We start from the raw sequence: 112093 nt of genomic DNA, 5'->3' as shown, positions 1-112093 counted from the left end.
CTTTTCCAAGAGATATCATATGGTACTGTGCCTTTTCAATGCTAATATTGCAATTTTGTATAAATAAGAAAATGGGTTTTTTTTTTTTGTCTTTTTTTCCCAACACAATAAATGGGGTTTTTGTCTTTTTTTCCCAATACATTAAATGGGTTTTTCTCTTTTTGCACCAATGCTAATGTATTTAGTGCATTTTATATTGCAAAATAGGGCCTTTTTCTTTTCAGTTATACCATATCCTAGGAAATGGGTCATGATTTTTAGGGTTGCTTTTTAGGGGTGGGTGGAAAGTCAGATTGGCAGGATCCGGAAAACATGGTGATGTTTGTGGGGACTATTGAAAAAATTCCAGGCGTTGGCTTTGCAAAACTCTCACATGGTCTCCACATGGGATTTTTAATCACTGGACTCAACACATGCAGTGGCTCTGCCCCCTTTATCATACTCACAAGTACACATCCTTCTTCAAGCCTCTTTTTCTTTGCCTTCCTCAGACCTATTCAATATCTCGTTAATTGTCTCCATTACAAATAGGGTTTCAACTTGGATCGGGCCCCAATCCGAACAGCAGGTTCAACCCGATTTTTCTCACCCGATTTTTCTCAGGTTGGGTTGGTATCTCCTTAGGTTGGATTAGGGTTTGGAAAAGCCAACTCGATTTGATTTCGGGTTAAGTTAGGGTTGAGGCCTTAGTAACACGAGACCCATCCTCTAATTTTATCGTAATTTTCAAATCTTAGGGTTATGTTTTTATGAGATTTTATATGATGAGTAGGCATACAAAAGCGCAATAGCAGTGCCACCTTTGATATCTGTTCCAACAGCTTCTCACTTTTTTATAAGATGCTATTGGAACAAATATCAAGGGTGGTTCTTCCATCGTAGCAACTTTTTTTTTTTTTGAATGATAGCCAAAAATTTATTAAAAGAGACCGAGATGGTCAAAGTTAGACCTGGCAAACGGGCCGGGTGGGTTGGGTCAACCCGCAGGTCATGCGGGTACGGTCAAACGAGTTGGGCAAAAAATAACCCACATTCCTACGGGTCACAACTTAGGTGACCCATCCCGTTGCGGGTGGGTTGGGTCAACCCGCGGGTTACCCACAATTTTTCCAAAAAATTTTCCAATGCATTTTCCAACCCATTTTGTCAGGCCTTATTCAATATTCACCCTATTCTCAACCTCAGGGGCTCACACCATGTAAAATAATCTATTGTAAGTAGAGTTCTAAATTACAGAGGTGAAGAATGGACCGATTAAAAAATGTCAAACTTAGTGAACAAAATTATTTACATATTTAGTACAAATCCATTTATGTAATAACATGAATTACTTATAGCAACTCAAAACGAGACTCAAAGAAAATCTGAAATCCCTTTTGTTTTGGCTTTTGATCTTATGATCTTAACCCTTGATCTCTTTTCCTTTTTAAATAAAAATAAAAGAGATTTTGATGGGTGCCCATGGGTTGACCCAACCCAACCCATGTTTCTGCGGGTTGGGTGACCCGCGGTTCGATTTTGACGGGTCACTAAAGCTTCGACCCGTGCCTGCAAATTTGCGGGTGGGTTGGGTCGACCCGCGGGCACGGGTCGATTTTGCCAGGTCTAGTCAAAGTACAAGATGTAAAAGCAAGGAAAGCCACTAGCTCCCCTAATAACATTAATCAAGGGGGAAGGGCATCAGAAAACCCAAGAACATTTTTTAATACTCCATCCCTCGTTGCACCTTTTACGTGTTTTTACGCCCACTCATCATATAATTTCTCTGTTTATTTTTATATTTTTCTATTCTTGCCTTGGTCCAACCCGAACCCAACTTGACCTAACCCGATTTAACCCAACCCAATTTGGAAAAAATGGGTTCTACGGGTCAGGTTAGAATTGGAAGATTTAAAGGCGGGTTGGGTTAGAGTTGACCCTCCTCGACCCGAGGCTCGTCATGTAGGATTGGGGGAATGCTGGCCTAGGGTTGGCCTCAACCTGACCCAACCGGCCGAGTTGTACCCCTAACCACAAACTGGCCACCAAAATAAGTCTCCAATGCATATTTCTTTGAGAAAATAGGCAAAAACTGGAGGACAAATCGCACTTGGTGTCTCGTCTCTCTTATGACCACTCTCGTGAGATATTCTTAGTACTGGCAGGCACTATTTTTTTTGGCAGTATGCTTTAGAAATCTGGTGCGCATGCGCTCTTTCTATTCCTTTTATCCTCTCTCCACAATGCCCGTACTAACAGACAAATAAACCCATATATTTTACTCACATACTTTCCACATTTACCATCTCGATCTCTATACCTCTTTCTCTATTTAGACTTTTCTAATTAGAAAGCTGTAAACAAGTACAAGTCCCCAAAACTCCAATCAGACAAGTGTTTAATACATTGAGGAGTGCCATTATCAAAACAAAAAAGTGAGAATATCAATTTCTAATTCCTAACGTTAACTCTAGGGATTAATGCACATTGATATTATATTACCTAGAATTTGGATTGAACCGTCAAATGTGCATTGTAAATTAGGATAGATAACAAGTGTGGTAATTAATTTGAGAATGAAATCCTTTTGTTTGACAAAATGCTACTATTATCCTAAGTAATAGTGACAGAGTTAGGATACGCAAGGATCAAGGTGGCAATTGGGCCGTGCCAGGCCGCGGCCCGGCCTGGCAAGGCACGACATGGCCGTGCCGGCACAACATGGCACGAAAATGTGCGCCGTGCCTGGCCGTGGGTTTATGCACCTGGCCCGAAACGGCACGGCGCGAAAGGCGGCACGGCAAAATCTGTTAATTCTATGTGGCTGTTGTCCAGGGCCGGCACGGTCCAGCACGACATGGGCCACGGGCCGTGCCATGCCGAACCTCAATCTTATTTGTGCCGGCACGGCACGGCCCGTAGCCAAATCGTGGTGTGCCGTGCCTGGCCCGTGGGCCACGTTGGGTCGAGAATTATCGTGCCGTGCCTGCCCATTTGCCACCTTGACACAAGGACAAGGTGCGCTATGTAGAAAATTATGTGTTGTAGGCCAGTCTGTCCTAGCCCAACAGTGGACATCAGGTGTAGCCAGATATTACCTTTCTATACCTTTTTCTTATATACTGACTGAACTAGTTTTTTCCCTAAAAAAGAAGGCCGCCCAGTGCAGATTTAGCCCTACCATTCAAAAAAGAAAAAAAAAAAAAAAAAAAAAGCCTAGCCTCAGTCCAACAATTCGAACAAGGCCAATTATATTGTTGTAATATTTTGTGGGCATTTTAGGTCCAAAATGTTGGTTGAAGTGAAGATGATTAGTCTCCATGGTTGTAGTTAAAACATTCATATAACATCTTATGTTGTGTCTTCACGTGACTAGTTTATATTAAGTGTACATTAAAATCGCATGGTGCACTTACCATACAATATACTCCTTATTCTTCTTAATGAGAAAGCATATATTTAACAAATGATATGTCCTGGCCGTGTCTTGTTAATGAGACCATGTACACACATACATGTCTAGGCAATTTCGTAAAGTCATTTCACAGCTCACTTTTTTAAGGAGAGAACAGCCACCTCAAATGAGTTGAGCAACTAAGAGGTCGATGTTCTCTCCTAAAATTTGTATCTGAACAACTATGTTTTGATAATGGGACAACTTACTTTTTTTTAACAATTAGGCTGTTGAGAGGTTTTTTTTTTTAGAAAGCTGATTAAAAATGTAAAACGAAGGGAGCTCGTCTCATTATTAGAAGTGTGGATATCAATCCCTTACATACGCGTGTGCGTGTGCGCGCGCGCGCACACCCACACACACACACACACATATATATATATATATATATATAGAGAGAGAGAGAGAGAGAGAGAGGTTCATACACACGTGTAGATAAGTTATCTACACACTAGCTTAAAATACAGTGGGGGCCACATTATTTGGTTGATCCAAACTATTCATTTTTAAGGCCCTCACATAGATAGAGTGTCCAGAAAAAATCAGATCCAGAGGATCATCCTAACCATTCGAACTGTGGAGGCAAAAATTGGACTAATTTGTGAAGGTTTAAAGACATCCATTTTACCTCCACAAATCGTAGGGTTGGGATGATCCTATGGATCTGATTTTTTGTAGACACCCTATCTATGTGAGGGCTTTTAAAATGGATGGCTTGGATCACCCAAACAATGTGGGCCCCCACTGTATTTTAAGCTAGTGTGTAGAGAACTCTCTGCACATATGTGTAGAAACCGTTTTCTCATATATATATATATATATATATATAAGAAAACGGTTTCTACACACATGTGTAGATAAGTTATCTACACAGGTAATCCAAACCATTCATTTGATGGGCCCTCACATAGATAGGGTGTCCATAAAAAATCAGCTCCATAGGATCATCCCAACCCTACGATTTGTGGAGGTAAAATGGACGTGTATAAACCTTCACAAATCTGTCCATTTTTGCCTCCACGGTTCGAAGGGTTAGGATGATCCTATGGAGCTAATTTTTTGTGGACACCCTATCTATGTGAGGGTCAATCAAATGAACGGTTTGGATCACCCAGACAATGTGGGCCTCCACTGTATTTTAAGCTAGTGTATAGATAACTTATCTACACATGTGTGTAGAAGCCGTTCTCTCTCTCTCTCTCTCTCTCTCTCTCTATATATATATATATATATATATATATATATATATATATATATATATATATATATATATATATATATACATAAATGGTGAGTTCGGAACATAGTAGTACCAGTATCAACTATCAAGTATCAGTAGGCGCGCACACACACACACACATAATAATAATAACAATAACAATAATAATAATAATAATAAGGGATTTGCTAGCATCCATTGCATAAGGCATTTCGTAGATGGCCTGTTGCATGTGAGAGCAGCCACACCGGCTCACTCTTCTGCAGATTTTGTCTTCATTCATGATGTGGCTGCCCTCACATGCAATAGGCCATCCGCGAAATGCTTCTTCGATGGACGCTAGCAAATCCCTAATATTAATAATAATAATAATTAAAAAAAGAAGAAGACCCTTCTTGGGAAGACAGAAACAAAAGGGGAAGATGATGAATTTTTCCACTTCCCAAAGTAGTAAATACTATACTATATTTTTGCTACCCTAACGTCATCGATCACAGGCGAGTAAAGGGCAAATTTTCCTTCGGACCTTGTGCCTTCAACCAATGCTGAATCAAACCGATAAGCTTCTGTTGACCCTGCTCCATCAAATGGAAGTTCAAATCCTTCGTCCCTCCAATATTTGTACCCACCCACACACACATTAAAGACCATCCTTGGTCCATTAAATTTTATTGGCAGGAATTAGTTTATGTTATCTTGGAGCTGAAGCCGTGGATCTCTCATGCTTACAAAGAAGCCAATCAAGTTGTAGATGTGCATCAAGATCCAATTTGTTCATCAAGATCCAATTTGTTCTATCCCTCCTAGGCCTTCATGCCTCGCCTGGCAAGCGGGGCAGCAAGATGTGATGCACTTGGCCTTCCCAACATCAGAAGCAAGATCAACTAAGGGCACTCTCCCTTATAAGCATTGATTGTTGTCTTTTTCCTATGGCTTTTGCTTGCTATTTTGTCGAGTTAGAGGCTTCCCCTCCTCCTTACTCTCTTTCTAAGACTACGGCCTCCTGTATTAATGGCTAGGAGGTTTCCCCTCCTCTTGTATGGTCCCAAGTTTTTATATATAAATTTGCCGATCCGCCCCGAGGTTGTTATATTTCCGGGTTAAAAAAAAAAAAAAAAAGTTGTAGACGTGCATGCCAATTATGCTTGTAAAAGTAAAAACAATAAAAATTTTAGATATTGGAAAGAGTTCCCGACTAGATCTAGGGGTAATGTCAGCATATGTGATGCTTTGGGAATTCCAAATATTCGATGTAAGTAAATTTTTGTATTCTTATGGGTCTGGTTCGGAGGTAAGATGGTATATCCACCTCTTGTAAGATTTTTTACATCAATAAAATATAAGGTTGCTGCACGGGTTCCTAAATAAATTTTAGGCTTTAAAAAAATTTCATTTACTGACACATGTAACGCACGTGCCCGTGCAGAATAGAAGTCCACGGAGCAAGATCCACTCACACACATGCACACACATGGATGGGTTCCCCATGTCCAAACAAAGGCATATAGTCCTCCTCCCCACATGAATGATAAGTGCATGAGGAGGCAACACTATCTACTTTTTCCCCCATCTGATGGCTTTACAGCTAAACGACTATTTGATTAACGCTATCTTGACCTTAAAACAAGGATGCGATGTTGACCTTAAAACAATGAGGGAGCTTCGTCTGCTTCTTTAAGTCTAATTAATTTTCCTTGTTAATTTACGTCATGGCTTGGGAAAACATGTGCATTATAAGAGAGAAATAGCATGTTTAAGGACGAATATTAAAATAATAGACACTTGAAATGCAGCATAAATACATATATATATCTAGTAGTTTTAACATCTTGTTGTTTTAGATATGCTTCTTGTTTATTAGAATCTCTGTGTTCAGTTTATGTTACGAACACAAATCAGTCCGCAACGGTTTTGATCTTCTCGGAGGGAAGAACAGCCTCTTGATCCACTTCAAGGGAAGGATCAATCCTCCTTTGTGCACAAGACACTTTTAGTTCTTCATTCCATTCCCTTCATTGCCTCTTACAAACTTAAATAAATGTTTACATACGTGATACTCCCAAGAAAGTAGGCACAATCCCTCCAAACGAAATAGGTTAGTCACCTATTAAATAGGTAAATTCCTTATCAAATAGCAATTACTCCTATAGCTACCATAACTAATAATTATTATCCTATCATAATAAGAAAAGATATACACAAAGAAAATCACGTAACATTCCTTCCCCCCATGAAATCAACCTTGTCCCCAAGGTTGGATTATTGGGGAAAAAAAAAACAATTTATTTCACCGGGATCCCAAATCATATTGGCCATGATTTTGTTGAGCAACGGATCTGACGTTGGACTTCCACCTTCAAAAACAACGATCGTGAACCGTTGAACTCCATCTTTAAAATATCTTGTGATCAAACAGGAAAAGAAATATGATTTTTTATCGCGTCGCATCGAAGCAATGGAATGATCGAACGGGCCGATAAAATCAAGATGAGCCTTGGCATGGTGTTCCACCAAATCATCTTCGCCGGCATCAATTTGCGCACTTTTCAGATTTAGCTTTCTTTCTTCTCGCATTTCCTTGACCAGCTTGTTTGATCAGGCCTTCTGAAAATTGCCGTTGTTTTTTCATAAATTCTGAAAAAATCTTACAAAAATTATCACGCATGGAATCCCAAATCTCACAACCCATGGCCCAGGATTGACCACTCTGATACCACTTTGTTACGAACCCAAACCGGTCCACGGCCTCTTGATCCACTTCGAGGGAAGTATCAATCCTCCTTTGCGCACAAGACACTTTTAGAAACAATTTTCTTCATTCCATTCCCTTCAATGCCTTTTACAAGCTTAAATAAATGTTTACAAACTTGATACTCCCAAGAAAGTAGGCGCAATCCCTCCCAACAAAATAGGTTAGTCACCTATTAAATAGGTAACTTCCTTATCAAATCCCTATCAAATAGCAATTACTCCTACAGTTACCATAACTACTAATTATTATCCTATCATAATAAGAAAAGATAAACACAAAGAAAATCACGTAACAGTTTAATGCTCCCCCTGTATGACTAATGTGTTCCGAGTAACAAGGGTGTTAAGGGGACATTAAAAAAAAGGCGAAAGATCCTATGAGACGCATTTGTAAGAGATATTTGTGAGACCCCTTTGTGTGTGGGCCAACCATAATGATCTCATGATCCAAACAGTTCAGCCATTGGGCCCACCATGGAGATGCAATAGTCTAATCAAGGCATTCATCAAACGGCCCAAAAGATCAGATGGGTGCTGCTCGATTTTGTTTGACCGTACATTTTGTAGATGATTCTTGGAATGATTTATGCTTGGCATCTCCATAGTGGCTGCGTCTTATGAACGGTTGATATTATACCGATCCCACTTGGGTCGGCCTAATCACAATTGTCTCATATAGGTCCATCTCATAGTAACATTCAATATAAAATGTTATTGTATGCCCACATTGTTACTTTGTGTAAAGATTTTGAGGTGTAGTTCATCCATTAGATCATTCTCTTACAATTCATCTCTAGCTACAAAATTTTCCTCATTGTAAAAATAAATTGCATAGCCAAAAGTAACTCTTTTAACCATAAATGAAGGCTTAGAGAATGAGTTTTTATATGGTGTAAGGCCTTACAACAATCCGGTAGGGGTACTGCCCTCACTTTTTGAGAAGTCTGTTGGATCAAATATCAAGGATGGGACCTCCACCGTACAAAGGCGTTATTGTTGTAAGGCCTTACACCACATAATTTCCCAGAATAATAGTAATAATAATAATAATAATTAGAGATTTGCTAACGTCCATCGCATAAGGCATTTCGCAGATGGCCTGTTGCAGGTGAGAGCAACCACACCGCTCACTTTTTGGCAAATTTTGTTCATTCATGACGTCACTGCCCTCACATGCAATAGGCCATCTGTAAAATACCTTATTCGATGGACGCTAGCAAATCCCTAAGAATTTAGTGGTACTAATAAGCCTCTACAAAATACTATACTATACTACTCTATTTTGCAACCCTAACATCATCAGGGGCAAATTTTCCTTCGGACCTTGTGCCTTTAACCAATGCTGAATCAAACCAATAAGCTTCTGTTGAGCCCCCTCCATCAAATGGAAGTCCAACTCCTTCGTCCCTACAATATTAGTACCCACACACACACACTAAAGTCCATCCTTGGTCCATTAAATTTTATTGGCAAGAATTAGTTTCGGTTATCTTGGAGCTGAAGCCGAGGATCTCTCATGCTTACAAAGAAGCTAATCAAGTTGTAGATGTCATGCCCCAAACCCCACCCTGGGCGTAGGATGTGGCAGCGCCGTACACCTGCAAGACAAGTCTCACAAATGTACAAGACTACAAAGCAAATAACAAAATTAACCTCGCATTCATAATAAAATGTATATCAATTAGTGCGGACCCAACATAGTCAATTCAAATCTCATCTTTCTCCAAAGAGTCAAATCGAAATAATAATAATAATGATGTCTTTACATTTTATTCAAAGCACTCACTTCCTAATGAATGAAAAATAGATAAACTAAAATCAGTCTCCCAGCTAAACGTCATGTTCCTCGTTAATCTCACGAGAGCCAAGACCTGAAAAATGATAAATAACCACAGTCAGCTGAAAAGCTCAGTACATAATAAAGCACTACTCTAAGCACAATCTAACATGACAGGATTCAATAGGATCAGATAGTCAAAGTCAAAACTGAGTTCAAAGGTCTTAGTTGATTCATAAGTACAAACAGCTATAGGTGCATGTCAAATATGGTTCTGAAGTAAAGGTGCTTAAAGCAGATTCCAGTCGGAGTTCGGATCAAGTCAGAGATTTCAAAGTTCATATACATAAGGTTCAGAGTTCAAATACACTCCAGAGTCATCGGCATGGTTCAGAAGACATGTTATTGCTTATACACCGACAGTCCACGGCGTTCGGAATCGATTCCTGAAGTTCAGATACAAGTCGACAGGGCCAGCGTTTTATCCCACTGACGTGCCAGAAGTTCCAGTGTACTACCCCCACGGTGGGTCCAGAGTTGCCAAATGTTATACCCCCATATGGCAGGGTCCAGAGTTGCCAAATGTTTTACCCCCACATGGCAGGGTCCATAGTTCATTGATGTCTCCACAGAAGTGTTCAAAAGTGTTCAAAGTTCATATTCAAATGATTCAAAGTATTCATAATTCAAACTGATAGGTTCAATAGTTCAGAGTTCAGAACAGATATTCATAACTGTTATTTCAAAGGTTCAGAATAATAGTGATATAACACTAAATAGGCTAAACAGAAGCAGAAATACTAGACCAAGGCTAGTTCAGAAGTTCAAAGGTATCAATATAGATTTCTAAAGTCAATACCGATTCAAAGTGAAACAGGATTTATAATACCCAAAGTAGTACGTTATTACGTACCTCAAAGATGCTCGATTTCTTAACTCGGATTACGATTCAATGTCCTGATCTGAACGGAACATAAATAACAAATAAGGGTCCGAAAAGGTAACCCAATCTAAGGCTATTTCTTGTAATTTGGTGATATCATTCTTGAAAAGTTTCCAAAACTTATTGAAACTATTTTTAACAGAAAGATGACATTTTCGGCATACCCTAGAGTACAAGAGCGTAAAAAACGGACGAGAAACGAATAAGTTATGAATTTCTGAAGTTTTTAAAAAATTGTCGCGCCGGTCGTCCGAAAATGACGGACGTCAATCCCGGACATCCAATAATTGCAGACGTCCGAGGTTCTACTGTTGCCAAACATGGTAATCAAGGACGTCCGCCCCACGCGCGAACCCAGATTTCTCCGAAACACGATTTTCACCGTTTTTTGCACTAAAACAGCCATAACTCCTTCGTTTGACATCCGATTACGTGGTTGGATCTGTTGAACTTGTATCGACGAGAGGAATCCATCTAATCCAATTCCACCCTTGAAAATCCTCAAATTCAGAGGTTCTGAACTTTCACATATGGAATAGTCATTCGCCTGAGAACCTGGTCCTTACGATCCACAATACGGACATGTTGTTCTTCAAATGACAGATCTTCTCTCAGATTCAGAGGTTCTTATTCAATCACATGATTCGGATCTGCTACGTACTTTCGTAACATAGACACATGAAATACAATGTGCACTCCAGACAGTGATGGAGGTAAAGCCAATCGATAGCATACTTTTCCAATCTTTTCTAATATTTCATATGGTCCCACAAATCTTGGGTTGAGTTTTCCTCTAACCCCAAACCGCATCACTCCCTTGGTGGGTGACACTTTCAAAAGTACCTTATCTCCGATCTGAAATTCCAATTCTCTTCGTTTAACATCTGAATAGCTCTTTTGCCGGCTCTGTGCCGTGCGAAGATGCTATCTAATCAAATGGATTTTGTCCACTGCTTGCTGAACCAAATCCGGGCCTAAGAGTTTTCTTTCACCCACATCATCCCAGCATATGGGTGATCTACATCTCCTTCCATAAAGGGCCTCAAAAGGTGCCATCTTAATACTGGCCTGATAACTGTTATTGTAGGAGAATTCAATCAAAGGAAGGTGGTCATCCCGAGATCCTTTCAAATCCATAATGCAAGCTCTGAGCATATCTTCTAAAATTTGAATAGTTCTTTCAGATTGTCCATCTGTTTGAGGATGGAAGGGTGTACTGAATTTAAGGGAAGATCCCATTGCTGAATGCAAGCTATTCCAAAACTGAGATACAAAACGAGTGTCTTTATCTGATACAATAGTTTTAGGCACACTATGATACTTAACTATCTGATTAACATATAATCGGGCCAACCTTTTAGGTGTCAAGCTAGTTCTAATAGGTATGAAATGAGCTGTCTTAGTCAATCTATCCACGATTACCCACGCAGAATCATTGCCTGAGGGAGTACGAGGTAGAGCTGACACAAAATCCATTGTAAGCTCCTCCCACTTCCATTCTGGGATGGGAAGTGGTTACAATGTTCCGGGTGGTCTCAGATGTTCTGCCTTAATCACCTGACAAGTCAGGCACTGAGATACATATTGAGCTATTTCTCTTTTTATATTATTCCACCAGAAATTTCCTTTCAAGTCTTTATACATTTTCGTAACTCCAGGGTATACAGAATAACACGAATTGTGCGCTTCCTTCAAAATTTCATTTTTCAGAACAGAGTCATTCGGAACACAAATGCGGTTACCGAACATCAAGGTACCGTCATTGTGAGTTCGGAATTCAAATTCAGATTCATCTTCTAACTTATTTCTAATTTTACAAAATTCTGGGTCGAATTCCTGAGCTATTCTGATTCTTTCTTGCAATGTGGGCCGTACTTGGAGTGCTGCCATCAGTACTCCAAAGTTTGGACTACAAATTTCTATTTCTGATCTTCAGAGGTCTTCTAAGATATACTTTTGAGAAGTAATCAAAGTTGCCAAATTCACAGACGACTTCTGACTTAGAGCATCAGCTACCACGTTAGGCTTTCCAGGGTGATAGCTTATGGTTAAGTCGTAGTCCCTTAACAGTTCTAACCAACGCCTCTGCCTCATGTTCAATTCTTTATGAGTAAAGATATACTTCAGACTCTTATGATTAGTGAAGATTTCACAAGGTTCTCCTTACAGATAATGCCTCCAAATTTTCATGGCAAACACAACCGCTGCCAATTCCAAATCATGAATCGGATAATTCTCATCATAAGGTTTCAACTGACGTGAAGCATACGCAATCACTTTGCCATTCTACATTAACACACATCCTAAGCCTTTTTTCGAGGCATCACTGTAAATCACAAATCCCATTCCGCCAACAGGCAAGGCTAGGATGGGAGCAGAAACTAGCCTCTTTTTCAATTCCTTAAAGCTCTTCTCACAATCTTCAGACCAAACAAATTTTGTCCCTTTCCGTTTCAGAAAATGGTCAAAGGGGCAGCCAAACGTGAAAAGTCCTGAACGAAACGACGGTAGTATCCCACCAATCCCAGAAAACTACGAATTTCAGGAACATTATTCGGCCTATTTCATAATGTTACTGCCTCAATCTTCTTTGGGTCTACTAAGACACCGTCTTTAAAGACCACATGACCCAAAAAGGAGATTGAGTCAAGCCAGAATTCACATTTCTTCAGTTTTCCATAAAGCTTCTCTTTTCTTAAGGTTTCTAAGACAACTCTCTAATGATGCTCGTGGTCAGACTGACTTCTAGAATATATCAGAATGTCATCAATGAACACAACCACGAACTGGTCTAATAGCGGTTTGAATATCATGTTCATCAGATCCATAAAAGCTGTCGGGGCATTGGTTAATCCAAAAGGCATAACGAGAAACTCATAATGGCCATACCGAGTTCGGAAGGCCGACTTCGGAACATCTTCCGGCTTGATTCTCAACTGATGATATCCTGATCAAAGGTCGATCTTGAAAAATACACATGCCCCTTGTAATTGATCAAACAAATCGTCTATCCGCGGAAGCAAATATTTATTCTTTATGGTAACCTTGTTCAATTCCCTGTAATCTATACATAATCTCATACTTCCATATTTCTTCTTAACGAACAACACTAGTGCTCCCCATGACAAGACACTGGGTCGCACAAAACCTTTCTCTAACAGTTCTTCTAACTGATTTTTCAATTCTTTCATTTCCAAAGGTGCCATATTATACGGGGCCTCAGAAATAGCCGTCGTTCCAAGAATTAAATCAACAGTAAATTCAACTTCTCTATTCGGACGTAGACCTAGAAGGTCTTCTAGAAACACATCAGGAAACTCCCTAACTACGATGATATTCTCAATTTTCATATCATTATCATCGATCTCGACTACTGAGGCCAAGAAAGCTTTACCACATTGTCTAAGAAGTCGACAAGCTTGCATAGCAGACAAAACTATAGGAGTCGTGTGAGCTCCACTTCCTTTAAAACAAAACTTCTCTTCTCCCGGAATTTCAAAATTCACTACCTTCTTATAGCAATCTACTAAAGCATGATGGATAGACAACCAGTTCATACCCAAAATCACATCAAAATCAGACAACTCAAGCAAGATAAGATCTGCTAACAGTTCTCTATTTCAAATTCTGACATGACACATCTTACTGATTTTGTTATACATATAGTGTATTCATATAGTAATACAAAGCATTCCCTTTTTGGAGCCAATATCTATCCATCACATATTTCTCATGATTCTTACCCAATCACAAACTCGCATACTTCCCAAGCGTCCCCAGGTGCATTTGAATTTATAACTGGATCCTGATTGCTCAACTGATTTATGTGTTGTCAGGCGTCCCTGATACACACAAACATATCAAGTGCTTCCCAATTGCTCCTTATCTAAATCCCTAACTCTCACAGTCAAAGTCCTTTGTTCAAATGATTCTACCTAGGAGCTAAAGCCTATGCTTTGATATCACTTTCTATCACGCCCCAAACCCCACCCTGGGCGTAAGACGTGGCATCGCCATACACCTACAAGACAAGTCTCACAAATGTACAAGGCTACAAAGCAGATAACAAAATTAACCTGGCATTCATAATAAAATGTATATCAATTAATGTGGACCCAACAGAGTCAATTCAAATCTCATCTCTCCCCAAAGAGTCAAAGCGGAATAATAATAATAACGATGTCATTACATTTTATTCAAAGCACTCACTTCCTAATGAATGGAAAACAGATAAACTAAAATCAGTCTCTTGAGCCAAAATCGAATCTCAGCTAAACGTCATGTTCCTCGTTAATTTCACGAGGGCCAAGACCTGAAAAATGATAAATAACCACAGTCAGCTGAAAAGCTCAGTACATAATAAAGCACTACTCGAAGCACAGTCTAACATGACATGATTCAATAGGATCAGATAGTCAAAGTCAAAACTGAGTTCAAAGGTCTTAGTTGATTCATAGGCACAAATAGTTATAGGTGCATGTCAAATATGCTTCTGAATTAAAGGTCCTTAAAGCAAATTCAAGTCGGAGTTCGGACCAAGTCAGAGATTTCAAAGTTCATATACAGAAGGTTCAGAGTTCAAATACACTCCAGAGTCATCGGCATGGTTCAGAAAACATGTTATTGCTTATACACCGACAGTCCACGGCGTTCGGAATCGATTCCTGAAGTTCAGATACAAGTCGACAGGGCCAGCGTTTTATCCCACTGACGGGCCAGAAGTTCCAGTGTACTAACCCCACGGTGGGTCCAGAGTTGCCAAATGTTATACCCCCATATGGCAGGGTCCAGAGTTGCCAAATGTTTTACCCCCACATGACAGGGTCCAGAGTTCATCGATGTCTCCATAGAAGTGTTCAAAAGTGTTCAAAGTTCATATTCAAATGATTCAAAGTATTCAGAATTCAAACTGATAGGTTCAATAGTTCAGAGTTCAGAACACATATTCATAACAGTTATTTCTAAGGTTCAGAATAATAGTGATAAAATACTACATAGGCCAAACAGAGGCAGACATACTAGACCAAGGCTAGTTCAGAAGTTCAAAGGTATCAATACAGATTTATAAAGTCAATACTGATTCTAAAGGAAACAGGGTTTATAATAACCAAATTAGTACGTTATTACGTACCTCAAAGATGCTCTATTCCTTAACTCGGATTACGATTCAATGTTCTGATCTGAACGGAACATAAATAACAAATAAGGGTCCAAAAAGGTAACCCCTTCTATGGCTATTTCTTGTAATTTTGTGATATCATTCTTGAAAAGTTTCCAAAACTTATTGAAACTATTTTTAACAGAAAGATGACATTTTCGGCATACCGGTAGAGTATAAGAGCGTCGAAAACGGACGAGAAACGATTAAGTTATGAATTTTCGAAGTTTTGGAAAAATTGTCGTTCTGGTTGTCCGAAAATGCCGGACGTCTGGGATTACGGATGTCCGAGAATTGCGGATGTCCGAGGTTCTACTCTCGCCAAACGTGGTAATCACGGACGTCCACCATTTTTCGGACGTCCGCCCCAGGCGCGAACCCAGATTTTTCTGGAACGCCATTTTTCACCGTTTTTTGCACTAAAATGACAATAACTCCTTCGTTTGACATCCGATTCACGCATGGTTGGATCCGTTGGACTCGTATCGACGAGAGGAATCCATCTAACCCAATTCTACGCTTGAAAATACTCAAATAACAAGGTTTCGATGGATACAAACAAATTGATATTGAGTTCTTTAGGGGGGTTCAACACAAAATGAATCCCAAGGAATCCAAGATCTAACATGGAGTTTGCCATAGACTAAAACCAAGGTTCTAATCACACCTCTTTTCACATCAAATCCCGAGTTTAGGATTCTTTTCATTCGTTTAACCATTAAAGATTAATAATCTTACCTTGGTTTGCGATCTCTTTTCTTGAATCGTGATCTCTTCTTAGGGCTGCAAAGTTGGTTTAGGTTTCTTAATCTCTCATAAGATGTATTTATAGGCTTTATTAGGAAGCCCTAATCCGATTCAACTTCAAACGGACAAAATTGACCTTTAAAAGAGGGGGACGAAAATTTAAAAAGGGAATATTTTGGGTATCTACAGTAGACGTGCAGGCCAATTATGCTTGTAAAAGTAAATGCAATAAAATATTTAGATATTGGAAGGAGCTCCCGACTAGATCTAGGGGTAATGTCAGCAGATGTGATGCTTTGTGAATTCCAAATATTCGTTGTACGTAATTTTTTGTATTCTTCTGGGTCTGGCTCTGGAGGTAAGATGGTATATCCACCTCTTGGTAAGATTTTTTACATCAATAAAATTTAAGGTTGCTGCACGGGTTCCTAAATAAATTTTAGTCTTAAAAAAAATTTCTTTCACAGACACATGTAATGCACTTGCCCGTGCAAAATAGAAGTCCACGGAGCAAAATCCACTCACACGCATGCACACACATGGATGGGCTCCCATGTCCAAACAAAGGCATATAGTCCTCCCCACATGAATGATAAGTGCATGAGGAGGCAACACTATCTTCTTTTTCCCCCATCTCATGGCTTTACAGCTAAACGACTATTTGATTAACGCTATCTTGACCTTAATACAAGGATGCGATGTTGACCTTAAAACAATTAGGCAGCTTCGTCTGCTTCTTTAAGTCTAATTAATTTTCCTTGTTTACGTCATGGCTTGGGAAAACATGTGCATTATAAGAGAGAAATAGCATGTTTAACGACGAATATTAAAATAATAGACACTTGAAATGCAGCATAAATACATATATATCTAGTATTTTTAACATCTTGTTGTTTTAGATATGCTTCTTGTTTATTAAAGGACGAATATTAAAATAATAGACACTTGAAATGCAGCATAAATACATATATATCTAGTATTTTTAACATCTTGTTGTTTTAGATATGCTTCTTGTTTATTAGAATCTTTGTGTTCAGTTTATGTTACGAACACAAATCGGTCCGCAACGGTTTTGATCTTCTCGGAGGGAAGATCGGCCTCTTGATCCACTTCAAGGGAATGATCAATCCTCCTTTGTGCACAAGACACTTTTAGTTCTTCATTCCATTCCCTTCATTGCCTCTTACAAACTTAAATAAATGTTTACATACATGATACTCTCAAGAAAGTAGGCACAATCCCTCCAAACGAAATAGGTTAGTCACCTATTAAATAGATAAATTCCTTATCAAATAGCAATTACTCCTATAGCTTCCATAACTAATAATTATTATCCTATCATAATAAGAAAAGATAAACACAAAGAAAATCACGTAACATTCCTCCCCCCCATGAAATCAACCTTGTCCCCAAGGTTGGATTATTGGGGAAAAAAAAACAATTTATTCCACCGGGATCCCAAATCGTATTGGCCATGATTTTGTTGAGCAACGGATTTGACGTTGGACTTCCACCTTCAAAAAGAACGATCGTAAACCGTTGAACTCCATCTTTAAAATATCTTGTGATCAAACTGGAAAAGAAATATGATTTTTTATCGCGGCGCATCGAAGCAATGGAATGATCGAACGGGCCGATAAAATCAAGATGAGCCTTGGCATGGTGTTCCACCAAATCATCTTCGCCGGCATCAATTTGCACACTTTTTCAGATTTAGCTTTCTTTCTTCTCGCATTTCCTTGATCAGCGTGTTTGATCAGGCCTTCCGAAAATTGTCGTTGTTCTTCCATAAATTCTGAAAAAATCTTACAAAAATCATCACGCATGGAATCCCAAATCTGACAATCCATGGCCCAGGATTGCCCGCTCTGATACCACTTTGTTACGAACCCAAATCGGTTCACGGCCTCTTGATCCACTTCGAGGGAAGGATCAATCCTCCTTTGTGCACAAGACACTTTTAGAAACAATTTTCTTCATTCCATTCCCTTCAATGCCTTTTACAAGCTTAAATAAATGTTTACAAACTTGATACTCCCAAAAAAGTAGGCGCAATCCCTCCAAACAAAATAGGTTAGTCACCTATATAGGTAACTTCCTTATCAAATCCCTATCAAATAGCAATTACTCCTATAGTTGCCATAACTACTAATTATTATCCTATCATAATAAGAAATTAAAGATAAACACAAAGAAAATCACGTAACAGTTTAATGCTCCCCCTATATGACTAATGTGTTCCGAGTAACAAGGGTGTTAAGGGGACATTAAAAAAAGGCGAAAGATCCTATGAGACGCATTTGTAAGAGATATTTGTGAGACCCCTTTGTGTGTGGGCCAACCATAGTGATCTCATGATCCAAACAGTTCAGCCATTGGGCCCACGATGGAGATGCAATAGTCTAATCAAGGCATTCATCAAACGGCCCAAAAGATCAGATGGGTGCTGCTCGATTTTGTTTGACCGTACATTTTGTAGGTGATTCTTGGAATGATTTATGCTTGGCATCTCCCTAGTGGCTCCATCTTATGAACGGTTGAGATTATACCGATCCCACTTGGGTCGGCCTAATCACAATTGTCTCATATAGGTCCATCTCATAGTAACATTCAATATAAAATGTTATTGTATGCCAACATTGTTACTTTGTGTAAAGATTTTATGTATTGAGCTATGAAGTAGAGTGCAATTAGGTGTTAAATCATCTCTACTATCCAATACACAAAAATGCTCAATCGCCCAGAGTTAATTCATGTATTGAAAATTATCTTCAAAATAGAATGATTGGTTGCGGATGAAGAAGCAAAAGACTCTGTTGGGAGATGGAGAAGAATATGCCACCCAAGTTGTTGATCAGGTTCGGGTGAATTGTTTGGAGAATTAGAATAATGTCAACAATGCTCATGTGCACCAAATAGATGTTAAATATGATTTAGATATGAAAATTGATTTTCATGTCGTATTTTGAGGTGTAGTTCATCCATTAGATCATTCTCTTACAATTCATCTCTAGCTACAAAATTTTCCTCAAGTGTAAAAAAAAATTGCATAGCCAAAAGTAACTCTTTTAACCATAAAAGAAGGTCTAGCGAATGAGTTTTTATACGGTGTAAGGCCTTACAACAATCCGGTAGGGGTACCACCCTCACTTTTTGAGAAGCTGTTGTTGGATCGAATATCAAGGATGGTACCTCCACCATACAAAGGCCTTATTGTTGTAAGGCCTTACACCATATAATTTCTCAGAATGAGAATAAGGGTGCAACTTGGGTCCGGCTAGGTACGGTTGAAGCCAGCCCTAGCTCAACCCGAGGTAGCACTCAAAGCTAACCTGACCCAACCGAGCCTCAAGTTGAGGAGGGTCAACCTGATGCAGGTGATTCTCGTCTGATTATAAAGATCGACGGCCAAGAGTGCTAGACCATTAATCGGACTATTCAGGACCATCAGATCAACAATCTGGCGATCCAGATTTTCGATCACACCCACTTTTAATTTACATGACAATCCTCTCTCTCTCTCTCCCCACCCACACACACACACAAAACAAACCCAATCTTGTACTGTGCAGAACGTAAGTAGACTGTGCGATTCGAAATGGACCGTGACCTACACTCAGAACAGGAACTATCTGGGAAGCAGCACTCCAAAAAATACTTCTTTGAAAGTAATTACATCATATAAGGACTCTATTATACATTCTATCCAATTTCCATACATGTATCACAGCTAACTTTCAAGAGCTAAATAAGAGAACCCCACATATTCACAAATGTACATCGATTTCAACAGTGGGAAATAGGAGATAATTAAGTTCATAACTTGCAAGCAATTACTAGAAAGCTATATAGAGACCAATATGTCTCTTACACAAGAGGATATGAAATAGCTGTAACATACTCTAACAAGGTTTCTCAATTGCGTTTGACTGTGTTCTTGCAATTGGAACTTCTTGTTCCTAAACATCATAGAAAATTGTGAGACTCTTGAGAACATTCACTTGCATTTGAAGATTGGAAATGTAATTGGCAGTTGTGAGAAGTATAGCTTTGATTTCCATTCCTTGGCACCCTGGAACTATCCTCACCAGCTTCTTAATCTTTCTATCTATCAGTCTCCTATTTCTTCCTCTCATAGACACCTCTCTTTTCCTCCCATGCAGTGTTTAAAAACTCCTTGGCTCGACAAGGAACTCGCCCGAGTCAACTCTTTTTTACCTTGGCCACATTCCGCGTTGCACTACATCCGCATTCCGCGTTTTGCCCTACAGTCAATAAACTCCTTTGACTCTCCAGAGTTATGACCGAGTCAAATGCGTCAATTGCGTTCTTGACCATATCCGCGCCGAGTCGACAAGGATTTTTTTCTTGGCCGTGTTCCGTGTCACATCCGCGTATTTAAACACTGCTCCCATGAGCACACATAGGCCTCACCGTATCTAAGGAAAGTTGAAAATCACCTAGGATACATGATTGATGGTGGGTGATAAAGTAAGCAAATACTAGCCAAATCAAGCAATAAAAAGGCCAAATTGACAAAAGTAAACATGCATGTCTCAACAAACCAAGCTCTCTTAGACCTTTATTTCAATCCACACAATTTGTACATATGGATGTCTAATCCTTAAAAAGAAGAGTGCGTGCCTTTTCATGTAAAAACAAGGGGTAGAGAGAGACTTCCGTTGAGGCCGGGCGTCCCAAAAAAAAAAAAAAAAAAAAACAGGTGAACGTCTCCATCTCCCGTGACCTCTATTAAATGCTACGAACATGCAGAGAGTGATGAGGTTGGTGAGCTAGTGGCTTAAGTTCCTCGTTCGAGGGAACATGTCCAAGATATTTCTTTGCGAGGACTGTGGTCAGCTTTTCAATATCAAGTAAACACCCTTTAACATAAAATTGGGGGCGATGATTTTTTTGCTCCCCTGTAGGATAATGCGCCCCCCTTATAACGCGATTCGATGTCAAAATGGGTTGTGAACATTATGAGTCTAACTCACTTTGCATTACACTCACCTTGTTTTACACTTTTTAATTGGCCGATGAGAGCTATTTGGGAATAGTAATAGCCTTTGACAATTTACTAAAACAACGTAAAACAAGTTGAGTTCGCCCCAATATCAAAACATAGTCATGTGAATTTCGGTAGCCCAGGCAACCGTGCAAAAAGTCAGCCGCAAGAGCACCATATTAGATCAACATCACCCAATTGTACTTTTAATGACACTGAAAAATGTACAATGCATCCTACAATTTAGCATTCCTCGTGTGTAGTCTACTGATGTTAGCACTATCATGTTTTGATAGTTGCACAAACTCAGTTCGCCTTCTTTTAAAATGGTGAGATATTATTAAAACAGCTAGCAAATGATCGAGAAAGTCGAGCGAACCAATAGTACAAGAGAAGAAGACAGGCCGGTAGACTACAAACTAAAGAACAGGACTCGAAGGAAGAAAATAAAAAATCTCTTAAGCCGATCTAGACACACCTTACTAGGCTAGCCTATCCGCGTCTCCATTGGCTGATCTGCTCACATGGTGGAAATTGACTATCCAACCCCTCCAACTCTATCGAGGATCTCATCAATAAACTCTAAAAATATCCAAGGATGGTGGATTTCCTACCCAACCATCTGATAACAACGAGTGAATCTCCCTCCACAATAAGGTTGTCCAAGTCTCAACCCACCATTAGCCTAATACCCTGAAGAACCGCTCTGACTTCTGCCTTGCTTGAATCTTTGATACCGATATACCCCGAAAAGGCCCACTTGATGGATACATACTCATCTCTAAGAACACCTCCAATACCCATTGGCCCTGGATTACCCAAGCTTGATCCATCAAAATTTAATTTTAGCCATTCGAGGTTGGGGGCTTTCATCAATGGGTGATTACCTACTCACTCTCTCTACTAAGACAAATCTCCTTCCAACATCGCTTGATGTCTGAAGTCATGTACAAGCTAAAACATGGAAGAGCTTTCGCCCAAGAAATGACTAAAGTAAGGATCTTTGAGTATGAGGACAATGCACTTCTAACTTCCTATGCATCCATATAAAAGCCATCAACACGAGCTTCCATAATATCCTTCCCTTGGTAAGAGCTCTGTGATAGGGGATGGGAAGACCCACGAGAACCCAAACGAGTCCAAGATTTTTTTTTTTAAAGTTGATATATGTATTCATAATAACAAGATGTAAAACATCTAGAGGAATACCCTCCAAGGGTTAGAAGCAACAACAAGAAGAAAAAATATCATCAGGAGCATCCTAAAAACTTCAGTTGGTAATCCATAGTACACCTCCACAATGAAACACAGAACAACATCCTCCCATACCCCAAGAAACCAAATGTCAGCACCATACTAGACTTACATCATCAACAAACTAGATCCTCTGATATTTAAAACCTCATACCGTCAATACAAACATAGGCTATCATCCAAGGGCAAGACAAATCACGAGTAGCGAAGAACCAAGGTTCCTCAAGCACCACTCGGATATCCATACAATTCATCCCCTTCAACATATCAAATAAGACCCATAAAAACAAGACTCTTCTAAAAAACCATCATTAATCAGTTGAGGCTTCCTCCAGAAGCACAGAGAGAAAAACTTAAACCAAACCATATCATATGTCCTTTAACCCAAAGAAAAGTAAGGTCCCTTAAGCAGACTCCAATAATCTCAATTCGCATCCTCCTTCACGATAAGGGCAAAGGTTCCCATCACCTGACCTTTACAGCACACCCCATCAAAGTAGGCTAAAATTTTAGCCGAAATTTTCGTAGCAAACCTGCAATGGATAAACATATGGTCCACTATCTCGCCCATATGGTCCGCGTCTTTTCTTTTTTAATAAGCGTCTAAGATCATTTTGGGAATTATAATAACCTTTGCAATTGTTTAAATAATAATAGACAAGATGAGTTGGTGCAAATACAAAAACATGGTGGTGCCAATATTAGTAGATTAACCCCCCTCCCCCCCACCAAAGTCCAACTAGGATTATACTAAGGATAGCTAACCTAGTCTCCCTCCGCTCTTTCTCTCTCCTAGTCCAACCAGGAAGCCAAGAAGCAAAGGGGAGTTTCCTCTTCCTACTTAAGAAACAAGACACCTAAACCCAACAATCTCCTCATTGGCTTATTTCACCGCCACCCTGAGAATTTTCTGCTGGCATCTCTAGTACTTGTGCTGTGAAGTCCGTACGAGGATACCGTTTCAAGATGATGTCACCACAAAACACATTAGCCTTTCAAAGTACCAAATGCACACCATCGAATTCGACCTGACTCGATCAACACGGTCAAAGCATATGTGTAGCTACACCGAGTCAACTCACCCAATAAACTCTAGAGAGGGACCTCGATCTGTCCCATCAACTGTAGCCTAGAAACCCATGTCTACATAAATAGCAAAAGAGACCATTTGTGCACACTTCAATCCGTGTCTAATCAACCATCGGGATAGTGAGAACATCACCTTTCACCATGTTCCTCACTAGATAATATAAATCATCATACTTCTCACCCTTTATTTGAACTATATTGTTGTGTGTGATTTTCATGGGTTTCCCTATAACCAAATACATGCAAGCCCTGTAGTGTAACTGAACCAACCACACTAGATTCACCCACATCATTGGGGCATGTCGCACCACCAAAGTGCACACCATTCCATAGGACATTGTGATCTTCAAAGTCCCACATCCCGTGACGTTGCAAGTCATTCTGTCACCCGAGAACATAACACATGTTATTTTCTGATGGAACATATCAAAACACTCCCTCTTGGAACATACATGAACAAAGCATTTTGAATCTAGAATTCACCAATCATGATTAGTGTGATTACCTGTGGAGGCTATGAGAACATCTCCAATTATTTTGCTCTGCTCATTTGTTACTATCACGACTGTATTTCCAACACTTCTCTTACTTGTCAACTCACTTAGAAGAGTCCTGCCAGGTATGACCATAACCTTTGCAATGATAAAATTGCATGCATTTTCACTGACTGTGGATCTCATCGTACTATTAGATCCCTTGTTACATTTTTTAAATTATCCATCTTGTCGTTCTTTCTCTTCTACACTTTACAAGATCAATTTGTTGAAGGTCTTTGCAAGCACAAAGAAAGTAAGATACTATTTTTTAATGATTGATGATTTTTTTTTTTGAAATGGCAATAAATATATATCATAGCAAAAAAAAGGAGGCTGAGATGGACCACCCATATATACAAAAAGAAGCAAAACAGGAACGAAGAAAAAACAAAATACAGAGAAAACCCCTCTTCAGGGACGAAGGTGGTCGAACCACATAATAGAACCACCGGAAACACCACGTTTAGCTAGCGCATCTGCCTTATCATTTGCCGATCTTCTAACATGCTAAAGCCTATAGCGGATCCCACAGTTAGGTCCTCAATCTCATCAAAAATGGAAAGAAATCTCTACGGAGGATCCACCCCACCTTTCAGCCAACGAATCACATTTAACGAATCTCCCTCAACGAATCTCCCGGACCCGGATTGCCGGAACTTGCACCATCGAAATTAACCTTATACATGTTTTGAGCAGGGGGCTCCCATCTTTGCGAAATAAGATCTCTCTGCTCAACACTAAAGCACACCTCCCTCCATCCTTCCCAAAGATCAAAAGCCGATACAAACCGGAAGGATGGGAGGCATCTCACCCAAGATATAACCAAGGTGATGATCTTCAAGCAAATCCAATGAAGATTCATGGCTTTCCCCTCAAAGCCTCTAGAGTTCCTCTCCTTCCATATAGACCACCACGTGGCTAGTAAACACAAATTCCACAAGGTTTTTTATTTTTCCTTCCAAGGAACCCCTCCCCATTGGTGCAATAGCGACATTAAAAGGTCATATTTAGGTTATGGGAAACGAAATTTCATACCTTATGAAAATTACACAAGCACCTCAATAAAAGGTCATATTTTGGTTATGGGAAATGATTTTTTCACCCCCATTTGCCAGCATTTCCACCCCTTTGTCTGTCTTTTATTAAAATGTCTTCATTTTCAAGAAAATTTAAAAAAAGGGTGGGAAATGCAGTCACTATTAGAAAATACAAACTAAAGGGGTGGAAATGCTGGAAAAGCGGTGGAAAATGATTAGGTGCTGTTTGGATTGAAAGAGTTTTCTGGAAAAGTATGGAAAGTACATTTGTTTCCATTGTTTGATTACACACAAAAAAGTTCAAATTTTATTTAAGGGGACTGTCAATTTACGAAGATATCCATCTAAACAAGCCATACCCATGTGATTTCCATCTAAAACATGGAAAGGAAAAAAAATTCCTAGGAAAATATTTTTGCCAAAATGTTTTTCCTGCAATACAAACAGGGTCTTACGTTATTGTCAACTACATTAAAGGGCTGTGATTTAAAGGCTAAGTGAGGCTCCATCATACGTAGACAATTGGTATCGTACTCAACTTACATGAGGATTCAAAAAAAAAAAAAAAAACACTTACATGAGGATTCAATCAGTGCTCCGCCAAAATCGACCCCCAAATATCTTAAATCCATACTCCCTATGTGTCTTTCTCTCTCCTCTGGGTTAGAGAGAGAAAGAGGAGAGAGAAAGACACATAGGGGGTCGATTTATCACTCCCCTTCATTTTCTATGAAATTTGATGAAGTTAACACCATTTATATGTTTTCTGATATGTGATTTCCCCCCCTTTGTGGAAATCCTACCTTTACATGATTGTGCTACTTTAAAATATGAATATCTAGTTGCTAGTTGCTACCATGTTCCTCTTGCAATAATTGTATGCATGCTTTACACTTCAACATGACATAAGAAATGAAAAGAAATACTGTCAAGTAATGAAGAAAATATTGTGATTTAAGTTAACCTGTACACAAGCATATAGAATGGGTAATAGGTGTCGAGCCTCGTGCGTCGTGACGCCTGTAACCACAAGGCCTACAAGAATGGGGTCACAAGTTAAAACCTAGTTTACCAACCATAAGATAATAAAAGGGAAGAAAACAAGTGGAAAAAAATATAAACGTGAATTATATTATGTTACAAGTTGTTGCTTGTAGAGGTGAGATCAGCCCATAGAAGAAATCGTCTGGGACGGCCAAGAAATCTGGCTTGCCAAGCGCGTTCATCACTTTCATATACAAAACCACACTTCATATACAATTTCTTTGCCGCTTCATTGTCGAAAGCAGAGTGGGCATACAGATCAGTTATGCCTGAAGAATACTGAGACTTAGTCAAAGTATGTTCATCTTTCATGCAAAATAAAATGTTATGATGGTGTGTCTGTCAAATTGTAACAAGAAAGCAAATGAACAGCTTCTATTGGGTAATAAGGCATAAAAGAAACTTCTGTGTACATTCTTTTTTTTCTTTTCCATCAATGGTCAACCGAGAACTGATTAAACGAAAATAGTTCTTTGTCATTCTAGTAATTTTTTTAGGCACCATAGCCAGAATGAGTAAACAAGTCAACATAACGTTTACTCAACATAACGTCCAAGGTGTACAATGATCTCCAAAGTACAGGCACAATGAAAAGACAAAGACACAATGGACACAAACTTCAAAAACCTGGACTCAAATCAAACTTCATTCAGGAACCTGTTGAGCTTGGTCTGATGACTTCATTATAACATGGCATCACCATAAACGTGCTAAGGTGACAAGAGTATACAATATGTGTTATTACATAGTAAGGTATAATATAGTAAGCATGCCAATTAATAATTCAACGCATACTATAAACAATCTATGAAACTATTTCTTCTTTACTCAAAGCAAGTTCATACTATTTTATGTGGTCAAGCTCCACAATTTGGACTTGAATCAATTTCGTTCTTAAACTATGATCTGTGGGGAAAGTTTCAAACTAACAACAATCATTACCAGAATAGACTTTACACAACCTGAAGTAATCCATTTATAAAAGATATTGACAAAACTCTACATTCCAAATGGAAGAGAGAGAGAGAGAGAGAGAGAGAGAGAGAGAGAGAGAGAGAGAGAGAGACTAGTAAAATCTATGAAAATGAAAGCTCATTACTTGGTGTCTTCCTAAATCAAACGTAATATACATGGTATATGCAAAGTTACAAAAGTTGAACAAAATTCAAATGATTATACATTGCTAATGCATCTTGACTCTCCATCAGTTTGAGCTCCATGACCTCCATCTAATTATTCTAATTAGAAAAATATCAAAACAATTCCATTCCAGTGAGCTTCATATGCTTAATATGATGGGCAGCTAATTGGAGGACAGCATAACATAAGTTTAAGTGACCCAGTAGTTGAAATGACCCATGCTGTGCGTGCAAGACAAAAATAAATCTCAAAAGTTGCCCCACTCCACTTTCAAAGAGAAAAAAACAGTTGTCCCTCTCTACATCTGAAACTAATGAAGATTTCTCAGATGAGACCCCTAACAATCCACAGCAAATAACCACACAAAACTCTTAATCCAAAAACATATGTTTCCCTGAATGTTGAACTCACCTGCTTCCCACTTTTTCCGTATTTGGCTTGCAAAATTTCAGCCCACAAAATCATCACGGTTGAGAATTATTCTAAATCATCACTTTCCTCAGAAAGCTAAGGATCAATAAATTCCTGTCTGAACCCACCACCTCATCTAGATTTAAAATCTGTCAGAGTGGGCAAAATCAAGATTTTTTAATCTGTGATATTCACTATAAGGAAGACCTACGGGTTGTATTTGTGACGCAAATGAAGCGGAAATCCGGGCACTGTTATTCGGGATCAGCCACTCAAACAAATCATAACCCCTCTTTAGATCTGACTTCGTTATACTTTGCAATTTAGATCTATGGTCGAAATCCATCAATTTGCTGGCTATCAAGATTCCAACTAGAATTTACAGCCCCTGCCATAAGATAATTCTGGTCTAGGGTCGCCAGAGAACCTGTAAGCCCAATGGTTCAACTCTTAGCAATCTTCTATCGTAACACAAGTGATTTTGTATACTAATTGTGTTTGAAGTTTAAGATGTAGATTCTTCTAAGGTTCAAAGTTAAGGAAGCTTGGATCAAGGCTATTGAGCTATCTTGGAGAATCAAAGGAAGCCAAAGTAGTGAAGATCCAAGAAGGATGGAGGCTTGAAGTGAAGAAGAATGAAGATCAATGAAGATGAAGACAAAAGTCAAGTCTTTAGTATGTAAAATCCAATCCCTCACTTAAAATTCCTTAAAAGCATCAAGGGGCACTCAATTAAGACCAAAACAAGTTAAATAAATCATAGAAATCAAGTTGACCCAAAGCCCAAGTACCAAAGAGAGTTTAAAATTGAAAAGATAATGATGAGAAGTGATAAAGAAAACTAAGCATGGAAAAACTATAAGAAAATTGTTACCCCATTCTCGAGCAACTTCCTTGGACTTGGCAACTAATGCATAGCCCACACCATTTCTATGCAGCTCCTTAGCCACACATACATTGCTCAGATATGCCCTTGCAAAATCAGCCTCAGTGCCCTGTAAAAATCACTTGACTTCTAAGAGATGCAAGTATAAGACAATGAGATACTTAATTGTATTGTGATCCTACTAAGCCAAAATTCTAGAACCAAAAGGTCTCTAAAAAATAATTTTAAGAGGTAAATAGACAGAACCACAATTCACAAGAGAAAAAACCATTCAAAAAATCGTACTTGGATTTTGCTTATTTGGATTTGAGCACCATCATATAAAAAGTCAAAGATGCTCTATTTAGATATGGTAGCCAATTGCCTTAAAGAAATTTGTATTCCTATATATTTATAAGGGAGAGCAAGCCACATGAAAGAGCAATAGAAACCTAAAGATAACATGGAGTAAATTACATCCAACTTGTCCAAATCAAAATGAAAAGATAGTTTCATCAAGTTTGCAAGGGCACTCTTGGGATGGACGTGGCTGAAGACTTGTTGTACCATGATACAACAAAAGGGCAGTCAAGACTCAAAGGTAAGTATCTGTGTTATTTCAATCTTGGATTGTTGTGTTGGGGTGGTATATATCTAGGCCATTTTGCTTTTGGTTTTTATGTTGTAATGGGATGGGACTACTGGTCCCAAATTTCAGTACATTTGTTATTATCAATAGATATGTCAACTTTCAAAAAAAGACTCAAAGATAAGTAACAAGAAACTAATCGAATTGCCATTGTTTCAGTGAATGTCTTCCAATGCAATATCTTGTGACCAATATGTGCAAACCAGAACAAAATAAACAAACAAAAAATCAGAGACAACATATGTATGCGTAAGTTTGCAAGTAGCGTACAATGAACCAAGTAACACCCTCACACAGTGTTCTTAACATTGAAATTAGACAGTGCAAGATGTCCAAAGAAACTCCAAAGCGTGAATACTAAATAATCAGAAAAAATGAATAACTGGACCAGCTGACCTACTAAGAAACTTGAGAGCAAATGGGAAGAAACGGTAGTCTCCGTAGACGATATCAAATGAAACTCCACCAGGGTGTACAATTCACAAAATTTCTTATCTATATAATGAAATTGAATTCAAAATATTGAAAACCGCCAAAAAGCCAACAAAGTATGAAGATAGATTATCTATACATCTTAAGTTATTGAACAAATAAAAATGCAGCATGTCCAAAAACATAACTGGAGACAATTAAACCACCCAATCTTTTATAGTTTCATTTCATACAAATTATGGTTGAAATAGTTATCTTTCTGGAAAAAAAAGAACCACTCAAATAAAGAAACTTGAATCATCCCTGCAAAGTATTTCCAGAAAGTCATTTTTTATTGTTCTTATTGTTAAAGTAAAAAAGAATAAATAATGTCATCTCCAACAGCTTACGCTTTTGGAGTAATTGGTTGTTTTCATTTGTGTCCTGTTCGTTTGAGATTGTGGCAACCGATTGTCACCCCCAATCCGATTATTGGTCCAATAATCGGATTGGGGGTGACAATCGGTTGCCACAATCTCAAATGAACAGGACCTTGGTATCAAAGCAAATGCCTGGGTTCAAAACTCTGGCCAACCCAAAAGAGGGGCCACATGTGCCAAATCTAGGCCAACCCTAAAAAAGAGGGGCCACATGTGAGGAATAGTGTTAAATTATAAAAGAATAAATAACGTCATCTCCAACACCTTAAGCTTTTGGAGTAATTGGTTGTTTCCACACTTATATTGTGAGAAATATTATCTGAATGGTAAAAAGAGGCAGATATAGTTTCTGGATTTACAAGTGATATTTGCAACCTACCTCTGGCTTCAACCCAGTTATTTCATCTGCCAATCTTAGACATTGGTTATGATCTAGGGTCCCAACCACTACTCGATCTTCTCCATTCTCAGAAAACTACAAAAGTTAATAACCATAAGCAATATTTTAGACAATTTACGAAGATGATTAGTAATTCTATGAAAAATAAACTTGAGAGAGAGAGGGAGCAAAATGGATATAAATATTGAAGATATATAATCATGTCTGTGTCTTGTCAATTTTTGGTGGTCTCACACTAGTTGTACAAATACAAAAATTGTAAGGGGGAAAAATTACCGAATTTGCAAATGAAGATCTTAGTGGATCATTGTGCCTTGTGTAATGAGACAAGTGAGACCGTCGATCATTTATTCATTCATTGCAGGACGGCTAGTCATTTGGGCTTTTGCCCTTCAGTTGTTTGTCGTTGTGTGGTACTCCGTACGTGCATTGATAATCTTTTTGGGGGAATGGTCTTTCACCCCATGGACAACAAGGAGTCGGAAACTGTGGAACATTGCTCTTCTGGCTTCTATTTAGGTCATTTGGAAGGAAAGGAACAATCAGATCTTTAAAGGAGTCACCAGAAATCTCCACAGTTTGAAGCAGCAAATTTCCTCCTTCATCATGGAGTTGTTGGTCTAGCAGCCTTCCGGTTTTTAGAGGCATCGAGCCTAGCTACTACTTTCAGAAGAGCATAAGATAAGGTTCAGGTAAGTAAGATCCCATCACTTGTATGGCCCCTCAAAGGGTTCTTGCCCCTCAAGGTTATGTTAAGCTAGAGTTTGAGGGGTCATCTATGGGGAACTCAGGTCTACTAGGATTCAGAGACCTTTTTGTGCAGAAGAGCATAGGATGAGGCTCAGATAAGTAAGATCCCCTCAGCTTCTATGGCCCTAAATGGTCCCCTCCCCCCTCTTAAAGTTATGTTCAGCTAAACTTTAATGGGTCATCTATGGGTGGTTGATCTCAATCGTGTCACAGTTGAGGGGGATTCCCTCAATGTGATTAGGTGGTTAAGTGCAGGAGCATCCTTCTTTTATGATGCAATGGAAGAGATTACTGATCGGCTGGCTAGTCATATAGTCATCATACTTAAATTTACGGGTGCAACTCGGGTAGGGTCGGGTCGGGTCAGGTCAGGTCAGATTGAAGCCAACCCGAACCTGACCTAAAACTCTAAACCGTTACCCGAACCCGACCCGGAATTCTAAACCATCAACCCGAACCCGACCCGACCCTCAACCCGATAAATGCTAACCCGACCCAACCAGAAAAATTAATATCTCAACCCGAACCCGACTCAATTTCCCCATGCAGGTCGGGTTGAGTCAGGTTGAACCGGTTATGGTGATAATTTTCCCTTTTATGTTCTAAAAAAACAGAAAATGGTAAATTTTTTTTTAAGAATGTCAGGTTTTGATGCGGGTTGGGTCAAACCGACGCCTCAACCCGAACTTGACTCATGTTCAACTTCCTCAACCTGAACCCGAACCCGACCTGAGTTGTACCCCTATATTTAATCATGTTTGGCCGATCTGAGTTGTACCCCTATATTTAATCATGTTTGGAGGGCAGCTAACAGTGATATTGGAAAAATCGAGAGATCTCCAATCTCTCAAAAATAGGAACAAACGCAATGTGAAGCAATTAACAAGAAAAGATGCAAGAAACATAATGACAGAGAAAGGACACAAGAGTTACTCGGTTTGTCAATATGCCTACGTCCACGAGAGAAGAGTTTCACTATCTCGGTAAGCCCTAATACGCCTATGTCCACGAGAGAAGAGTTTCACTATCTCGGTTTCTCTCAGCCAAAAATATTCACAAAACATTGAAACTGGTAGCCCTAATACGTGACTTATATATTAATGTCACCACACCAAGAATTACAGAAATACCCTTTAGTACAAAACCGAAATTTGAATTTTCCTTCCGAGGAGCTGCTCTAGAAACTCCGACAGTGGCCGTTGCCGTGCCCCCCCCCCCCCCCCCAAACAGCGAGCTGACCATGCACCTCTGGAGGCGTGCGCCTCACACACATTAGTGGAGGTGTGCGCCTTACACACATTAGTCTGTGATCAATCATTGCCAGAATACATGACATCCACACAACAAGCGAGGTGGGTCGGTTAGCTAGAGACGCATTCAATAAACAATGACATTCAAACACATTGGCACAAAAGAGTAAGTTATTAAAATGTTCTCCAAAATGTGATCCATAACTCGAGTAAATGAAAATATAATGTTATCAATAACTATAAAAGCATTTCTAGGTGTAACATGCCTATTCACACCTTGAGATGCGGTTCAAGGATGAAAGGCTTTGTGGTGGAGGCTAAACGTCTGTAGCAATCAATTGTCTAATTGGACTGATGCATAATGAATCTTAGAAGCCAAGTCCAAACTAGGTTCAATGTAATTCTTGATTCATAAATCTACAATTTAGGAGATTGCTTGAGTCAAGAGCTGCAGGATCACAAGCCAACAGATTAACTCCTTTCTCAGAAGAATGTTGCATAGGTTTAAACACTTTTATTTTAATTATAAGAAAATTTTATTAAGGACAGAAACACACAGTGCTTATAGACCGAGCTCGTCATGAGCTAGTAAACATGAAACAAGAATTTATAAAATAATATATCTGGTCATGAATATTGCATACCTTAAAGGCAGAGCAGAATTCATCTGAAGAGCTTAATAATTGTGATAATGGAAGCGTAGCATTTATGCAAGAAACCCTTTTAAAACCTATCCTCTTGCCAGCAATATACTCTTTTAGTGCTTCGGACTCACGCTCCGCCAAGTACCGGTTATGATCCTAACAGAACTTGACAATAAATAAATATCATCAGTGTATTATAAAGAAGTAAATGAGCGGTGACCCCCTCACATTTCAAAATTAAGCAAAAAAATTTTGAAAATCCCCTTAGATAAAGCGAGACTATAAGCATGAAATCTGAATTTCAAGCCATGACATCAACTGTATAGTAAAAATTGACTCAAATTACAGCATATATTTCTTCAAATCACTACAGCAATCCAAGTAGCAATGTAATTCACAGATTCTACAAATCAAACATAAAGAACCATCATATCTAGAAGGAGAAGTGTTTGTAGTTTGTACCCTAAAAATCAGTGTTTCAAAATGTAGATGCAGGTCAAAACACAGTCGAAGAAAATACTAGTCAACTTAGCACGATGAGGTCGAGTACTCGGTTAACACGGCTGAGTACTCGGTTGACGTGGTCATAAATCAGGAGAGTGAAAGGAGTTTTTATTGACTCTGAGGGTAAAATCCAAAATGCCGCGGAAACCAAAGTACGCAGCCAGGGAATAAAGGAGTCGACTCGGGGGAGTCCACGATGATGCGGGGGACTTTTAAAACTACGCTAAAAATTCAAAAGATGGATCACATTTCAAATTGCAAAAGGAGTAGTTACTGTTTTAATTTTGAAATAAGAGCACATGTTGATTGATAAAAGCAGTAGGTACTGTTTGGAATTTTAAATGAGAGCACATTTTAATTGAATGGCAAGAGCATATATTAACTGCAAAAGAAGAAGTAGTTATGACAGGTTTTATTTAAAATTCAAAAGAGAAGTTGCAAGTAGTTGTGATAGGTCAAATTCAAAATGGAAGATATTAATTCCTTGTTCAAAGGTATTCAAACCAACAATAGTTTGATCGTGGTTCGCACATTATTCGAATTTGAGGCAATTTTTTATTAAATTGGACTGGCATTCGAAAACCTGAGCTCCTCATCGGAGAGGGCTTCTGCAATGTCTAATGAATTCCGGTCTAGGGTTAGGGTTAGGGTTAGGGTTTCCTGCGTGCAGAGATGAGAAGCCATAACTGGGAAATGGGGTAAAATACGGGAAGGGTATTTTGGGACGGAGGGGTAAATTGGGATGGGAATGAAATTCCGAGAGGTGGAGTGATCAGGAATTGAAAGGAAAGGAGGGACAAGGCTTTGTACGGAGGAGGTGTGAAGCGCCATTAAAACCAGGCTCTCCCTCACTCCTTTTTTCCGTTTATATACATGGGAGGGTATATTTTGGTAGTTTGATTGACAAAAATGCCCTTACAGTTTACATACAATGAAGGGGCATTCGGGTAATTCAGTAGTCTGGAAATAACAAAGGGGTGCAACTTGGGGCTAGGGTTGGGAAAAGCCAACCTGATTTAATTCCGGGTTGGGTTTGGGTTGAGACCTTGGAAACCTGACCCAACCCGAACCCGACCTCCGTCCACTAATTTTCTCATGATTTTCTAAGATTATGCTTCTTTTTTCTTGTATTTTTCTATTTGGCCCTAGATGAACCCCAACCCAACCTGACCCGATTTGGAGGCGGGTTGGGTTAGGTTTGACCATCCTCTGGGTCGGTTAGAGTTGAGGGGATGCTATCTCGAGTTGGGTTAGGGTTGGCCTGACCCGAGTTGCATCCCTAGACTGGAATTGGGTACGTCCAATTGGAAAAAGATTTCTTTTTTTTCTTCCCATCTGCACCGTCCGTCGAGTAGGCTAACTACATAAATAGTACGATCAAATATCCTAGTCATCCTGGTGGGCCACTCCCTTTTGCCTCTGCCAAGTTATGGTCCAGAGTCGTGAGTTTTGAAACGATGGTTTATTGTTCTTACATCAGCTCGAGAATAGTGATAATTCCCATACTCGCGAGTCACAATCACAATTGACATCAATAGCCATTAAAGTTCTCTTGGCTATATTATTCTTGAGAGCAAGGACTGTTCTCTCATGCAAAGTCTCAACCATTGAGCTACATGCCCAATCCTGCCATTATCAGTTATAGTTATCATTAACCTAATGATGTCTCTCTCTTAATGTGGCCCACATTCACTATTAATTAATCTAGCATTACTGGTTTCTAACTAAGGCTTTTAGCTAAGTAGGGCTAATCCCATTAAGGGTCCATAATGAGAAAGAGTGTGTTGCATTGGCAGACCTAGCTCTCATCTCAATCTAAATAACTGTGTCTTCGCTTTATCAGAGCAAGACACGTAAGGAGAAAGAAAAAAAATTAGGGTTTCCATGGTTGGTCCATGATCTACTAAGGCAAGCTTAATATTTCATAGATCCTAGTATCCTGGTTTGGCTAAATTGGAAGATCCTTCAAGTAATCGACGTCTGGTAGTGGACTGGAGCATCTTCTGTGGTCAGATCGAGTGGATCTCAGAGCATTGACTGTCTGATCAACATAGCTTAAGATATCATCGATATTTGCATTCAGTTGTGATTTTTGATAATATACACTAAGATGACCAACATGTAAAATATGATCATTGCCAAAACTAAGAAGCATATGCTTTCAATGATTAAACATTAAAATATGTTAAAACACTTTTCATACATTTGTGTGGTTTCATCAGTGGAAAATATGCTAATCGGTTATAATTGGAGTTCTTGTTATGGAGCACACAGAAGAGGCAAAGAGAATCTTCATTTAGAGCTCTCAATATCAGGTAATTAAATAGACTAGATGTGTCTCCTTCATGAAGTATTGGATATTTGGGGAAGATGAGAAAATATATTTTCTTCTTATGCTTCTTGTCATGCCACCAAACACTACCACTATATGAAATTCTCGTCGCGTTAAACCCCAATTTTCAAATGAATAATAATATATGGGATTTGCTAGCCCACTTCGCAGCTCACTTTTGTAGCATAGAACAGCCACCTCAGATGAATTTTCAAAGTCTATTTCAATTCCAAACCCCATACTCACAAAAAGAGTTTGATCCTGGCCCAAAACAAACGCTAGCTATATGCTTAACACATGCAAGTCGAACATGATTGTCGAGGAGCAAGAAAAAGAGGCTCCTAGCTAAAGTTAGTTTGTGAAATTGCCTAGAAAATCCCATAATATATATTTTTTAAGGGAAATGATTTCTGTACAACTATCTTTTGCTACATGCGCTGATGTATCTTGTCTTTTAGCATTTAATTGTCACATAAGAGCTTCTTGGGGACAGTAAAAACCCTTTTACAGCTCTTTAAATATAAAAGACAAGAAACATGATCGTCTGGTATCCAAACATGTGTGTGCTGAAATCCTTTCCCTTTTTTAAAAAACAGCAGATTTCATTAAGAAAGAAAAGAGAAGGGACCGAGATGGTCGGTACAAAGATAGAAAAAGAGAAACGGACAAGGGAGACAATAAAAGAAACTATAGACCCCAGCGGGACAACAAAGGCAAAAAAGTTAAGTGCCAAGCACGAAGAAAACCAAACATCTCCATATCCGCCTTAGAAACCTCTTCTTTAGCTAGCCTATCGGCAATATCATGCTGGAACTTAACACTCGATACTCCCACTCATCTTGAATCTGATCAAAGAATTGTGCAAATCTCCACGGATATGGGTGGATACTCCTAAGCAATCGAATCACATTAAGAGAGTTCCCTTCCAGCACTACTTTCTCCATGGACTCTCACCAATAGCTTTATGCCCAATTGGACTACACGCACCTCTGCCTTGGTAGAATATGTGACCCCTATGGGATCTGCAAAAGCTCATCTCACTGACCCCTTGTCGTCTATTAAACACCCCAAATATCTGCAAGTCATGGGTTTCCCATACTAGAGCCGTCGAAATTAAGTTTTAAATGACCTGGGATATGCGGCTCCCAATCCTGCAATATCATGGGATCTTGCTCTGAGCTAAAACATATCTCCTTTCATCCATTTCATTGGTCAAAAATAGACACAAACATGAAACAAGGGAGAATCTTTATCCAGGAAATCGTTAGTGCTATCACTTTGAAATAAAGGAAAGAGGAGCTCTTGGCATATCCTTTAAAGACTCGAGCATTTCTTTCTAGTCCCATAATATATTTATTAATTAAAATGTGATATGTTCTATGAAACCTACATAAAGCTCTGTTTCTTTTAACGTAAAATTTGTGTACAAAAAACTTTGACATAAAATAAATGTAAAAAAAATATTTACGCACATTTTTAAGGGAAATGATCCCCCCCCCAGGATGATGCACCCCCTTTTAACGTGAATTGTGGGCAACTTTAACACTTTTTGACGTCAAATCACGTTAACAAGGGGGTGCATCATCCTAAGGGGGGTGAAAAATCATCGCCCATTTTTAAGTGAAAAAATGGGCAAAATATTTGTTTTACACAGAAAGAAACAAAATCGGAAAAAATATTACCAGGCAAAAGTAAAGTTGGGACCCACATGTTTATGGTGTGACCAAATTCATCTATTGGGCCCAACTCTGGATAGGTCATACCTCAAATTGTCCTCCATCTACATTCCTAACTCTTTTTTCCCACATTCCCTCCCTATTTACTAACCCATTTACTGGCTACACTTCAAACTCTCTCTCTCTCTCTCTCTCTCTCTCTCTCTCTCTCTCTCTCTCTCTCAAAATTTCCTTTTGCCTTTGATTGTAAAAGTGACTTTCTATGTTAGAGAATATCAGATCGCATGAAATCTTACTAGATAAGGTAGTTGGGTTGGATTAGCTAGGTAGCTTGATTAGGATTATGATGATCTTCTTCATATTATCATTATCTCTTTCTTGTTTATCTGTAAGTGCTTATTTAAGCACACTTTAGTGATTAATGAAGATCAACCGAAATTAGTAGAATCTATGTTCTTATTATGGTATTATAGCAGTCGATCCAATCTACCTAGCCCTGAGCACAACTTCCACTACGACATTTTATGACGGACAACGATCTAGCCAAAGTAGCCATCCGCCTAGCTGAAAGGATACCCACCTTCACTCGGTCCCTACCAACACTAACAGTCCAATTTCTATCTCCTCGAACCCCTCTCTTATGCCATTGACACTCCATTGTCAAAGTCAAGGAAAACGGAGAGGGGTTTCCCTCCACTACACCACGTCTCAAGTGCCATCTCAGGCTCCCGCGGAGTCTAATGCCCATGCTTGCCCTCGTCACCATGCCTAGAAGCAAAACCGGCCACAACCACTATTGCCAAATGATGCAGGTGCATCTCACCCGATGACAAAGATCAACGGTCAAGATCGTCAGAACCTTGATCAACGGTCAGATCAGAAAATATAAGATAGCGTCCAAATTTACGGTCCATATTGATTACTACGTTTGAAGAGTCCTTTTTAGGTGGTTTTGCTTTATTTAATTTTATTTAGAGTTGGGTGTGTATATCTAGAATAATTTTAGGAATTTTGAGTTTTTTTTTTTAGGTGTTTGAGAGATTATAGGAGTTTTAATAGGATAAGTTTCGTAGAAGGGTTGCTTTTCTCTAAGTCTATAAACGTGTGAATGGTGTAGAATTTTTAGGAGATATGGATACTTTTAGCTACTTTTTATGATAGAGATTTCTTAGCTTTTAAACCTCAGATGTTTTCTATTGTATTTCAAATCTATTGTAATTCAAAGAGGCAAAATCCTCTATAAATATTGAATATGTGGAATGAAAATTCAGATTTTGATTAATATATAGAAATTCAGTTTTGTTGAAGAAGATCTTCTCAAACTAGCCCGGTCCCGAGTCTCCTAGCAAGCCACCTGCTGCTTGCCTAGATTGTCCCACCGATTGAAGTTCCGTCTGCCGGAAATTCTAACCCAAAAGAACCATCAGCTGCTCTCGTTTTATCATGCATAATAGCCAATATTCTGCCCATCTTTCCAGCTGGTCATAGCCTCTTAAATCCATCGTTTGTTTCAGCTATTAGGAACCCAAAACTCAGTCCTTTGGTGCATTACAAAACTGCCACCTTGCGTCTTTAATTTCAGCTTCGTTTCATGACCAAAGTCAGTCCTAAACTATAGCAGATTACCACCCTTCATTACCTTTCTAAACCCAACCATACTCCCTATAAAATAGCCCATCAAACCCTTTCCCAACTTTAACCAAAAGTCCACCTTCCCTCTTACCCGAGACCACCCAACATGTTCTCGTCTTGCCTTCCATCTTGCTTTTAATCTCTTTCTTGCATCCTATTATTAACTTATTCAAGAACGTAACAACCACCACGATTCTTGAGCTTATTGAATTTAATTATTGATTCTTTAATTACCAAAGCTTTCGCTTCCGCTATACGCCCCTGCGTTATTTGGTATCAGAGCATCAATCCGCCGTATCACCCCTGCATTATTTGGTATCAAAGCATCAATCCGCCACTTCGCCCCTGCGTTACCAAACCCTTGTAGAAATCATGCACAACATGCTATGAATCTGTCACCGCTACAATGTTGTAGCTGAGGACAATGCGAGAGTTTTTTATCTGGAGAGCAAGGTTCCTTGATCGGAGAGAAATATTGTATTCAAACAAAGGAAAAAGAAAAGAGGCTCTGCAAGGAAAGAAATAAAGGTTTTGCTTTGTTATCAAATAAAACGAAAAAGACATTTGTTAGTGAGCAAGGTTCCTTATCTTTGAATTTTACACTCTTTCTCCGTCATTTCTAGATTCCATAGGGCCCAGATTTGATATGTCCACCACCTTTCATTTAGCACTTCCATTGACCCCTTCCTATCTTTATCCAACCGTCTACCTCCAAATTGTTGTTTACACCCATTTCATCTTTATCCAATTATCTACGAACAAAATTTGATATTTGCAGCCCACCTAAAAAACCTAGTGTCATATTATTAGCTGTTACGCTTAATTATCCCGAGGTTACTTATAATTGCCGTCATTATTCTTAATTGCTAATTATCGCTCCTCTATTTTATGTTTTCTTTCTATTGCAATCGTCCTTTCAAATTCTAATTTCTTTTTCTATTTTCTCAACAACCATTTCAATTAAGGTACCTCTTTGAGGTGTGTGACTGAAACAGGAGCTTGACTCAGTTGAGGTACCTCAATTCCTTAAGATACGTGCCTAAGAGAGTAGTCTCTAATTCCATGAGGATCGGCATCAAAGGCCGACCCGTGATATGATGATTTTCCCATTGAGGCTTAGTCCATTGCAACTCATTTTCGTAAAGCTCGGTATCTAAAACCGATCAATCTTTAAAGATCGATATCTAAAATCGGTCCATGAAAACTCACCCATCGAAACTAGAGTACCATATATCAATCCTATTAAGGCTCATCTTCCAAGCGACATCATCTTTGGCAACCAGCATAAGTCAGTCGGCAACAGACAGAAACCATCGTCGACATCTTCAGTAAATTTGGGAAGTTTAATTGGAAATTTTTATTGTCATATCAAACGTATGTCAATTTTTCAATCCACAAACAGTTGAGGGGGCATGTTAGAGAATTCGAAATTTTTATTGTCATATCAAATGTATGTCGATTTTTCAATCCACATACAATTGAGGGGGCATGTTAGAGAATATCATATCATATGAGATCTGACTGGATTAGGTAGTTGGGTTGGATTAGCTAGGTAGCTTGATTAGGATTATGATGATCTTCTTCATCTGATCATTATCTCTTTCGTATTTATCCATAAGTGCTTATTTAAGCACACTTTAGTGATTAGGAATCAATGATCTATTATTCTACATAGTCATCTCTGAAAACAATCCCTCACGTGTGGTGTTGTTGGGTTTTGAACCCAGGGCCTACCGTTAGGCCATAGCTTTGATATCATGTGAAACAACCAATTACCCCTAAAGCTTAAGCTGTTAGAGTTGGTGTTATTTAATATTCATACTTCAACAAAAAAATGCTTCAAAGACCTATTTATTAGAGCAAACTGGCTTCATTCCCCAAAATAGATAGTTGTCTGTAGAAGGCTTAAACCTAACAAAACACTTTAAAACTTCACGATATATAGAAATGTTGTTTGTACAAAAGGAGAAATTGCAATTACATACTGTAATAAATGGCCCCAACATGCTAATTCCCATGGAAGGCAAGACTAACATGAAAGATACACACCACGGCCCACATGCCAGTGGAACAGTCTTCTAATTTCACAAGGAGCCAAGAAGGTGTTAGAGAAATAATTCTGTATCTGTTGGAAAGAAAAAGCAGTAACCAGTTTGCTTCAAGGCGCGAAATCGCTTTCCTTAAAACAGATTTCGCCCCCACTAGAAGTGTGCAAAGGGGATCCGCGAACTGCCTCCAAGATACAATGAAGCCAGTAGGAATGTCCTACTAATTTGACGACGCTATGCACAAGCGGAGTCATATCCGAAATGCCCTTAGAATCTTACAAGCCTGAGAGAATCAGTCTAATTTCTGTTACTGCAGTATAACAGTAATTAGATAAAAAATAAGAAAATAATTTAGTAAAACGAATTTTGGTGGGAGCAAGAAAGAGAGTATAATGCACTAGAAGTCTTAAGAATTTATCCAGAAATGGGTAAATTCGATTGTACTTTGAAATGGTTGGGTTCTGCAACTTTTATAGAGCCTCTGGTGTCTTTTCAGTGTGAAAAGCACCCCTGTATAGAGTCTTTCCAGATCGGTTTGAATTTTGGCCGTTAGATCGCGCCCATACGCGATTCAACGAACCAGATCAATCCTAGAGAGTCTGTTGGGATATTTAAATTCCCGTCCTCCCATCTAACCGTTAGATGATCCATCTATGGTACATATCACACCCCTTAGATCCTTGACCGTTGGGAAGGGACACAACCCAATGGATCGCACCCACTGACCGTTGGAGCACTGGGCCCGCTGGGCCGACCGTTGTGCTCGAATCAAAGCCCAACCCAATCGAACTATTCGACACTGGGCTTGGGCTTGATGGGCCCTTGAACTATTCGGCCTACCCACTAGACCGATCCACAATCGTCTAGATCCAACGGTCCAGATCAGATCTGGAAAAATTAAAGGCTCCAATCGCTCCTCACTACGATGCGGCGTGCGAAGTGCAAAGTGCGCATAAAAAAAGCGCCACTATGCGCCCTATAGCCCATTGCCCACGCCGCGCGTGCGTGTGCACGTGCGTGTGAGCGAACGGTGCGTTGCACCGTCCCGCGGGTCCAACCATGGGTTCAACCCAATGTGCAATCAAACAAGTAATAGAAAAGTGTAATGCTTTATAAGCCCTTCTCTTTCTTTTCTCTCATCCGATTTGGGACTATCTTTTCAACTACATTACACTCTTCTCTTTCTCTTGCAAAAAGCAACTATTTCCAAAGAAAAGTTTTTCTTTTTCCAAAACACACTTAAAGAAAATATTTTCCAAAAATTGTTTTGACCAAAAACACTTGATTTTGAAAAATCTTTAACAATCCCCCACCATTTTCAAAATCAAAAAAAGATTTTCTCATCAGGCTTGGAATTTTTATGCATAAATAAAGGTATCTTTCGATTTGAACATTTACTTAGTGAAAACACATCAAAGTTAACCAGAATTGCATAGTAGACATGTCTTTGAACTAGCGATTCTATTTGGTTAACCGGACACATCTCACACATAAGAATTTATCTCTTTAGGCAATTTCTAAAAAACCGACACATGAATTGGCCTTGTGTCTATATCTTGGTTTCATGAGTGCTCTAGAAACTAGCCAGGTCTCATAGGAAGCGGCACCACTCCCACACTCACATAGGTAGACTTATCAAGAGTGCCCCTGTAACTATAACACTCCAACACTTTGTTATAAGTCTATTAAGAGCTCAAATGCTCAGCCTTTCCCTTTTATACATTACAGGTACCAAGCACTTTACCTTGGGATGGAAATATAATATATATTATAGTGCTTGCAATCACTCCATATGATGTACTTTGACTCATTGAACTCAAGACTTGATATTTATTCAAGTGTTGAGTCGAGGTTCCATCATTGGTGACTATTTGGTAATGGCTTTAACCCCATCCCTAATGATGTTTTACACACCATATCTCTCGCAAGAGCTTTAGTAAATGGATCGGCCAAATTTTGGCTTGATCTCACAAAATCAATAGTTACTACTCCATTAGTAAGTAACTCTCTCACAGTACTGTGTCTAAGTCCTATATGCCTGGACTTACCATTATAAACATGATTATATGCCCTTGATAGTGTGGCCTGACTATCACAGTGGACATAAATCGATGGCATAGGATTAGGCCATAACGGAATTTCCAATAACAAATTCCGAAGCCATTCCGCCTCTTTACAACATGCTGCCAGAGCTATAAACTCTGCTTCCATTGTGGATGTTGAAATGCATGTTTGTTTCTTAGAGGCCCAGGAGACTGCTCCCCCACCAAGGGTGAAAATCCACCCACTGGTTGATGTATGATCTATACGCTCAGTTATCCAACTAGCGTCAGTGTATCCTTCTATTACAGTTGGATACCCACCATAACATAAACCATAGTCTATAGTTTTCTTTAAATATTTTAATACTCTATAGACTGCATTCCAATGAGAGAAATTTGGATTACTGGTAAACCTACTAAGTTTACCCACAGCAAATGCTATGTCTGGCCTAGTACAGGTCATAGCATACATAAGGCTACCAATCACACTAGCATACCCTAGTTGAGATATAGTCCTTCCAGAATTAAGATATAACTTCCCACTAGGATCAAAAGGAGTTGAAGCAGGTGAACAATCAAAATGATTAAACTTTTTAAGAACTTTTTCAATATAATGTGACTGGGTTAGAATCAAACTACTGTTATGTCTTATGATTCTTATACCCAAGATCACATGTGCTTCACCCATATCTTTCATATCAAAGTTTTGAGATAAAAATAATTTAGTACTTTGAATACATTCAAAATCTGTACTAAATATTAACATATCATCAACATATAAACATATAATAACACCACTACCACCTTTAAAGTTACTATATACACATTTATCTGACTCATGAATTCTATAACCATTAGAGACTAACACCTTATCAAATCTTTCATGCCATTGCTTAGGAGCTTGCTTTAGGCCATATAAAGATTTGACTAATTTACAGACTTTATGCTCTTGACCAGGTAAAATGAAACCTTCAGGTTGTTCCATATACACTTCTTCATCAAGTTCACCATTTAAGAATGCTGTTTTAACATCCATTTGGTGGATGTGAAGTTTGTATATGGAAGCAAGAGCAATCAAGACTCTAATGGTAGAAATCCTAGCAACGGGAGCATATGTATCAAAATAATCAATTCCGGGTTTTTGAGTAAACCCTTTGGCAACTAACCTAGCTTTAAACTTTTCTATAGTTCCATCTACTTTGATCTTCTTTTTGAAGATCCACTTACACCCAATAGGTTTAGATCCAGGTGGTAGATCAACTAAATACCAAGTCTTATTACCCATAATAGAATCCATTTCGTCATTAATTGCTTCTTTCTAAAAAGCGACATCCTGTGACTTTATGGCTTCCGTATAGGTTTGAGGGTCACTTTCTACATTTAAATCTAACATTATAGAAGATTTGAGTTTTTCTCTTGTCCCTTCTACTAGGTAAGTAACAAAGTCAGGACCAAAACTCTTTTCACTTCTATCTCTTTTACTTCTTCTTATTTCACTAGGTTCACCATCTTTTGTTTGTGGTTCTAAAGAAAGTTCCACAGTATTACTAGGCTGAACTTCTTTTGGAATTGAAGTGAACCTATTCTCATAGAAGAAGGCATCTCTAGATTCAATTATTGTATTAATTTGTAGAAAATCATTAGGTTCTATAACTAGAAACCTATATGCCTTACTATGGCTAGCATATCCTAAAAAAATACACTCTATACCCTTCTCACCTAATTTTCTTAATTTAGGTTTAGGAACTTTAACAATGGCTCTACAACCCCAAACTTTAAGATAATTCAAGTTTGGTTTTCTTTTCTTCCAAAGCTCATAAGGGGTTACATTATTCTTTTTACTTGGTACCCTATTCAATATGTAACAAGCAGTAAGTAATGCTTCACCCCAAAAACTTTTATTCAAACCAGAATTAACAAGCATAGCATTAACCATTTCAGTTAAAGTTCTATTTTTTCTTTCTGCTACACCATTTTGCTGTGGTGTATAAGGGGCAGAGGTTTCATGAACTATGCCCATTGATTCACAGAAAAGAGGGAAATGGTATTCACCACCCCTATCAGAACTAAGGCATTTAATGCATGTTTCACATTGGTTTTCTACTTCTGTTTTATAAACCTTAAACTTTTCCAACACTTCATCTTTATGACTAAGTAAATATACATAGCAAAATTTAGTAAAATCATCTATAAAAGTAACAAAATACTTTTTACCTCCCTTGGTAGGAACACTATGTATATCGCATACATCGCTATGTACAAGGTCTAATAGATTAGAAGTTCTATCTACTGAGGGAAATGGTTTAGTTATTAATTTAGTTTGCATACATATTTTGCATTTATCTACTAAATCAATTTCACATTTTGGAATTAAATCTAACTTAACCATATCATGCATTTTCATAGTATTAACATGTCCTAAACGATTATGCCATAAAGATAAAGAGTCAACAACATAAGCAAAGACATTCACTTTATTGATATTGAGTTTAAACATCCCTTCATACATATATCCCTTTCCAACAAAGGTACCCCCCTTAGAAAGAATGAATTTGTCAGATTCAAATACGAGCTTGAAGCCATTCTTGTTAAGAATGCTTCCAGAAACTAAATTCTTTCGCACTTCAGGTACATGAAAGACATCGGTAAGAGTGAGGCGCTTGCCGGATGTAAATTCCAGTTCTACTTTGCCTCTTCCTTTGACTTCTGCCGTCGACGAATTGCCCATGTAAAGGACACTTCCATCTTCAACCGTTTCATAGGTCGAAAACAGATTCTTGTCTTTGCAGACATGCCTCGTCGCACCCGAGTCAATCCACCAATCATTGCCATCTTCAAGAATATTTGCTTCTGAAATCATGGCCACAAACTTGTTGTTGTCTGTTGGTGTTCCCGACTTCTTATCTTTAAGAAGTCGACATTCACTCTTGTAGTGGCCTGGTTTGCCACAATTGAAACAAGCACCCTTCCTTTTCTTATTCTTATTATTCTTCTTGTCAGGGTGTTTGTTTCTCTTCCGATTGCCTTTCCCTTGTTGGTTTGGTTTATTGACATTTTCCACCAAGTGTATCTTAGAGGAAGAATTCTCATGATCATCTTTATGATCTCTAATCCTTGACTCTTCCTCAATCCTGAGGCATAGAGCCAAGTCATCAAGAGAAATCTCATCTTTCTTGTGTTTAAGACTTTTTCTAAATTCTTTTCCACTTGGCGGAAGTTTGTCAATAATCGACGGAATTATAAAGGAATCATCAAATAAAATGCCTTGCAAATGAATTTGACTCACCATGTGTTGGATTTCATGCAGTTGATCAATAACAGGTCTATCATCTACCATGCGATAATTCAGGAAACGACTCACAGAGAATTTTTTGCTGCTAGCATCCTCCGCCATGTACTTCGCTTCGAGTGCGTTCCAAATCTCACTTGCCGATCCCATTCCCTGATATATGTCGAACAAAGTATCCGACATAGCATTGAGGATGTGCCCTTTGCAGATGTAATCATCTTGTTCCCATTTCATTCTTGCACGAGCCTGCGCTAATGTCTCATTTTCAACTGTTGTCGGCCTTGGGGATGTGAGAACTCGAACTACTTTGAGCGACGTAAGGATGAAGTGCAACTTCTTCTGCCATCGCTTGAAATTCCCTTTGTCAAATCGCTCAAGTTTGACAAAGTCTTGGGACATTTGACGGATTGAGTACAACGCCATTGAAGCAAAGAGAAAATCTGTCTTAAGATTGTTAGAGAAATAATTCTGTATCTGTTGGAAAGAAAAAGCAGTAACCAGTTTGCTTCAAGGCGCGAAATCGCTTTCCTTAAGACAGATTTCGCCCCCACTAGAAGTGTGCAAAGGGGATCCGCGAACTGCCTCCAAGATACAATAAAGCCAGTAGGAATGTCCTACTAATTTGACGACGCTATGCACAAGCGGAGTCAAATCCGAAATGCCCTTAGAATCTTACAAGCCTGAGAGAATCAGTCTAATTTCTGTTACTGCAGTATAACAGTAATTAGATAAACAATAAGAAAATAGTTTAGTAAAACGAATTTTGGTGGGAGCAAGAAAGAGAGTATAATGCACTAGAAGTCTTAAGAATTTATCCAGAAATGGGTAAATTCGATTGTACTTTGAAATTGTTGGGTTCTGCAACTTTTATAGAGCCTCTGGTGTCTTTTCAGTGTGAAAAGCACCCCTGTATAGAGTCTTTCCAGATCGGTTTGAATTCTGGCCGTTAGATCGCGCCCATACGCGATTCAACGAACCAGATCAATCCTAGAGAGTCTGTTGGGATATTTAAATTCCCGTCCTCCCATCTAACCGTTAGATGATCCATCTATGGTACAGATCGCACCCCTTAGATCCTTGACCGTTGGGAAGGGACACAACCCAATGGATCGCACCCACTGACCGTTGGAGCACTGGGCCCGCTGGGCCGACCGTTGTGCTCGAATCAAAGCCCAACCCAATCGAACTATTCGACACTGGGCTTGGGCTTGATGGGCCCTTGAACTATTCGGCCCACCCACTAGACCGATCCACAATCGTCTAGATCCAACGGTCCAGATCAGATCTGGAAAAATTAAAGGCTCCAATCGCTCCTCGCTACGATGCGGCGTGCGAAGTGCAAAGTGCGCATAAAAAAAGCGCCAATAAAGCGCCACTATGCGCCCTATAGCCCATTGCCCACGCCGCGCGTGCGCGTGCGCGAACGCTGCGTTGCACCGTCCCGCGGGTCCAACCATGGGTTCAACCCAATGTGCAATCAAACAAGTAATAGAAAAGTGTAATGCTTTATAAGCCCTTCTCTTTCTTTTCTCTCATCCGATTTGGGACTATCGTTTCAACTACATTACACTATTCTCTTTCTCTTGCAAAAAGTAACTATTTTCAAAGAAAAGTTTTTCTTTTTCCAAAACACACTTAAAGAAAATATTTTCCAAAAATTGTTTTGACCAAAAACACTTGATTTTGAAAAATCTTTAACAGAAGGGCAAATGGAAAACCCGAGTCAATTGCATAGAAGACCAAGGTCAATGTGAGTGTTGTCTTTGTCTAACAGATAGTAGACATTTCGATGTGAATAGTGACACCTTACAGCATTGTGAGATTGATGCAACTGAAACTTAGTAGATGATTGAGATTATGTTACCATCCTGAGTGGAGGCTGCCTAGGCTAGGAATGAGATTAGGTGGGACCCAGACTGGTATGAGCAGGGGCGGAGCTAGGAATTTATAATTTTGTGTGTGTGTGGGGCGGGGGATGGGGAGGGGGGCGTGGCCACTAAACTAGCTAAGCATGTATGTACATCTATGCCCCATATAAGGGGTTTTGCAATTCAATAGGGGGTCATGGCCCCCTCATCCTATATGTGCCTCCACCCCTGGGTATGAGACAGGTTTAAAAGGCCTAGCGTAATGCATTCCATTAGCGGTGGGGCTTTGGGCCTATTGGTTAAGTACCAAACATTTGGACTTGTCCCGTATCAGGCTAGGTTCCACCTAGTCCCATACCTAGCAGGCTCCCACTTAGGACTATAGCCGTAACAGGTTAGATAAAATCTTCATGGTTTTTCTCCGAGTTAGGAAGGTCCTTTTGTTGCTTCAGCACAAGAATAACGCAACTGTAATTGATTGGGCTTCGTAAAACTGTTTAAAAACTCATCGAGTCATCATGGACTTGCCCCCATTTCAACTTAATTTTACCTTGGGAGTTATCATATCATTTAACTCCTTTGACAGCTCACCGAGTTGATAAAAAATTGATGATGTCGATCACTGAAAAACTAGTTTACCTGCTTGAGTTCTCTCTCTCTCCCTCCTTTATCAAGTTCCTTCACAAAATAGGGTTACCCGAAAACAGAGACATGCCATCAATTTATGAGCAAAATACCCATCAATTTATGAACAAAATACCATTGTAGATGAAAATACATTGTAAAAAGACCAAAATACCCATGATGCTCTGTGATATGTTTTGATTGGATGGGCCCAACAACTCAACTCAAACCCATGCATCGAGCAGGACCCACCGTTTCACCTCATGTTTTGATGGGGTAGGTCGCATGATCTCCAACCGAGTCCATCTACAAGGTGGGGCCCACCATTTTACAACTCATGTTTTGATGGGGTGTGGCCCATTTTTTTGCACCCATGCATGGCATGGGCCAAGAATGCTAGTCTATACAGAAATGATATTCCCACACCCTTGATTCAAAACATATCATTGAGCATCATGGGTATTTTGGGTTTTTTACAAGGTAATTTTTTGTCTTTTCACATACAATGATAGTTGGGTCTTTTATGTCAAAAAGAAAGGGAAATGATTTCAACGCCACAATGTTTTGATAAACATGCGCTCCACTTGGCTCCACTTGTTTGTCGTGTAGTATTTAAAGGATATTAGGGTTCTCAAAAGCTCTTAAAGCCCTTTAAATGCTACACAACAAACAAGTGGAGCGCATGTTTATCAAAACATTGTGGCGCTGAAATCATTTCCCAAAAGAAAATGTACTAAGGGTACTTTGGTCACAAATTGTTGGGATGCCGGGACTTGCAAAACTCACTCGAATGTGAAGACTATTTGCAAATTTTCAAACTAGAAGACTATTTTTGCAGAAGACTTCTTTTGCAAAAACTCCAAAAAAATATCTACTCCCGTTGCATCAATCATTTCTATGGTGTTTAAAATGCATGAGACTATGTTTTTCTATTTTCTTGATATATTATAATCCCACAGACAAGACCCCATTGTATTCTGTTGAAGCAGCCCCTTTTTCTACATGGAGGCACCAACCCTAACTGAATTAAAGCAGTCTAGGTTGAGATTTGAGCGATGAGATACAAATGTCAATTCATATTATATTTCTTTATTCAAAACTAATCTCAACTTTTCAAGGAGGATTTTTTTTTTTTTTTTGAAATGGCAATAAATATATATCATAGCAAAATAAAAGGAGGCCGAGATCGACCACCCATATATACAAAAAGAATGAAGTACAAAGAAAACCCCTCCTTTAATAGAACCACCGAAAACACCACGCTTAGCTAGCGAATCCCCCTTATCATCTGCCGATCTTCTAACATGCTGAAAGCCGATAGCGGACTCCGCAGTTAGGTTCTCAATCTCATAAAAAATGGGAAGAAATCTCCACAGAGGAGCCACCTCACCTTTCAACCAACGAATCACATTTAACCTTTCAAGGAGGATTAGTCTCCCTTTCTTAATCTTTTTGCACATTGTTGTTCAGATTCAAACTTGTGACATATTTTACTTGCATGAGACAAAAGTGGTTTAGGTAGGTATATGGAGTAGTTGTGTGATAGATCCTCTCATATAATATAGGCCTGATGGTCTTAGTTCTAGGCTGTATCTTTTACTTTGTAATCTTTGCTTCAAGTGGAAGCTCTTGGACTGCGTTGGCCAGGGAAAATAGTCACAAACGTGACCAACCACTTCAAGAAAGTTGGGTTTTGTTTCTTACTTTATCAATGTTTCCCTGAAAGCATTATTGACATAACATGTGTTATAAATTTACATTGAACAACGTTCTAAGTTCTGAAGAGAAGAAAAGAAGGGAAAAAAAAAAAAGAGCTTCTAAGGATCAAAAGAAGAAAAGGTCAAAACTTCAAATGGCCATAATTTTTAATTTATTCTGACCATTGGATCATTGCTTATTATATATCAATGAAATTGTCTTGAGGAGCTCTACAAGGGTCACTCTTGCTATACTGAATTCGAGTATCGAGTGTCGAGTCATTGTGAAAAACTAGTAAATAGAGATATTTTATACTTATATTTAGGGAAATGGTATCAGCACTACTGTATTTTGATGAGGGCACTCCTCACTTTATTCAGAGTATGGTATGGCCGGAACCATAGGATGATCCAAACCGTCCATTAGATGGGCCATAGCCTAAATAGGTTGTGCTCCAAAAATCATCTCCATAGATTTATCCTAACCCGCCGATCTGAATGTTAGAGGGTTGATCCTAACCCTCTATACCCGCCGATCTGAATGTTAGAGGGTTGATCCTAACCCTCTATAGATCGGAGGGTTAGGATCAATCTATGGAGATGATTTTTGGCCAATTTTGAGGCTTTGAGAGTCTGTCACTCGTATATATAATTGTAACTGAAAACAAAATCACTATTGTTCTAATGAATTGAATTAGTTACCATATTTTTCTTAATGATTCAAGAAATTCTTAAGGTTGATGACATGTTCTTCATTTCTTTATCTTTGCCATTTCTGCTATGCTAAAAATGGTCATAAACGTGTGGTGGAATGCACGGCTTATTAGAGATAGTGAGACTGTGAGAGGGTTGTTAGGATGCTTTGCGGAGAGCCATTTGTCAGCTCACTTTTGCAGGAGAGAGCAGTGACCTCAGATGAATTAAATAAATCAGACAAGATATGCGTAAAAGTGAGCTTGTGTGGTTGTTCTCTCCTGCAAAAGTGAGCCCCCAAATGGCTTTCCGCAAAATTGCCTAGCAGATCACTGAGATTAGGATTCTAATTCTAAACCACTATGCAAAAAGCCACTGAACGATGGTGGAATCCTAAATGCGGCTTGATCAAGGCTTATGAATCAAGGGCCTGGGATCATCAAAATCATCCGGTGGGCACTATTGTTCGAATTAACAGGTTAGAACACTAAATGAGGTAGAAGTGGGGCTCAATGTCCTTTGGGGAGGAGCATAGAAGTGACTTTCTTTTTAACATTTAAATATCAGCTGATAAGACATAAAAACAATGTAGTTTTCACGAGGGAAGTGATATATCCGCCCCCTTTTTTTAACTTGGGACAGCCAGCTCCAGTGGATCTATGACTGCAGCACATCTATGACCGCTACCTCTCACGTGGGAAGGATTTAATGGGCCTGATTGCTACGTACACTGAAGCTGGTTGTCTCATGTAAAGAAAAGGGGCAATTTATCATTTCCCTTTCACTATTTTCAGGTTTAAACTCCTAGCTTTGAAAAGAGTAATGCTAGGGAGGCCAAGTGTAAGACCAACTAGGGGGACCAGACAAATGGGTTCTCGCCACAACATCACAAGTGGCCTAAGCCAGCCCATAGGTTTAGGGAAATCAACAAAAATTAGATTTATTTTTTTCACACATGGCATATTCTCATTGTTGGGCTCCCCCATTGGTCTTACTCTTGATCACTAAATCATTTTCCACATCGCTTTACTTTTTTGATGTGGGATCCTTTGCTTTCGCATGAAACCCCCAACAATCCCTCCCTCCATGCTGAAGCAATGCGGGAACTACGAAATCTTCCTAAGGGATTTTCTCTGTCCTCAAGGGTACGCCGGGGGTATCGAGATCTTCCTCAAGGAATCTTCTCCATCCTCGAGGGTACACTCAGGTAACCCCACCCAGGCTCTAATATCAATTGTTGGGACCTGAGTAGAACTTAACTTTAAAAGCTAGTTGTTAAGGCGAGGGTGCCCGAGTCCTTATAAGACATTCCATGTCACTTTACTTTTCATATGTGGGAAATTTGCTTTTGCGTGGAACCCCAACACTGACCCGCAGGTGAAAAAATCCCTATACTTTGTGTAAACATCATGTACCCAACTAAGGTCCTCTCCAACACAATCATCTCCATGAATGATTAGAATAAGTTTATCCTAACTCTATTTCTATTGTAGCAAGGAAGAAATATACTTTCATATTCACTTACGCAGCCAAAAGGAAGCACTAGTAAAACCCTTGATTGCTAAGATGTTGATTGTAGCTAGGGGTGTTCATTATTCGGTTATAACCAAATAACCGAACCGAACCAAATTGGTTTGGTCGGTTCGGTTAGGTTTTTTTCCTTTTCGGTTCGGTTTCAGTTATTTTTTTTTGGAAATTCGGCTATTCGGGTTCGGTTATCTCAAAAAAAAATTCGGTTAACTGATTAATTGAAATTATGGATAAAAACAATTATTTTTCCAAAAACAAGTGTTATGTGGGCATTTAGTAGGATGATCAAAACCGTCCATTTGATTAATCACAACTTAATTAGATTGTGCTCAAAAACTCATTTCGATAGGATGATCCTAGCCCTCCGATCCAAACTGAGATTTTGCTTTTCTTCCTTTTTTTCCCACTATTCTGTGTTATTCGGTTATAACCGAATAACCAAATTTTTAATCGGTTTAGTTTCGGTTCCGTTTTTGAAAATTTCGGTTCGGTTTTGGCTATCGAAATTTGATAACCGAAATAATTTCGGTTATCAAAATTCGGTCTATTCGGTTCAGTTATAACCGAACCAAGCCCCCTAGCTGTAGCCAAAAAAATTATGTGGGCCTACCCAAATCGACATTTATCTACGACCACACATCATATTCCCCATCACACAAGTTCAACCAGGCCACTAAAAAATCAGACCTTTTTGGTTTCAGTCCATGGCTCCCCTTTTGGCGGCACGAAAAGTGATAAAACCATAAAACCCCACACACCTCATATTAACTGTCTGCCTTTTTCCAATGTCAATACACCGTATCCTAAGCAACACATACCCCAACCTCTCTTTATCTCTTCCTCTCTCTCTAGCTATCTTTTGACTCCTCTCCCAATTTTGTTTTATTTTATTCAGAGTAGTAGAACACCACTATCAACAGAGAAAATAGTACTACTTCATGGTAAGTAAGGAAAAAAATGAATTGTATCGATTTTCTAGCTTGGTTAGATGGGGAATTCAATGGGGCAGTGTAATTGATGCAAATGGTTTTAGAAAGTCAACAAGTGCTTTGGATTTAAAAGAGTGGTATTGGGTTGTTTAATTTCTCTTTTATTAAGTAAGCATGAGTAGTTGTTTTATGGGTTTTTATTAGTATCAAGTTCTTTATCATTTATTTACTCTGCTCAGGATTTATTACCTTTTGCTCTGTTGTTTTGAATTCTCTTACCCTCTGCCATTGCATTTAATTCTCCATTTAACCCATCTGTCTCTCCTCGCTCTCCTTCTCTCTCTCATTGACTTGTTTTTCCTTCTTACGTCTCCTTTTTGCAGTAAAGAAAATATCCCATCTTTATCAATGGCCTGCTAATTAGGCCTCACCACATGCTTAAAAGCTTAAAAGCTTTCTGTGTTTTTTTCTTTTTTTTTTGCGGGGTTTGGTTTCTGTAGAGGGAGATGGGTTTTTGGAGAGGAGTTGAACCAGATCCAAACCTGCATATCTGGTGAGTTCCTTTTTATGTTTGCTTAGCAAAAATGTATTGGGTTTTGTTTGAAATCAAACAAAAAGGCTCCCTTTCTCCATTTCCACAACCATTTGTTGCTTTACCCTCACCTCCTCCCTCAAATCTATCAGCTAATTATTCCAACTTGGTGAACAAAATCAGCCCAAGTATTTTGCTCATCATTATAATCCTAGCAGTTATCTTTTTTATATCAGGTTTGCTCCACCTCCTTGTTAGATTTCTCTTGAAACCCTCAAATAGAGATCCTGAGGATTTGGAAAATGTGACTGCTTTACAAGGGCAATTACAACAGCTATTCCATCTACATGACTCTGGGGTTGATCAATCCTTCATAGACACCCTCCCTGTTTTTCTCTACAAGGCCATAATAGGATTGAAAAACCCATTTGATTGTGCTATTTGTTTATGTGAATTTGAGGCAGATGACAAGCTAAGATTACTGCCCAAATGTAGCCATGCCTTTCATTTAGAATGCATAGATACTTGGCTTTTGTCACACTCCACTTGCCCAATTTGTAGGGGTAGTTTGCTCCCAGATTTCTCCCCAAACAATAATTGCTCTATTGTTCTTGTTCTTGAGGCTGGGAGTGAGAGCTCTAGGGAGATTATTTCAGACAGAGAAGCTGTTGTTAATACAACAGATATTGAAACAGGGGCCCATGTGGGTTTTCATGGGGAAAATGAATTTGGGTCTACTTTTACTGATATTTCTCAAAAATCATGCGAAATCGTTGCTAAAGAGGACGCGATTTCGGCAATTTCGGACGCAAAAGTTGTTCCTGTCAAGCTTGGGAAGTTTAGGAATGTTGATGTAGTTGTTGGTGGAAGTGAAGGTAGTAGTGGTAATAGTAATGTTGATGGGAGGAGGTGTTTCTCCATGGGTTCTTTTGAGTATGTTTTAGATGATACCTCTCTATTGCAAGTAGCGATAAAACCATCAGTTAAAAAACAATCAAGTAAGAAACCTTCTCTGCCCTTACAACCAGGCCACAGGCAAGCAATGTCTGAATGTGATTGTCATTCCAATAGAGAAGGGTTTAAGGATTTTGAGGCTCTTAGAAGTTCTGAGATTCATGGGGATAGTAGTATTAGTAGTATCAGTACTACAGCTGATATTGGCAGAAGCAAAATAGAGAGCTTTTCTGTTTCGAAGATTTGGCTTCAGACAAAGAAGGAGAATGCGTCAATGGACGATTGTTCGAGGCGGGCTTTCTCATTCCGATTGCCATTGCATCGATTAGGAGCTGATGATCAAAAGTTGAAGATAAAGGGCAGTAAGAGGACTATTTCTGAAGTTAATGTACCAAGTTGGGAGAATCAAAGAAGAGAATTGGGTTTGGATGAGGAGGCTGGTAGCTCTAATATCATGGAGTCTCAGATTAATCCACATTCATTTGCAAAAAGAACATTATTTTGGCTTGTGGGTAGACAGAACAAGGTGGTTCATTCATCATCAACATCCCATATCTGAATCTTGGAGTTGGTAGGATCAGACACTCTTGGATTTCTGAATTTTGAAGGATACAGTAGAAGAGGATGAAAGAAAAAAAAGAAAAAGAAAAGAGAGAAGAAAGGAAATCCAATATAAATCTTTTCATTTGGTTGAAAATTGTATGTTTCACAAAGAGTGTTTTATGTGGAAGACAGATTTTTGTTTTGTTTTCAGTCGAATGTTTACTCTTCATATGTTGTTGTATGTTTATTATTTTCCTTTCTTGAATCATGGAATGGTTAGATTATACGCGCTCTTGGATCTGTGCAGTGATTGCTTACAACTTTTGAACCATTCTTTATGAAAAATCCCTTGTACAGATCTTTCTGTTTGCTGCAAAAATGTAGATAAGGAAAATTCATCATTTCCTTGTAAATTCAAATGTTCACTTTTTATCTCAGATTCATCATTTCTTTGCAAATTCAAATGTTCACTACTTATCCTTTCCACTCTTTAATTTCTCTTTGTGGGTCTTTTTTCATTTTCGAATTGTTTGATTACATGCTCTTATATTTTTAGGTAAACAGCAGAGGAGTTAAGAGAAGGAAAGAAATATCCAATACACGGTCTGATGATTAAATTGTTCTTTCAAATTCGAATTTTCAAATGTTTTTTTTATCTCCTCTATCTGGGTTCTTTTCCCTTCTCATGAACCTTGAGTCAGTTTCATGTGGCTGCTAATAGGTTCATGATTTGGACTTGCAACACTGAAAAAGGAAAGCAAATGGTTATAAAAAATGAAAAAGAAAAAAAGGTAAGCCAATGAAAATCTTTACATTGTTTTGGTTTTTAACCTATGATTACAATTTATTAGATGATATGGATGGATCCACATATATTTCAAAATTAAAATAAACATCTGTAGTATTGTGGGTTTTTTCTTTCCACTGTTTTAAGCTGGTGGGTCACAGATAGGGGTGTTATGGATCCAATTCGGTTCAAACCTACATGTTTGGTGACGATCCATTCGGATACTCAAGTCAACTCAACTCAACAAAACCTTTGTCCCAAACTAGTTGGGGTCGGCTAAATGAATCCTTTAGAAAAAATGGTAAAAAAAATAATAATAATCTATTTGGATCCTTCATTGGTCGAATCCTATTTGGAATGTTCTTCAGTTCATACTTCCAGTGTTTGGTTCACAATAAATTTTAAATCGGACCGTTCATCGGAATGCCCAGGTCCTACCTATGTTGTATATATTTAGACTTTTAAAAAAGTTAGAATTAGTGTGTCTATGAAGTTTATTCAATCAAATGAATCCCTTATCTATGACTAATCTAAACTTCTAAATAAATTAATTAATGCTTGTAGACCAAGGAATTAATCTGAATGGCACAACAAGCGTCTAGCATCTAGGATAAGGCTAATGCCTAATTTTTGGCGTTAATGCCTAATCTCTTAGGGGGGAAGAGCTTAGAAGGAAGGAAGAATCCAGAGGGAGAATTGACTTGAGGCTTCATTTGTTCAAAAGGAGAAAAATAGTTTTGATTAGGAATTTTATACGACTATAGTAACCTTCATAAATACTGTTTCATTTACAATATGGAAGGTATTTTCATATTATAGCAACCTCCAATTGAATATAGGATGCATAGATGGTATTTGGATCTATTTATGTCAAATCTGACATAATTTTGGACCTTACAATATGGATCCAAATCGGATCTGACGAATTCAACCCTTGTGCCCAAGTCCTGTCCAATTAAGTTCAGACCCTTTGGAACCATTGGACTGTCTCAGTCCATCAATACCCCTAGTCACATAGAGAAGGAGAGAGCCAAATAAGTTATGTGTGTGTACAGTTTGCTAGAGTTAATGCATACTGATGGATGTAGGGTGGCTTGATTTATGAGAGGAAGGTTTTATGACCTGTCTCTTGTGAGGATATTAATTTGGGCCCCGAGAGCAGTTAAGATGTGTGTGACCTAACCTTACCTTTTCTTGTTGCCCCCTACATTGTTGCATTTTTGGGTGGTTGTTAAAAATACAAGATACTTTAATTTGATTATGAAGCTAAACTTTTCAAATTATTGTGTCATTTTTGTTTAATACGAAGGTTTTAAGGAACCTTGGTTTGGTGATTTGATCATCATTTGGATGGATTAGCATGCTCTTCACATGTCTACCCTGTTGTATTTGTGACCAAGAAGAAGTCAACATGTGGTTAGGTAAGAGATTAGATGTCTTAAATTATGGTGGTATATGTATGTCTATGTGTTTGTCTTTACTCTCAGAAAGAGAAGAACTTCTTGAGTTGTTTACATGGTGGCATCATTTACTCATGAAAACAAAAACTCCTTTGTATAGGAGAACATAAACTCCCTTGCAAAGACAAATACTCCCCTACCTAGGAAAACAAAAGCTCCCTTGCAAATATAAATACTCTTTTGTATAAGAAAACAAAAGTTCCCTTGTAAAGACAAATTCCCCTCTCTCACAGGTTTGGTGGTCTGCGTATGGTGATTGAAACTGTAAAGTGTTGCTCACCATAAGCAAAACCTCCCTTAATATATTCATAGTTATTTCCCATCTACATATGTTGCCTGTCAAGTCGTTCAATGACGTTACTCGGTTATCCATTAATTCGCATTGACTCAATCGAGTTCTGGGTCAACTCATTGACTCATAAATGTTTTATAATTGCGAAAATCAGCTCCTTAAAATGACTAAAAGGTGCATTTGACTCCATTTCTTGTGGATAACAACTTCAAACTCACCCTAGTGAAGCTATTGTTTGGGATAACTCACATGACATTAGCATCATCCTGACCATTTACCCAGACTCCACAATGGGGAGTGTAAAATCACTTCTCGAATGATTTCAGTTGTTTAAGATGACTTACGTGTGAACCCTTTCAGTTTTTCCTTATTTACACTTTGGGGGGGGGGGGGGGGTGATGGGTGTTGGCGGGACCCCATGCTATATGTGGTCCAGGGTGGAAGTTAGAGATGGCCAATACGTGTTATCGATTGTTAGCAATCGACATGTGTTTTCGTGTGGGGATGACACATCTCTCGCCTGCTTGGAAAACTGCGCCAACAAACTTGAAACTTTGGGTAGTGAATGAGTCACATGTAACTCACTTTCAAGAAGTTGTTTTGAAACAGGCAGGGTGCATGAAAGGGATGTAGCGTGGGGTACTTGAAAGGTTAGCCTCAAATGATTTGAAAGGGGATTATGGACCACATAACATGAATGAGGGTTAATCCCTCAGCAACCTCTGAAGCTTGATCCTAGTCGTGACACGTTCTTCAATTTGTGTTCTAGTGCCAAGGCGCAACTAACAAAAGGGCGATTGTATTATCATCTGATTTTTCATCATTAGCAAAATTTTCTATCACAATGGGTGATTGTTGAAGATACATGTACATTAATACTAACCATAAATTATCGAGCTAACTTATTGACTATGATAAAAAGGGGAAGAAATGATTAATAAAGTCATCGGATGACCGGTTGATTTTGATGGTTTCATTGAACACTTCCATAATTTTGTGTATTTATTACACAAATTCTGTTGTTACCTATTGTTATCAACATTAAAACCCGTTGAGTCGACTCAAAACTTGACTGAGTGAACGAAACTCCTATCACAATTTTGGTCGGCTTGCCATACAACTGTGCTTGCTCAAATCTTTTTTCAAGTTCTATTCAGGTACCAACTCAACTCGATTGAGTCGGGTTTGATTGACTGAGTTCCCAAGTTTAGTAATCAGTTTAGAATTAGGGAAACATTAATTTAAAAGAAACATAGAAAAGAAACAGAGCCGAAATATGCAAACTATGGAGAAGGATTTCTTTCTGTTCGGAATTGCATTAAAGAGTGGAGGATTTGAGTAGTTTTCTTTTCCCTTCTTTCTTTTCTGTTAAGTCATGGGCAGTATTGGTTCTCTATTTCTCATTAGGGTGCAACTCTTGGGTTGTAGAATGTGTAATTGGGTTTATTTCCTCAGTATTCACCTGTAATAGTGAGGACATAAAAATTCTGTGATCATTGTTCGTTCATCTACATAAATGAATTTCAATTTTTATTTCCTGGTCAATCATCTATATCTCCCTCATTTTACTATGTATAACATTAACTGCAGCATCAACAGTAACAAAAAATATACTTCCAAAATTCTGGTTTTCATGTACCACAAGTAGTAGTACAATCAAAGAGCCAAATAAATAACAGACAAATAACAACCGAACCAAACCTTACAAGAGAAATAGGCCATCTCAAATCAGTTCTGAAAATCTAGAATTGAAACAACAATAATAACAATAGCAGTGGCAATGTCCATGATCCTATCCATCACCACACAGAGAAGTAGCCAAAACAGTTCAAGTCTTCTTGTTGGGTTCAAAAACATACTTGATGATAGAGTCTTTGATAGAAAGAAGATCTGGGAACTCTTTCTGAAGCTTTGAAGCATCCAATTCGTTGTTACTCCTCGGAGCTACTATCACCTTTGCTTGCTCTTCCAAATTGAAGTTGACCCATTTGAACTCAGGGTCTATGTAATCCCTGTACATTTCTAAGATCTCGTTGTGGCTAACCACGCCCGGATTGGTGAAGTTCCAGATCCCCCTACAATTCCTTTTTGCCATCTCGATGGAGATCGGTAAGAGTTCATCCAGCACTGTCATGCTATTCGGAATGTTTACCACTTTATTGTAGCGGCTGATTTTTGTGATGAAGTTCCGAGGATTTTTGAGGTCTGATGAAATTGGCATCCTGACTCTAAGGGTGCAGACATTCTCGAATTCTCTCAGAAGCTCCTCCACCTAGAACATTAGAAAGCCACTGATAGTACTTGAAATATGCATGGATATAAACATCTATACATACATAGAAACACACATGTACAAACTACTAACAACATTGTACCAAAAATTTCATCCCATGTTGAAAATCTGCAAAACCTTTGAGATACATCTGAAATGATTAGTAAAAAAGGGCTTGAAGAACTAATCGAATAATCATTCAAGCCACGGAGTATAATTGTATCTTCTTAGATTTTGAGAATTAAGCCCTAGTAACTGTAATGATCTTGAGTCTTGACCCACATTATAGCTTAAATGCCCAAATGGGGGACAAAAGTACATGTCTAGGCAAATTTCTACAACTTTTAAAACAATAATGCGATGATATTTTCACGCCCCCTGCATTATGCATGCGCCCCCCTTACAATGTAATTTGACGTCAAAAAGCATGAAAGTTGTCCACTTTTCACGTCAAATCACGCGTTATAAGGGGGAGCGCATGTGTAATGCAGGGGGAGTGAAAATATCATCTACGTAATATTTTTTTGAATGGTAACTTTTAAAACAATAATTTTGATGCAAGATTTAGCTAATAAGGGAGATTTCACCTATCATAGGAGCCATAGTTATCTATGGACCATCGCTATCGTCAAGATGCATGACCTATCATCTGCAACTCATAGTCTGAATGATCCGACTGTCCGATCAATGGGCTGTTTTGTGAACCACTGCCCATAACTTTTCTTGATATTGATTGTTGTGATTCAAGAATATCAGATTGTTGTGATGCAAGATAATTGAGGATGGTACACTTCACAGGTACTTAATACATTGAGTTCTAGTCTATCCTATGTAGTTATACACAATACATTTGTATGAATGTATGCATTTATATGAAAAAAAAAGTAAGAAAATTACCATGGCCTTGGTCTTGGAATAGAAGGAGCCTATAAAATTCGGTTTGTCTTCCTCCTTGAACCCAACCCCAGATCCTTCAGGGTGTTCAGTATCATATTCGAATATGCAACCAGTAGCAAAGTTTACCACCAAAAGTCCTTGTTCCTTGCAAACATCCGCCAAAGTAAGAGTTCCCACCACATTCGTTCGAATCGTCTCTACCTTATGAGACTCGCACCAGTCTACATTTGGTCTACCAGTCACACCAGCAGCATTAAAAATGTGCGTAGGCCTCACTCTCCTTATATCCTCCAAAATTGCTCTTCTATCTTGCAACCTTCCTTTCCCGTACTCGAATTCTATCCCCCCTTCCTTACAAAGTTTCCCCAGTAGTCCCCCTATCCACCCTGTCCTGCCATAGATTAAAAACTTCAATTTTGACTCCTCTCCTGAGGTGCCACTCCCCCATTTTTGGCACTCAATGAAGCATGACTCATCATAGGCATTCCCCACGGACGAGATCCGTGGATGAGGGAGAAGCGCACCCGAGACATCGCCCCACCAATCTGGATTCTTAGTGTACCAGTCTATTGTCATTCTTAGTCCCTCTTCCCATGGAGTCCTCTCTTTCCATCCCAACTTCTTGAGCTTTTGATCATCCAAGAAGTAGCGTTGGTCATTGAAAGGTCGATTCTCTACGAATTTTATCATTTTGCTTGCATCTTGCTTGAAAAGCTTACAAACATCCTCGGCCACGTCGAGCACTCGCCTCTCCCTCTTGGTACCAATATTGTACACACTACCAATCACTCCACAGTGTAGAATCACCTCAAAGGCCTCTGCTACATCCTCACAATAGAGGTAACTCCTTACATTTGATCCATCTCCATGGATTGGCAATGGGGCCCCTTGCATTGCTAGAAGGATGAATTTTGGGATTAGTTTCTCTGGGAATTGGTTGGGTCCATACACATTGTTGCCACGTGTTGTGATCGTGGGGAGCCCGTATGATCGACGGTAGGCCATGACAAGCATCTCTGCCCCGGCCTTAGTTGCAGAGTAAGGATTGGTGGGGAGAAGTTGGGAAGCCTCAGGATTGCCCACGTCGGTATCAATGTCGGTCTCACCATACACCTCATCGGTGCTGACATGGATGAAGCGATTAATCTGACGGGTGACCTTGCAAGCCTCGAGGAGGACATGGGTCCCATAGATGTTATTGTTGGTGAATTCGAATGAGTTTCCGAATGAGTTATCGACATGAGTTTGGGCTGCGAAGTGCATTATGGTGTCAATACCCTCGGCTACGAGGAGGTGATTGACAAGGTCTGCACTTGCAATGTCACCCTTAACAAATTTGAAATTGGGGGAGGATCTTGAAGGAAGGAGGTTCTTAAGGCTTGAGCAGTAATCGAGTTTGTCTAGAGCGATGATCTTGTAATTGGGGTAGTTTCTTATTAGCCTATTGGTGACGTGTGAGGCAATGAAACCAGCCGCGCCGGTTATAAGTATGATCTTTGGAGTGTATTTGTCTGGTTGGTGCGACATTTCTTCTTCTTCTTTCTTCTTTTCTTTCTTAATCTGCGTTTAACTGAGGAAAAGGAGAAAGAAAAAAAAAAACTTCTGAGGCCTGCTTTAGTGGCCTTCTAATTGGAGAAAATGGTGGAAAAAACAAAAGAAGATGAAAAGAGAAGAAAAGCTTTAGCTTCACTTACCTTGCCATTGGAGCAATTGGGTTTGCTTTTTATGTAATCTAGACTCTAGAGGATTGATCCAATGTAATATCTTACAACGGATTTAAAAAACAATTGATGGGATAGCAATCACAAGGTAAGTTATGGGTGGGTGTTGCACCTTATTGGTTTCAAGTAGGACCATTGGATCATGGTCAACTAGTTCTTAGGTCCTGTTTGTTTTAGATTTTGAGAATCGATTGTGAGTCCAAAACTGATTATTGGAGTCTACATTAAACTGAGTCCAATATTCAGTTCTGTAATCACAATGGTTATCAAAATCCAAAACAAACACTGTTCTACCACAATTTTGGTGTAGTAGGTGCATGTTGTTACATGGGAACATTCCTCACATAGTAAAAGCTATTGTTAATTGAATAGAGAACAGATGGGGAAACAAACCTGGAACTCTCTTTCTATGAAGAAATGTGAGTGAATAAAGAACTTCTACTTGCAAATCTGACAAGACCCATGTAAGAAAGGTATTAATGGTGTAATTACAATGTCCTTTGAAGGGAAAAAAAAATTGCAATGTGGATTCAAACGAATGAAAATTCTTACTTTCTACTAATTGGATTTTAGATCTTGTGATGGAGATAGGGCATACAGTTATGGATCCAGTTTTGAAGTTGTTTGTTTGTGAAAGGTTTGAATGAATTGAGAGAAATGGAATGATGGGTGATAGTCATAGGTTGTTAGAGATAAAGAAGGGTTTGTGGAGTGTAAAGAGAAAGAACGTGGAGAATGAGAAGTAAAGTATGGGAAGTTGGTTAGAGAGACAAGGCGCCAACTTTGGGTTGTTACATATCTATTATTTCTTATTATTTTGGTAGGAAATACACGTGTGAAGGGAAAATCGGCTTAGACGATTTTTATAGGTAGATCCTTTTTTTAAAACTTGGGACAGGCCCTTTTAGTGTATTTATGACTACTCTTTTACATTAGAGGAGGCTGTTGCATGTAAAAAGAGGAGCAATTACATCATTTCCCTTTTTATAAATCATTTTTTGGGACAATTTGTTTTCCAAAGGAAAATTCAGGGGAAGTGATATATTCGACCCTGTTCTTCCCCTGGCCACCCCCTCCAATGTTTTCATGATTATTCTTTTTATACTACAAGAGGGCGGCCCGGGGAAGAAAAGGGGGTGAATATATCATTTCCCAAATTCAGACCATCTTAACACCTACCGGATTACTAGATAAAGGGAAAGATGATACAATAAAGGCTCAAAAGCCACCCTAACTCAGAACATGGGAGAGAGGGAGAGCCAACGCTCTACACATAAGAGCGATAAACACTAAGCCTAAGAGATCTAAGTGCTCGATACTTGTGAGTTACATAAATTATTGGGGCCCTGCTTAGGTATAGGACTAGGTGGGACCCAGTCTGGTATGAGACCATTTTAAAGGGCATAGCCTGATGCTTCCCGGAGCTTTTGGTGTATTGGTTAGTATCTAACACCATTCCGAACGTCCCATGAGTAAATGAGGACTGCAATTTTCTCTTTAAAAGGAGAATGAGAAGCGTTCGAGGACACACCCTTAATCTATTAGAATGTTTGAAGAGTTGAAGAGACTCCAATTGCAGGCTCTGTTTCATGGTGCAATTTCCATGGGATTTGTGCTACATCTTCCATGCCTATAAAATGCTGATTAATTAGTTGTTTTTCGGCTGGTTTTTTTTGGATTCGGACCCAGAACAATTTCTCAAAATTTTTGTTAAATGTGATCCAAATTGCAAATAATGATGATTGTAGAATGCATTATTAACCATACTCGTGTTACATTCTTAAGTGGGGCCTACCTACATATGAGACTTGGTGGGATACAACTTGGTATGGAACAGGTTTAAAGGGCCTATCCTAATATGTTTATCTCTAAAGTATTTGACGTATTAGTTAGCTACCTAACATTTAGTATTTAGATCAGCCACTACATCACATGTTTGAGTCACGAAAGAGGCAACATGTAAAGAGGACTACGGTAAAAAAAAAAAGTCAGATGTAAAAGCCACCAACCACAGAGTGGGCCATCACAAAAGGGACAACAATTAAAAAGGCCTACTTGGAAAAACGCAGAGTTAAAGCCGCCATAAAATGCCCCACGACATGGATGCTGAAGGGTAGTAGAATGTTATGGTCCTAAGTTATGGGCCTGCTTGGTACGAGACTAAGTGGGAACGAACGTGAAATGGGATAGGTTTAAAGGGCTTAGACCACCGCAGAAGGGCCACCATCAGCTCATGAGCTTTTGGCACATTGGTTAGGTACTAACGCATTGTTATTGTCATGATCTTACATTCATTAAGATGCCAGCAAGATCATACATTTATTACAAAGAAATCAGGATATATGAATATCCTCTAGCAACAGGACAGGTATAATCTTCATGGATATATGAAGCTTAACGAAGCATCTCATTACATGCTCTTCGTTAAGATAAATGTTAATAAAGCCACCACTATTGTTTATGCAGGTTGGTAGCCCTTGAAAGCATTAAGCAAATCCTCTCCCCATCCAAAGCTCTTCAAACCCTACAAACACGAAACAAAGATCTTAGCAATGGCAACAATCCACTGTCAAATTGATGGGCCATAGCCCGAGAACCAAAGTCGTAAAATATTCCCAACCGTCAGATCAACAGGTCTTCTTGCTCATTTTTTGTCAATAATCCAATTGCAGGTTATAGATTAATAATCCCCTGTTTGTTTTGTATTTTGAGAACCCGTTGTGAGTCCAAAACTGATTATTAGGCTCAAAATTAAGGCCCTATTTGTATTCAATTTTTCGAACTAATTGGGAGTCCAAAACTGATTATTGGACCTTCCAATAATCAGTTTTGGGCTCGGAATCTGTTCCCATACAAAACAAACAGGGCCTAGATGAAAATTTGAATTTAATAATCAGTTTTGGACTCTCAATTGGTTCCCAAAATCCAAAACAAACAGGGCCTAAATATAACCTAAAATGCAAAACAAGTAAGGCCTAAATGTTTAGGCCCTGTTTTGATCACAAGAATAACATTTTCAATGGAAAAAATTTTCTTGGAATTTTTTTTTCTTTCCAAGATTTACAGGGAAATGATATGATTATGGTTAATTTCGAGAGATATTATCATAAATTGAAGGTTCCTCTTAAGTTAGAATTGTATAGGGTTGGCTCAAATATTGTTTTTATGTGTTGAAAAAAAGTACGAAATTTTAGAAATATTTTTCCTTTCCAAACTTTACCAGAAAATCCCTGCAATCCAAACATGACCTAAAGAGCATCTAATCCATACTTTAATTTGATGAACAAGCAATAGAAGCGATTGTGAGTAGTGATGACTTACTGTTGATAATCGATTTTAATTTTGCCAGCGCTAAGATCCGCAATTTCTGAGAAAGCTTCCTGTGATAAATCGAGTGTTGCCTGGCATGAGGCGCAGTGATCATCAATCATGACAACAACGCTGGACCCTCTACATGGTTGGGGCACACCTTGGTTTGTAGGACCGGTGCACCGTATAGAGTACCTCCTCCCACATGCAGCCCCGTTATCCCATATAGCGTCACTGGCAGAGGCAAGCATGACACCCTTATCTTCATGACCATAGCATGATGAGGCTGTCACAAACACAGAGTTGAGACCAATTACTCTAAAAGCTTAAGCTGTTAGAATGCGTGGCCCCTCTTTTTGTTTCTGGATTGGCCGTACATATGAATTTTTAATATCAAAGTGTCGTGGAGTTTTGAACAATTGAACCCATGAGGCAATGACCTGATGTGAGGCAATAACTCTATACCAAATGAGCTTTAGCCTAAGTGAGTTTGGGCCATGTTCATTTGTGACAACCGATTGAGAACCACAAGCCAATTGGACTCAAAAGTAAACGTAATTTTGAGTCCAACAATCGGTTTCGGTTGTCAAAATCTTAAAATGAACAGAGCCTCTACTTGTTTGAGAATGTGAGAGCCGATTGTGGGCCCCAAACTGATTGTTGGACTCAAAATTAAATGTAATAGTTTTGAGTCCAATAATAGGCTTGGGCCCACAATCGGTTGTCACAATCTCATACATAAGGCTCTATTCGTTTAAGATTATTACAACCGATTGTGAGTAGGGGTGGCAACGGTTCAGTTTCAGTTCAGTTTCCTATGAAAAGGGGAGCATTTATCATTGTCCAAACCGAAACCCGAAGCGAACCGATCATCGGTCTGGTTCTACCGAACTGAAATGTGAAACCAAACCGATTCAAATTTCAGTTCGGTTTCGGTTCGGATGATTTTGCCACCCCTAATTGTGAAGTGCCAAACATGGCCAAATCGTTTAAGATTATGATGACAGATTGTGTCACAAACCAATTATTTGACTCAGAATTACATTTAAATTTGAGTCCAATAATGGGTTTGGCACTGACAATCGGTTGTCATAGTCTTAAACGAACAGGGCCTTATTGTTATTTAATTAATCATTTATACTTCAACATGAGATAAGCATGAATCCGATACATGATACAGATGGAGATAATATACTCACGAACGTAAGGTGCAGTGTGGTATATTGCTGTTCCTGGCACTGCATCCGTCAATGGAACAAGGCCTAGTACAGCTGCAAACACCAAGGCCACACATATTTTCATCCATATTCTCATCACTGACCCTTCACTCTCTTTCCTCTATAGCTACACAAATCTCGGTTTCTTTCACAAAATGGAGAGCTTTGTGTTCCCTTTTATAGCATTGACATGTTAGGGTTATTAGGGTTTAAGCAGGATGCTTAAAGCATTACACCCAAGGTATCTAGTTTGGAATACCAAGTTTGTTGCCTCCAGCCCCTATATATAGAGATACATTAGGGTTAGAAGAGGTTAATGGGCTCCAGCCCAAATGGGCCCACTACACCTGGTCCATTACCTATTGGGCTTATATTAGAACATACATGGGTTATATGATATACCCAACAATCTCCTCCTATGTTCTACATATAGCACAATCCAATAGATATTTAATGTGATGTCCAAACAAAATTATTGAATCATTCATATCACCATATCAATAAAGATTTGTAATCCAACTGAAAACAAAATTACTTTAAAGAATATCCAAGAGTTTTAGAAATAAACTAAACTCAAACATAAGCAGTTTCACATGTAGGTGAACTATTTAATCAACTGAAAAGAAAATAATAGTTTCCACTGCTCTATAAGGGTTCACTCATCAAGTAAGTCATCCTCATCAAGATCCAAATTGAGGTAATCTCCTCCATTTTCGCCAATTCCTTTAAATTATCAAATATGAATTTCATTAAAAAATGAATCCAATCATTTGTGTATTTTACTAAAAGTATCTAGTTCTACCAGAAGAACTTAGTACAATTTCATAATGGCTGAAAAATAGATATCAATATCAATAAGCATCAATGTCAAGTTTCAATCAAGAACCAGACCTAAACAGTTTCTTTACAAAGAACCATTCCATGTTTCCATTTGGAATGTTACAGGCATCATATCCAAATTGAGTTAAGTTGTATCATCAAGTTTGGAATGAAACAACCATTCCCAAGAAGGACATGTCATCAAATGTGGAATGACATAAAGATAACTGTAAACATCATTGAAACATATCAAGTGCTTATCTTGGCCAAGATAGGGAGATTCGAAAAATTCAAAATAATATGAATGTAGGTTAAGACACATCTACACTGTCTTTAACCCCATCACCCCCACAGTTTTGAATATTCGATCTTTGTTCAGTCCCTTCGTAAGAGCATCGGCCAAATTATCCTTCGATCTCACATCAACCAAAGTGATAATACCTTGTTCTAGAAGATAATTCAGCGTGGCATGTTTCAGCCTGACATGTCTCCGCTTACGATTAAAGAGTGAGTTTTTCACAATCGTAATTGTTGCTTGATTATCACAGAACAAACTTAAAGAGTTAATCTTTAAATGGGTCAATGGAATGTCCAGGATCAGATCTCTTATCCACTCTGCTTCATCTCCTGTAGAAGCTAAAGCATAAAGTTCTGATTCCATAGATGACAGAGCAATACAAGTCTGTCTCTTTGACTTCCATGCAACAGCGGCTCCACCCAGTGTAAAAACATAACCACTGGTAGATTTACTGTCTCCTAATTCTGATCCCCATGATGCATCAGAATACCCTTCCAGGATAGGAGGATGGCCAGTATAACATAGAGCATATCCTTGAGTACCCTTAAGGTATCTCATCAGCCTCATAAGGGCATCCCAGTGCTCATGGCCAGGATTACTAGTGAAACGACTCAGCATGCCAACTGTAAATGCTATGTCTGGTCTAGTGCAACTCATAGCATACATGAGACTACCAATCAGTTTAGAATAATCTAACTGATTCACACTGTCTCCTCCATTAGAGATCAGCTTCTTGGTATAATCAAATGGTGTCTCAATCGGTTTACACTCACTGTATCCCCATGTAGAAAGTAGTTTTTCAATATAATGGGCTTGGCTAAGAGTAATCCCCTGCCTTTCAAAACTTACTTTCATACCAAGAATGGTGTCAACCACACCAAGATCTTTCATGTCGAATTCTTGAGCCAAAGTGGTTTTCACGTCACTCACTACAGAGAGATCGGAACCAAGAATCAACATATCGTCTACATACAAACAAATAATCGCAACCTTATTCGACACAGAACGATAGTAAAGGCATTTATCTGAGTAACTGGTCTGAAAACCAAAGCTCTTTACTACCTTGTCAAATTTTTGATGCCACAATTTAGGTGCTTGTTTAAGACCATACAAAGATTTGTGTAACTTACAAACTCTGTTCTCGAAACCTTCCATGACAAACCCTTCAGGTTGGTTCATGTAGATTTCCTCAGTGAGGTCTCCATTAAGGAAAGCTGTTTTTACATCCATTTGATGCACAACATACTTCTCAATAGAAGCCAAAGCAAGAAGAATTCTTATCGTTGCCAAATGACAGACGGGTGAGTAAACATCAAAGTAGTCTATCCCACTGACTTGAGTATAGCCCTTAGCTACTAAACGTGCTTTATACCGAGCTATGGATCCGTCAGGATTAAGTTTCTTCTTCAAAATCCACTTACAGCCTACAGTCTTAGCCCCTTTTGGCAAATCGACTAGCTGCCAAGTTTGATTTTGTAACAGAGAGCTCATTTCATCATCAATGGCTTCTGCCCACAACAAAGAGTCCCTAGATCTCATCGCTTCCTTATAGGTTGATGGATCATTCTCTACATGGTAGGTCACAAAATCCTCACCAAAGTTCTTGGGTACTCTATCTCTTGTAGAAACTCTTAAAGGTTCTGATGTAGAAATCAGTGTAGGACAGGTGTCAGAAGTATTCTGTTCAAACTCTTCATGCGATTCTGTAACCATTTCAGTATCGCCAGGTAGGTTCAAGCCATGATCTCTGAGAAATTTATTCTCAAAGAATACTGCATCTCTAGATTCTATAACCAAATTGGTAGATAGATCCAAAAACCGATCAGCAGCACTATCTTCTGCACCACCTAGATAAACACAAGTGTTGGTTCTAGGTCCTACCTTAGGTCTCCGAGGGTCTTGTATCCTCACATAAGCAATACAGCCCCAAGTCTTAAGAGTGTCATATCTACAAGGATGTTTATGCCATAACTCATAAGGAGTAGAGGGCAACTTAGAGTGTGGTACTCTATTCAGGATGTGATTTGCAGTTAAAGCTGCTTCTCCCCAATAGCTAGTAGGCATGCCAGCTGTCAATAACATAGAGTTTAACATTTCAGTTAACGTCCGGTTCTTACGTTCAGCTATGCCATTAGATTGAGGTGAGTAAGGAGCAGTAGTTTCAAGTATTATGCCCTTAGAGGCACAAAATTCCTTGAACTCTGTCAAAGTGTATTCTCCTCCTCTATCACTCCTAAATCGCTTAATTTTCAAGTTCAATTGATTTTCAACACGATTCTTGAAAATTTTAAATTTATCAAAAGCTTCATCTTTCGATTTTAGGAGATAAATATGACAATATCTAGAAAAATCGTCTATAAATGTGATTAAATACTTCCGACCACCTCGAGTAGTGAAACTTTTAAAGTCACAGAGGTCAGAATGTATTAACTCAAGAAGTTGTGTGCTCCTAGAAACCGAACGAAAAGGTTTTCTAGTGATCTTGGTTTGTGCACACACTTCACACCTGTCAAATCTAATCGATGTATCTAAAGGTATATTATAAGTTTTAGCAAGTGTGACCATTTTCCTATAATTCACATGTCCCAATCTAGTGTGTAACAACTTAGGATCAATCAAAGTAGAACTAACCTGACTAACGGTTTCATTTGCTAAACTCAGTCTATACATACCATCGATTAAGAAAGCATAGCCAAAATAATAAGAGTTAACAGTTAAAGTTACTCTACCACTTAAAAAAGATGAACACATGCCAGCATTGTCTAAAAGACTAATAGAAATTAAATTCTTTTGAATAGCAGGAACTACTTTAACATTTTTTAAAGTTAGTATTTTACCTGAAGAAAGGACCAGGTTCGCAGTTCCAGTGTGAGTCACCTCTGCCTCAGCTCCACTAGCCACTGTAACGGTCTCTCTCACGCCAACAGCATCCGTAAGTAGTTTCTTCGAGTTGCAAACATGACAGGTGGCTCCTGTATCTAACCACCAGTCTGAAGAAGTACTGGCCTTACCATTGCCTAACATGGCAATAAAACTCTTAGGCGCAGCACTGCCCACCATCATATGAGCTTCCTTTTGTGGTGTGTCAGATTTAGCCTTCTTAGGTTGTTTACACTCTGCAACAAAGTGACCCCATTTCCCACAGTTGTGGCACTTGCCCTTCTTTTTCTGAAAGATAGTCTTTTTGGCCTCCAACTTGGGATGGTCACTTTTAGGTGACTTGGATTTCCGAGGAAATTTCTTGGGATATGTTACCGCGTTAGCAGCAGACTGTTGCTGTCTAACCATCTCCAAGTTATTCCTAGCTCGATTCTCATCTTCGATTCGAATGAATCGTTTGAGATCATCCAGTCCCACTTGCACCTTTTTCCGATACATCTCGGTTTTGAAATAATGCCATGCAGATGGTAATTTATATATAATTGCACCCACAAGAAACGAATCACAGACTGCTATTTTTTCATTATTCAACTTAGATCTCAAATTCTCTAGATCAGTAACTTGAGGAGTGATTTCCTTGTCTTCTTGAAACTTGAAATCCATGAATTTGTCCACCAGATGGGTCTTGGACAATTCCTCCTCCTTCTTGAATTTAGCATCTAAGTTGTCCCATATTGCTTTAGCAGTGTTAAATTTACTATAGGTTTCTGCAAGACGATCTGAAAGACAATTCAATAGGTAGTCTTTGCAGAAATCCTCATCCCTAAGCCATTGAGATTCATCAACGTCTTCATCCGTCTCAGCAAAGGTACTCAAAACAGTGTAGAAACAGTTCATGTATTTTAGACTGAATTGAGTCTTTCGCTTCCATGAGGTAAACTCAGATCCACCAAATGAGTGAAGTTTGACCATCTCAAAAGGCATAGAAATCTTTTCCATTATATATTTCAGTGAAATTAAAAATTGGAAAGAGTGCACCTGATTGACGAACCGCGAGAACCCAATCCAAAAAAAAACTGAATCGAACCGAACCGCGAAGAACGATCGAGAAACGATTACCAAAGGAATCAGCCCCAACGGAATTCAGCTCCAAACGGCTTGATGTCAGCACCCAACAACCCCAAAGGATTCGGCAAAGGAGGGTAACTGCAAGATGGGTTTCGACCACCAAGATGAGAGTGAAAAAATCAACCACCCATGACCAAAACAGAATTTGGATTGAGACGAAACCACTAGCAAATCGTGTCCGTGGGTAAAACAACCCACGCCCGAATCTGTCTCTGTGTGGAATAAAACCACACCCAAATCTGTCTCGCTTCTTGCTCGAGCAGATTTTCCCAGATCCACGCCCAAAAAATTTCCACCACCAAGATGTTTACCCCGACAAAATTTTCACTTCAGAACTCCTTCTTAGGCAAGTAGGCTGCCGAAGGACTAGTTGGGAATTACTATCCCGTATAAGCTCTGCCCACCTCTCCAACCAATGCATCCAATAGGCGGTGAGAGAGTGAGTAATCTATTTTCTAAGATTGAGGGCAGTTATCGTAATTACAGAAGGAATGGGGATCCGCTCAAAAACTTCAATAAAGAGGCGAGATCTGTTTGATCACAAGATTAGGCAATCAAAAAATCTCTTACGAGAGAGTGGCAGACAGAGGATGGAAGAAACCCACAAGCGAGAAGAAAAAACCACGAGCGTAGGAGAGAGACAAACGTTCCAAAATTAGGGTTTTTTTTTTTTTTTTTTTTTTTCACAGGTGATTTCCCAAGAAACTAACTTCCGGAGGAATCAACCCACTCCCAAAACGATCTTGGAAAATAAAGTTGGAAACCGAGTTGGGCTCAAAATCAATTCTCAGAATCCCAACCAGGAAGCGGATACCGAAAGCAGGTAGCAAGCCACACCGATTTTTGGTGTATATGATCTTTACTTTCCTACAAAAGGCTCACACCCAAAACAATCTATGTTTCTGTGTGAAACGTCAAGCGATGAATCCCCTTGCCAAATTAAAGCGTGATTCGTCTGTTTCGTCGAAAAATAAGAAATTCTTCCGGCGGCTGATTTTGGAGAAGAACCCACGCCCAATCTTGAAAACCCACGGCCAATCAAGCGATGGAAAATTAGGGCTCTTAATGCTTTAAGATTGTTAGGGTTATTAGGGTTTAAGCAGCATGCTTAAAGCATTACACCCAAGGTATCTAGTTTGGAATACCAAGTTTGTTGCCTTCAGCCCCTATATATAGAGATACATTAGGGTTAGAAGAGGTTAATGGGCTCCAGCCCAAATGGGCCCACTACACCTGGTCCATTACCTATTGGGCTTATATTAGAACATACATGGGTTATATGATATACCCAACATGACATTCCCATTCCCATTCATCACTGACTAGTCTTATCATCTTTACAAATAGGGAAGAAAAGGGTGTGAATATATCATTTCCCTTACAAATATGGGCAGTTGTTTCTAATGTCCACTCGTTGACACATGCGCAAAAGACAAGGAAGTGAGCTTGTATCCCTACCAAATTCAAAAAAGCTGTGGAATTGACCAAATCGTTAGCTAATTCCATATCATGAGAGAGACCAGCACATCCAGACTTATCTGTATACACTGTAGTTTTGTGGGCTATGAGATCTTTGCAAATCACAAGAGAAAAGTAGAGGTGGTCTAACTGACACGGCGACTAATTTCGAGGCACAAAAAGTCCAACTGAGGCTGACAACACTTAAGATTTTTTAATCTCAACCCTTTACAACAAGTGAAAGTCGGATTTTAATGCCACAAAGTTAGCAGACTCCTCTCCCTCTTTTCTAATGCCTCGCTAATAATCCTTGTTACAAATTAAATAAAATAAAATAAAAATCCATGTTACTAGTCGCTTAGCTTGCTTAAGCCTAAAACTTGATTATTTAGCCATTTAGAAACCCATGATTAGTAAATTATACATAATTAGCTTCCATGAAGTGATCCATATCTCACATGGAAGGTCCTATTAACACTAGGATCTGGGCATTCAATAGTCGTGATCACAAATGCAAAGGATCTAATCAAATCAATATTTATTACTCTAAGAGGAATGCTAGACTCACAGGAGCCCTTGCAAAAAATCAGGGAAAGGGCGCCCTCATTGGTTAAAACTGCTTTATGGCAGTTATGACTGTGATTTTCTGCGCATCCTAAATTGGTTTTGACCAATGAGGGCGCCCTTTCCCTGTTATTTTGCAACGGCTCCGGTGAGTCTAGCATTCCTCTTACTCTAAACGGATATAACAATGCATATAAATACAACACAAAAGAAAGATTAAAAACTCATCTTGATCGGCCATGACAGTGATTGACCATACTGGATCTTCTGTTGCATCTATGGGTTGCTTGATCTCTGGTGGAGAAGATCTCCTTTGGTCTTACAGATGGCGGGAGAGACTGGTGGTGAAACTCTAACCTTTACCGGCGGATGAAGTATCCTCCGGTAGAGGCTTTACCGACGAGGTCTCTACCTGTCGGCTATCCGTTGATATAATTTATACTGGCAGATATTTTGACTTTTACTAGTGGCCAAGGCCTTAGAAATGATGATTCTTGAACTCATCGACGCACATCAGTAAGTCTAGCCTGGAAGAAGCTGTTCTTGAAGAGAGGACTGCGACTTCTTCTTCCCTGTTCTTGATCTGGGACAAGCAGCAATTTTGGTTCTCCTAATGTCCATGACATTGGAAAAATGATTGGCAACTGTGCTCCACGGCGGCAATTTTTGGTTTAAAATGGACGGCAAAGTATGGAAACATCAACTGAGTGTTAGGATCAACCTATGGAGATGATTTTTTGGGTACTGCGCCCTTCATTTTAAACCTTTAGAAATTGGAGGGTTAAGATGATCCTATAGAGATGATTTTTTAGGTTAGGTTGTGCCCAAAAGATTATTTACTTATGATGATTTCAACCCTCCCATCTATAGAGGTTTCCTAATATGCATTTCCTCTATAGATCAGCTATGATCATCCTTTGGAAATAATTTTGGGGTTTTTGCAAATGAAGTCTTCTACTTTGATTTATTTGCAAAAAGAGTCTTCTAGTTCCCACGATTTGCAATTAGAGTCATCACTTTTGGGTTGATTTGGCAAATCAGATCATGCCATCAGTTTATGACCAAAATACCCAGCGTAGAAAACAAAAATTTCTTAACAAGCCCAAAATGTCTGCGTCAGAAAAGATGAAATTTATCTTTTAAAAAATACCAAAATACCCATGATGCTCACGGATATGTTTTGATAGGGCATGCCGGTCACACCAGGTCAACTCAAACCCATGCATCAGGTCGGGCCCACCAAGTTGTCTTATGTTTTTATGGGGTAGAGCCCATGTATAGGTTAGGGTTCACAATTTTACAGATTATGTTGTGATAGGGTGGGCTCATTTTTTTTAACACCTATGCATAGCATAGGCCAAGAATACTATGATTGGGTAGGTCCCACGATCTCCACACGAGCCCATGTATAGAGTAGGCCCTGTAATTTTTGTCTTTTCATGTATAAGAATGCTAGTATATACATAAGGAATTTTGGTCTTTTTATAAAGTAGTTTGTATTTTAAAATACAAGGGCATTTTGGTCTTTTTATGAGTAAAGATATTTACTATGGGCATTTTGGTCACAAACCAATGACATGACCTGATTTGCAAAATTCACTCAAACGTACGACTCTATTTGTAAATTGTCAAACAAGAAGACTTTTTTTGCAAATAAAAACAAAGTAAAAGACTGCTTTTGCAAAAACCCCAAAATTTTTTGGGGCCAACCTATTTATATTTTGGCCGACCTACGGTGCAGGCCGTACAGTACTTTTAGTAAAATACGGGTCTCTTTAGGGCTCACACCATATCCCTCCACTTTCTACACCACACACATACCCATAGGGGTGTAAACGAGCCGAGCCGAGCCGAGCTTGGCCAGGCTCGGCTCGGCTCGTTAAGCTCAAAAGCTCGGCTCGGCTCGGCTCGGTCAGGCGCGAGCCTTACTGAGCTCGGGTTATATTATGTTCACACCCCTTATTTTCCCTGGACAGCCCTACTAGTGTAATTTGACTATTTTTTTTACACTATGGGGGGTGGTCCTAGTAACAAATGGGGTTCCAAAAATGAAGTGACACCCTCCCCCCCCCCCCCCCGCCTTTCACTCCCTGGACAACCCTTTTAATGTATAAATTAATATATAATATATATATTTAAATATATTAAATTCTTAACGAGCCGAGCCGAGCCGAGCCGAGCCTGGCCTAAATTAGGCCTGGTGAGCCGAGCTCGAGCGAGCCTCCGAGCCCGAGCCAAAATTGACACCCTTACATACCCAACGAAATAAGCAACCCTCAAACCTCCGTTTGTGAAAGTGTGAAATCCCTAGGCAGAAGATTCATTCCGTTTTCTCTTTTTAGATTTGAAAGACATGTATTATTTTCCAAGGTCACACGGGATTTGTTGCGGAAAATAGGTGAGCCCTCCATTTCCCAGGCTTTATTCCATCTGTTAAAGAGTTTGCTCTCCGATCGACCAATCTAAATAAATGCATCTGATTCCATTTGAGTCGGTCGTGACTCACGTTCACAGCCTTCTGGTAAAGTATAGCCAATCCAGGAAGACAAGATGAGGAGATGAGGAGATGGAACTTACTAGAAACTAGAAACCAACATAAGCTGGGAAATCACCCTGCTGGCATTCAATGGCCTCACTCCAATGGAGTAGATTAGATCTAGGCTTCACACCCACGATCAAGAGGAAAATCACTCATCCAAGAAGAGATCCTTCAATAATAACCCTTTTTTTTGTCATTCTCTACTTCAAAACATGGCCAGGGGCCTACACTATATAGACTCTAACTCTAGACTTTAGACATAACCAAAGTTTAGTAAGGAAGCTAACCAAAGCTACAAAACTCCAAAATAGAAGCTTCATAACTTAAACTATGACTCCTAATATAACATACTACTATTATGTAACAAAACCCAAACTTCTAATTTTAACTAAACTTCATAATATTAATTAAGTTCCCAAAATCCATATTCAAAAAAATGCAACAATGAACAAAAACTTGAAAGTCTCAAAAGACAAATTTACCTCTATTCCCTTCTCTTGTGATGTCTTAGCTAATCTTCAATTGTTGGAAGTGTCTTGTGGGATCCACATTATCTTGAAGGCTTCTGGAGGAATCTCTTGGCTTGAAGCAGCTTGATGATTGTCCCCCCCAGCCCCACCCCCAATGGTGTGTGAAGGATTTGTAACTTCATGTGACTCCTATCTATGTGTGAACTGCTGTGCAATCTTTTTTGAATTGGGGTACCCTCATTTCTGTAGTTTCTATGTGTGGACTATTGTCGTGGGCTGCCATATTTTTGTGTGTCCTGTGCTACTTCCTTGACGATTTTCTTCCTGTGCTTCCCTATTACTTCGCAGAGGGCTTTTAGCTATATTTGGAGCTGGTTCTAGTAGAGGATGTTGTGTTGTTGACAGAGGATGTGACTATGAGTCAGGGGGAGACAATTGCAGTGGTAGAAGACGTGCAGTATATCATGTGACGACTTATACTTGCCCTACTGGAACTTTATGTAATACATCTCTTTCACTTTTATAAAAACATATGAGACGTGGGGTTGGAGTAACAACCTCCACAAATTCTCTTCCCTTATCTTTCTTCCCCTTTCATCTCTTACCTTTCTCTCTTCCATTTTCTCCTCTTTTTCTCCATACGAATTGGGTTTGTGGGTGATCTATCGTGAAGTTTAACAGTGCCATCAATCTAGTAGTGTTTATAAGTTTATTCCAAATTTCTATCTACCAGACCTCTTGAGGTGGTAGGTTCCAGCATCTTCCTTCCACAATGTACATTTGTGAGAAAGCCAAGTTTGAGCCCTTCTGGTGCTTGAATGCTCGTCCTAATGAAGTTTGGGATGAAGGCCAGACTACAAGTAAGATAGATACGGGGAGGAAGCAATCATAGGGTACCTTTTATGTTTTACTTCTTGAGTTTTCTTCCACTGGTGAAGATCTCATAATAGTGGAAAGAGAAGTTACCATGGTCGCCTTGTAGGGATGACCCTTACATTGTTGATTAGTGAAGGAAAATAGAAAGAATATGCACATCATTTGCAAATGCAGCTAGTAGTAATAGGAAACACACTTAAGGTGATTACTAACACCTTGAGATTTATCATCATGACTTTACTTTTACATAACTGACCTTAAAGTAGGCCATCAATGAAAATTGAGGAATATCTCGATTAGCATGTCAATAATTTTTCTTTGTTCTTTATTGTTTATCTTCTATCTGATTACAAACTTTAACCCTTGTTTTCATATGTAGGCAAGGAATCTTGAAGCGCAATTGGATGAGCAAATGAATTCATATCGTAGATTGGTTGCTATCTTGAAGTACAATTGGATGAGCAACTATGGACCAGAGTCATTGACAACAAGTATGGCACCCTTCCAGGTCATTGGATATCAGATGATAAATACAGGTTTAGAAAGTTAACTCTATGGAGGAAAAACTTGCAACAAAGGGATAAATCCAATGAAGGAATTAGATTCAGAGTTTACAAGGGCGAGATAATAAAATTCTGACATGATTATCGCCATGGTTTTAAATCCCCACCAAAATCTGAAATTTCGGATTTCGATCAAGTCCGAAACCGAATCGCACCAAAACCGAAATTTCCGATATTTGGTAAATTTCGGTCGGCTAAAATTTCGATAAAATTCTTTTTTATTTTTTTTTACTGAATTTCGGCTGAAATTTCTGTTTTTCAGTCGAAAGTTCGGTTTCGGCCAAGGCCAAAATTATTCCCGAAACCGAAATTTAAAACCATGCTTATCGCTCTGCTCGACGCTGCTAGTACAGTTGTTCCTGGAGCTGTACAGGGCGGCCATGGATAAGGATGCTTTTGTAGCTGATCGCTATGATAGGATTGAGGAAGGATATCATTTCAGATGGAACTTCTTTGACAGGGAGATTGACAGGGTTGCTCGACTGGAGGTATTGGACGCCTGTTATATAAAAAAGACTGGTAATGACAAAAGGGTTTGGATCTGGAGCTCGTTTGGAACCTTCAACATCAAGTCATTCTACCACCATATTGTGCTTGGTTCTCAGCCCTTGCATATAGCCAGAGCGTGGAGCATACCAAAACCTCCCAGGGTATGTGTGTTTAGCTGGCTTCTCAATAAGATCCTTACGGTAGACCATCTTAGAAACCATGAGATGATCATTGTTGACCAGCATTATGTGCAGAGGCGAGGGAGATGGGGGACCACATTTTCATTTAGTGTGGACACCTAGGGAGATTTGGGACAGGATTCTAGCAAGATTTGGGATGTCCTAGATCTTCCCACTAAGACTACCAGACCTAGTGGAATCCTGGATGTCTGTTCATTGGCATGAAAAAGGAAGGAAGGAGTTTATGGAGAGTGGTGCTACTATAAACGCTACTGGTGATATTGAAGGAAAGAAATGCTAGAATATTCAGGGGATTGACTACGAATGCGCTATCTCTGTACACTAAGGTGATAACATATTAACAATAACAATATCTTGGGTAAGGACCCCCCTCCCAAGCTTGAATTTCATCTCTGCCTATGATCATGGTTTTAAATTTTGGCCGAAATACTGAAATTTCGGATTTTGGCCGGGACCTAGACCGAAATTTTAACAATTTCCACTGAAATTTTAAGATTTACACCGGAATTTCGATTTCAGTTGTGGCCGAAACTGACACCGAAACCGACATTTAAAACCTTGCCTATGATCTATGGACAGGGTCGAAAGAAATATGTAATAGTGCGGGACAGGTACATACCCAGATACCCCTTCGCCATCCTGGAATCCCCCAAGCAAAGGATAGCTAAAGTTAAAAGTTGATGGGTCAAGCCTAGGTAATGCTAGTCCAGCTGGAGTGGGTGGCGTCCTAGGGGATGAGAGGGCTGTAGCCAAATGGGCTTTCTTATGCCCAATTGGAATTACGGACTCAAATGAAGCTGATGCTAGTGCACTAGTACAGGGTATGAGGATAGTAGACCCTAGTGATGATTATAGAAGGAAACTCAATTAATGTTATCAGGTGGATGAATGTGACTTAGCCTTACCCTTGGAGATTTGCACATATGATCGATGAGATCCTTAATCGTCTTGAGGACGCTTTAGTGACCTTTCAACATGTGCAAAGATTGGCATATGTGGATGTTGATGGGCTAGCACGGTTCGTGGTTGAAAGGATATTTTCGATTTTTTGCCTCCTCAAGGGGTTCATGATCCTATGGTTACTGGAGTCTTTGTTTTATCAGCTAAATGTATTTTCTCTTGTCTTTGACCTTCTCGGTCACCTTTTTTTTAATGAAATTATTTGTTGTTAAGGGGCCGTTTGGAGACGCGGATTTTAGAATCTTAGATTTCCTCAAAATTTTGGGTGGGAGACAAGAGAAGAAGGCGACCGTCCATTTTGCTTCTCTTTAGAATCTTGGATTTTAAGAAATCCAAGTTTGAGAAATCTCTTCCCCATCCTGAGATTTCTAAAACTTTTTGGGATGATCTCCTACGCTCTTGCTGACCGAAAGAAGGGCTAGAAATCAGAAAACGATGGCTGGTCTCCTTATTTCGTCTCCCATTTATGATTTTTGAGGAAATCCAAGGTTCTAAAATCTGCATATCCAAACGGCCCTTTAAAAATGCTCGATGGTTCAGAGAACGAAGTTGAATCTAGCATAAACCGACCACTAAAACAACTTCAACAATTAATTTCACAGATGCAAGCCTTGGCATCATCTAGTCTCGGAATTCATTTTTCCATACTTTGACTTGGCATCAGAAATTGTACAAGATCTTACTCAGGTAATATTGCTCTTTCAACCATATTATGAACTGCGAAAGTTTAAATTCCTATATGCCATGAGTACTCCCAAACTATGGTATCTGTCAAAGGCTAACCCAGTGCTTAACATGATTGAAGTGCAGGAATTTTATCGTCTTTGATCTAGCCTCAGAACTAAGCAAGAACACGCATCACTGCTTGAAGATTTTAGGGAATTCAATTGGACAAGAGTAGATCTAGAAGATATTGATGGTTTTGAAGGATAAATTCTCCTTAAATGTGGAGGATGATTCCCTAAATATGATTCGGTGGCTCATGGGTGGGGTGCCTCCGCCTTGGAGATTTGCCTCTATATTTGACGAAATTGATTATCTTATCTCGGGATCGTCTATTGTTTTTAAGCATGTGCGGAGATTGGCCAATGGGGAGGCGGATTCGTTGGCTAGGCGTGGGTTAGGTGTTCGGTTCTTGAATGGTTTGATTATCTTCCGCTGTGAGTTGTAATTTTCTTTTCCTTTTCTTTTATGCTCCTTGTATCCTTGGGTGTGGTCCATCTCGGGCCCCCTGTTTCTCTCTCTTTTATATTATATATTTGCCATTTCAAAAAAAAAGGGTTCTCCTTAAAGAACAAGCAACTCTTATCCGAACTCCACAGTACAGGACATGTATTGGAATACATATGCTACTTCCCTCATTAATTTAATCTATATTGGGAATTTGGACGGTTTGGATTTGATGTTATATTCGTGAATGTTGTCAAAACATGGCATGGGATTATGGGGAATAAGAACCATTTTTTAAAATTTAAACTCCAAACTGGAGAAGCAACATTAAAAGATTGTTTTTATGTGAATCTTCATGTCAGCAATCAGCTTATGTGGTGAAAGGTGTTTGACTTAGGGTTTATAACAATTTTAGCCAAATTTTCCAGGTGTGACAATTGCTCACGGGTTTTGATAGAGCATACTTTGGGCCTACCTGTACATAAAATAAAACAAATTCATTACCATAATTCCTTTTATTCAAAAAGAAAAACTGAAAAATATTTCCATTCAAAAAAAAAAAAAAAAAAAAAAACTGAAAAATATTCGCTTAACATATTCATTCCCATAATTCCTTTTAGGGCAGTGATAAATCGACTCCCAAATATCTTAAATCTACTCCCTATGTGTCTTTCTCTCTCCTCTGGGTTAGAGAGAGAAAGAGGAGAGAGACAAACACATAGGGAGTCGATTTAAGATATATGGGAGTCGATTTATCACTCCCCTTCCTTTTATTCAAAAAGAAAAACCAAAAAAATGTCACCATTCAAAAAAAAAAAAAAAAAACCGAAAAATATTCGCTTAAGTCTCTTTCTCAATTAACAATAGTACATTACTAGGTAGGGGTGTCAATTTTGGCTCGGGCTCGGAGGCTCGCTCGAGCTCGGCTCGAAAAAAAGCTCAGCTCGAATCCTTAACGAGCCGAGCCGAGCCGGCTCCTTAAGCTTAACGAGCCGAGCCCGAGCGGTTCGGCTCGTTAAAGCTGGTAAAGTCGACATAATTTGCAAAAAGCAAAAATAACGTACCGAGGGTAGGTATGTCTTGTCAACATCATCGCAAATCAAACGGTTAGAAATTAATTTTTTCCTGTAATTATCATAACTTTTAACATTTTTTGTTATTTTTTTATTAATTGTCATAACATACTACCTTTTCTTCGTAATTTTTCATTTTAAACTATATAAATAACTATTTTACTTTTCTGTGTAATGATTATTTTTTTTGTGCTTTTGCTACCGAGCTTTGCTTTTGCTACCGAACTTTGACATGTGCGAAACTCGATAAACCCAAGCTCGATAAAGCTCGTGAGCCTGGCCGAGCCAAGCCGAGCCCGAGCCTGGTTCGAGCTTGAGCCGAGCCCGAGCCGAGTCTTTGAGCTTAACGAGCCGAGCCGAGCCTGGCCAAGCTCGGCTCGGCTCGGCTCGGCTCGTTTACACCCCTATTACTAGGTGTCCAGGGACCTTCTCGGTCTCTGTTCTTCTCATGAAATCTTTTTACCATTCAAAAAATAATAATCATAATTGACAGTACATACCAGGATGCTATGCTGCCAGTGTGACAAATATTTCACAACTTCCAGCTTTGCTTCATCTGTAGGTATATAAATTTCAAAGTGCAAGTACATCATAATAAATAATAACAGTATTTCCATGTTCACAGCTATCTCAAGTTCAAACTGATTATTTGCCTTCCCCCCACAACCATTCATATTTTCATATTTTATGTATGTCACTGAACGGATTCCTAGCATTCACCTTGTTCATATATATCAGGAAACACTTCACTTATTATTTACAGATTTTAACTTGACCTCTTTCTTCTAATTTTGTTTCTTCTAGGGGTTGCTAGGTTCAGTCTCATATAATGATATTTGAGTGTTGAAAGTTGCATTTTGAGTCTTGTATGCCCTTTAGCATTTTCGATTTTCATAATCTATTACTCTTCATTTTCTGAGGGTGTTTGCTTCTGCATATATTTATCAGTCTTCGTGTTGTAATGGCATCACTAATGTTCAGTCTGCATATACTTCTATCAGCTTCCATTGGTTAGAGACGATGAGGATTGTTCCAATATTTCCTACATCATTCTTAGAACTTGTGAGATTTCTCGCCAAGCATTTTGCCTTTTATATATCAGATGAATATATATTCATGTCAACAAAAGTGCATTTATTGGATTCATATTTTCACCCCTCCTTTGCTAAACTTTCTATGTGAAGTCCTTTTTCACACCCCATTTTTTACAAAATTATATTATTAATGCCCTATGTATGTATTAGACAGTGTTGCTTATAGTTTAACTCATAGGTCGATGAATGGCCTGTTGTAAGTCTACTAGAATATATTTTTTTTCAAAAAGATGACAATATATTAATAAAGCCAATAATGGCAATCAGTACATGGGGACAAGACGTCCCCCAAATATATCAGACCTTACATGAGATCCCATTACAGATCAAGGGGGCCTTGAACTGAAACAATGACAGACTCCCGGTCCACCCCTTCCCGCGCAAGTTTGTCCGCCATCTCGTTAGCCGTTTGGTGCCGGCTACTAGAATATGTACTAGTATATAAAATACATTCCTTATATAAACTAGACTTTCATTTCCAGAGAAGTTTCATTGTGGGTTTTCTTGAAGAAACTATGTCCCCTTCTACAACTCCTTGTAGCAATTTCTGTTTGCCAGCATAACATTTGCAATGCTGCAGCCTGCAGATTGCTACTGTGATCAACCAATCCCATGCCACATGAGGTGCTCTTGTTCTTCAATGCAACCTTTGGGTGATTCTTCTCTGTATTGTAGTTTGTAAGTACATTGGCTGTTGTTTCTCAGATTCATCGTCAATGAAGTTTAGAAATCAGTGTTATCAGTACCTAACCCTGACAGAACCTGCATTTTGCTAGTCCAATTTTTCATCTCCCAACATAATTTTAGTTATTATGGTTTATTGACTGTATAATCATCTCGAAGATTCGTTTATTACATATCCAATTTTGGCAGTTCTCTCCATGTAGGGCAGAGATTTATGGGTATTTGCAATGGATGTAACAGGCACCTTTCAATACATATCTTCTGACTTGGTATCTGGAAATTGTCACTTATGTAGTTATCAGTCAATTCCCATATTGTATTCACTATCATTTTGATACCTTATTAGCCATAGTGATCAGGTACGTGCCATTGTTTCAAGTTCTTGCATATAACAGGTGCGCCATTCAGGATTCATTTCATAGAAAACGGATCCATGTCGACAAACCTAACTAGTGTCAGGATTAGACTTATTCAATTTGAGAAGGGTAGATTCTTTCACCGTCTTCGTGAAAATTTTCTAAAGGATTCATTAGCCAACCCCAACTAGTTTGGGACAAATGCTTAGTTTAGTTGAGTTGAGTTGAAATTAAGAGCTGGAAGCATATGCACTTGGACAGTCTTTTGAAGGTGTGCAGTCAATGAGTATGGAAACCCGAGGCTTTTCAGAAATTGCCTTATCTAGCATATGTAGTGGTTCAGAACCAGTTTCATGAAAGAGAATATAGCATTAAAGCAGACCTCATAGACTTGTCTCCAAGAGATATCATTTTAAGTAAGACTTTCTTTGTGTTACTATTTGAAACACCCATCAGTCTCTTTCCAAAGTCTAATGTATTCCGTTGTCCCCCGTTTGCTGTGACTGTGAAAGGTTAGGAGTCGGTCAAGTCATCTTCCCAGTTGAGCTCCCTCAGGTCATCTTCACATGTACATACCTCTGTGGGATGATGTTGTAACCTTGCACCTTAAATTTTTTATTTTTTATTTTTCTACCAACTCTTCTATTAGGTTAAAAATCAAACTTAAGTAGTTCCTGAATTGACCAATAAACCAATCAGGTTATTGATTATGCACGGCGTGCCATGGTGTGTTTGGCACATGGCGTTTTTTTTAAAATGGCCTAAATTTTATTAAAAAGAAAGGGAGAGAGTCCCACGACTGAGATGATTAGAAATACAAAGAAAGCTAAAAAAACAAAGGGCCCATTTGGATGCCAAGAAGATTTTGATTTGGATTTCTCACATTTGCAGCCCTTTTTTGCATTGTAATTTGGATCAGATCAAATTCTTGGATTTCTAATTCAGCAGCTGACAGTGAAAAAAATCAGATTTCTAAATTTGCTTTGGAAATAAGAAATTAGAAATCAACAGATCTGGCAGTTTCCTTCACCCTCTTTGCTCCTCAACCTCTCCCCTCCAATAGGAAGTACGCCCTTCCCTCTCTGTCTCCCTCTACTTGAGCTGCCAGATCTATTCATTTTGTATTCAAAACTCAATTCCAAATCCAAATACAAAATGTGAGGTATCCAAACGGGCCCAAAAGGAAAAGCAACAAACAAGAGAAATCAAGGGGGAATATAGTAAAAAAAAAATCTCTAGGCTCATCCTATTAACTCCTGATTTGGCGAGGTGGTCAGGCTCACTATTAGCCGATCACCAAACATGATGGAAATGAGCTGGGTACCTCTCCACTCGATCCAGAATCTCATCAATCTAACTCCGCACATGGCGTGATATTCCCTGCCCTTTTTTTTCCAATTTACTTTCATTCTTACTTATTTTAAGAATATTTTTTTTTACATATTTTTCACATGACATGGGAGGCCAATTAACAATTATTGTGCCACATATCACTTATTAGGTTGATTTTTATTACTATTGTATTCTAAATGCCCTTTCCTCGCACGTTTAAGCATGCTATTTAGCAGTATTTTTGCATCCGGCACACCATTATTGCCACGGCTTGGGCTTGTTTTAAGACGCCATGTTACTCTTCATTCCAGTTAGTCAGTTTGATTGCTTAGTTCAGCTTGTGATCGATCTGAATGTGAGTTGAACTGCTTAAACGACTCAAGATTTCAAGAATGTTGAAGACTGCTAGAGTCCATGGCCAGAAAAAGTTGAAATGTAGCCTTCAAAGCTTCTGTTAGCAAGTTAGAAAATGAGGCAAGTGCCCTCAAAATGAATAAAGAAAGCTACCCATAAGATAATGATATCAAATGAATATCTTTATCATACTTTAAAGAAATTGTAACACATGCAGTTCCTTGTCACTAGATGTGTAGTCCATTGTACCAAGGCAGTGGGTCTTTTGGTTCACTAGAATTTCTTTGGTTCTGTCCTAATCCAAGTCTAGTTAGCACTTTAAGAAAAACTATAATAAAACTTGAAAGCCGCTTTCAAAAGATAAAGTAAACAATTATGCTTGATCTCAATCTAAATGGTCTGTTGGAACCCAACAAGTCCACATCAGAACTTCATCCGAAAAGCGACCGAGTGCATATTTTCATAGTGATTTACTGAATAAAAGAGGACTTGGTCCACACCAAGGAAACGTCTACAATCTAGTGAAAGTTGTTTCCCTCATTTCTTAGAGTTTATTCGCTACACGTGGAGGCCTCCGATTGGCCGATGATTTTGGAAACAATGACTTATCTAACTCCCACCCCATATTGTATTTGCTTTATTTGTTAGGTACAGAGATGTATGTTCCTTCAGACTTTAAGATACATTGTTCTGAAAGCTACTTCGAGGGAGTGGGGGCTATTTTGGGCTTGTTTGTTCAGCTTTTAAACTGGTTCATCAGATATGGGTATGATGGAAAGTTGTGACCATTGTTTTTGGCTTTTCAACAGGGTTGATAGACAGGAAGGTTAGGTAGATATGTGTGTGAGAGAGGTAGAAAGAGAATTAGACATGGAAATCCTCCAAGGATTTGATTGAATTTGGGTGCAGACAAGGGTAGAGATGATGTGGGTATGTGACAAATGAAAGGCCAAAAAGGGGGGAAAAACAAAGCAGTGGCACTCCTATCTAATACTCTTTATTTTTGTGTGTTTAGTGGACCTTACTTTGGGGTAATAATTGAAGGGTAATACTTATCTCAACAGCTTACTTTGGAGGATGTGACCATGTTATAATAATTCATAATGCTTATGTAGCGTAGGACAGCACTAGGGGGAGCAACAGGGTGGGATTGGGAGGATCCTCCACGTCAGCTTACCCACCTACTTGTCGGCCATATGTCGATCCTTGCACTTAACGACAAGTGGCAACCCATATTGACATGTGGAACTGCCTTATTGGTTATCTTCTATTGTGTTTGATGGGGTCCGCTTTTCGCTGATTTGGCATTAGTCTATGTGGGTATAGTACGTGTTGATGTATCTATGTACAAAATGTGCACTGTTTAGCAAATATCTATGATATTTTCTAAAGGGGAGTGATAAATCGACTCCCAAATATGATAAATCGACTCCCCATGTGTCTTTCTCTCTCCTCTGGGTTAGAGAGAGAGAGACACATGGGGAGTCGATTTATCATTTTGGGGGGTCGATTTATCACTGCCCTTTTCTAAAATGTCATAACATTTCGCGATATTTTTGTCAAACAATAAAATCTCGAAAATTTCTCATGACTCTAAAAAAATCATCAAGATATCTTCATATTTTTATTTTTGCCGTGAAAATATAATGATATTATTTCCTGCCCTAATTTTATTCTTAAATTTTATATTTTTATATATTGTAAAACCTTTATTTTTCTAATTTTTTATATAAATTTGAAAATAACAACAAAATTTAAAATATCCTGAAATACACCCTTCCCGGGAAATTAATTCCCAAAACAAATATTTGTAACTATGATATACATATGAATCTTAAGTCAGAATTATGCTCATTGGTGAAACCCACCCGTGTATATCACTGGGTCCCACAATTTCCACCAATGGGCTTGCAGTAGGAATTAAAGGGTTTGAGAGCATAAGCTAATTCTTTAACATGTTTGCTTGGTTGCCGTATTTTGATTATTATAAAGTAAATTATGAGGATTATTAGATTCGTAAGGACACCATTTACAATCATCAGTGAGAATGCTATCAATCCTAGTGGCAAACTTATAATGTAATCCAAAGTGGCCACAATTCTAGGGGTGCAACTCAGGTCGGTTCAACTCGAGCCCGACCTTTTTGGCGGGTTGGGTTGATTTTTTTCGGGTTGCGGGTTGGGAATTTATAACGTGACTGAAAATCGTGTTGGGGTATCGGGCAACCCGACCCGAATTGTAACCCGACCATTTTTTGCTAAGTTTTTTTTTTTCAAATTTTAGTAATATTTACGGTTTTAGACCTTCAGTCTTTTACTTCTAGACTTTTAATAGTTAAGACTTTCAATATTTACCGTTTTAAACGGTTCCATTAGTGTCTTAACTAGAAACTAGTGCATTGACCTTCATTTCCGACTTTCTATATTGGATCCATAAGCGTCTTAATTAGATGAATTATATGACATCCCTGCATATTTTGAGGAAAAATATTGGCAGCAGAAGTACAAGTGGGGCCAACATATTTAGATGGTCAAAACGCGATTTAATATGAAAATCGGGTCGGATTGGTCGGCTCGGGTCGGGCTGAAGATATTGTTCATCGGGTTGGCTCGGGTTGAACGCCACGGGTAGGAAGTCGGGTTGGATCGGGTTTGGTTGGAAAATGCATTCCTCGGGTTGGGTCGGGTTAGCCTCAACCGGACCCGAGTTGCCCACCTACACAATTCCATGATCTTAATTAGTCAACTCAAAAGTGGTCTTTTGGGTTTTTTCCATCCTAAATTTTAACATGATCAGACGGCTAAAAATTGTCTATTTGCTTGATATTACCTGTAGATGTGGTGGCCCGGTAGATCAACAGCCCACCAAGCATTACGCTTTTGTTTGGTGGGGTCCTAGAACCTCGAGAGGAAACCCAACACTCCAAGAGGCTTCTTGGAGAAGATCAGTGCCATTAAAACATTTCCTTGTTTAGTAGAATGAGATTATGGTAAATTAAAAACCCTTTATTTTCTGAGATCCTAAGGCATGAAATCCCGACTATAAAAATTGTAAATATGAGATTTTTGTGGGATTTGAAGAAGAGTAGTGGTTATTACTTATTAGGTCGGTGAGTTAGTCCATATCTTATAATATTTACTAATAATAACAAGAATATTATTATATTGTGAGTGAAATATAATATATATTTCTCAGGAGTTCACTTTCGTTCGAAAGAGATAAAAGAGATGAGACCAAAAAAAAAGCCTTGAAAAGGTAAGACTCCCTGTGAGTTTTCCTTGTACACCTTCCCTTTCCTATTTTTTCTTTTGTCTTGAAGTATCTTTCGAGTTTACTATTATAAGATTATGTAACTGTAAAACAGGGCGTCCCTTCCATACTTAGGACATACTATTTATTCTGTAATCAATAAATATATCTCCTTTGCTTTCAAAATCATACTTTTATACAACAACTTAGTCCAAAGGGAATTCCTCAAACCTTTCTCTTCTCTTATGGAAGCACTTAGAATAGAGCCATGTCTCTCTGAGACATCAAGCATCTCAGCAACTCAACCTCTTTGCCAAGATAATGCCAAGGAAGAAGGAGAGCAACAAAAACAAGAACATCAACATGATGTTTTATTAGATCTGAGCCTTTCTAACAAGGATTCTGATCGCGGATCAATGTTAGAACTCAATTTAATCGATTATTTGAACGCGGGTTCCTCTCAGCCATCGCCTGCTAAGGAAGAGGAGCCTAGAGTTTTCTCTTGCAACTATTGCCAGAGGAAATTTTACAGTTCTCAGGCACTCGGCGGTCACCAGAACGCGCACAAACGCGAGCGTACTCTCGCTAAAAGAGAGCAAAGGATTGCTTCTTCGGCCTTCGGACACCACCATCCGAATCGATTTTCGAGCATGGCTTCTTTACCTCTTCATGGGTCTTTCAACAGATCTCTTGGCATTCAGGCCCACTCAATGATCCATAAGCCATATTTTTCGGCCTATGGACTTCCCTATGGACGCCAAAGCGGGTGGTCTAGACCACCTATAGATCAACAACCAGCAATTGGTAGACTAGATATGGAGGATTATCAAATAGGCAGTAGTGGCGTTAGAGCTCCAGCGAGAGGCGGTGCAGCTAGGTTCGAAGCGGGTTCTAGCATTCCAACGATGGGTTCTCCGGTAATGGCACCTGACGAGACAGTTGGTGGGTATTGGTGGGCAGGTAGACGTTTGAAAGCTCATCCAGATGAGTTGCAAAAACTTGATTTGTCTCTCAAGCTCTAAGTTTTTTTTTTTTTTTTTTTTTTAACTTATTTTTCTGTCTTTCTCTTAGATAATGGTCTTGGCATTCTTGGTAAGAATACTGTACATATTCATAATAGAACTTTTGTTTTCCTATTCTTGACTTTGGCTGTATCCAAATATAGTTTTGGTTTTCATGACTTTAGTAAATTAGAAGTATCCAAATATAGGTTGCTTCTTGCTTATGTTAGAGATTTTGTCTTTGTTGAATTGGATGTTTTCCTTCTCTATATTTAGTGTACATAATCAATCATGGAGTTGTATATCATAGAGCCATCTCTTCAAACCCCGGAGATTTGCCTAAATGTGGAGACAACATGGGTGTGTCTTTCTTAAAGCTCTGTCCTTGTTTTGCTCCCCAAGCAATATCCAAAGGCAGATAGGCAAGGGGGCTGTTTACTTGTTTCTATTTTTCCACTTTCACAGAATGGCAATAGGAGAAGGAAAACAAGGGAGTAAGGAAATGGGAATGATATAGGCACCCCCACTCCTCCTGTTTGAAAATGGAAATATCTCTTTATTATATAAATTTCTACTTAGGTATTGAAAGGTGGTATAGTTCTCAAAAAAACTAACAGCAAATCAGAGAAGCATATAATAAAGTGGGTGCCGTTATCAAAACAAGAGAATAATTCTCAGTTCCCTACAAAAAAAAAGGGGGGGATTTGCTAGTGTCCATCGCAGAAGGCATTTCGCAGATGGTCTTTTGCATCTGATAGCAGCCACCTCGTGAATGAAAACAAAATCTGCTGAAAAGTGAGCCTATGTGGCTTCTGTCAGATGCAACAGACCATCCGTGAAAGGTCTTTTCCGATGGACGCTAGCAAATCCCAAAAAAAAAAAGGAAATATTAATTTGGATTGCCAATTTGCCATTTATTATACTATAGCTGTCCTAATCCCCACGAACTTGAGTTCATAAAAAGTTGGCTGCCATTGGATCAAATATCAATGGCGGCGCCCTGATTTTGCGCAGCAATGTGCTGACATCATATAAAAATCCATAAATAAAACCTAATGAAAGGCATTATTCTAGGGTTTTGCATGCTTTTCAAAGTTTGAACTCTTCAATTCTCTATATAAGAATTTTTGGTATGTTAATACTATTTCCTTTTGGAGGTATTGCATGCTAGTATTTTTTAAAATATTTGAACTGGCATGGCTTGATTCGATTATAAAGTACATTATAGCCACAAATCCAAAATCATCAAGAGTTAGTGCTTCACCCCTCCAGACATGGCATCAAATCCCAGTTCAATAACCAAATGCCTACATAAGAGGCATGAAATTAAACGTCATAAACAAGATAATAGGGTCTACTAAAAATTTTCCACAGAAATCTTAGATTTTGATTTTGTCCATTAAACTCATTGATACTCATTAAACATGAGGATTGTCCAGGAACTGAAATCACAAGTTTTCAAATTGGAAAATGATATTAGGGGTGCAACTTGGTCTGGTCGGTTTGAGGTTTTGCTAAAAAATGAATGAGAATAAACCCGAACACGAACCCGACCCTATTTTAAGGTAAAAGCTCAACCCGATTTCTCAAAAATCGACCCTAGTTGCACCCCTGAATGATATGGGAACAGGTTCGGATCCCAACAAATCGGAGAACTGACTCCTCTATCTTCTTTTGTCACTAAAATTACTAAAAATATCCTTTTGATTTTCAAAATGAATGGAACAGCCTTTCTCTCTAGGCCCTGTGGCGTTCCATGATTTAATGGGTTCCTCTCTTGGTCACACTATGGGCTGCCTGCCCATGGCATCATCGCTCTTCCAAATTTCATTGGTGTTTTCTAACTTTAAGACCCTATGCATGTATGCATGTTATGAATTGAGTGGCCATTTTCTTCTAAAATGGGATCCTTTACTGAAAATAAAGAAGGGGTAAATATGGCAGACCGATTTTGGCAATTTGAAAATGTTTTTTGCATTTCTCCACTCTTCTCTTTTTGTTTTATGCGCACATATCATGATAGTGGATCCCGTGCTTGTGTTTTAGGGGTGCGACTCGGGTCGATATTTCTTAATTGTGGTTGAGAGTTTGTTTACCTTGAAATCAGGTCGGGTTCGGGTTGTCCTATTCATTTTTTAGCAAAAGCTCAACCCGACCTGACCCAAGTTGCACCCCTACTTTTTTTCAGTACGGGACCCGTTTTCCTAGCAACCCTCTATCTATTATATAAAGAGGAAAGAGAGTTTTACTGTTAACGTGTTCTTGCAGCTGACTTTTGCATGCGAAAACAGCCATATAGGCTCACTTTTTAACAGATTTTGTCTTATCCATTTAGTTAATCTGACTAGGGCTGTTCTCATGCAAAAGCCAGCCGTGAAATGGCTTTCCGCGAAACTGCCTAGCAAATCCCTATGAGATTTGCTAGACAATTCAGCATAAAAACATTTCATGGCTAACATTTGTAGTAGAGAACAGCCACCTCAGATGAATTAAATGAATAAGACATAGTACACTAAAAAGTGAGCCTGTTCTCTCTTGCAAAAGTGAGCCCCAAAATGGATTTATGCGAAATTGCCTAGCAAATTGATAATTCATCTCACTAGGGGTCCAGGTGCAGCTAGCCCCTGTTCACCCATTGAAAAATAAATGAATATATATGCAACATGATGTAAGAATGGGAACAACATTTGTTGGGTGGCTACAAGGATCTTGTAGGGGATTTGGTTAGAGCATCTTTGAGGATTTTGTGTGTTGGAAGGATGCATATGGGAGCAGCTTTCATGTATTTCAATAATAATGCGTGAATTGTCCCTTCTTATTGGACCAATCCAATTAAGGTTAAAATGAAAGCTATGAAAAATTGTGTGACGTATTGAATATGCGAGCGGATCGTATGTGGCCTACATACTCTGATGCAATGTAAGAAAACGTGAAATTTAAATACCTTATTTTTTGTTGAAAAAGGACCCTAGGTGTTTGAAATGCTTTCAGCTACGACAAAACTAACTCAAAATAATCGACACATCTCAAATTCCTAAGTTTTGATAATAAGACAAATTCACCCTTTCTTGTATGTTTTAACAAGCTGTCAAAGGCTATTATACTTCCCAAAAGGCTCTCACAAAAGGTGGTTAAAACATATGAGACAAGGTGAATTCGTCTCATTATAGGGGGTGTCTAGGCAATTTTGCAAAAGCCATTTCGTAGTCTTTCTTTTCTCACCAAGGAAATGCCACATATGCATTGCTCAGACTTGAAAATATCTTATTGCTCTGACCAAGAAGCAACAATGTTCCTATTTTGAGGATTTATACTCTCTTATTTTTAGTACTTAATACAAAAATTCAATGATATAATATATAAGAGAGAACCTTTCTTAAGATGTTGTTCAAAATATATACAGGTGAACAATGATATTGTTCAAAGTACATGCGGTGTGTGAAGAGCATACTATATGTAGGTACATTAGGAAATATTCATAAGTCTCTTCAATAGAATATATTGTGGTAGTCGCAGGCATGGCAGTGGTACAATGATAAATGCATCTAAACTCCCACTTAGCATTGGAGTAAGAGGTCTCAAGTTTTATTCTTGTCAAAGAAACATGTATGAAACCATAAATCTGGGCATGAAAAAGATAAAGAATTGGGCGAAGAAGTGCCACATGGCTAGGGGTAAGAGATAACGGCCAACTCAATATAATAAATTAATACTCTCTGCTACTGTTTATAAATTGCGTCCAACATCGCTGCCTGTATATAAACACATATATTTGAGAATGATAAACTCCCCTCGCAAAAGCTAAATGTCAAGAGCACCCTGTAATTGTAGTGGCATATCATCCAAATATGACATGTAACAATGGGGACATTTAGTATTGATTTCTTTAGTTACTTTTAAAATAACAAATGGATACCCCTTTTTTAGCATTATTTTAAGAAATAAATGGTAAATATTTAATTTCACAAGTCAATGATTGGAAAAGCGGACAAAAGACTCCTTTGGATGCTTTGGATGAGGGGGTCACCCAAAGAAAAGCAACATAAGGTGCCTTGAGCATTGATTTACTTATTTCTGCAAGATAGTTTTGTTCCAAGACCTATTTTTAGGAAAGGCTCTCTCTCTCTCTCTCTCTCTCTCTCTCTCTCTCTCTCTCCATTGGATCATCCTAACCCATCCAAAAGTAGAGGGCAAAATGGATAGACACTTTTTGCCCACAAATCTGCCCATTTTCTCCTCCACTTTTGGAGGGGTTAGGATGATCCAATGGAGCTGATTTTTGGTACACACCCTATCTATGATGGGGCCTTGCAAATGAATGGTTTGGATCATCCAAACAAAGTGGGCGCCTTATGTTTTGTGAGCGTCACCTCATATAAGCTTATATGAGGTTAACCTTAGAACTCTCTCTCTCTCTCTCTCTCTCTCTCTCTCTCTCTATATATATATATATATATATATATATATCGGGAACATGTTTCTGGGGTATCGCTCACCCTGAGCAACCCAATATAAATACACCATCTCCATGTAGTTTGAGTCATCCAACCCATTCATTCTATAGGACCTCATATAGATAGGGTGTTCCTAAGAAACAATCTACATACCATAATCCTAACCATTCGATCTATAGGAGCTTAATTTCTAGCCATCCATTTCAAAACCTCCACAAATCATAACTCTAACCATAACCTATAATCCTAACCATAAACCTTTTCCCTTTTATATATAGGGAAAAGGTTTCTGAGGTATCGCGCAGCCTTAGCAGCCCTCTATATACGCCATTTCCCATGGTGTCTAAGTCATCCAACCTGTTCATTCTATAGGACCTACCATAGGTAGGGTGTCCCTAAGAAATCATCTCTATAGGATCATGGTATGTGTTGATTTGTGGAGTTTTAGAATGGACGGCTACAAACTAGGTGTCTATAGATCGAATGGTTAGGATGATTGTATGGAGCTCGTTTCTTAGGAACACCCTATCTATGTGAGGTCCTATGTAATGAAAATGTAGGATGAGTCACACAACATGGGAGATGGTGTTATATAGAGGCTTGCTCAGCCTGCGTGATACCTCAGAAACCTCGCCCCTATATATATATATATATATATATATATATATATTGAAATTCCAAGGGTAGGCCCGAGTACTATTCTAATGGCAACTTATGAAGAGGAAAAATTTGGTTTCTAACAAGTTTTAAGCTTTTAAAAACTCTAACACAATTTTGAAGATTTACGAGATCAAAAAGGCAATTAAGCATACAAGTTAAATCCTAAGTGCAATGCAAATATAAAGCAAGAGATAATAGAGAGTGCACCCGAGATTTAAAGTGGTTCGGTCCTCAAAACGCGAGGCCTACTCCACTCCACCAACCAAACCCGTTGATAGCTTCACTATATTGATCTTCTTAACTTCGGCGAAGATCGGTGCCAATTACAATTCCAATTGCCTTTAACCTTGGTGGCAATCCTCACCACGGAGAGTGGGCTTCGCTTCTCCGAACACTCGCCCGAATACAATCGTTTGAATAAGAAAGAAAGAACAAAAAATCCCTCACAAGGGTTTAAAAGGTTTGTAGAAGATGTACAAATTTGAGCCTAATGATGCAAATCCTAATTCTAGAGGATGAGAGGCATAAACAAGCTTGATTCACTCTTAGGATGTTCAAATAGAGTTTTTGAGTGTTAGGATTCATCATTGGGAAGTTTAGAATACCCATATATATAGAAAAACCCAAATATGACCGTTTGGGGGCATAGTTGTAATTCTGGCAAAATTCCCCAACGGATATATTTTTTCCCGTTATAGTGTTCTCGGAGTTCCGGGAATTGAAACAGAAGATGGAAAATGTTACTGGACCAAATCTCGAAGCTCCGAGAAATTCTCTCGGAGTTCCGAGCTCGGAGCTCTGAAAAGCCTATTTCCAGCAGATTTTTAATTCTTGTTTCTTATTTGTTTTGGGCTTCCAAATCTTCACCAAGTGGGATTGTTATGAGGGTTCCAAATTGTTGGAACACCACAAGGACAACCACTTAAGCATTTAGGGTGTGTGGATACTTATTTATGCCTCTTAAACTTAAGCTAGGATTGGATCAATACAAACTAAAAAAGACTTAAAATGGTCTTCACTTGCAATACTTCAAGTCTTCTAGAGTCTTGGATTTCCGACGACTTTGGCCTTCCGAATGTGGTCAAATGAGTGTTTCTCGGCCTCAATCCAAACAATCTTGTCTTAACACAATCATGATCTACAACTTTGACATTCAAACACATTAGTGATATAAAATCATTTGTGTATTGGAATCATCAAAAGAAGATGGGAATGCCAAGGTGGGAACCATTGGGCTTACAATCTCCCCATTTTTTATGATGACAAGCACAAGAGATTTTCCAATAAAAGCATACATATATTTCCTTACACAAGATTTTTCTCCCCCTTTGGCATCAATCAAAAAGATGGAGTAAAAGAAAATCAAAGGGATAAAATTTTCAATTTTAAGCTCCCATTTTTCAAGGAAAAAAACAAACATAGAACTGCCCTTATTTAAAGTTTTTATTCAACACAAGAGGGGATATTTAAACAACCATACAAAGATATTCAATTTTAAGTGCAAGCCCCTAATCTAAACACATATGAAGAGAATCATATGAGGGCATTAGGAACCCAAGCTTTCTTGGTTCTACCACAATCCCTAATCTTAGATACATTGGAATTGGTAGTGACCATTGATTCCACATTAATGGCATCTAACATGAGGGTTAGATAGACTAGTCCTATCATAAAATACATGATTAGGTCTATGACTAGCCTTTTTCAAGATTATGTCAATAATTTTATCACCATTTAAGAATCCATGGAGACATAATCTTAACTTTTTATTTTCATTATGAAGATGGGTTATTTGATTTAGAAAATCATTAGTGTCATCTTCATAAGATTTGGAAGAGCTTGCCACATTATGAAATTGTACTAATTGGCAAGATTTCTCATCCAAAATACCCTTAAGGGTTTTAATCTCAAGTTTAAAATTTTCAATTTGTGCTTGAGATTTAGATATGGAAGAAGATGACTCATTTTTCAAAACATCAAGTTCATTTTCTAATTTTGAAATAGATTTTTTAAGAACTTTATTCTTTAAAATTTGAGAATGCAAGGTAATGCACAATTTATCATAAGATATGTTTCCACTATCACTACTTGATGAATTACAAGAGGGGTTAGAATTTACCTCATCTTCATAGGTGAGTGCCATGAAGCAAAGATCATCCTTATTAGCCTCCCCTTCACTTGAGATTTTTCCCGAAGTGCTAGAAGCATCCCAAGCGGCTACAAGACCCTTGTTCTTCTTCCAATCCTTCTTCTTTCCCTTGTACTACGAGGAAGATGAGTTGAGAAGAGGGCACTCCGGTCTTTTGTGTCCCGTCTTCTTACAATTATAACATCTTATATCACCCTCAACTTCACTTTCTTCTTCTTTTTATCTTTTTTGTGCTTCTTTCTCCATAAGCTTTTGAATTTTCTCAAAGCTTCTTCTTCATCACTATCTGCCTCACTTGAGGAAGATGAGTCTGCTTTCACCTTGAGTGCTAAGGATCTACTCTCTTTTTCTTTCTCTTTTGACTTCTTCTCCTCTTGTCGACTAGTGAGGAGCATCTCATGAGTGATAAGAGATCCTACAAGCTCCTCCATAGTTAGCATCTTGAGATCCTTTGATTCTTGTATGGCGGTGACCTTTGGATCCCAATGTGGAGGAAGTGACTTAAGCAACTTACCCACAAGCTCATCAGTAGGATAAGATTTACCAAGATTAGCTAATTCATTTGATATTTTAGAAAATCAGGTGTACATTTCAGAAATATTTTCATTTTGACCCATTCTAAACATTTCATATTTGCTCTTTAACAAGTTTATTTTGGAATCCTTGACTTGTGATGTTTCCTCATGGGTAACGGCAAGAGTATCCCAAATAACCTTAGCGGAATAAAAAAGAGTTACTCTATTAAACTCTTCCGTAGATAACGCGTAAAACAAAGAGTTTATAGCTTTGTAATTTAAATTTGAATACCTTTTCTCTACAACATTCCATTCTTCAAATGGTTTGGAAGGCAAAGTGTATCCATTTTCAACAATATTCCAAAGCTCTACATCTATAGAGAGAAGATAGATGCGCATCCTTGTCTTTCAATGTCCATAGTTGGACCCATCAAAGAAAGGAGGTCTAGTTGTGAAATGGCCTTCCGAAAGTCCGGTTCCATTTATGTTTGCCATTTCACAATTAGAAAGTTGCCAATGATCTTATGATCTTTCCCTTGTTAAAATTTTAAAAAAAATTACCAAAGATTTTAAGAAAAGAAAATCTTTTAAGAGCCAAGGCTCTGATACCAAGTGAAATTCCAATGGTAGGCCCGAGTACTATTCTAATGGCAACTTATAAGGAGGAAAAATTAGGTTTCTAACAAGTTTTAAGCTTTTGAAAACTCTAACACAATTTTGAAGATTTAGGAGATCAAAAAGGCAATTAAGCATACAAGTTAAATCCTTAGTGCAATGCAAATGTAAAGCAAGAGATAATAGAGAGTGCACCCAAGATTTAAAGTTGTTCGGTCCTCAAAACGCGAGGCCTACTCCACTCCACCAACCAAACCCGTTGATGGCTTCACTATGTTGATCTTCTTAACTTCAGCAAAGATCGATGCCAATTACAATTCCAATTGCCTTTAACCTTGGTGGCAATCCTCACTACGGAGAGTGGGCTTTGCTTCTCCGAACACTCGCTCGAATACAATCGTTTGAATAAGAAAGAAAGAACAAAAAATCTCTCACAAGAGTTTACAAGGTTTGTAGAAGATGTACAAATTTGAGCCTAATGATCCAAATCCTAATTCTAGAGGATGAGAGGCATAAACAAGCTTGATTCACTCTTAGGATGTTCAAATAGAGTTTTTGAGTATTAGGATTCATTATTGGGAAGTTTAAAATACCCATATATATAGAAAAACCCAAATATGACCGTTTGGGGGCATAGTCGTAATTCTGGCAAAGTTTCCCAACGGATATATTTTTTCCCGTTCTAGTGTTCTCGGAGTTCCGAGAAATTCTCAGAGTTCCAAGAATTTCTCTCGGAGTTCCGAAAATTGAAACAGAAGATGGAAAATGTTACTGGACCAAATCTCGGAGCTCCGAGAATTCTCTCGGAGTTCCGAGAAGCCTATTTCCAGCAGATTTTCAATTCTTGTTTCTTATTTGTTTTGGGCTTCCAAATCCTCACCAAGTGGGATTGTTATGAGGTTCCAAATTGTTGGAACACCACAAGGACAACCACTTAAGCATTTAGGGTGTGTGGATACTTATTTATGCCTCTTAAACTTAAGCTAGGATTGGATCAATACAAACTAAAAAAAGACTTAAAATGGTCTTCACTTGCAATGCTTCAAGTCTTCTAGAGTCTTGGATTTTCGACGACTTTGGCCTTCCGAATGTGGTCAAATGAGTGCTTCTCGACCTCAATCCAAGCAATCTTGTCTTAACACAATCATGATCTACAACTTAGACATTCAAACACATTAGTGATATAAAATCACTTGTGTATTGGAATCATCAAAAGAAGATGGGAATGCCAAGGTGGGAACCATTAGGTTTACATATATATATATATATATATATATATATATATATATATATATATATATAGAGAGAGAGAGAGAGAGAGAGAGAAAACGGTTTCTACACATAAGTGTAGATAAGTTATCTACACACTAGCTTAAAATACCAGGGAAGGCATATTGTTTGGGTGATCCAAACCATTCATTTGTTTTGCTCTCACATGGATATGGTGTCCACAAAAAATCAGCTCATAGGATCATCCCAACCCTACGATTTGTGGAGGTAAAATGGACGTGTATAAACCATCACAAATCTGTCCATTTTTTTCCTCCACGGTTAGAAGGGTTAGGATGATCCTTTGGAGCTGATTTTTTGTGGACACCCTATCTATGTGAGGGCCAATCGAATGAATGGTTTGGATCACCCAAACAATGAGGGCCTCCACTGTATTTTCAGCTAGTGTGTAGATAACTTATCTACACTTGTGTGTAGAAACCGTTCTCTCATATATATATATATATATATATATATATATATATATATATATATATATATAGGAAAGTGAAGCTACACCGCCGGCTTAAAATACAATGGGCCCACATTGTTTTGGTGATCCAAAGAATTCATTTGATTGGCCCTCACATAGATAGGGTGTCCACCAAAAATCAGCTCCATAGGATCATCCCAACCCTACGATTTGTGGAGGCAAAAATGAACGTGTAAAAACCTTCACAAATTTGTCCATTTTTGCCTCCACGGTTTGAAGGGTTGGGATGATCCTATGGAGCTGATTTTTGGTGGACACCTTATCTATGTGAGAGCCAATCAAATGAATGGTTTGGATCACCAAAACAATGTGGGCCCATTGTATTTTAACTAAGTTAGCTACACCGGCGGTGTAGCTTCACTTTCCTCATATATATATATATATATATATATATATATATATATATATATATATATATATAACCCCGTGTGATGCACGGGCAGAGAAAGAACTGTACGAACCACATCATAGGTTGATCCAAACCGTCCATGTGATGGAACACAACAGAAATAGGTTGTGCCCGTAAAATCATGTCCATAGGCTGATCCTAGCCCTCTAATCTATAGAGGTTTCCATAATATGTTGTTCCTCTTAAGGTGCCCGGAATTCGTCAATATTTTGAAAGGTGTCTTGAATCCGTAGTATGATGTAATATGTTTACAAAATCCGTAGTATTATGTAACATATGCACCCAATCCATAATTTTGCAAAGAAAAAACGTCACCATGTTGACTTTTTGGACAAAAGGTATAGTAAAAAATTCATCAAGAAGGATAACATAGGTATTGTGAAGGGGGTAGGATTGAAAATATGGGGCTTTAATGGGGGCCTTTGTTAACAAAAGCAAAAAAAAATGATGTGTAATTCTATTAGAATTTTGGAAGAAATTCAAATAATTCTCTCCTTTTGATGAACACATTTATGTGTGAATGATAGTGGTAGGATGCATGTATATTTTATATTTTAAGCGGTGCTACTAAAGTATTTTTGTTGTTTTTGTTGTTTCAGGATTTTTATTGGAATTATGAAGAAAATTGAACTTAACATATGAAAATAGTGAAGAAATGACCAATTGCCATGAGAATCCAAAGTTCCAAAATGCCTTAGTTGGCCGAATTGGCATGATGATTTAGTAGGATCAAATTGATAATGCCACACCCCCTTACTTTGCTTTGAAAGATGAAATTTCAAGGATGGATGATGAAAAATAAGAGAAGAGAAATGATCTTAATTCCAATGGTTGAGATTGAAATGATCAAGAGAGGAGAAGGGAATTATTAGTTGTTTATGTGCATTACAAAGGAAGGGTAGATTTGCCATTTGCGAAAGTATATGGCATGATTGCAATTCATTCGAAAGATAGGGACAATTTGGTCCTTTCATGCACATATTCCTCAACTTGGAAACTTTCCATTATTTTCTACCATTTATAAAGTTGCTTGACAAAATAATTAGAAGGTTTTAGACAAACCTTTGGAAAGAAAAAAAAAAGGGAAGTAACCCATGTGTTTTTTAGAAGAGATATAGAAAGCACATTCAAGCCTTAATCTTGTCCTTTCATTTGTTTCCTAAGATTAGCTTTTTAATCTCCACCTTACATCTTTTTCAATCCCTTAATTTAGCAACCTTTCTCACCCAAAATCAATCTCTCTTGAACTCTCTCCCATCTTCTTCAATTTTTAGTCTCGTCTCGTCTCGTCGCGTCTTCAACAGTTTTTTTATTTTTTCTAAAACTTCAAGGAACCATAACTTCTTCGTTTTAGCTCTGATTCGCGCGTGGTCGGATCCGTTGGACTTGTATCGACGAGAGGAATCCGATCAAGGCTTGAAGGAGGACAATGATTCAACCATTGAAGGAGAAAAAGAATAAGTTTTTCTTATTTTGATCTTTATTTTAAATTACAATTTGATGTATTTTTTGTTTCAATTTCAATTAAAGAAGAGTTCTTTTTATTTTCTTTTTCCTTCTCAAGTTCTTAATGGAAATTCTCTTATTTCTACTTTTTATTTTTGTTTCTTTGACTTTCTTCATGAGTAACTAAATCCTATATACTTAGGGTTTAGATGAAACCATGGGGAAGGAGAAAGGTTTTTAATTAAATTTAATGGTATGGAATTAATGGTTAATAATTGTTGCATACCAATCATTCATGCCATTGGCTTTCCCCTTTCGTATGAGTGATTGCTATGAATATTATAAATATTTATACAGCCTTTAAAATTGGAGTGTGTCTTTGATAAATTACTCATGGGCAATGACATCCATTGATCTTATTTCCCATAGACTAATTATCAAATATACAATTCAATACACAAAAATTATTTTAATTAATCAATTTAATCCAAACCCATGGTGGATTCTAACCCTAAGTAATCTTTTATATTGGATTAAGGTTTTTACACTATTCCAAATTACTTTTGCAATTTTCCAATTTACTTAGGCCCTTAGAATTTTGGTTTTCTAATTAAATTAGATAAGTAGTTAAAAGGATAAGTAGTTAAAAGGATAAGTAGTTAAAAGAGATCATTAGAACCTTGGTACACTTTGCCTAAATTAGGATTTTAAATAAAAAAATATCTTAGTTAAATTTGATTCTTAGATTGATTAGAATATACGCTTATATATAGTGTTGGCTCCGAGGTCAAGTCCACGGAAATCCTGAGTCAATTCCAGGCAACATTATATCATAGCTAGTATTCTAATCGGTACAAGAATAGGATTGACAACTAGATTTCTCTTCCCTGAGTTCGACCCGTATTTACACGATCCGTGCACTTGCGGTTATTTAATATCACAAGCACCTTTTCTCTTCTGATATATAGTATATACTAGTAAAAACCCCTGCAAAGAACTGTACGGACCACATCATAGGTTGATCCAAACCGTCCATGTGATGGAACACAACATAAATCGGTTGTGCCCGTAAAATCATTTCCATAGGCTGATCCTAGCCCTCAAATCCATAGAGGTTTCCATAAGATGTTGTTCCTCTAAAGGTGCCTGAAATTCGTCAATATTTTTCAAGGTGTCTTGAATCCGTAGTATTATGTAATATGTTCACAAATATCCGTAGTAGTATGTAACATCTGCCCCCAATCCATAATTTTGCGTAGAATATGTTGACTTTGTCCACTTTTTCTATTAAAAAAGCATAAAGGAGGGGGGTAGGATTGAAATTATGTGGCTTTAATGGGTGCCTTTGTTACAAAGCATAAAGGAGAGGGTAGGATTGAAAATATGTGGGTTGAATGGGTGCCTTTGTTAAAAAAAAGTGATGTGTAATTCTCATAGAATTTTGGGAGAAATTCAAATAATTCTCTCATTTTCTCTTCTGCTATATATATATATATAATATATATACTAGTAAAAAACCCCGTGCTATGCACGGGCCGACAAAGAACTGTACGGACCACATCATAGGTTAATCCAAACCGTCCATGTGATGGAACACAACATTAATAGGTTGTGCCCGTAAAATCATTTGCATAGGCAGATCCTAGCCCTCCAATCCATAGAGATTTTCATAATTAAAAAAGCATAAAGTAGGGGGGTAGGATTGAAATTATTGGGCTTTAATGGGTGCCTTCGTTAAAAAGCATAAAGGAGGGGGTAGGATTGAAAATATGCGGGTTGAATGGGTGCCTTTGTTAAAAAAAGTCAAAAAAAGTAATATGTAATTCTCATAGAATTTTGGGAGAAATTCAAATAATTATCCTTTTCTCCTCTGCTATATATATATATATATATATATATATATATATATATATATATATGTGAGAAAACGGTTCCTGCGGTTAACCTCAGGAAAGTTACCTGCGGTGGCGTGTTATAAGGATTCCCATTGGCTGAAAGATGTGGGCTCATGTACGCTGAAAAAACTTAAAACGCAAGTTCAAAATGACAATCGAACCCTTATATTTCATACAGTTTCAATTTTTTTGACATTGAAGTCCCCCTCAAATCGTAAAAATGTGAATCTAGGGTTTTATGCGCTTCTCTTCTCTGCTTCTCTCTCTCTCTCTCTCTCTCTCTCTTCCAAACGATAGTCCAATCTAGGGTTTATCCTTTTGTTTTCTCTCCATTTCTGTCATTTTCTTTCTCCTTTTCCTCCTTTGCTTTTAGGGTTTATTTCCCACTCCATTTTCTTTCTATTTTTTGTTCGTTTTCTGTTGTTTTTTTATGTTGGTTTTTTCTTTTTGGTAAATTGAAAATATATTGCAGGTTAGAAGGGTCGAGATTTGGAGAAGATGACTTGAGAAATTCTATTTTTGTAAAGACTACCCTCATTAAATCTAAAATTAAATCTAAAAACTGCATTAAGCTGTTCATTATTCATAATTAAGGGAAGTAATTAGGGGCATTTGATGACTAAATTAAAAAGACTAGTATCAATTAAAAGGAAAAAAAAACCGTTGGAAATTATGAGGAAGGAAAGCACGATCTCAAAATTTTAGAAAAATATGGGCAAAACGGAAGATTTCTTTATGGATCGAATTTATTTGGTGGTAACATCCATCCTTGCTTAGAAATACATAAAAATCTCTCCCAAATCAATTACATACCTCATTGTTAAGAGCAAAATCAAGAGAAGAAGAGGGGAAAGAATACAGTGAGAGAGAGAGGAAGAAAAGAGAGGCTCGGACGGTTCTTGGACGAGAATCCCATCTTGATTCTTCGTTTTCCCCATTCATCGCCACCGAGAGGTATGTTGATTTTTTTTAATTTCTTGAAATCCCTTGCATCTTCTTCATCAAATTTTTGAAATCATGGAATTTCATCCCCAAAACTGTGTATGCGATGAAACCCTTCTTGTTATTCTGTAAAACCCATTTCAATTTCACGAATTTTGCCATGCCCTATATCTCAAGCTCCAAAAACCTGCAGAAAACCACATCCACGTTAAAATAAATTAGGGTTTTTGCAGCTAACAAAGCAAGATACAAAAAGGAAAATAAATAAATGATTTATACATTACCCATCTCGTTTCACGTTTTTCTCCATGCTCAAATCTCACGATTTCATCACCTGCAAAAACCCAATCTGTGTTAAAAAGAAATACATGGATTTTATAATCAAAGGAAGCAAGATGCAAAATGAGAAAAATAAATAAAGTGATTTATACCTTACCCATTCCATTTTTTGATTTCTTCATACTCTATTTCATGTTTAAACCTGCAAAACCTCATCTCGTTAAAAATGGAAATAGGGTTTCTGCAAACCAAAGAAGCAGATGCAAAAAGGAAAAATAAAATAAATAAAATGATTTATACATTAACCATATCGATTCCACGATTTTTCCGTGCCAAATCTCACGATTTAATCACCTGCAAAAACCCTTATCTTCGTTAAAATGAAATTAGAGATGCTGTAATCGAATAAAGCAAGGCAGAAAGAGAAAAGAAAGAACGAAATATGTACATGCTTATGCCCTTGTTTTTACCTTGGGACACCCCCCCTATTTGTTTATTCGTTGTTTAAAAAAAAAAAAAAAAAAAGAAAGAAAGAAAAGACATACGTCTGTTCCTGCATTTTTGTACTTTTGGTCACAAATAAAACCTATATAAAGGACTTTTAATTTCCTAAAAAGTGGTAATACACAGTTTTATCAGTTCCTAATAAATTCTACAAAATGACTTTTCTTGTATAATTTTCAATAAATCAATTCTACGCTAGCAGCCCTCTTAGTACAAATTTTATGTAATTTTATGTAGGGTTAAGATCTCATCAGTGACGTTTATAATATTTTTTTTAAATAATTGATCTACAGGCCTACTACTTCCCTCTCCCACATAAAGGGGGCATCTTAATCTCACACATCTCCGGGTTTAAAAAAATAAAAGAAGGCAGGTGACAGCTAGACCTTGCCTTGTAATAGTTTTCAATATAACTTGTCTATGCAATGTAGCTCTACTTATAAATTTTGCCTTATTAATACCTGCTTAGTTAATTTATACTTGCTTGGCTGGAATCAAATGAATTGAAATGAAAAATGATTTGTTCTAAAATCTTATGCGAAGTAATGCAGGAAGGAAGGCAAAGGTAATGTACTTAAATTCTTAATTGCATATCATACATTGGGGAGAGTGAAGGGGAAATTAAGGGTGTGGTGGTATCATCCTGGGACCTAAGGTCCAAAGGCCAACGCGAGAAGCGTGTACAGCCTTTCGTTGGCAAACCATCCAAAAGGGATAGTATCCCCGAAACGGCTCGGCATTAAATGCGAGACCGAAATCCGAGTCCATAACGCCACTACCTTTAGACAGGGGTAGTGGGTAGTCGTGCGGCAAGGACACCGGCAAAAAGAAAAAAAAATGGAAAAGTCAGAAAAGAACTGACAGAAAAATAAAGTGGGGAAAAGCCGGATGTACCTGGGGAATGTGCTGTCTCAATTTATAAAATTGTTGCATACATAGTATAAATTTGAATTATTACCACTCCTTTTATTTATATTGCCGTGGATATTGTAATTTATTTCAGTCTTTATTATTGTTCCTAGATATTATTAAGGATCTGGATTATATTGCCTGTACTTTTTATATTGTCTCTCTTACTCTGCTTGGTCTCTGGAGGACCCTGCTCTGACGTTGTTTACTCTACCACAGGGGTTGAGGCGTTAGATGGTGGAGCATTTGCAAATGAAGGAACCTTGGGATAAGGGACTGTGTGATCAGAAAGTTCGTTTCTGGGGTTTTTGCATTTTGACGTCTTGCGTCATTTACCATTTTTATTTCTATCAAGACTTTATTTAGTTTGGACTTTGGTAATTTAAAACTTCGCTTTTCTTTTGAAGTATGAGTATTGAAATTGTTATGGTAAGACATATTAAGTTGGAATAAGATTCTATCGTGGTTGCTGCTTATAAAAAAAAAAAAATATTTCCATGATTTCTACGTTCTTTTGCTCGTAGCGACTCGACGGAAATCGGGTCGTTACAGTTGTGGTATCAAAGCCAGGTTTTTGTGAAATACCTGGAGTACGTGAGAGTGGGTAGATTATAGGATTGGGGTAGACAATTAAGAATTGTCGATCAAAATATATGCACTCTGATTTCTATACCTTTAAAGGGAAGACACAGTACTAAATTTTAATACTACTCAATCAATGGCAACAAAGCCTTCTATTAGTATGGTACTTCCTAGTAATAAAAATAAAAATAAAAAATTATGTCATCGATATATACATATGATTATATAATTGTTCATTTTGCAGATGTATCAGAGGAGGGGAGCTGCTAACCAGGCTAATGTCCCTAATAATGATGGACATGAACCAGCTCAGCTCGGTGCGCATGGCCTAGATGGACCTGACCCAGTTCAACCTCAAAATCAGGATGGTCTGCAAATGCTGGCAGAAATTCTTAGACAGAATCAGATAGCTAATCAGACCGCCCTTCAGGCCATCGCAGCCAATCTCGGGGCTCGTCAGGAGTCGAGGCCTCGTGAGGATGCCTCTCAGGTGCATCGTCAGTTCCGAGACTACCACCCATCTGAGTTTACTGGTTCAGGTGACCCCTTAGTGGCAGACCATTGGCTTACAGAGGTAGAGGGGATCTTTGCCGTGATGGAGTGCTCTAACATTCAGAAGATTCGTTTTGCTTCCTTCCTACTGAAGGGAGAGGCGGGTGTCTGGTGGCGGACTATGATTCAGAACTATCCCGCAGTTTTGTCTGGAACTTGGGGACAGTTCAAGTCTCGCTTTAATGAACAGTTCTTTCCGAAGCGCATAAGAATTCAGTTGGCGGGGCAGTTCGCAGAACTAAAGCAGGGGGCGTTGACTGTGGCTCAGTATGGAGCCAAGTTCAGAGAGCTTTCGCGTTTTGCACCTGGATACGCAGCGACGGAGGCAGATCGGGTTCGGAAATTTGTTAGCGGTCTTCGCCCTTCCATTAAGGCGAGTATCGTTAACCTTGGTACTAGGACCTTGGCAGAGGCCTGTGAGAAGGCCGAGGTGGCGGAAGACTGCGAGAAATCAGTACAGGCAGCTAGATCTCAATCATTTGCTAGCAGAAATCAGGGACCTTCACTCAAAAAGCAGAGGACAGATGGTGGTTCGCAATCCAAGACCTTGTGCTCTCTTTGCGGAAAATTCCATTCAGGCCAGTGCTGGAAATCTATGAACGTTTGTTTCAATTGTGGGGATCCGAACCACAAGCAGAGGGATTGCCCTAAGAAGAAGCATCAGCAGTATGCCAGGCAGCCATATCAGCAGCAGCGGGCTCTTCCTAGACCTCCACCCCAGCCGCAGCAGCAAAATCAGTGGAGGGGAAACCCAAATCTCATACCAGTCCAAGGAAGAAATGCACCCCAAGCTCCTATCAATCGGGTCTTTGCCTTGAGTCAGCGCGATGCTGAAGCATCCGATGCAGTTATCGAAGGTCAGCTTCTCGTTAATGGTATATCTGTTCATGTCTTATTTGATTCTGGCTCTACATTATCATTTATATCGCCTGATTTTGTTCGAGAATTAGCTTTATCCCCTGTACCCTTACTACATCCGTTGAGAGTGGTCACACCAGTAGGCGATGTGGTAGTTACTGACTTGGTATGCAAGGGTTGTAAAATTAAAATTGGGGACCGTGAACTTTTGGGAGACCTTGTATTGCTGAAAATGAATGACTTCAAGGTCATCCTAGGCATGGACTGGTTGGCATCTTATCACGCCAGTGTGGATTTTTTCCATAAGGTGGTGGTGTTCAGAATACCCGGAGAGGAAGAATTCTTGTTTGAGGGTGTGAAGCGCCCTGGCAAGATCAAAATTATTGCTGCATTAAGGGCCCAGAAATTGTTAAGTAGAGGCTGTGAAGGTTTCTTGGCGTATGTGAAGAAAGAAGATGATGGTGTAGGGTTATCAGCAGCTGATATTTCCGTAGTGAGTGAGTTCCTTGATGTTTTTCCAGAGGATCTCACGGAGTTGCCTCCCCACAGAGAGCTCGACTTTACCATTGCTCTCGAGCCAGGGACCTTACCCATTTCCAAAGCACCTTATCGGATGGCCCCTGCCGAGTTGAAGGAATTGAAGGAACAGTTGTCTGAGTTGCTTGAGAAAGGATTCATCAGGCCAAGTTCTTCGCCGTGGGGTGCTCCTGTTTTATTTGTTAAAAAGAAGGATGGCAGCCTCCGTTTGTGCATCGATTATCGGCAACTGAATAAGGTTACTGTCAAAAATCGTTATCCTTTGCCTAGGATCGACGATCTTTTTGACCAGTTGCAGGGAGCTTGTCACTTTTCTAAGATTGACCTCAGATCAGGGTATCATCAGCTTCGTGTCAGAGATGAGGACATATCCAAGACAGCTTTCAGGACCCGATACGGTCATTTTGAATTTGTGGTAATGCCATTTGGACTGACTAATGCTCCAACCATCTTTATGGATGTAATGAACAGGATCTTCAAACCCTTCTTAGATCAGTTCATTGTGGTATTTATTGATGATATTCTCATTTATTCTAAGTCCAAGGAAGATCATGCAGAGCATCTGAGGAGAGCACTTGAAACTTTGAGGCAGAATCATTTATTTGCCAAGTTTTCCAAGTGCGAGTTTTAGTTAGAGAGCGTGACATTCTTAGGTCACGTGGTCTCAAAGGAGGGCATCTCAGTTGACCCAGTTAAGGTAGAGGCAATATTGCAGTGGAAACAGCCTACTAACGCAACTGAGGTCAGAAGTTTCTTGGGACTAGCCGGTTATTACCGAAAATTTGTTGAGGGATTTTCTGCATTGGCTGGTCCTCTGACCAAGCTGACTAGAAAGAATGTCAAGTTTATTTGGGCGGAGGAGTGTGAGCTCAGTTTCCAGGAATTGAAGAAGAGGTTGACTTCGTCGCCTGTTCTTGTCCTCCCTTCTGAAGGAGTGGATTTTGTTATTTATAGTGATGCTTCCATAAAGGGGTTAGGTTGTGTACTTATGCAGAATGGGAAGGTGATTGCATATGGCTCACGGCAGTTGAAGCGGCATGAGGTGAATTACCCCACCCATGACTTAGAATTGGCAGCTGTGGTTTTTGCGCTCAGGATCTGGCGTCATTATTTGTATGGTGTGAAGTTTGAGGTTTTTACAGACCACAAAAGCCTCAAATACCTGTTTGATCAGAAAGAATTAAATATGCGCCAGAGGAGGTGGCTTGAGTTCTTAAAAGACTACAATTTTACATTGAGCTACCATCCAGGTAAAGCTAACGTGGTTGCCGATGCTCTCAGTAGGCAAGGAGGTGCTAAACTTGCATGCTTGATGATGGAAGAGTGGAAACTCCTTGAGCAGTTTAGAGATTTGACATTGGGTGTTTGCAAAGTGGGTGAGAAATCAGTTTTAGCAAATTTTCGAGTGCAGTCGGACTTTTTGGAGTCAATAAAGGCGGCTCAAGCAGATGATGCAGAGTTGGTCAAGTTGAAGAAAGAAGTAGATTCCAGACCAGACTTTTCAATTGGGGCAGACGGTTTCTTGTACTTTAAAGGCAGGATATGTGTGCCAGCTAAAGAAGAACTTAGAAGGAGTATCTTGGATGAGGCCCATAAGTCTCGCTACACCATTCACCCGGGTAGCACCAAGATGTATCATGATTTGAAAAGAAATTTCTGGTGGA

General features: G+C 38.7%; 6 protein-coding genes and 2 long non-coding RNA genes across 15 annotated transcripts; 4 read left to right on the top strand and 4 right to left on the bottom strand.

The window, feature by feature from the left end:
- Positions 1-25885: 25885 nt before the first annotated feature.
- LOC143856657 (GCN5-related N-acetyltransferase 7, chloroplastic-like) lies at positions 25886-34144 on the bottom strand. Its single transcript, XM_077366922.1, has 6 exons — positions 34044-34144; positions 33617-33683; positions 32957-33112; positions 30292-30387; positions 28422-28542; positions 25886-26265 (listed from the first exon to the last, which is right to left on the bottom strand). The coding sequence occupies exons 1-6, from the start codon at positions 34142-34144 to the stop codon at positions 26090-26092; spliced, it is 717 nt and encodes a 238-aa protein (XP_077223037.1). The 3' UTR covers positions 25886-26089.
- Positions 34145-53694: 19550 nt separating this feature from the next.
- Positions 53695-56133, top strand: LOC143856643 (RING-H2 finger protein ATL13-like). Its single transcript, XM_077366909.1, has one exon. The coding sequence runs from the start codon at positions 54405-54407 to the stop codon at positions 55863-55865; it is 1461 nt and encodes a 486-aa protein (XP_077223024.1). The 5' UTR covers positions 53695-54404; the 3' UTR covers positions 55866-56133.
- Positions 56134-59973: 3840 nt separating this feature from the next.
- On the bottom strand, positions 59974-63974 carry LOC143856799 (trifunctional UDP-glucose 4,6-dehydratase/UDP-4-keto-6-deoxy-D-glucose 3,5-epimerase/UDP-4-keto-L-rhamnose-reductase RHM1-like). 2 transcript variants are annotated; one of them, XM_077367085.1, is made up of 4 exons: positions 63877-63974; positions 63672-63728; positions 61558-63127; positions 59974-60660 (listed from the first exon to the last, which is right to left on the bottom strand). In XM_077367085.1, exons 3-4 carry the CDS (start codon positions 63082-63084, stop codon positions 60217-60219), a joined length of 1971 nt encoding a protein of 656 aa, XP_077223200.1. In that variant the 5' UTR covers positions 63085-63127; positions 63672-63728; positions 63877-63974; the 3' UTR covers positions 59974-60216. The 2 variants fall into 2 exon arrangements, with proteins under 2 accessions (XP_077223200.1, XP_077223199.1); XM_077367084.1 differs by having other exon boundaries at positions 63831-63970.
- Positions 63975-65438: 1464 nt separating this feature from the next.
- On the bottom strand, positions 65439-68210 carry LOC143856748 (EG45-like domain containing protein). Its single transcript, XM_077367022.1, has 3 exons — positions 67787-68210; positions 66600-66873; positions 65439-65802 (listed from the first exon to the last, which is right to left on the bottom strand). The coding sequence occupies exons 1-3, from the start codon at positions 67899-67901 to the stop codon at positions 65796-65798; spliced, it is 396 nt and encodes a 131-aa protein (XP_077223137.1). The 5' UTR covers positions 67902-68210; the 3' UTR covers positions 65439-65795.
- A 9916-nt stretch (positions 68211-78126) lies between these two features.
- On the top strand, positions 78127-82437 carry LOC143856586 (uncharacterized). 7 transcript variants are annotated; one of them, XR_013238284.1, is made up of 5 exons: positions 78127-79037; positions 79216-80049; positions 80143-81197; positions 81651-81735; positions 81859-82437. It is a non-coding gene; the product is annotated as an uncharacterized LOC143856586 (long non-coding RNA). The 7 variants fall into 7 exon arrangements; XR_013238282.1 differs by having other exon boundaries at positions 78130-79037; positions 79216-80414; positions 80668-81197; XR_013238280.1 differs by having other exon boundaries at positions 78132-79037; positions 79216-79578; positions 79662-81197.
- A 7921-nt stretch (positions 82438-90358) lies between these two features.
- Positions 90359-91546, top strand: LOC143856542 (zinc finger protein 1-like). The gene has a single exon (XM_077366794.1). The coding sequence runs from the start codon at positions 90606-90608 to the stop codon at positions 91380-91382; it is 777 nt and encodes a 258-aa protein (XP_077222909.1). The 5' UTR covers positions 90359-90605; the 3' UTR covers positions 91383-91546.
- A 14434-nt stretch (positions 91547-105980) lies between these two features.
- Positions 105981-106544, bottom strand: LOC143856453 (uncharacterized). Its single transcript, XR_013238208.1, has 2 exons — positions 106493-106544; positions 105981-106395 (listed from the first exon to the last, which is right to left on the bottom strand). It is a non-coding gene; the product is annotated as an uncharacterized LOC143856453 (long non-coding RNA).
- Positions 106545-108618: 2074 nt separating this feature from the next.
- On the top strand, positions 108619-111060 carry LOC143856655 (uncharacterized). The gene is made up of 2 exons (XM_077366920.1): positions 108619-108645; positions 108727-111060. Exons 1-2 carry the CDS (start codon positions 108619-108621, stop codon positions 111058-111060), a joined length of 2361 nt encoding a protein of 786 aa, XP_077223035.1.
- The last annotated feature ends 1033 nt before the right edge of the window (positions 111061-112093 follow it).

Source organism: Tasmannia lanceolata, unplaced genomic scaffold (genome assembly GCF_043159265.1).
Source record: "Tasmannia lanceolata isolate RefF3 unplaced genomic scaffold, GAP_Taslan_0.1 ptg000023l, whole genome shotgun sequence".
Classification (NCBI taxonomy): domain Eukaryota; kingdom Viridiplantae; phylum Streptophyta; class Magnoliopsida; order Canellales; family Winteraceae; genus Tasmannia; species Tasmannia lanceolata.
The sequence above is the reverse complement of the archived record's forward strand: the minus strand, read 5'-3'. Positions and strand labels throughout refer to the sequence as shown.

Excerpts from the sequence above, each read along its gene's own strand:
- LOC143856542 (XM_077366794.1), top strand. The coding sequence starts at position 90,606 with ATGGAAGCACTTAGAATAGAGCCATGTCTCTCTGAGACATCAAGCATC.
- LOC143856748 (XM_077367022.1), bottom strand. The coding sequence starts at position 67,901 with ATGAGAATATGGATGAAAATATGTGTGGCCTTGGTGTTTGCAGCTGTA. Across the intron at positions 66,874-67,786 it reads CCACACTGCACCTTACGTTC|CCTCATCATGCTATGGTCAT; the intron begins GTGAGTATATTA and ends TGTTTGTGACAG.
- LOC143856643 (XM_077366909.1), top strand. The coding sequence starts at position 54,405 with ATGTATTGGGTTTTGTTTGAAATCAAACAAAAAGGCTCCCTTTCTCCA.
- LOC143856657 (XM_077366922.1), bottom strand. The coding sequence starts at position 34,144 with ATGGCTTCTCATCTCTGCACGCAGGAAACCCTAACCCTAACCCTAACC. Across the intron at positions 33,113-33,616 it reads CTCCTTTATTCCCTGGCTGC|GATCATAACCGGTACTTGGC; the intron begins GTACTTTGGTTT and ends AAGTTCTGTTAG. Across the intron at positions 26,266-28,421 it reads GGAAGTTGCTCGAGAATGGG|GCATAACTGATCTGTATGCC; the intron begins GTAACAATTTTC and ends AGTATTCTTCAG.
- LOC143856655 (XM_077366920.1), top strand. The coding sequence starts at position 108,619 with ATGGCAACAAAGCCTTCTATTAGTATG. Across the intron at positions 108,646-108,726 it reads CAAAGCCTTCTATTAGTATG|ATGTATCAGAGGAGGGGAGC; the intron begins GTACTTCCTAGT and ends TTCATTTTGCAG.
- LOC143856799 (XM_077367085.1), bottom strand. The coding sequence starts at position 63,084 with ATGTCGCACCAACCAGACAAATACACTCCAAAGATCATACTTATAACC. Across the intron at positions 60,661-61,557 it reads ATTCCAAGACCAAGGCCATG|GTGGAGGAGCTTCTGAGAGA; the intron begins GTAATTTTCTTA and ends CTAATGTTCTAG.